At 47.7% G+C, this 132,284-nt stretch overlaps 2 protein-coding genes across 2 annotated transcripts; both read right to left on the reverse strand.

The window, feature by feature from the left end:
* Positions 1-1,418: 1,418 nt before the first annotated feature.
* Positions 1,419-2,634, reverse strand: LOC144576565 (glyceraldehyde-3-phosphate dehydrogenase). The gene has a single exon (XM_078330413.1). It carries the CDS (start codon positions 2,560-2,562, stop codon positions 1,555-1,557), a length of 1,008 nt encoding a protein of 335 aa, XP_078186539.1. The 5' UTR covers positions 2,563-2,634; the 3' UTR covers positions 1,419-1,554.
* Positions 2,635-36,174: 33,540 nt separating this feature from the next.
* LRRC38 (leucine rich repeat containing 38) lies at positions 36,175-76,815 on the reverse strand. The gene is made up of 2 exons (XM_003733344.6): positions 76,091-76,815; positions 36,175-37,282 (listed from the first exon to the last, which is right to left on the reverse strand). The coding sequence occupies exons 1-2, from the start codon at positions 76,731-76,733 to the stop codon at positions 37,029-37,031; spliced, it is 897 nt and encodes a 298-aa protein (XP_003733392.1). The 5' UTR covers positions 76,734-76,815; the 3' UTR covers positions 36,175-37,028.
* Between the last annotated feature and the right edge of the window lie 55,469 nt (positions 76,816-132,284).

Genomic DNA, 132,284 nt, shown 5'->3' on the forward strand with positions numbered 1-132,284 from the left:
TCCAGCTCTTTTTTAATTTTTTTTTTTTTTTTGAGACAGAGTTTCACTCTTATTACCCAGGCTGGAGTGCAATGGTGCGATCTCGGCTCACCACAACTTCCGCCTCCTGGGTTCAAGCAATTCTCCTACCTCAGCCTCCTGAGTAGCTGGGACTACAGGCTGCGCCACCATGCCCAGCCAAGTTTAGTATTTTTAGTAGAGACGGGGTTTCACCAGGTTGACCAGGATGGTCTCGATCTATTGACCTCGTGATCCACCCGCCTCGGCCTCCCAAAGTGCTGGGATTATAGGCGTGAGCCACCGTGCCCGGCCTGTTGTTGTTTTAAAGGGATGGCTTTTTCACCTAGGCTAGAGTGCAGTGGCACAATGATAGCTCATTGCAGCCTCAATTTCCTGGTTTCTAGCGATCCTCCCACCTCAGCCTCCTGAGTAACTAGGACTACAGGTGTGTGAGCCAGCACACCTAGATACTTTTATTTATTTATTTATTTAAGACAGAGTCTCGCTCTGTCACCAGGCTGGAGTACATAACGACATCTCAGCTCAGTGCAACCTCTGCCTCTCGGGTTCAAGCAATTCTCCTGCCTCAGCCTCTGCCTCCTGAATAGCTGGGATTACAGACCCATGCCACCATGCCAGACTAATATTTGTATTTTCAGCAAAGACAAGGTTTCACCATGTTGGTCAGGCTGTTCTCGAACTCCTGACCGTATGATCTGCCCACCTCGGCCTGCCAAAGTGCTGGGATTACAGGTGTGAGCCACCAAGCCCAGCCGATACTTTTATTTTTAGAAGAGACAAGATCTTACTATGTTGCACAGTCTAATCTGGAACTCCTGAGCTCAAGTGATTCTCCTGCCTTGGCCTCCCCAAGTGCAGGGAGTATAGGTGTGAGCCACCAAGCTCGGTCTCCCCCAGTTCTTCACTTCTCTTTAGACGTCTGTTACCTCGTTTGTTTCTGTGGCTGTTCGGTGGGTTAATAACACTCAGTGGACACCCGGGGCCTGGAGCATTAGTGGGCAAGAACAGTGAGCCAATCCATATGTACAGCACCTTCTTCTCAGGGTCTTTGGCCACTCCTTGTGAGTCTCCACGTGGATCCAGAAGCCTTAGTTGGTGGATGTCAGCTTCACTGCACAAGTAGTTACCCATCCTCCTGCCCTGGAAGGGGATGTCCATACTATATATTGGGTGGAGCCTCTGGGCAGCACCAACCCTTGCTTGATGCCCTGATGACTAGCAGCCCTTCTTGAATTAAACTGGTTGTAGCTAGTAAAGACAGCCACATTCCCTTTAGTAAAATATTAAAACCATACAGCTATGTAACACTTTTTAAATATTTTTTTTTTTTTTTTTTGGCTGAGCACAGGGGACTTTATTGATGGTACACGACAAGGTGGGGCTCCCTAGGCCCCTCCTTCTTCAAGGGGTCTGCATGGAAACTGTGAGGAGGGGCAATTTGGTGTGGTGAGGGACTCAGTGTGGCAGGGACTCCCCAGGAGTGAGGGCCTCTTTTCCTCTCGTGCTCTCGCTGGGGCTGGTGGTCCAGGGGTCTTATTCCTTGGAGGCCATGTGGGACATGAGGTCCACCACCCTGTTGCTGTAGCCAAATTCATTGTCATACCAGGAAATGAGCTTGACGAAGTGGTCGTTGAGGGCAATGCCAGCCCCAGCATCGAAGGTGGAAGAATGGGTGTCGCTGTTGAAGTCAGAGGACACCACCTGGTGCTCAGTGTAGCCCAGGATGCCCTTGAGGGGGCCCTCCGACGCCTGCTTCACCACCTTCTTGATGTCATCATATTTGGCAGGTTTTTCCAGGCGGCAGGTCAGGTCCACCACTGACACGTTGGCAGTGGGGACACGGAAGGCCATGCCAGTGAGCTTCCCGTTCAGCTCAGGGATGACCTTGCCCACGGCCTTGGCAGCGCCAGTAGAGGCAGGGATGATGTTCTGGAGAGCCCCACGGCCATCACGCCACAGTTTCCCGGAGGGGCCATCCACGGTCTTCTGGGTGGCAGTGATGGCATGGACGGTGGTCATGAGTCCTTCCACGATACCAAAGTTGTCATGGATGACCTTGGCCAGGGGCGCTAAGCAGTTGGTGGTGCAGGAGGCATTGCTGACGATCTTGAGGCTGTTGTCATACTTCTCATGGTTCACGCCCATCACGAACATGGGGGCATCAGCAGAGGGGGCAGATATGATGACCCTTTTGGCTCCCCCCTGCAAGTGAGCCCCAGCCTTCTCCATGGTGGTGAAGACGCCAGTGGACTCCACCACATACTCAGCGCCAGCATCGCCCCACTTGATTTTGGAGGGATCTCGCTCCTGGAAGATGGTGATGGGATTTCCATTGATGACAAGCTTCCCGTTCTCAGCCTTGACAGTGCCATGGAATTTGCCATGGGTGGAATCATACTGGAACATGTAGACCATGTAGTTGAGGTCAATGAAGGGATCATTGATGGCGACGACATCCACTTTACCAGAGTTAAAAGCAGCTCTGGTGACCAGGCGCCCGATACGACCAAATCCGTTGACTCCGACCTTCACCTTCCCCATGGTGTCTCAGGGATGTGGCTGGCGATGGGAGACAAGATGCGGCTGTCTGTCGAACAGGAGGAGCAGAGAGCCACACTTTTTAAATATTTTAATCTCACCTTTTAAAAGTTACATCTTGCCGGGTGCGGTGGCTCACGCCTGTAATCCCAGCACTTTAGGAGGCTGAGGCAGGCGGATCACCTGAGGTTAGGAGTTAGAGACCAGCCCGACCAATATGGTGAAACCCTGTCTTAAAAAATAAAAATAAAAATAAAATAAAAAAAGAAAAAAAGAAAAGTTACATTTTTAGCCAGGTGTAGTGGCTCATGCCTATAATCCAAGCACTTTGGAGGCCAAGACGGGTGGATCACCTGAGGTCGGGAGTTCAAGACCAGCCTGACCAACATGGTGAAACCCCGTTTAAAAAAAAAGTTACATCTTTTTGGGGAGCTACATCAGATCGATGAGAGATCTTTCTCCTAACACCCGCGCCCCGCGTCTCTCCCTATCAAGGGAGACTAGTGCAGCGGTGATTTGGAATCGCACATCATCGAAGGGTGGATAATGATCAAGTGCCTGTGGGTGGTGAGGAACCTTCCCTGTGCCGAGGAAGCCTCCATAAAGGACATCCAAGTGTAGGATCCTGCTGAGGACTCAGGGGCTGGTGTTACTGTCAGGGATCTTAGCCAAGAGCCTCAGTTTCCCTATAAAATGATGAAGTCCACCAGCTTGTGGAACCCTTATAGGATTCAGTAAGATGGTCCACGTTTAGGGCTTGGCATGGGGCCTGGCATAAAGTAAGATCAAGACATCTTGTTCTTTTCTCTCTTCTCAGCAGAAGCCCCAGTATTTTTCATCTTTCAATCTCACTTCCTATTATTGATAACAGAGGGAACCAGAACCCAGGGCATGCAATGGGACTCAGCTTCTATACGCCACCACAATGCTGTCATGATTCCCGAAAACAGCAGAGCCCCAGGAGCCAGCAGGGAGAGGTGTGGGCAGTGCGGGAGAGGATTTATTTCTAGTGATTATAAAAATTTCCAATCCATGGGTCTCGGGTGCCATCTGCTGGCAGATCAGACCAGATGGTGTAATTTGGTGTTGCAAGGATTCTATTTCATAGCATCAAAAAATTACTATTATGTAAATACTATTTGAGTATAAATATTTGTGTTGTAATGTGTGTACATTAAAGATAGAGAACTTTTTTTTTCTTTGAGATGGAGTTTCGCTCCTGTTGGCCCGTCTGGAGTGTAATGGTGTGATGTTGACTCATGGCAACCTCCACCTCCCGGATTCAAATGATTCTCTTGCCTCAGCCTCCCGAGTAGCTGGGACTACAGGCATGTGCCACCACACCCGGCTAGTTTTGTATTTTTAGTAGTAGAGATGGGGTTTCTTCATATTGGTCAGGATGGTCTGGAACTCCCAACTTCAGGTCATCTGCCCGCCTGGGCCCCCAGAAGTGCTGGGATTACAGGCGTGAGCCACCACGCCTGGCTAAAGATATAAAACTTTTTAAAGAATGCAATGCAACTGGGCACGGTGGCTCACGCCTGTAATTCCAGCACTTTGGGAGGCCAAGGTGGGTGGATCGCAAGGTCAAGAGATCGAGACCACGAGGCAGGAGAATTGCCTGAACCTAGGAGGCAGAGGTTGCTGTGAGCCGAGATCGCACTATTGCACTCCAGCCTGGGTAACAAGAGCGAAACTCCGTCTAAAAAAAAAAAAAAAGAATGGCTAATGGCCTGGTGTGGTGGCTCCCGCCTGTAATCCCAGCTGTAGTGGGTGGATGACCTGAGATCAGGAGTTTGAGACCAGTCTGGCTAACATGGTGAAACTCTGTCTCTACTAAAAATAAAAAATTAGCCGGGTGTGGTGGCGCACACCTGGGATCCCAGCTACTCGGGAACCTGAGGCAAGAGAATCGCTTGAACCCGGGAGGCAGAGGTTGCGGTGAGCTGAGATTGCGCCATTGCACTCCAGCCTGGGCAACAAGAGCAAAACACTGTCTAAAAGTTAAAAAAAAAAAGCAATGTGACTTCTCAGTCAATCTCTCTTTACACATTTACATCTTCATGAGAGGGAACGGGAATAGGTTGTCTGAAAGTTAACTCGTCAAAACATAGTATTTTTTTTCTTCCACCTAACATTGTGTGGGTTGACTCCATGTCCCCAACATCTTCATGCAATCCAGCGGCTCCTGCATGAGAAATATTCTATTAACTTTCCTTCATTGGCTGGGCCTACTGCCAGCTTCCTTTGACAGTGAACTGTTAGAGCAGATCCACCCACTTTGATGTGGCTACAGAGGCTTCTAACTCCTTGAAAATATAGATCCCTCTTTTGTCCCTGGAGGGAGAAAGCACAGCTACTCCAGTTGACTTGAATGAGTGGCTCCTACCCACTGCATTTCTCTGAAACGTTTTCAGCCTTGTATGACCCCTTATTCATCAGGAAAAAGAAATGACGACAGAAGACCCTGTTTTGAAGATTTACTACTTTTCTCCCTTTGTTCCTTCCTTCAGAAGGGAGATGTGCATTACTTTTAAAGCTTAGTAAGCATGGAACGGAGCCTACCATATCCACCTCATCTGGCTCGAATCCTTGATTTTATTATGATTCTGTTCAGGACAAAGAAGCAAACTCGAGATACTGAGAGTCAAAGAAGGAAGGAGAAGGTGTAAAGAGTATTTTTTTTTTTTTTGGAGACAGAGTTTTGCTCTGTTGCCCAGGCTGGAGTGCAGGGGCACGATCTCAGTTCACTGCTACCTCCACACCCTTTGGTTCAAGCGATTCTCCTACCTCAGTCTCCCAAAGTGACAAGACTACAGGTGTAGGCCACTGCACCCAGCCATAAAGAGGTCTTATCTGCCAGGTCTGTGCAGGGAAGTGAGGCAGGAGAATAGGGTCTGGAGGCAGGGGACCTAAGGTCGATTCACTCTGACTTCCTTGAACTAAATCAAAAAGAAAACCCCAACTTTCCACACGCAAGTAACAAAAGGACCAGGGCCTACTCCCTTTGCCACCTCCATCCTCACCCCCTTTTTCCATGTGACAGATGAAAAATAAAAAGTATCTCCGATTGGTCCCGTCCCATAACCAATCAGACTGGTGGTGGGTCAAGTCTTCATTTGCATAGTAACTTCACTTCAGCCTCTGATTGTGGGTAATAACTTCACTTCAGCCTCTGATTGGTCCCTTCCCACAACCAATCAGACTGCTCGTGGGCCACTACTTCATTTACATAGGGTGTATACCAAGTAACCAATGGGAAACCTCCAGAGGGTATTTAAACTTCAGAAAATTCCGTTTCCAGGTTTTTCAGCTATTTGCCTGGGCCTCTTTCCCTCTCTGTGCAATGTGCTTTTGTTATCAATAAATGTCTGCTTTTGTTGCTTCATTCTTTTCTTGCTGTGTTTGTGCATTTTGACCAATTTCTTTGTCCAAAATGCCAAGAACCTGGACACCTTTCACCAGTAACAGAAGTAAAAGGGAAACGTTAACTTTGAAAAATCAAATGTCATTGCCAAGATCAGAGGAAAAAAAATGAGAATTGTTGACACTTCAGAATTGTAATCTAAGTGCTCCATACAACCTGTTTTTTTTTTTTTTAACTTTCTTTTGCCTAATTCAGCCTATATTGTGGTGTCGTGAGAGAATATTATAAAAGACTACGTAACGGTGAATTCGTTTTGTTTTGTTTTTGCCAGGGCTCAGAATTGGTTTTCCATATTGCCATTTACTGGAGCTATATTGAAGAGGACCTGGTCAGTGTGATACATAAGTTAATTAAGCAGACAGCTTTTCCTCCCCTCTCACTGCTTTGTACATGGATTTGGACAAACCCTTTCAGTTTCTCAGCAATTCGTTTTACTAACAAATAGCTCCTTCCTGGTTTCTGCTTCCTGAATAAATATGTATGCAGGTTAGCTTGTCCAAATGCATTTCAGGTCTATTTAAGGTACTGCCTGGTCACAGATTGGGAGGAGTGTCAGAGAGAGATAAAGAGCTGTCTCCTTCTGCAGCAGTACACTGCAAGGGACATTAACTCACCTCCAAACAAGACAGAGGTGGCCTTTCTCTCTCTGGGTAAAATCTCCCACTGCTGGAGGCTGGGATGGAGTTGGGACAAGAAGCTATAATTGTGTGCACCAACTTTGGCTCTGGGGAGCTGACAGCCAGGGGCCCTTTCCGCTATGCCTAGCATTCTCCCCTGTACCCTCCCCCACATTTCCTTGTATGACATTGGTTCCTTCTGGTCCTCTAGGTCTCGGCTTCAGTGCCACCTCCTCAGAGAAGCCCTCCTTGACTGCCTCCACTGTTTCCATCACTCACCCTGTTGATTTCCTCCACAGAACAAAGTTATTTCAGTTTCCCACGATGCACACTCTTGTTTCTTCCAGATGGCCAGCTCTTTTTTTTTTTTCTCCAGATGGCCAGCTCTAGGAAGGCAGGGGCTTACCCATCTTACTCATCCATGCTGACCATCCAGGCTCATGTTTTGGGAATTTGAGTGACTCCATGGGAACAGCATCTCTGCTCCTCAATGTCTGGAGCTTCATGTGGGGAGTGCTGAACAGCTCTACTGGGGCTACTTGTGTGTGCCCTGGTCTCCATGAGGTGCCTACGGTGCTGGAGTGTCCAGGAGCTCCTCTGCTCACGAGCCTGGCTTCTTGGTGCTCCTGGTTTCTTTCTGTCTCTTTCCATGTGGCCTGTACCCACCAGGGTCTGCCCCACCCCTAGTCCCTGGGCTTCTCACAGCCTAGTGGTCTTAGGTTAGCTGGTCTTATATGAAGCCAGATTTGAAGAGGCAAGAAAATGTCAGGTCAGTTAGGCTCCTCCCCCAAAGTTCAGCCAGCCTCAATTCTCCCTCCATATACTATTAGTCAAAGCCATCTCAGAGCCGTCCCACACCCATGGCGGACCTGCCTCTCGAGGGGGGCCTGGCAGAGTCAAGCTGCAGAAGGGCATGTGGCGTGGGAACTATTACTGCAGCCATATTTGGAAACGTCAGTCTGCAACATAAAAAGTGGAGGGAAGGGGCCGGGTGCGGTAGCTCACGAAAGTAATCCAAGCACTTTTGGAGGCCAAAGCAGGTGGATCACGAGTCCAGGAGTTCGAGACCAGCTGGCCAGCATGGTAAAAATCCGTCTCTACTAAAAATACAAAAAATTAGCTGGGCATGGTGGTGCATGCCTGTAATCCCAGCTACTTGGAAGGATGAGGCAGGAGAATCACTTGAACCCAGGACGTGGAGATTGCAGTGAACCAAGATCATTCCACTGTACTTCAGCCTGGGTGATAGAGTGAGACTCTGTCTCAAAAAAAAAAAAAAAAAAAAAGAGAAGGAAGGGGAGGGAAGGGCCGGGCACGTTGGTTCACGCCTGTAATCCCAGCACTTTGGGAGGCTCAGGCGGGCGGATAACCTGAGGCCAGGAGTTTGAGACCAGCTTGGCCAACATGGTGAAACCCTTCTCTACTAAAAATACAAAAAATTAGCAGAGCATGGTGATACACGCCCGTAATCCCAGCTATTTGAAAGGCTGAGGCAGAATTGCTTGAACCCAGGAGGTGGAGGTTGTAGTGAGCCGAGATCACGCCACCGCGCTTTAGCCTGGGCGACAGAGCGAGACACTGCCTCGAAAAAAGAAAACAAAAAAACCCGAAAGAGTGGAGGGAAGAGGGCAAATGCAAGGTACTTCGAGAAGATAACCTCTGTAAAACAACAGTGTAGTAACAGGAGGCAGAGAGGTGAACACCCATGTGGGGACAACGATGAATCTAGGTAGGAATAATGCTTCATAACATATTCTTTTTGAAGTTTGGAGGAGGTATTATCGAAACATCAGGAGTTCTGCCTAGGTTCTCCTGCTCACTGCATAGAAAGCCAATCACTGAATCAGTGTTTGCCAAGGAAGAAGCCTTTAATCAGGTGCTGAAGCTGACAAATGGGGGGCTGGGTCTCAACTCCATCTCCCTGACTGACTGAAACTGAAACAGGGGATTTATATAGCAAGGAAGAAATGTAGCAATGTGTGAGAAAACAGGTACTAGGGAGGGGCAAGGAAGCAATCATGATGAATGAGGGGTCCAGTGTCTCATTGTCTGGATTCTGTGATCTGGTGAGTTTCAGTTCTTTGATACTTTTTTTTTCTTTTTTTGAGAAAACTGGAGGGAAAAGCCCAGTTAAAACAACTGTGAGTTAAGACCACAAGGGTCTATTTCCATGTTTGTCCAAAAGAAATGTTATGGGACATTTGGGTTGGTTTCAGAGAAAGAAATTACTTGTATCTAGGGGTAGAGAAGGTCTGTGCATTTGGTTGTACAGGCTGTGCACTGCACAACTGTGGGGGGTGGCATTTGCAGCTGCATGCAGCAAGCCCTGCAGAGGGGAATCCCGGAAACTTCAGAGACGAGGCGGCACTTGAGACTAGGATTTCAATGGGTGGAAGAGGTCAGCAGATGGCATCCCAGGAAGAAGGAGAGTACAGGGAGTGCTACAGAAGTGGGGACTTTTGGCGGGAGTCGGGGTTGTATGAGTGCTCTGGTTTGGCAGGAATGTGGCATGGGAAAGGACAGTAACTTGTGTTAAGACTGAAAAAGGGGTTTCAAGAAAGATCACAGGAATGTCAGGTTCAAACTGCAGGGTATTCTCTCAGCCTGGGGTCAGCCAATTACAGCCCATGGGTGAAATGTAGCCTATTGCCTGTTGGAGTAAGAACTGTGAACTAAAGCCAGACACAGACAAATATTATATGATCTCATTTATATGTAGAATCTAAAATAGTCAAACTCATAGAAGCAGAGAGTAAAATGATGGTTGCCATGGATGAGGGAGGAGGGGAGATGGGGAGACGATGGTCAGAGGGGAATAAGTTTCAGTTTTGCAAGAAAGCCAGTTCTGGAGATGTACTGCATAGTGCCTATAGCAGTAGCTAGTGCCTGTAGCTAACAACACTGTACTGTGTCCTTAAAACTTGCTAAGAGACGGCTGGGTGAGGTGGCTCAGACCTGTAATCCCAGCACTTTGGGAGGCTAAGGCAGGCAGATTGCTTGAACTCAAGAGTTCGAGGCCAGCCTGAGACATGGCGAGACCCCGTCTCTACCAAACATGCACAACTTAACTGGGCCTGGCGTGGTGGTTTACATCTGTAATCCCAGAACTTTGGGAGGCTGAGGCAGGTGAATCACTTGAGGTCAGGAGTTCGAGATCAGCCTGGCCAACATGGTGAAATCCTGTCTCCACTAAAAAATACAAAAATTAGCCAGATGTGGTGGCGCACGCTCTTAACACCAGCTGCTTGGGAGGATGAGGCAGGAGAATCACTTGAACCCAGGAGGTAGAGGCTGCAGTGAGCCGAAATTGTGCCACTGCACTCCAGCCTGGGCAACAGAGCAAGACACCATCTCAAAAATTAAAAAATGAAAATAAAGAAATCTGAGCTATGTGAGTACCCAGGGCATGAACCCAGCCCCATCTCTCTCTAACAGGTTGGGGCCCAGATGGAATGGGCTGCCTTGCAAAATGTTGCAGGTGGGCCGGGCACAGTGGCTCACACCTGTAATCCCAGCACTTTGGGAGGTGAGGTGGGCTGATCACTTGAGGTCAGGAGTTCGAGACCAGCCTGGGCAACATGGTGAAACCCTGTCACTACCAAAAATATAAAAATTAAGCCAGGGTTGGTGGAATGCTCCTGTAATCCCAACTACCTGAGAGGCTGAGGCAGGAGAATTGTTTGAACCCAGGAGGCAGAGGTTGCAATGAGCCAAGACTATACCACTAAACTCCAGCCTGGGCAACAGAGTGAGACTTCATCTCAATAATAATAATAGTAAATGTTTTAGGTAGTGCTCAGGCAGAAACCCTGCCACATCGCCAATCATCGATGGCCAACCCAGAAATCCAGAGGCCAGAGCAGCCGGTTCCCTTAGGGAGGGTGAAATTCCGATGAGTAGGAATACTTAGATCGTTCAGAGCCATCATCTTCTACTAGCTGGCTCTGGGCTTCTCACTGCTATTCTGATTTTGCTTCTATCTCACTGTGTCCCCCGTGTCGTTTTTTCCAGACTAAACATCGAGAACTCCTGCGTTTGCTGTCTGCTGTTCGCATATTCTCCAGTGAATATCTTTTTGTTCTTTCTGTCCGGACCTGCTGGTAAAGGGACTTGCTGGCCAGCTCCTAAGGCTGGGGATGGGCTGCCAGCTGCCGGCTTTGTGTAAAGATGAAGGATCGCAGGACTTCTTCGAAGCACAAGGAGAGAGGGGAGACGGCAGCCATCAATCCTGGGTTATATATAACTGTCCACCTGCAGCGGAGCCAGCCCTGCCAGGGCCCAGGCAGCTTTCTGGCTTTTTCTTGGGCCCCACTCAAGAGGGTGGGGCTGGAGAGGGTGGGAGACAGGGCTCTGGGTCCCTCCGCTCAGCAGGGCTGGATGCTTAGCGTCTCTGAACAAAATTTTCTACCTTGCTACTTACATCTTGTTCTTTGAATTTACTACACCTCTTTCTTCAGCTTAGAGAGGGGCAAGAGGGAGAAGTTGGATTGAACAGACTGTGTTGAAGCACACTCATTGACCGTGACTTTGGGGAAGCCACTTAACCTCTCTGAGCTGATTTTTCCATCTGTGAAATGAGCTTAAAGATTTCTCTTTCACTGGGATCGATGGCTCACGTCTGTAATCCCAGCACTTTGGGAGGCCAAAGTGGGCAGATCACACGGTCAAGAGATCAAGACCATCCTGACTAACATGGTGAAACCCCATCTCTACTAAAAATACAAAAATTAGCCGGGTACGATGGCACGTGCCTGTAGTCCCAGCTACTCAGGAGGCTGAGGCAGGAGAATTGCTTGAATCCAGGAGGTGGAGGTTGTGGTGAGCTGAGATGGTGCCACTACATTCCAGCCTGGTGACAGAGAGAGAATCTGTCTCAAAAACAAAACAAAACAAAACCTCATTTAGGCCAGGCACTAAATAAAAGACCTCAATTTGGGAGGCCGAGACAGACAAATCACCTGAGGTCAGGAGTTTGAGATCAGCCTGACCAACATGGAGAAACCCTGTCTCTACTAAAAATACAAAATTAGCTGGGTGTGATGGTGCATGCCTGTAATTCCAGCTACTCGGGAGGCTAAGGCAGAATTGCTTGAACCTGGGAAGCGGAGGTTGCGGTCAGCCAAGATCATGCCATTGCACTCCAGCAACAAGAGCTAAACGCTGTCTCGAAAAGAAAGAAAGAGAGAGAGAGAGAGAAAGAAAGATAAAAGAAAAGAAAGAAAAAAATATATATATATTTTATTTAGTTATATTGTTGCTTCATTAAGACTGAACTTGCCTACAGCACTGTCACTCATGCCTGGATAAAAGTTTTTTTTTCTCTCTCCCTTTTTTCTTTCTTTCTTTTTTTTTGCGGGGTCTCACAATGTTGCCCAGGCTGGTCCTGAACTCGGCGGCTTAAGTTATCCTCCCACCTGGACCTGCCGAAGTGTTGGGCTTACAGCTGTGAGCCGCCATGCCTGGCCTGGATGAAGGTTTTCTATCACACATATTCTCTCCATACGGAATATCATAAACTTCTTGCACTTAGGAACACTAGTCAGCACTTCACACCATGCATGGGGGCATTTTCAACAGTGACATCACACAAAAAAGTGCCAAAATGTGAAACATGGGGCACTAAATACACCATGCAGAAGACACCTGCTGGAACCAGATTCCATCGGGGTGAGCTCTTCTCTCTATTTCAGTGCCAAAGATTTGATGTCTGCTGGCATTGCTCAGCATCCCATTTTCCTCCAAGGGGGCACATGGAACTAACTGAAATCTATTTATTTTATTTTTATTTTTTCACGTGGAGTCTAGCTCTGTCACCCAGGCTGGAGTGCAGTGATGTGATCTCCGCTCACTGCAACCTCCACCTCCCGGGTTCAAGCAATTCTCCTGCCTCAGCCTCTTGACTAGCTGGGATTACAAGTGCACACCACCACGCCCGGCTAATTTTTGTATTTTTAGTAGAGATGGGGTTTCACCATGTTGGTCAGTCTGATCTTGAACTCCTGACCTTATGATCCACCCTCCTCAGCCTCCCAATGTGCTGGGATTATAGGTGTGAGCCACCGCCTCTGGCCAATTAATTTCTTTTTGAGACCAGTCTCACTCTGTCATGCAGGCTGGACTGCAGTGGTGCGATCTCAGCTCACTGTAACTCTGTCTCCTGGGTTAAAGTGATTCTCCTGCCTCAGCCTCCTGAGTAGCTGGGACTATAGATGTGCACCACCTCGCCTGGCTAATTTTTTGTATTTTTAGTAGAGATAGGGTTTCACCATGTTGGCCAGGCTGGTCTCCAACTCCTGACCTCAGGTGAGCCACTCACCTCGGCCTCCCAAAGTACTGGGATTTCAGGCGTGAGCCACTGCACCTGGCCCAAACTTTCTTTTTCACTAGTTTAGGCAAATGACAATTTCAAGGCAGTTGCATTCTGAGCATTTAATAAATATTTTGGACTGAATCAATGAACGATTGAATGGATGAACACATATGAGAATCTGGGGGTAGTTTCAACTAAAGCTTGTAGAAGGGAATTTGAAAGTTTTTGCAAAAAAAAAAAAAAGAAAGTTTTTGCAAAGAGGAAAAGGACTATTGATTTTAAGGGCTAGTCTGGTCCAATGAATACACCCCTAATCCAGCATCTTGGATTTTCAGAGCCAGGGTCTCTTCTGCACAAAGCATTTGAAGAGTATCCAGTGCCTCTCACTGTTCATTCTCATGATTGCATTAGGTGAAGATGGACTTTCAAGACCCTCACCCTCATCTCAGAGCAAGATGCAGGGGTCAGCCCAAGGGTCTGGGCTGGATACTGGTCCTGTATCTGCCAGATGTCATAAATCAGAGCTCTGGTCACCATCAGAACAGAGAGTAAAGATGCCACCAACATCACATCTGTCACCCTGGTGCTCGGAGCTGTCATAGCTGCTGTCCAGTGTGACTCGGGCATGACCACATTTCCAGGTGTAACAAATCCCCCAGGATGAGGCATGGCTTTCATCAAGAGCCAGAGAAGAGGCAATGTAAAAAGAGTTACCCACAGGGATCAAGCCCAGAGCAACAGGAATCCGTGGTCAAGAAATCCTCTCTGCCCTTTGTCTGAGCAAGTGCGAAATTTGGAGCTCTGTAGACTCTTCTGAAGATACCCTAACATCCAAAAGGGGGTTGTAATAATAATATTTAATGCCTAAGCAGTTATTTCTAAGTAATGAAGCCTTGGGCAAGTTTCTCAACCTCTCTATGCCTGTTTCCTCAACTGTATAATATGGAAAATAGAGTAATCCACCTTGTAGGGTTGTAGCGAGGATTAAATGAACAAAGTGCACCCAGCACTTAGAGCAAAGCACTGAATGCACAGCAGGTGTTATCTGTTGTTATTATTTGTGTGTACAGAAAAATTGGAACAAAATTATTATTGTTATTATTTTGAGACAGAGTTTCGCTCTTGTTGCCCAGGCTGGGGTGCAATGACTGCAACCTCCACGTCCCGAGTTCAAGCGATTATCATGCCTCAGCCTCCCAAGTAGCTGGGATTAGCTGGTTTTTCTATTTTTAGTAGAGATGGGGTTTTGCCACTGGGCCATGCCCAGCCAATTATTATTATTATTATTATTATTATTATTAGACAGGTTAGCCCTCTGTCACCCAGGCTAGTGTTATGGCACAAAGAGTTTACTGCGACCTCGATCTCCCAGGCTTAAGCAGTTCTCCTACCTCAGCCTCCCAGGTAGCTAGGACTACAGATGTGTGCCCTCCTGCCTAGCTAATATAATATTATTTCTGTTTTGAGGCTCGGAAAAGAGCCTCACAGTTCCCTGTCATTTCATAGCCATCTTGCTGAGTTAGGCAGAGTGGGGAGAATGCATGATCTTTTCTTCACAACTGAGGGCACTGGCTGTATTACTGTCATCAGTATCCCCTGTTCCTCCCCTCCCTGCCTCTCAAGGGGTTTGTCTGGAGCCACAGTGTCTGTACAATTCTCTTGGTGTTCTCCCTGCTGTCGACCTCTGGGAGGCAGTGATCTCACTAAGAAGAAAAAGAACCTCAGTGTCCGGCAAAGAGATCTCCGAGTTGCCTACCCAAGAACCAAACAAAGAAATCTGAGTGCAGACGCTTTCAGGGCCAGATGGCGGTGGCAGTTTTCCAATCTGAGATTATCCAAAAGAGTATAAACCCCTAGGCTCCTGCAGCAACTAAAATAGGGAGTTGGCTCCAGACAGCTCCTCCTATTGGCAATCTTCCTGATGAGCAAGTGTGAACTCCATGACCTTGCCCTTACTCCACGGAATTAATGGGGGATGATTCTTTCCTGTGAGTTGACCAAGCATCTTTCAGATGACCACACCGAGGTCTGGTGCGATAAAGGCCAGACAACTTTTCTTTTTAATCTGATCAGGGTTAACAAATTCAAATTCAAAATATCAGTTCCAAATTTGATTCACATCATACCCAGTAAAGCCTCAATGAGTATAAGTATGTCTCCTTTTTTTTTTTTTTTAAATGGAGTCTCACTCTGTCGCCCAGGCTGGAGTGCAGTGGCACAATCTTGGCTCACTGCAACCTCCACCTCCCGGGTTCAAGCAGTTCTCTTCAACTTCCGAGTGTCTGCCACCATGCCCGGCTAATTTTTTTATATTTAGAAGAGATGGGGTTTCACCATCTTGGCCAGGCTGGTCTTGAACTCCTGACCTCATGATCCACCTGCCTCAGCCTCTCAAAGTGCTGGAATTACAGGTTTGAGCCACTGCGCCCAGCTGAGTATAACTATGCCTTAAATAACGGAAGAGATATACTAAAAAATTAGTAGTTATTTAACTAGAATTTACATTGAACTGGGAGTTGTATATTTTATCTGGAAACTCTATGTCCGTATTTCCATTAAGCCCACTGTTTTAGGTAGTAGAACAAAAAGAAAGATACTAGAAGGTGCTAGGCCAGTGTGTGAGCTCTGAGCTTAAATCTACACGGGTTTAAATTCTAGATCTATGGCCGGGCACGGTGGCTTATGCCTGTAATCCCAGCACTTTGGAAGGCTGAGGTGGGCGGATCACTAGAGGTCAGGAGTTCGAGACAAGCCTGGCCAACGTGGCAAAACCCCATCTCTACTAAAAATACAAAAACTAGCCAGGCATGGTGGCAGGTGCCTGTAATCCCAGCTACTCAGGAGGCTGAGGCAGGAGAATCACTTGAACCTGGAAGGCAGAGGTTGTAGCGATCCGAGATCGAACCACTGCACTCCAGCCTGGCGACAGAGCGAGACTCCATCTCAAAAAAAGAAAAAAAGAAACACGCCCAAGTGTTGTGTGGAACTTTGGGGGAAGTCCTCTTTTTTTTTTCCAAATTTCATTCATTTATTTATTATTTTTGAGATACAGTCTCACTCTGTCGCCTAGGCTGGCGTGCAGTGGTGTGATTGTGGCCCACTGCAACCTCTGCCCCCTGGGTTCAAGCAATTCTCCTGCCTCTGCCTCCCTAGTAGCTGGGATTACAGGCTTGTGCCACTAAGCCCAGCTAATTTTTGTATCTTTAGTAAAGACGAGGTTTCACCATGTTGGCCAGGCTGGTCTCGAACTCCTGAGCTCAGGTGATCCTCCCACTTCAGCCTTCCAAAGTGCTGGGATTACAGGCGGAGCAACAGGAAGTCCTCTTAAAAGGGAATGGGGCGCCCTCCCCCTCTTAAGATGCTAAAGTGATGGCTGGAGTACAAGCAGCCGTCTTGGATCATGAGGTTCCTCCTGGAAGCCAGAGCCACAGTGAAAAAAAGCCTGGGCTCCTGGAATTGTGGGGTGGCCGCAAAATCCTCTACTGACCACCCAGTCTGAGAGAGAAATGAGCTTCCATCTCATTCAAGCCACTGTTACGTGTTCTGTTGTTGTCGTTCGCTTGTCTGTTGTTATTTGTAGCCGACTCGATCCTGAGTGATACACGGGGGTTCTCCTCCTACTTCGACATTAACCAGCTTTATTATTTATTTATTTTTATTTTTTATTTTTATTTAATTAATTTATTTATTTATTTTGAAGGAAAGGATGAGTGTCTAGGCTGAGGGAAGGAAGGAAGGTCTATTTATTTATTTCTTTTGAGACAGGGTTTCTGTCACCCAGACTGGAGTGTAGTGGCTTGATCTTGTTCTAAAATTCTGATTCCAGTCAGTCTGAGACATAAATCTTCCATAGCATGTATTCATAGCATCATTAAGGCAGATGGAAGGTGAGGCGTGGTTGTCACGGAGATGCCCCAGGGATGTTGCTTGTAGCAGAGAAGATGCTCAATGTCTGCTGAACAAACTGAAGGAAGCGGTGCCAGCAAATAGTCAGAAAGCCACTTATCATCAATCGGAAGGGTGGCAGCCTTTGGACTGGCCAAAGCGAGCCATTGTTCTTGCCTCGGGAGCCAGGGGATGGAGCAACGTAACTGGAAAGTGAAGGCTTCTTGTGCAAGAAATACAGAGATTGCTCAAACTAGACCACAGGCATAAATGCCCAGAGGAGGGAGTTCCAGGACACCTTGGAAAATGGACCCTACAAGTATAGCCCATCCAGTGCCTCCACTCCCAACAGCTGGTGAGGCTCTCCTGTAGGGGAAGGGATGTAGCCCGGAAAGGAGTGAGGTTGCAGCTCAAGGGAAGGGTTTCTTTCCCCAGGTGGCTGCCTCCATCAATGGGTGTCCTCTCTGTTTTGGAAGTTCTAGCCATATATTTATTTTACTTTATTTTATTTTTTGAGACAAAGTCTCGCTCTGTCACCCAGGCTGGAGTGCAGTGGTGCAATCTCAGCTCACTGCAACCTCCGCCTCCTGAGTTCAAGCGATTCTCCTGCCTCAGCCTCCTGAGTAACTGGCATTATAAGGGTGCTGTAGTATACCCTGTTAATTGCTGTATTTTTTCTAAGAATGTTTATTCAAGACTTGGCAGGGCCAGGCGCTTACACCTGTAATCTCAACACTTGGGAGGCTGAGGTGGGCCCATTGCTTGAGCCTAGGAGTTCAAGACCAGCCTGAGCAACATGGCAAAACCCTGTCTCTACAAAAACACAGAAAAAAATAGTGGGGCATGTTGGCATGTACCTGTAGTCCTAGCTACTTGGGAGGCTGAGGTGGGAGGATCACCTGAACCTGGGAAGTTGGGGCTGCAGTGAGTTGTGATGTCACCCCTGCACTCCAGCCTGAGTGACAGAGTGAGACCCTGTCTAAAGAAAAAGAAAAGACTGCTATTTTCCCTTTCCATATGAGAATTGTGTGGAACCATCAGAAACAAGACTTGGGGTTAAGAGTGCCAAGGAGATACAGAAATGTCTCTTGTGTCTGTTTCTCTTTCTTTTCTTTAAAACATGTTTCCTTTCTTTTCTAGGGCAGGGCCCATCCCCTGATCTGCCTCCCTACTCTCAGCCTTAATCATCCACTGCACTATTTATAGTCCTCATGCAAGATCCCAGCAGAAAGGAGGGCAGGGCTGACAGCAGTCCACCCTGGGATTGCAACTGATCCTCTTCGTCTGCAACACTGGAGCTGAGTTCTCCTCCAAGTGTCCGGAGTGCTCAGAGCGATGGAGCTGCTGCTGCCTGTGAGGTCACGACCAGTGCAGGGTGCCCCAGAACCTTGGGGTTTCCAGCGTTCTTTCTCTCCACAAATTCAGATCTCAAGGAGATTTTTTTTTCTTCAGACTCTGAGGCAGTAGCTGCACAGGGAGAAGTCCCAGGCTCCTATTAATAGTACCTAGACAGGAAGGTCCTGGAAGACACACACGGTGTTCTGAGGAAGAAAGACAAAGTTAGCCAGGTGGTGGTTCCTCGGGAATTTGGTGTCTGTTTGTCCTCTGAGGAAACTGAGGCCCAGAAAGATCGAGTGACCTGCTTAAGGACAAGGAGCATTCCAGACCACTCAGCAGTAAAAAGTAATGAACTATGGATACACGCAGCAACATGGATGAATTGCAAAATAGTCATTCTATGGTTCCATTTATACAACTTTTGGAAAATGCAAATCTAAAATCCCCTCTAGGGACAGAAGGCAGATCAGTGCTTCTTTGGGGATGGGCTGGGGAAGAGGGGAGAATTTTGGATGGGAGCTATGGCCATGATCTTGACTCTGTGATGATTTCATGGGAATAGACAGAGAGATAGATACTTACAGAATTATATTATTTAAACACTTTTGTATGTCAAATATATCTCAATAAAGGGCTGGGCGAGGTGGCTCACACCTATAATCCCAGGACTTTGGGAGGCAGAGGCAGAAGGATTGCTTGTGCTCAGGAGGTTGGGACCAGCCTGGAAACACAGTGAGACCCTATCTCCACACTAAAGAATTAAGTTAGCTAGGCAGCATGGCGGATGCTCCTGTAGTCCCAGCTGCTTGGGAGGCTGAGGCAAGAGGATCACTTGAGCCCAGGAGTTCAAGGTTGCAGTGAGCTATGTTCACAGCACTGCACTCCAGCCTGGGTAATAGAGCAAGACCCTACCTCTAAAAAAAAAAAGAAAAGCCTGGGCGTGGTGGCTCACGCCTCGTAATCCCAGCACTTTGGGAGGCCAAGGCAGGTGGATCCCCTGAGATCAGGAGTTCAAGACCGGCCTGACCAACATGGAGAAACCCCATCTCTACTGAAAATAAAAAATTAGCTGTGCATGATGGCACATGCCTGTAATCCCAGCTACTCAGGAGGCTGAAGCAGGAGAATCGCTTGAACCCAGGAGGTGGAGATTGTGTTGAGCCAACATCACACCTTTGCATTCCAGCCTGGGAGACAGAACAAAACTCTGTCTCAAAAAAACAAAAAAACCAACAATCTACCCCAACCAATCTTCCATGATCCACTCCCTTCCCATCTTTTCAAATAGTATTTAGAGAACAGATACAGTCTTTGATTCCAATCTCCTGGCACTTACTGGCTTCTGACCAAGATATCTTTCTCTTCCCATCCCCCTATCTATTAATGTGCTCTGATGAAATCACTACGCATTTTGCAGCTTAAAAACAACACCCATGTATTGTCTCCTGGTTTCAGAGGGTGGAGAGTCTTAGCAGAATTTAACCATGCCCTCTGCTCAGGGCAGGCTGCAACTGATGGGTAAGTTGGGGCTGGCTGTCCGGGCACAGTGGTTCACACCTGTAATCCCAGCACTTTGGGAGGCTGAGGCAGGTGGATCACATGAGGTCAGGAGTTCGAGACCAGCCTGACCAACATGGTGAAACCCCATCTCTACTAAAAATACAAAAATTAGCTGGGCGTGGTGGCACACTCCTGTAGCCCCAGCTACTCGGGAGGCTGAGGCAGGAGAATCGCTTAAACCTAGGAGGCAGAGGTTGCAGTGAACTGAGATTGTACCATTGCACTCCAGCCTGGGTGACAAGAGTGAAACTCTGTCTCAAAAAAAAAAAAAAAGCTGGGGCTGGAATCTCCTCTGAGGCTTGCAGTGGCAGAATTCACTTTCTTGAAGTTGTGCAATGTAAGACAGCTTGTGTCGTCAAGGCTACAGGAGACAGAGCCTCTCTTCAAGATCTTCCTCTACGGGGCTCACCCTATAGTTCAGACTCACCCAGGATAACCTCTTTTGGATTGACCCAAAGTCAGCAGCTGCAAGATCCCTTCATCTCTGGCCACATCCTATAACCTTTTCCCAAGAGTGAAATCCACCATATCCTCCATCCCAGCCACACTCAAGGGGAGGGGATTAGGCAGGGTGTACAGACCAGGGCGTGAATCTTGGGGGTCATCTTCAATTTCTGCTTCCCTGCTATTCTAGCTCTCTCTCTCTCCAGTAATACACAAGTAAACAAGTAAATAAAACCTTACAGACATCACTTTAGAAAGAAGAGCAGGCTGGGCGAGGTGGCTTATGCTTGTAATTCCAGCACTCTGGGAGGCCGAGGTGGGTAGATCACAAGGTCAAGAGATGGAGACCTTCCTGGCCAACATGGTGAAATCCCGTCTCTACTAAAAATACAAAAATTAGCTGGGCATGGGGGTGGACACTTGTAATCCCAGCTACTTGGGAGACTAAGGTAGAAGAATGGCTTGAACCCGAGAGTTGGAGGTTGCGGTGAGCTGAGATCGCTCCACTGCACTCCAGCCAGGGCGACAGAGTGAGACTCTGTCTCAAAAAAAAAAAAAAAAGGAAAGAAAGAAGAGCAAAGCAGCTTGGATTCCCAGTCTGGTGACACTGTTGACTCCCTGCGTGCCCTCCTTCACTTCTTTCTTTGTTCTGGGTTATAAGAAAATAAGCTACAGTGTCTCCCTTACCTGTGAGTTCACTTTCTAAGGTTCCAGTTATATTTTGAGAGAGAAGAGACCATATTCATATGATTTTATTACAATGTATTGTTATAATTATTCTATTTTATTAATTATTGTTGTTAATCTCTTACTGTGCCTAACTTACAAATTAAACTTTCTCATAGTTATGTATGTATAGGGAAAAACCTAGTATATTTAGGGTTTGGCACTATCCACAGTTTCTTTTTTTTTTTTTTTTTGAGACAGTTTTGCTCTGTTGCCCAGGCTGGAGTGCAACTGGAGTGCAATGGTGCCATCTTGGCTCACTGCAACCTCTGCCTCCTGGGTTCAAGCAGTTCCCCTGTGATCTCAGCTCACTGCAATCTCCACCTCCCAGGTCCAAGCGATTCTCCTGCCTCAGCCTCCTGAGTAGGTGGGACCACCGGTGCCTACCACCATGCTTGGCTAATTTTTTTTAATTTTTAGTAGAGACATCATTTCATCATGTTGGCCAGGCTGGCCTCTAACTCCTGACCTCAAGTGGTCCACCCACCTTGGCCTTCCAAAGTGCTGGGATTACAAGCGTGAGCCACGGTGCCCAGCCAACTATCCATTATTTCGAGCATCCACTGGGAGTCTTGGAATGCATCCACTTCAAATAAGGGGGACCCACTGTATTGGATTAAGGAACACCCCCAGATCTCAGGCCTCTCTGCCCACTTGGAGTAGACCTGAGAGCTCCCACCCAGGCAGCAAGAGGTGACAAGACCTGGGGAACACATCAAAACTGAAACAGTGCTGGGGAACACAGTCATTTTTCTGGAGACCAGTGACACAAATGGCCAATTTTGAGGAGCCACAAGCATGGCTGGAGTTTGCAAATAAGGAGTCTTGACTGCAGCCCAGGAAATAGCAAGGAACTCAATTTGGGAGCAAACTGTGAAGAGTCAGTGGTGAGCAGGGGGCGGCATCATGACCGCAACGAAACATAGCTCAGCCTTTTTCCCAATTGAGGTGAAATTCACAGAAGAGAACGTTCACCATTCTGAAGTGAATAACTCAGTGGCATTTAGTCCATTCACAATGTGGTGCAACCATCATCTAGTTTCAAAACATTTTCATCACCTGCAAAGGAGATCCCACACCCATCTCCAGGCAGCCCTTATGTGCTAGGAGGGGTTGGTGCTGGCTAAACTCTCAGCTCCATTTAAGAGCCAGGACCAGAGCCCAAGGATGCGAGTCTACCCGCTCCAGCGACAGATAAGGCACAGTCCATGACCTGCTTTCGAGGTGGATGACAGGGGTTGAGAATGGAGTTTCAACTCCCTTTTGAGTTGATTTTAAAAAGGCCAAGTCCTGTGGACTCGTGTAAACCCCTCTCGTGGGGGCCTAGATTGTGCTTGACGGTATTTATCCTTTCTCAGAAATGCAGGTGATGGGCTGTGCCAGAGCCGCTCCTATCAGCGGGCGAGGCTAGCGGTGCACATCTCTTCCCAGCTCTACGTGCCCTAACTTCATGTTGGTGGCTTGAAATTGGCCAAGAGAGAAATATTTACATTATGGAAAGGGGCAAAGGTATGAATCAGGGGCTTTTTTTTTTTTTTTTTTTTGAGTTGAGACGGAGTCTTGTTCTGTCACCAGGCTGGAGTGCAGTGGCGTGATCTCAGCTCACTACAACCTCCACCTCCCAGGTTCAAGCAATTCTCCTGCCTCAGCCTCCCGAATAGCTGGGACTACAGGCACACACCACCATACCCAGCTAATTTTTGTATTTTTAGTTGAGATGGAGTTTCACCATGTTGGCCAGGATGGTCTTGATCTCTTGACCTCATGATCCACCCACCTTGGCCTCCCAAAGTGCTGGGATTACAGGTGTGAGCCACCATGCCTGGCCATCAGGGGCTTTCTTGGGTAAGCCATTTTCCCAGCTCATCACTGGGGGAAGAGTGTATAAATCCTAGGCAGTGGTTTCAATAGCTCAAGGGCAAGTGCCAGAGCTGTTAGGCAAGCCAGGAGGGACAGGATGGGCAGCACCTACCTGGAACCACACCCCAGCTGCCCAGGTCTCTTGTCAATCAGCACGACATCCGTCCTTCCCCCAGCCATTTAGACGAAGGGGAATCTGCTTTTGCCACATACGTAGCTGGCCTTTCAGAGGGCAAGTGTACACCTTGCCAGCAAAGACTGTGAACTGGAGCGACCATTTTTTGCAACGCCTACAGTTGGCGTTCCATGCTTGTGCGTGGCTGTGCCATCTGATGATACTGCGGAGAGCTGAGGGGAAGGAGTCGCATCCCTTCTTTAGGTGTCCTGGCTGAGACCAGGCTGCTCCTTGCCCAGATCCTTGCTCTCCTAAAAACAACCCATCTTCTCCCCTGCTGGATCAAAGCAGGTGTTCTGAGAGCTTTGCTTCCTTTCCCCAGCGTGCTGGCCTCCTTGATGGCGTGTGGTTCAGGACCAGACTCTCCACCAAAGAAGGCTGTGATGATGAAAACAGGAAACGCTGCAGCCAGAAGGTTCTTTAGCTGGGCTGCGGGATGGGGCCTGTTTCACCTGAAAGACCCTGGACCAACAGCCTCACACAAGGGAACCCAGGCAGCTCTCGGTTACCTGCCTTGGTGAAGTGTTTCTCAGTGATGATTCAAGAAGAGCAGGGGTGGCTGGGCAGGGTGGCTCACACCTGTAATCTCAGCACTTTGGGAGGCCGAGGTGGGTGGACCACAAGGTTAAGAGATCCAGAACATCCTGGCCTGTCTCTACTAAAAATATAAAAATTAGCTGGGCGTCCTGGCACATGCCTGTAGTCCCAGCTACTCGGGAGGCTGAGGCAAGACAATCTCTTGAACCCAGGAGGCAGAGGTTACAATGAGCCAAGATGGCGCCACTGCACTCCAGCCTGGGAATAGAACAAGACTCCATCTCAAAAAAAAAAAAGAGAAGAAGAAGAGCAGGGGTTGCAATCTGATTCCCTGGGGTTGAGGTGTTCTCTCCAACTTGGGAGGTTTTCTCACCAGCCTCCAAGAGTGGCTGGAGAGGAATCTGGTACCACACTGTACACAAAGCCAGAAGCAGGGAGGGGTGAATGGGATGAAGGGACAAGAAGCCATGCGCCACTTCACACCCCCAGGATGGCTGGAGTCAAAAAGATGGACCATAACCACTGGGGTCAAAGATGTGGAGAAACTAGAACCCTCGAACATTGCTGGTGTGACTGGAAAATGGTGACGTCACTTTGGGAAACAGGCAGTTCCTCAAAGATTAAACAGAGTTACTGTGTGACCCAGCAATTCCACTCCCACATATATACCCAAGAGAATTGAAAATATATGTTTATAATAAAAATATGTACATAAGTGGGCCAAGTGATGTGGCTCCCACCTGTAATCCCAGCACTTTAGGAGGCTGAGGTAGGTGGATCACTTGAGGTAAGGAGTTCAAGACCAGCCTGGGCAACATGGTGAAACCCTGTCTCTACCAAATACATAAAAATTCGTGGGGCATGGTGGGGTGCACCTGTAATCCCAGCTATTTGGGAGGCTGAGGTGGGAGGATTGCTTGAGCCTGGGAGATTGGACCTCCAGTGAGCCGAGACTGTGCCACTGCACTTCAGCCTGGGTGACAGAGTGAGACCATCTCAAAAATAAAAATAAATGTATATAAATGTTCACAGTGGCATTTTTTTTTTTTTTTTTTTTTTTGAGACAGAGTTTTTCTCTTGTTGCCCAGGCTGGAGTGCAGTGGTGCGATCTCAGCTCACCACAACCTCTGCCTTCCTGTTTCAAGTGATTCTCCGGCCTTAGCCTCCCTGGATTACAGGCGCCCGCCACTATTCCTGGCTAATTTTTGTATTTTCAGTAGAGACAGGGTTTCACCATGCTGGTCAGGCTGGTCTCGAACTCCTGACCTTGTGATCTACCCACCTCAGCCTCCCAAAGTGCTGGGATTACAGCTGTGAGCCACCCCGCCCAGCTTCTTTCCACAGCAGCATTATTCACAAACCTAAGAGCAGAAACAATCCAAATGCCCATCAGCTAATGAATGGGCAACTAAAATGGGGTCTACCCACACAATGGAATATTATTCAGCCGTAAGAAGGCAGTGCTGGCCGGGTACAGTGGCTCAAGCCTGTAATTCCAGCACTTTGGGAGGCTGAGGTGGGCAGATGGTTTGAGCCCAGGAGTTCAAGACCAGCCTTGGCAACATGGTGAAACCCCTTTCCTACCAAAAATACAAAAATTAGCCAGTGTTACAACCCAGTCTCAAAGTAAATAAATAAAAGTGTTAAAATAAATTTTTTTTGGCTGGGTGTGGTGGCTCACACCTGTAATCCCAGCACTTTAGGAGGCCGAGACGAGCGGATCACGATGTTAGGAGTTCGAGACCAGCCTGGCCAACATGATGAAACCCCGTCTGTATCAGAGACACAAAAAATTAGCCGAGCATGGTGGTGGTCACCTGTAATCTCAGCTACTCGGGAGGCTGAGGCCAGAGAATCGCTTGAACCCAAGAGGCGGAGGTTGTAGTGAGCCGAGATCACACCACTGCACTCCAGCCTGGGTGAAAGGGTGACACTCTGTCTCAAAAAATAAATAAAATAAAATACATTTTTTACAAAGAAGGAAGTACTGATCCATGCTGCAACATGGATGAATCTCGAAAACATGATGGTCAGTGAAAGATGCCAGACACCCAAGACCACGCACTGTACGATTCCATTCATAGATGTCCAGAATAGGCACGTCCACAGACACAGTGGTTGCCATAGACTAGTGACTGCCAGGGGCTGGGGAAAGGGGGGAATAGGGGTGACTGCTAATGGGAAGGAGTTTCTTTCTGAGGTGATGAAATGTTCCGCAATCAGCCAGCGATGTTGTTTGCACAACCGTATGAAAACTGAGAACCATTGACTGTACACTTTAAAAGGATGAACTTTATGGTATGTGAATTACAACTAGATTTGGGTTTTTTTTTTTCAGTCTTCCTAGTGCTCCAAAGGAATGGTTTTTGTTGGTTTGGTTGATTGAGACAGTGTCTGGCTCCGTTGGCTGGACTTGAGTGCAGTGGCACGATCATAGTTAACTACAGCCTCAACCTCCTGGGCTCAAGCCATCCTCCCACCTCAGCTCCCTAATAGCTGGGACTACAGGCGCACGCAGCCATACCCAGCTCATTTTGATATCTTCTCAGAGATGGGGTTTTGCCATATTGCTCAGGCTGGTCTCAAACTCCTGAGCTCAAGCGGTCCACCCAGCTCAGCCTCCCAAAGTGCTGGGATTACAGGTGTGACCCACCATGCCTGGCCTAACTCTGTTTTTAAATGGGGGTTGGGGGAATGGTCAGCAGCATCCTCGTGAATGCTGGGAAAGCCTTAAACAACCCCCTCAGGGAGAGGGCAGGGCAGGCTGAGAGTCAGCTGGGTAGAGCTGATGGGGAGAGGGAAGGAGGCTGGATGGGTTGGAGCAGCTCCAGTGAGGCCAAAGGCTCTTGACACCCCAGTGAGAGGCGGTCAGTGGGGATGAAAGGGCTAGGACGGCCTTGCGCCAACAGGGTGGACCAAAGACCTCCTCCCCAGTCCGACTCCAGCCTCTCCAAGCCTCTTTTGGCTTCTCCCTTATTCTCTGCCTGGAATATTCTTGTCTGCCCTGCCTCTGTGCCTCATACTCACCCACGTAGCTGGGCTAATTCCTGACCAGCTTTCCAGCTTCACATACAGTACCCCTCCCACAGTGCCAAAGAGAAGCAAAGCCAGGTGTGAGTTAAAGTGGTGAAAACAGATGATATCCAAACAGTAGCAGCAAGGGCTGAGCTCCATCCTGATTTGTGCAGAGGGGACCGGGTGTTCTGAAGGCAGAGTGAAGGAAGGAAAGAGCGGGGCTTAACAGCCTAGAAGTGAAAAATCACAGAAGGTTGGTCAGTGTGAATGTGACGAGGCCAGTGTGTCTTCGGGCTGGCAATGACTAAAGTCAGGATTCTAATTCCTACAGCGTCTAGGAATTGGAGGTCCCATCCTTCCTGATTACGTTTCAAGGAGTGGCTGCAAGTCCTGGAGAAAGATGCTTCTGAGCTGCGGGAGATACAGATGCAGCTCAATGGGACAGAAGAAGAATGTGCCATTGTAAGCCCCTTTCAGTAAATGCTCTAAGAAGGGGAGTCCAGGGTCCTATGTCAGTTGCTGGACTGGCAGCCCTGGGCCTTCCTAGGCAGGCATCTTGACGGGGTGCCTAGAGTCCATGGCTTGAGTCCATGTGTCATGCTAGAGTCCAGCCGTCTTTGAGGGCAGGTGTTTGGACAGATCATTATGTGCTGAGAGTTCTGCGCTTCCTCCCAGGGACCCTTTTCCTGACCCCTGACCCTGAGATGGTCCCAGTTCTAGGCTCCACAAGCAGCCCGTGTTTCCCATCGAAACTCTACATTTGTGGCAAACACTTGTTTGTCTTCTCCGATACAGAGCTGCTTGTGGTTAGAGACTGTGTGTCCTGCTTGCTGATCTGTGACCAGGGGACTGGTCACAGGGCAGCAAACAATTTATTAGGTATTATTAGATTAATACCTAATAAATCATGAATGAGTGAATGAATGAATGAGTCTCAAGACAGAAGCATCTAGGATAAGGAGGATTTAGGCAGGACAAATGGGGGAAATAAGGGAAAAGTGCAAACTCAAATAACATGGGTGCCCGTCACACCCTCCCTTGAAGCATTGGAAGGCTGGGAACATGTACTATTGCCGTCAGGTAATGGTTTGAGGGGCAACGGGAGCTGTGGGGTTTCTTTGTTTGTTTTTGTTTTTTTAGACAGAGTCTCACTCTGTTGCCCAGGCTGGGCTGGAATACAGTGGTGCAATCTCGGCTCACTGTAGCCTCCACCTCCCAGCTTTAAGTGATTCTCCTGCCTCAGCCTCCCAAGTAGCTGGGATTACAGGCATATGCCACCACACCCAGCTGACTTTGTATTTTTAGTAGAGATGGGTTTCGCTATGTTGGCCAGGCTGGTCTCGAACCTGACCGCAAGTGATCCACCCACCTCCGCCTCCCAACGTGCTGGGATTATAGGCGTGAACCACTGTGCCGGTAGTGGAAGCTGTAGGTTTTTATGCCACACTTAGACTTCTGCACTGTGAGCTGGCCTTTCCTTGGATGTAGGAATCAGAGAGGGGACCCCACAACAACAGAAGTGGTTAATTCTGCACCGCACAGATAACGAGGCGCATCCCAGCTCCCTCCCTCTCCTGCTGTCACACTTGTTTTTCCCATCAGGCAATCTATCAGTCACTTCAGAAAATTCAGGATTAGTGAAAGAATAAGCTCTTTGAGGGAACCCATCAGAATGACAGACGGACCTCAGTCATGGCTCAGAATCTGAGAGAGAACAGATCTCCGGGAAACTGAATAACCTGCACAGTGTACCGCCCCCTTCCTCCAGGGACAGGTGGTGGACAAGGACAAATGAAGGACATCCCCTTCCCGCTGTCCCTGGGTTTTAAGCCCTTTTGGCACAGAAAGCCTGTCCAAGTAATTAACAGAAGTAATTAGAGGTCAGATGGTCACAAATGGAAATCACTGAGTGCCCAACCGTCAATGCCAAGGCTGGCGGTGCCAAGGAGGGGGGAGGGCTCAGAGAGGAGAGGGCGGCCTGACCAGACATGGTGATCTGACTGAGGCTTATTCCCCGGCCCCTCACAGGACAGGCAGGGTGTGGAGTCTGAGGGTTTGCATCTGTACCCAGCAGCCTGAGGTACAATAGGAACAAGCAACAGCCAAGAAAGGAAACACCACAAATGCCTCCTGCTGTCGCTAAGCCCTGGATTCAGAACTGCGCCCTCGGCAAGATGCAAAAGAGGAATTTTTCTTTAATGAACTCAGTATGAGTCTTGCAAATCCTTCCTTGGTCATATTTCTAACACATTTCGTGTGGCTTTCAAATCTTTGGAAAGGGTAGGAAATGTATTACCCACCCATCTACCCATTCATCCATCCATCTACCCACCCACTCGTCCACTCACCCACCCGTCAACAGCTCAGCCACCTACCCGGCCATTCATCCACGCACTTCACAAATATTAATCAGGCTCCTGCCAAGCTCAAGGCAGGTCTAGGCTCTGGGCATACCGGGTAAGCAAGACAGGCATGGACTTTGCTCTTGGCATTTTTAATCTAGCAAGGGAAAACAGTTATACAAGCAAGCAATCAAAATCCACACAGTGGTGAATGCTGTGAAGACAAACGGTGGCAATGCATTAGAGGGTGTATTAGTAAAGCTTCTCCAGAGCAACAGAACCAACCAGGATAGACAGGTAGATAGATGATAGATAGATGATAGATAGATGATCGATAGATAGATGGCTGATAGACAGAAAGATGATACATAGATAATAGAGAGATGATAGACAATAGATAGATGATAGATAATAGATTATGGGTAGATGGATACATAGATAATAGATGATAAATGGACAGAGATAATAGATGATAGACTGATGACAGATAAATGATAGATGGCTGACTGACAGATGAATAATGGAAAGATAGACAATTGGTAGATAGATGGATAGATAGATGATAGTCAAATGATAAATAATAGATGATGGATGGATGGACTGAGATAACAGATGATAGACTTTATCAGATAAATGATAGATGGCTGGTGATGGATGGATGGATAGATGATAGGTAGATAGACAGATAGATAGAGAGATTTTTAGGAGAATTGGCTCACGGGAGTAAAGAGGCTGAGAAGTCCCACAGTGTGCTGCTTGCAAGCTGGAGAGCCAGGCGCACTGATACCGTGATCCAGTCGAAGTTCAAAGGCCTGAGAACCTGAGGGTCGCTGGTGCAAGTCCTGGAGTCCAAAGACCAGAGACCTGGAGTTCTGATAGTCAAGAGCAGGATGAGAAGGCATCCTAGCTTCAGAAGCCAGAGAGAGTAAATTTGCCTTTTCATCTTCGCCTTTTTCTTCTGTCCCAACCCTCAATCAGTCCGGCGGCGTCTGCCCACGTTGGGTGAAAGCTGATCTTCCTTACTCAGCCCACTCACTCAAATGCCAGTCTCTCCGGAAATACCCACAGGTGCACCCAGAAGTAATGCCTGACCAGCTACCGGGGTATCCCTTAATCCAGTCAAGCTGACATCTAAAATTCACCATTACAGACAGTGGCAACGAGTGAGGGTTTCTTTGGCTGGGATGGGCAGGGAAGGCCTCTCCGAGAAGTGACCTTTTAGCTGAGACCTGGAGGCTCAGAAGGAAAGCATCCCAGGCAAGGGGACAGCCAGGTGCAAGAACCCGGACTGGACCAAGCTAGGCCCGGGTCAGGAACCAAAGTAGGACCAAGGGACTGAAGGGCATGAGTGACAGGGTAGGGTGGCAAAGTCTGGGACTTCTCATGACAGCACTACAGAGCCTAAGGGCCAGCTCAGCTGCCCCCTAAATACTCAGGTAGAAAGTGAATATTCTTAATATTCGGCTTGAATATTTTGCGACTCTGCTATTCTAATACTTGGGTAACATTACTCCCAAATATTCTGTTAGAACCACTTCAATAGTTGGGGGTTTCTGAAAAGATCAACTGCAATAAACTCTATCTTGAGCCCCAGCTTGGACTCTGCCACACTCCTCAACCCACGTTGGACTTACTTCCTGAAGGCAGGTCCTCTGCAGGTTAGGAGCTGCGTGTGTTCCTCAGCTCATGCTACAATCGAGGGTTCCCATCTGCCAGGCCCAGGTCAAGACTTGGTATTTACTGAGGAGTGACACACACTAGTCCTGACCTCATGGAGCTTACAGTCTAGGGCATCTTTGGGGACAGAGGATCCAGGGGGAGAAGGGGAGATGTCCCGTGGGACATTAGCCCCTGCATTTCTTGTTGTTTTAGGCAGCAGCTCCTGAGGGTGCATGGAGTCCACGGATTCCTGGTCTGGGACTTCATCTTCCCGGCATCTTCCTCGGCGACCAGGAAGAAGCACAGGTGCAGACTCACGGCCACGCACTGTCCCACCTGAGCCTGGTCTGGAGTTAGGAAGCTGGCCAGCTGCTGTGGGACGTTCCCTTCCCCAGAGAACCTAATGTCTTACATGGATTAACCTGAGTGGAGGAGGCTGATGAAACGGAGGTTTTGGTGTCCAGAGAAGAAACTGGAGGGATAGAGAACTGGAGCGATAGGAGGAAATCTGGCCCTGAGCTTGGCCTAGGGAGTAGGTCTGATCTCAGAGAGGGGATACTGTCCCTGTTTCCAGGAGAAACACTGTGGTCCTGTGGGGTGAGTATGAGCCGAAAGGAAGCTCATTCTATGAGGGCACCTCCAGGAATTGGCAATTTGGAATTAAACAGTTGGCCAGGAACCGGGTGTGGTGGCTCACACCTGTAATCTCTGCGCTTTAGAAGGCCGAGGCAGGCGGGTCACCTGAGGTCAGGAGTTCAAGAGCAGCCTGGGCAACATGGTGAAACCCCATCTCTACTAAAAATACAACAATTAGCCAGGCGTGACGATGCATGTCTGTAATCCCAGCTACTAGGGAGGCTGAGGCAGGAGAATCGCTTGAACCCAGGAGGCAGAGGTTGCAGTGAGCTGAGATCGTGCCATTGTACTACAGCCTGGGTGACAGAGCGAGATTCTGCCTTAAAAATAAATAAATAAACAACAAACACACACCTGGGCAGGGTGGACAGCTTCAGGAGGAGGACCCCAAGAGGGTCAGTGAGGCCACACTGTCCCAAGGTAATGGTAAGTCCTTAGCAGATAACCTGGACAATCTATGATTACGAGTCAGGCTTGACTTCAAGCTGGAGAAAGCCTCCCCATCCCCAGAAGTGCTTAGTGCCGGAAGGCTGGAGCATGGGAGGGAGCACTTCCATGAGGGTGAAATCTTGCATTCAGGCAGTGGGACGACCAGGACAGCATAATCTGGATATTCATGTGGCCTCATTTGTATGCCCAGGTGAGTGGACTCTGGGGACGTGTGGGTCACATGTGTAAAAGCCGCCTCTGACATTTATGCAGATTCTCAAGCACTGAGGTGCAGCTGGGTCATTAAGCCAACAGCAGGGGGGCCTGGGGACTAATTATGAAACAGTCAAAATGACAACTGAGGTCTTCAGGCTGCTGGCTCTGGGTTCTGTTTGCTGATGCTGGGATTTGGGCTCTGATGCTGGGTCCTCTGGCAACTGCATCCTCTTCCATGCACCTGGTAATTCTCAAGGAGGCACCACCAGGATTCTGGAGGAGGAGAGAAAGGAGCCCGTGTTTGCGGTGAAGTCCCTCTTGTTAAGCTCACTGTGCTCACTGACTGCCAAGAAGTCAGGGTGACTGTTTCCCAGAGGAGGGCCTGTGGCCCTAAGAGGGTCCATAGCATGTCCAAGGCCACTGGGCTGTGAGCACAGAGGGGATGGTCCACTGAAGGGCTCCGTTGGACACCCGTTAACAGGAGATTTTTCCTGCTGTGATTATTCACAATCAGAGGCTCAGATGGGGATGAGAGCTCGTGCTGAGTGTCAAACTCTGAATGATTCTCAGAAATCCAACTCCCAGCTCAAGTTCCAGTGGAACTACAGAGAGCAAATGAGTTCATGACTGCTGGTCCTGAATGTGGGTATAAAGTTTTACATGAAAAGTACCTTGTATTTTTTTTCCAAGGCCAAATTATAATAACTCATCTTTACCCTGGAAAAGTATGTTTATAAAAAATAGATTGCATTTGCAAATAGCAGAGAACAGTAGTCTTTTTATAAAAAAAAAAATCTTTTCCATGGAAAAACAGTGTAAAGTTTGCATGTATGTTTACTGGCCCTAGGACTTAAAGAACAAAGATACCTTGTGGATTGCAGGCAAATGAAACCTACTGTGGTTTGCTTTGGGTAGGTTTCACCACAGGGGCGTTTGAAGAGACCACTTTGCAAATAATCAATTACTTAACACTCAAGGCCACTAGAGGCCACTAAAAAGGAGTTTATGGGCAAGGCGCAGGGCTGGGGGCTGGCTCAGTGGGCGGTGGCAGGATATTAATGAGACTCAGAGCCTGGATGTGCTCTGGGTCCAGTTACATTTAATAGAGTTGGAAAACCACCTGCCCCAGCCACTGATGCACTTAGGGTCCATGCCTTTAAGTTTGACCATCTGAGCCTATAGGGACATTGGGGAGGAGGGGGAGGATGAGAGGAGGCAGTGGCAACAGCAGTATGGATGTTTCGTGCAAACCCTTCTCTGTCACCAGGGAAAGCAGTCTGTGCACATGCATTTCTTAGCCTCTCTTCCAGGATAAAGCCTAGTTTGGAGCAGCACTGCAAGGTTGAAGTGTTGTTACTGCATCCTGAGGACAGAATCAGAGCATGTGGCCTCCCCTTGGGTCCTGCCGTGGTACCCAGAGTCACCTGCAACATCTGTAAAGCCAGGATGAGAGTGCAAATACCCTCCAGACACTGATTTCTCAATATTTACAAGTCACACATGCAGATAAACTGTGAAGGAAAATGTTCTAATCAGTTATCTTGACAAAAGTACCTTCTTAATGACTTGGAAGACCAGGTTTAAATGGTAAATTATGAAATTCTTGGAAATCTGCTGCAGAATATGGCACTGTAGGGACCGCTGAGCTGATCGCCAATCCCCAGCGCCATCCTGCTCCTTAGGGGTCTGTGTGTACCTATGTGGACATCCCACCCTGCGCATCCAACCTCTATTCACATTCCCCGCCACCATCCTTGGGGGGCACTCTGCTTTCAAGTCTGCTTGAAAGCAGGGATGCTGGGAAGGTGCCCACATCCAAGCTTGTAATCATTTTTGCCAGAAATCTGGGGCTCCAAGTACCCAGAAACGTTCTAGAAGGGGACACGTTCCAGGTGGCCATAGACTCCTTGCTCCCTGGGGAAGAGCGCAGCTGGAGGAGGACTGGAGCAGATCCCCCAAAGCACTGGACCCAAGATAGGGCCCCTCTTGCCCAGGTCCAGGGCTGTACTAGTGGTACCCGCTGTCATCACGACATTCATTACTGATGAATTCGATTGTGATGCTGGAAATCCTCTAGTCACAAGGTCTTTAGAGCAAGTCAGTAAGACAAGATATTGACTCTTCATGGGGGGGATCTGAGATGTTGGATTTGAGGCTTGAAATAAAGTCATCTTGGGTGCATTTAGCAACTGCAGGCTGCTCTTCCAGGAGCTCAGTATGCAGCCTTAAGAAATGTGTCCCTTCACGCTGTCCTTGTCAGGCCTGCGCCTGCTGACTTAAGAAGGGAATGTAGGTAGGTAAGAGAGATGGTGCATGGAGGGGTCAGAGGACCTGTGGCCAAATCTCGCTCCATCACTGACAGGCTGCGTCCCCCCAGCAAGTTACTTCCAGACCCAAACCAGCTCTCTCAATGGCAAAATGGAAGTGATGAAGTCATAAAGAGTAGGTAATAGTGGTACCTGCCTCATACAGTTTGCGTGGCTTAAAGGAGGGAATCTGCATAAAGGGCTTGGTCCAGCATCTCATACAGAGAATGCCTGTAATATACATGAACTATGAGCAAAACCAAGAGCATAGGCTTTGGAGTCCAGTAGCCACAAGTCTTTCTGCCTCAGTTGCTTCCTGTACTCTACCTACTTTCTCTGAGCCTCTGTCTTCCTCATCTACAAAGCTGGGACAATAGTGGTTCTTACCTGGAGTTGTAAGGTTGCTTATATAGACCTCAGGTTTGTGGGGTAGTGTGGAAACCCATTTGTTTGTGCCTTTTTTTTTTGAGACAGAGTCTTGCTGTGTCACCCAGGCTACCACTCCCATCTCTGCTGGCCCAGGGTCTCTGTGAGAAGGTAGCCCTCCTGAGCCAGGGGTCTCCTCCACTGGAGACTGCAATGCTGGAGAGTGGAGGGGTGATCCAGAGCCTCCTCTAGGCTAGAGGGGAGACAAGAAGGGTGGAGGAAGAGAGTGGGAGAATAGGAAAGAAGCCAGGAGGTTAGGAGAAGAGGGACGCAGGACTCAGCCGGAAAGCTACCCAGTCAAAGGCCTTCTGCAACGCGATGGTTAACTTTGTGTCAACCTGACTGGGCCACGGGGTGCCCAGATATTTGGTTAGACTATTTCCAGGTGTGTCTGTGTGTTTTTGGATGGGATTAACATTTGAACAGGTGGACTGAGAAAAGCAGAGGCCCTTCCCAATGTGTCAGACCTCCTCTAATCCATTAAGGGCCTGACTATAACAAGGTGGAGGAAGGGAGAATCCACTGTTTTTCTGCCTGACTGCTGAGCTGAGTCTTTTCCTGCCCTTGGCCTGGGACTACACCATCAGCTCTCCTGTCTCCAACTCACCAACTGCAGATCATGGGACTTCTCAGCCTCCATCATCTCCTGAGCCAATTCCTTACAATACATCTCTTTGTCTGCTGTTGGTTCTGTTTCTCTGGAGAACCTTAATATACTCCACTACCTCCCCTGGAGTGTCTTCTCCCACTGACTCTCTGCCAAAGGACTTTGTTTATTTCCTTCATGATACTTATCTCTACTTGCAATGATAGTTTTGTTTCTCTGTTTGTTTTATGTTCTGCCCACCAGAATATAAAGCACAAGAGAGCAGGGAACCTGTGTTTCCCAGCCAATGTACATCCACAGTGCCTGATCCCGTACCTGGCACTTAGCAAACACTCAACAGCTATTTATAGGAGCAAAGATGGAAGGGAGCAATGGAGGAAAGAAACAGGAATATATGATAGGAAACGATGTGAGAAACGATTCTCAAAAATATCTCGAGAGTTGGTGTGAGAGCCTCATCAACAGGGTTGCAGCCCCTGGCCTCATCCAACACTGCCCACACAAGCTACCTTGTATTAATTAACCCACTGGGGTGGAAGACTTGTTTGTTTCATATTGTCTCTGAACCAAGGTACTGGATTCCACATCGTGGAAAACACTGCCCGTCACAGCCTGTGCACAAAAGCAACGCTACATACATCCTAAGGGCCACTGATGGAAGGTTTTCAGAGGCCAAGACCCAGGGGTTGTTTCTGTTTGTTTTGAAGCATTTTGTTGATCCAGTGCAACATCAATGCAACGTCCTGATTGGAATACTGGCCTCCAGGCACGTTTACTGAAAGTTCTGGAGATGACGGTCCAGCCCTGTGCTGACATAGAAAGGAGCTGGGAAGGGACTCAGGAAGCGGGTGATGGAGAACAACCTCTCTGTACTTCAGAAGGAAAAATGACGCTGAGCAGAGAGACCATCACAACCCTACAAAGCAACTAATTCTTTCTCTGCAAGTTGCTCTCTCTTAGGATAAAGATCAGGCTTTGAGTTACATCAACTCAAAGTTTTCCCAACCAGCTTACCAAAATTAACAACAGACACCCTCGGCCAGTTCTTAGCTTCTTCACTGGTCCATTTCAACGACTACAACAGAACACCAGAGACTGCGTGGCTTACAAACAACAGGTATTTATTTATTTCTCCCAATTCTGGAGGCTGGAAGCCTGCGATCAGGGTGCCAGCGTGGTTGGGTTCTGGTGAGGGCCTGCTTCTGATCCATGGGTGGCTGATTTCTTGCTGCATCTTCAAGTGTTAGAGGGGTGAAGGAGCTCTCTGGGGCCAACTTTCATGAGGGCACTAATCCCGTCATTTGGGCCCCATCCTCATGAACTCAGCTAAATCTAATCACCTCCCAAAAGTACCACCTCCAAATTCCATCCCACTGGGGATTAGCTTTCCACATAGAAATTTTGGGGATACATAAACATTGAGTCTATTGCACACAAGTTTATTAGTTCTCAGTATAATATCCCAAGGTTGCTGAGCAAAGTTCTCACTCTCGTGGTGAATGATCCGAATTTGAATCTCCACTGTTTGAGCTGCTGCTTCTTGGGAAGAAGGTAGATGCTTTGTGATCTCCCGCTACAGGTCAGAAAAAGAATGGCACATAATCATCTTTCCCACTGAAAGTTGCACGTCTTCATATCTCCTGGGGGAGGCTTTTACCCATCAGCTATGAAACTGACTCAGTCATCTTCTCCCCTAGCACACACCTCAGTCTGAGAGGCAGGTTATGCTCCAGGAAGAATTCCCTCCATCTTTCCTGGGCCTCTCTGCTCTGCTGATTCTAAACTCTGAGATTGATGGTCCCAGCAGGTGTACCCAGGGGCCAAGACATGGAACAGGCTCCATTCCATTCACGGCCAGTGGCCAGTGCTTTTCCGTTTTCAGCATTTTCCTCTCTGCTTGGAGAGGGCTTCTGGTTCAGTGCTGGAGAGTAAGGAGCGGGAGGGAGGAGGTGGCTCAGTCATCCTCATCCTCGTCTTCATCCTCCGCATCTTTGTTGGGGGCACACCTCTGGAAGCACTGCACCATGGTGGCCAGGAAGAAGCTGGAGATGATGGCCGCGATGGACACAGCCACGCCGGAGAAGATGATGATGAAGAGGTCTGTGAGCGACAGGCTGAACCTACACTCGCTGAAGCTGGCCTCCGACAGCTCGCGCAGGAATATCCTCCTGCTCTCCATGGGCAGGGAGCACTGGATTTCATCAAGGCCTGAGAAGAGGCAGGCAGAGGAGAGAGAGGTTTAGACTGCAGTTCAAGGTTGCCTAAAAGTTGACAAGGCAGATGCTTACAAAGCCAGCAATGTGCAGGCATCCTCCCAGAAATAAAAGGGGGAAAAGACTAATTTGAATGGAATTTAAACTTTGAAACAACCACAAAAAAAGCCTTAGAGTGAACACCATGAGAAAAATTGGAATGTGCTGGTCTTCACTGACCTATTTTCAGGTTATTTATTTATTTAAAGACAGAGTCTGTCTCCCAGGCTGGAGTGTAATGGTTTGATCTCGGCTCCCTTCAACTTCTGCCTCCTGGCTTCAAGTAATTCTCCTGCCTCAGCCTCCCAAGTAGCTGGGATTACAGGCATGCGCCACCACACCCTGCTAATTTTTGTATTTTTAGTGGAGATGGGGTTTCACCATGTTGGCCAGGTGGGTCTCGAACTCCTGACCTCAGGTGATCCACCTACCTCGGCCTCCCAAAGTGCTGAGATTATAGGTGTGAGCCACTGCGCCCAGCCGGGTTTAGTACTCTTTTGATTTTGAATTACTTGGTGGCAGGGTTGGGGGGAGGGTGGCAGGGATGGAAGGGCACCATAATCTGTTTCAGGTTTAGGACCTCTGTAGACCACCATAATCCAGACCCAGCTAGCAGCAGGGAGTGGATACTGGGGCAGATGCTGTGGGTCAGTATCAACTAGTGGGCGGCCCTCCACTTGGTAGTGCCATTTTCCAAGTTAGACACTATCCTTCTCTTCACTGTCCTCTGAGTGGAAATGAAAAGAGGGTTAGCATGGCATTGTAGGAATGCCACTACCCCAAAAGGATTTTCCCTTGACAGGAGTGGAGAACATAAAGGACGTACCTAAAGGTCACTTACGAGGTACTTGGTACTTGGAGGCTTGGAGGAAGCTTCCACGTGCTTAGGAATAACCTAAAGACTATTAAAATACAGGTTCCGATGCACCACCCATGGGAAATCTGATTCAGCTGGTCTGGGATGGAGTCCCAAACTCTACATGTTTAATAAGCATTTTTTTTTTTTTTTTTTTTTGAGACGGAGTTTCATTCTTGTTACCCAGGCTGGAGTGCAATGGCACGATCTCGGCTCACCGCAACCTCCACCTCCTGGGTTAAGGCAATTCTCCTGCCTCAGCCTTCTGAGTAGCTCAGATTACAGGCATGCACCACCATGCCCAGCTAATTTTTTGTGTGTTTTTAGTAGAGAGGGGGTTTCACCATGTTGACCAGGATGGTCTCGATCTCTTGACCTCGTGATCCACCCGCCTCGGCCTCCCAAAGTGCTGGGATTACAGGCGTGAGCCACCGTGCCCGGCCTTAATAAGCATTTTTAATAACCAGGTGATTCTGATGCTGTGAGTCTTGAGACCCACTTCGAGAAGCTTTATTTTCTAGTTGTCAGAGGAGGATGGGAAGGGGTTTGAGAACTTCTAGGACACTCACTTTCAATAGGACCAGAGGAGCCCTTTTATTTTTAAAAAACTTACTAATTTAATTAATTTATTTATTTCTGAGACAGAGTCTTGCTCTGTCCCCCAGGCTGGAGTGCAGTGGATGATCATGGCTTACTACAACCTCCACATCCTGGGTGCAAGTGATTCTCATGTAGCTGAGATGACAGGCGCGCCCACCCCACCCAGCCAATTTTTGTACTGTTAGTAGAGATAAGTTTCACCATGTTGTCCTGGCTGGTCTCGAAGTCTTGGCCTCAAGTGATCTGCCCATCTCTGCCTCCCGGAGTGCTGGAATTATAGGTGTGAGCTGCCGCGCCCAGCCTTAGAGGAGCCCTTTTAAACTGTGTTTTGTATATTAGGATTGTCTTCCCAATTTGACTTGAAAAGTGTTTGACTCATTTACGAAGATGTTTCAAACCCTTTAGCCTAGACAAAAACCGCTACTGAGTGTGTGCTGAGCAAGTGCTTATACTCAGTAACAAATAAATGCTCTGTAGAATTTACCACAGGCCGGGCACTGTGCTAAGAATTTGATTATATTGATTCATTTAATCTTTACAACCACACTATGAGGGTAGGTTCCATTATCCTCCCCATTTTACAGATGAGGGAACAGGCTCAGAGAGGTAATGTAACTTGCCAAAAGCTGCACAGCTAGTAAGTGGCAGAGCCTGGATTACAAGTTAAGCAATCTGGCCTCAGAGACCTGTGCTGCAGCCAGTATGTCTCCAAAAGGAAGAGAAAGGGGAAGAAAGCCCAGAAGAGAAGCACCAGGGTGCAGGCGGTGTGGACGCCGGAAACTGATGCTTTCTTCCTGTGGCTGCCATCAAATGACGGTGACAGAAGCTGCCAGTCAGCTGGTGGTGTCCTAGCATAATGGGTTCATAACATTTTAGAGACACCTCCTGATGATGGTTCCCTTATCACTGAACTTCTGCTTTGGGGGAATCTCATCTGCTATCAAGTGTGAGCCTAAAGGGAGACTCGTCTGAGATACGAGAAACTGGGCACCATAAGAGGTGGCTCTCCATATGCTCATTTATTCATTTAATAAGAATGTATTGGCCAGGCATGGTGGCTCTTGCCTATAATCTCAGCACTTTGGGAGGCTGAGGTGGGCGGATCACTTGAAGTCAGGAGTTCAGGACCGTCCTGGCCAACATGGTGAAACCCCGTTTCTACTAAAATTACAAAAATTAGCTGGGCATGATGGTGCATTCCTGTAATCCCAGCTACTCGGGAGGCTGAGGCATGAGAATCAGTCAAACCCAGGAGGTGGCAGTTGCGAGTGAGCCAAGATCGAGACACTACACTCTAGCCTGGGCTACAGGGTGAGACACCATCTCAAAAAAAAAAAAAAAACAAAAACAAAAAAAACAGGATGTATTGAGTACTTCTCCTAGACCAAGGGATTGGTGATATATAAGGTAACTAAGTCCCCCACTCTCAGAGAGTGTAAATTCTAGTGCGAGAAGATAGACATTCATTTATAACAATGTTTTTGAGTATTTGCCATTTACAGGCCCTAGGGATATACCAGGAAACAAAACAGAGCCCTTGCCTTCGTGCAGCTTCCATTTTAGACAATAAATGAATAGTTCAAGACATCCGGCCAGGCACAGTGGCTCACACCTATAATTCCAGCACTTTGGGAGGCCAAGGCAGGCGGATCATGAGGTCAGGAGTTCAAGGTCAGCCTGACCAACATGGTGAAACCCTGTCTCTACTAAAAATACAAAAATTAGCTGGACATGGTGGTCCATGCCTGTAATCCCAACTACTCAGGTGGCTGAGGCAGGAGAACTGCTTGAACCTGGGAGGCGGAGATTGCAGTGAGTTGAGATCATGCCACTGCACTCCAGCCTGGGTGACAGAGTAAGACTCTGTCTCAAAACAAAACAAAACAAAACAAAAATACATACATAAAATGTTTAGGATGAAACATCAGGATAGAATGATAAAGAAAGTCTGGGACAAAGAATTTTCTTTAAAAGGGGTGATCAGGATGTATTATTCCAGCTAAGGTTGAAAGGATGCGATGAAACTAGCCATGGGAAGAACATTCCAGGCAGAGACAAGAAGCTGGGAAAGAGGCCAGGTGTAGTGGCTCATCCTATAATCCCAACATTTTGGGAGGCCAAGATGAGAGACTCACTTGAGCTCAGGGGTTCGAGACCAGGCTGGGCAATATAACAAGACCTTGTCTCTATAAAAAAAAATTAAAAATTAGCTAGGTGTGGTAGTATACACCTGTAGTTCAAGTTACTCAGGAGGTGGAGTAGCTTGAGCCTGGGAATACTGGGGCTAAGATCACACCACTGCACTCTAGCCCAGACACCAGAGTGAGACCCTGTGTCCCAAAAAAAAAAGTTGGGAAACAGCTCAGCATTCGGGGAACACAATGTAGCCAGGTGTAGCTGATTGAGCATGGGAGAATTTGGCATCAGCTTAGGTGAGAAACACAAGCATGTGTTGAGATGAGGCCCCTGACTAAATATTATGAACAGAGCCCCACCCCCAGCCCCATTACCAGTCCTCCTTGACATGAACCAAATAAATAGCTTGTGTGATACAGAGCTGCTAAAGACTGGCTTCCCCAATTTACACTTGATTTCCATTTTTGACTTTCTTTTTCGTAAAGAGGCCAAACTTCTGTCTACTTCTCCTGAGAATTTTAAATGCATTTGAATAAAACAGGAGAGCATTACTAAACATAATCATCCTGACTGATACACAGTATAAGCCATGTACAAATTCAAATGATGACCATGATTTTACAAACCTCAGTTATAAGAGAATGAATGATATTAGAATGCATAAAGAGCTCAGATCTTTTGTTTCTGATCCCGAAGAGGAGAGAAACATAAATACAGTAGCAGTAACTAACAGTCACGTTGCACTTACCATGGGCAGACCTTGTTCTAACTGCTACATATGTATTTACTCACAACAATCTTATGAGGTAAGTACTGTTATTATGCCAATTTTATGGATGAGAAAACAGAAGCACAGAGCATTTGCATAGTTTCCCTTTGGCAATGCAGCTTCACAGTGATGAAGCCAGAATTTGAACCTAGGCATTTGGCTGTGGAGGCTTACTCTTATCTTTTGATTAACAAGGTGCCCTTTTCCCAGTGAGAATAGCCAGAGGGATTCGAGGACGCCATTTTGACATGAAGCTCAACTGCCTTCAGCCTCTGCTTACCTCTGGCTTCTTTCAACTCTCAGGAAAACCTTCACCTGCTCTCTGTTTTAGTGATTCCAGATTTCAAAAAACTGATCCTTAACCCATTTCCAGCATTATGTGAAAGTTGAAATGATTTCTTCACACCTCACTAATTAGCTGGCTTCTGTCCTGTAAATAGCAGCCCTGCTAATTACACAGCAATCCTGCAACCACCCTGAGGGGTTTTGTGTATCTTTTTTTCTCCATCTCAGAAACAGAAGATGGAGGAATAGTGTCTGAGCATCCTCCTTCCTTCTGTCCTGCCCCATCTTTTATGTAGTCTACAGCCAACCCATCGATGCTTCTGCCCCATGGGAACCATTGCCTAGCAACCAGACTCTGCACTCCCTCCTTTCCCGGAATCAGTGTCTGCTTTACGAACTGAAGGAATCAGCTGGACCAGAGCTCTGCAGGCTTCCCCAATTTACACTTGATTTCCATTTTTGACTGTTTCTTTTTCTTAAAGAGGCCAGACTTCTGTCTACTTCTCCTGAGAATTTTAAATGCATTTGAATAAAACAGGAGAGCTTTGTCTTTTTTAGAAAAACAAATTAAAAACAGGAGAGCTTTAAAACAAAGTTAGACTAAGATTTTTTTTTGCAGACACTGATTTCTTCAATGGAAAAATGGAAAAACATCAATCAACCTGGCTCCTCTTAACAGCCCACCCCAGCCAAAAACGTTATGAAAATAAATAAGACGGACACCAACAGACTGTGTGAAGCACAGTTTCTAAAACCAGCAGTTCATTTGCAGCCTCCAAACTAGTGACAGATCATTATTTAGCTAGAGAAACTTTCTAGAAATCCTCATCTTCAGGAAGCAGTAGCAACTGGAAGACAATCACAGGCCAACCACATAAGCCCACGGCACCCACCGTTTAAACCCAACCTTTGCAAGCCGTGACCTCCCAAGTCAATTCTGATTTCCACAGCGTTCTTTGTGCCTTGAGATTCGTCTTGGCATTTTCACAAAGTGATGATTTTAGAAAATGTCACCTCACCTTTCTCTGTGGCTAGAAGAAATGGGCTTGTTTGAAAAACGGTGCACACAAGCCCACCGGGGTGGGGACTTTGAACGGCAGCGCTTAGTGGGGTTTTCACGATAAGATACAGTGACTTGATGGGCGTTCATACCTCACAAAGGGCAGAGAAATAAGCAGAGTCGGACAAAGAGTCTTCCAGGCAGACAGGGCCTGGCATAAGGCTGAGGGTATTGCCACAAAAGCTGTCTGCAGAGGCTGTGGAACTAACAGCACAATGCTGGACTTGGCAGAGTCTGACTCCAGGGTCCCCTCTTCTCCCCTAGAGGACCCTTGTGTAGACCAGGGTTTCTCAGCTTGGCTATTACTGACACTTGGGACAGGATCATTTTTTTATATAGGGGCTGTCCGGATGTTTAGTAGCATCCCTGGCCTCCACCCACCAGATGCCAGCAGCAATCCCCACCCAGTGTGACCATCAAAACTGTCTCCAGGCAGGCATGGTGGGTCACGCCTGTAATCCCAGCACTTTGGGAGGCCAAGGCGGGTAGATCACCTGAGGCCAGGAGTTTGAGACCAGCCTGGCCAACATGACAAAACCCTGTCTCTACTAAAAATACAAAAAAACTAGCGGGAAGTGGTGGCAGACACCTGTAATCCCAGCTACTCAGGAGGCTGAGGCAGGAGAATTGCTTGAACCCAGGAGATGGAGGCTGCAGTGAGCTGAGATCGTGCCATTTCATTCCAGCCTGGGCAACAAGAGCAAAACTCCATCTCAAAAAAAAAGAAAGAGAAAAAAGAAGAAGAAAGTAACTGTCTCCAGACATTGCCACCTGTCTCTTGGGTGGGGAAGACACAGCCACCTCAGCTGAGTATCACTGCTTTAGACTGCAATGCTATTCTGTATGAGTATGTAGCTAATCTGTAGACTTTCACATTTTTTTGTAAAGACAGGGTCTTGCTATGTTGCCCAGTGATACGGTTCAGCTGTGTCCTTACCCAAATCTCACCTTGAATTGTAGTAATCCCCAACTGCTAAGGTAGGGCCAGGTGGAGGTAATCGAATCATGGGGTTGTTGGTTTCCCCCCTACTGCTCTCCTGGTAGTGAATATGTCTCACTACCATGATGGTTTTATAAATGGGAGTTCCCCTCTGCATGCTCTCTTGCCTGCCACGGTGTAAGACGTGAGTTTGCTCCTCATTCACCTTCTACCATGACTGTGTGGCTTCCCCAACCATGTGCAATTGTGAGTCCATTAAACCTCTTTCCTTTATAAATGACCCAGTCTCAGGTATGTCTTTATTAGCAGCATGAGAACAGACTAATATACCCAGGTTGGTCTCGAACTGCTGTCCTTAAGCAGTCCTCCCAACTCAGCTTTCCAAAGCTCTTGAGATTAAGGGCATGAGCCACCATGCCCAACCATTAGGTGGCTATTATGGACTAAATGTTTAGATCCCCAAAATGCATATGAGGAAGCCCTAGTACCAGTGTGACGGTATTTGGAAGGGAGGCCTCTGGGAGGCAGTTAAGGTTAGATGAGATTAGGTAATTAGGGTATGGCCCTCCTGATGGGATTAGTGTTCTTTTTTTTTTTCTCCAGTGGTGCAATATCGACTCAAGACAACCTCCACTTCCTGGGTTCAAGCGATTCTCCTGCCTCAGCCTCCTGAGTAGCTGGGATTACAGGTGTGCACCACAATGCCCAGCTAATTGTTTTTGTATTTTTAGTAGAGATGGGTTTCACCACGTTGGCCATGCTCGTCTCAAACTCTTGACCTCAAGTGATCCACCCACTTTGGCCTCCCAAAGTGCTCTGACTATAGGTGTGAGCCACGATGTCCAGCCACGGATTAGAGATCTTATAAGAAGAGACACTGGAGAGCTCCCCCCAATCTGTCTCTGTCTCTCACTTTCTCTCTCTCTCTCTGTCTCTCTGTCTCTCTGTCCGCCACGTGAGGACCCAGCAGGAAGACACCTGTCTGCAAGCCAGGAAGAGGGCCCTCTCCACAACCCAGCCCTGCTGGCATCTATCTTGGACTTCCAGCCTCCATAACTGTGAGGAAATGCCTGCCTGCTGGTTAAGCCACCCATCTACGGTGTTTTGTTATGGAAGCCTGAGAGGATTAAGATAGTAAACTTCTAAGACAGGCCTATTTTTAATCAATAAATAGACATTTAGTTATTAAATGGCTTCCTTTAATTCATGCATTAAGCAAAACAGGCGAGGCTTTTTGCTAGGTGCCCTGCAGGATACAAAAGGAAGGGAGGGAGGGTGGGAGGGAGGAAGAGAGGGAGGGAGGGAGGGAGGGAGGGGGAGAGAGAGAGAGAGAGAGAGAGAGAGAGAGGTGGCCCTGGCCTCATGGAGCTTAGGCCTTATAGGAGAGGCATCGGGACACAGGCATAAATGGGGATACTTAAAGTAGAAAGTGCAAAGCCCCACAAGAGAGGTCAAGGGCAAGCCCACAGTGGGGCTCTGGGGGCTGGATCAGCGGGGCAGTGGAAGGATGGGCTGGCCCGAGGCACGTGGAGGTGAGGCTGGGATCCCTGCAATGTTCCTACTTGACTTTGAAAGGTTATTCTCCTGACCCATCCCGTCAGCTGTCCAAGTTAAGAATAGCGAAGGAAAGCCAACACTTCACAGCACCTGGTGTGTGCCTGGCACGCCAGGAGCTTCACAAACATCCAAGCCTTGTTTATTCCTCAGGCCAACCCGACCGGAAAGCCACTATAATTATCCCCATCTTACAGCTGACCAATCTGAGGCACAGAGAGGGCAAGTGACTTGCTCGGGGCCACGAAGCAGGGAGATGCCAGAGCGGAGGTGACCCCAGTTGGTCTGGCTCCGGAGCTTGGCTACTGTATCACGCCTCCCACCCTCCCAGGCAGGGAGACCCAGGGCTGCACCAGCCTGGCCCAGCACCTCCAAACAGGCCCCCTTTAGGCACCATGTCTTTTTAAAAAATTTTTTATTAATTATTTAATTTTGAAACAGAGTCTACTCAGCTGCCCAGGCTGGAGTGCAGTGGCATGATCTTGGCTCACTGGGGCGCTCCACTACTTGGTGCCTGTGTGACCCTGGGCCAGGCCCAGCCACCCTGAGCGCCACCTCGAGATGACGCTGTGAGCACGAAACCAGGGAATATCTGAAAAGCTCTCACCACAGTACCTGGCCACATGTGTGCTCAGGAACCCTGTAGCTGGCGTTATTTAGATTTTTGAAGTTTCAGACTAAGCCTGCGTCTGACTTCAGATATATGTGAGAGAGAGAGAGAGAGAGAGAGAGAGAGAGAGAGAGAGAGAGAGAGAGAGAGAGAAAGAGAATATGTGTGTGTAGAGAGAGAAATTTATTATTAAGTACCTCTAGTCATTCTCATGCTCAGCACCCCTCTGTGGCTCCCCATCTCTCTTAAAATGAAATCCACAAATCATATCACCCCAGCTAAGCCCCTCCACCCCACTTTGCTTGCAATTCCTCAAACATCCCAGTGCAGGCCACCCTCAGGGCCTCTGCACCAGCCTGGTCTGCCTGGCTCACTCCTTTCTTCTGGTGACTCTAGGCAGTCACCTTCTGAGAGAGGCCTCCCTGCCTTCATCCAAAGCAGCCGCTCTTCCCCACCCCGACGTCATCCTCCATCTCCCCTTCCCCCTTTAGTTTTCTCTGCGCAGGTGTTTATTTTCTGCTTCCCTGCTCCCCCCCACCCCCATGTCAGCTATGTGAGGTCCAGACATCACCCTTCCCTGTTGCTGTATTCCTAGTACTTGAACTTGCCAATGATATTTTTGAATCAATGTATGAATAAAGACAGGATCAGAGAATGTGGCTTAGACGTGTGGCCACAAAGGGGTTCTGAAATCAGCTCCCTTAACAGACAGATGGATCCCCAGTGGCTGATGGTGCTGGACCGGCACAGGCCCCTGCCTTCCAGGACAAAAGCTCTTTCCCCCAAAGTCACCAGAAGGTAATCTGCACCCCTCTGGAGGAGAGAGAAGCTGTGTACATTTCCATGCTTTTCCTTCTCGGGAGGTGGAAATTCTCCTTGATCTTTGGAAACAGGCAGTGGCGATGCATCGGCCAACCTCTCCTGCAGCCTCCCCACAGGCAGGTTCTCTTCCGGGCACTCTACATTACACACACTCCTTTAATCCACGAAACAAACTCAGCGGCTGGTGCTAGGATGATCCCGGTTCGCAGATAAGCAAACTGAACATTATGTTACCTGCTTGAGGTTATCCAGCCAAGAATAGAAGGGCCAGGATCTGGAATCAGGTGGTCTCACCCTAGTGCCCGTGCAGTAGCCAACACCCTTCCCTGTTGCCTTCAGAAGGCGTGCACAAGTTATTGCCAGGATTCGAAGACCCAGAGGGGTGGATAATAATGCCAAACTGCACAATGTCTTGTAAACCTGGTTTGGGGCCCAGGCTGAAATACCCTAGCTTGGCTGTGATGAATACATTTTGAACAATCCTGCTAACTCCATTTTGCCCACCCTGAGCTATGAAGGGCATTCTATTCCGAGAGCTTGCGGTCTGAGACACCTGGCATCTTTGTGACCAGTTTTCTGAGAAACAGGGCCCACTGGCCCATGCAACTGTGCAACTGCTTACTCCACATCCTGAGTAAAAAACAACTTTAAATAGAACTTTTTGTTAGGCACCCCCCTTCCCCTAACCTGTTCCTTCTGCTTCTGTAATAATCTGCTTGCAGCCCCCTGACCCTAAACTGGTATAAAAATGTTGACCGACCTTTGTTCTGGGCTGAGAGGTTTGAGCTCTAGCTGACTCTCGGACACCGGCCATTAAAGATGGACTCTCAACAAACTCAGAGCGTGGCGCTTCTGTTTAAAGTCGCTCAGGTATAAGAAGGCCGCCTCCATTGGTGGCCTGAGCCTGGAGTACTCAGGGCAAAGAGTGATAAAAGGCCATTCTAGAGAGGCTGCGGGTTGTGTTTGCTTTTTAGGGCTGCTGTTACAAATTACCACAAACTGAGGGGCTTTTTTTTTTTTGAGACAGAGTCTCACTCTGTCGCTCAGGCTGGAGTGCAGTGGCTCAATCTCAGCCCACTGAAACCTCCGCCTCCCGGGTTCAAGCGATTCTCCTGCCTCAGCCTCCCAAGTAGCTGGGATTACAGGCGTGCACCACCATGCCCAGCTAATTTTTTATATTTTTAGTAGAGACAGGGTTTCACCACATTGGCCAGGCTGGTCTTGAACTCCTGATCTTATGATCCACCCACCTCAGCCTCCCAAAGTGCTGAAATTACAGCTACCATGCCCGGCCCTGAGGGGCTTAATACACATTTATTCACTCATAGTTACGGAGGCCAGAAATCTGAAATCAAGGTATCAGCCAGGCTGGGCTCCCTTTGAAGGTTCTGGGGAGAATCCTTCCTGGCCTCTTCCAGCTTCTGGTGGTTCTTTTTTTTTTTTTTTGAGTTGGAGTCTTGCTCTGTCACCCAGGTGAGAGTATAGTGGTGTGATCTTGGCTCACTGCAACCTCCACCTCCTGGGTTCAAGAGATTTTCCTGCCTCGGCCTCCCAAGTAACTGGGATTACAGGCATGTGCCACTACGCCTGGCTACTTCTTATATTTTTAATAGGGACGGGGTTTCAGCATGTTGGCCAGGCTGGTCTTGAACTCTTCTGGTGGTTGTTGACATTCCTTGGCTTGTGGCTGCCTCACTACAGCCTCTCCCTCTGTCTCCACACAGCCTCCGCTCTGTGTCTTGTTAGTCTCCCTCTGCCTTTCCCTTACAGGTACGTCTGTCAGAATTTAGGGCAGTCCTACCCTCAGTCCAGGATGACCTCTTCTCCAGGTCCTTCACTTACATTTGCAAAGACTCTTTTTCTAAAAGGTCCCATTCTTGGGCTCCAAGGCTTAGGACCTGCACACGCCTTTTCAGGGGACGCATTTCCACCCACTATCAGCATCCTGTATTTCATAGTCATTTGTTGCCCTCTGGCTTCTCCTCCTTCATCTCTCCTGAGGCTACTCCCAGCTTCTTTTGGGGCAATCATCTCTCACCCATTAAGTAAGTCTTGGTACAACTTTTTGTTTTTCTTTTTTGAGACAGGGTCTCACTCTATCTCCCAGGCTGGAATGCAGTGGCATGGTCTTGCTCATTGCAACCTCCACCTTCTGGGTTCAACCCATCCTTCCACCTCAGCCTCTCAAGTAACTGGGGCTACAGGTGCGTGCCACCAAGCCCAGCTAATTTTTGTATTTGTATTTTTATTTATTTATTTATGAGATGGAGTCTCACTGTGTTGCCCAGGCTGGAGTATAATGGTGTGATCTCAGCTCACCAAAACCTCTGCCTCCTGGGTTCAAGCAATTCTCCTGCCTCAGCCTCCTGAGTAGCTGGGATTACAGGCGCCCACCACTGCACCCAGCTAATTTTTTGTATTTTTAGTAGAGATGGGGTTTCACCATGTTGGTCAGGCTGGTCTCAAACTCCTGACCTGTGATTCGCCCGTCTCAGCCTTTCAAAGTGCTGGGATTATAGGCGTGAGCCACCACACCCAGTCATTTTTGTATTTTTAGTAGAGGCAAGATTTTGCCATGTTGCCCAGGCTGGTCTCAAACTCCCGAACTGAAGTGATCCATCTGCTTCAACCTCCTAAAGTCCTGGGATTACAGGCATGAGCTACTGCACCTCGCCCAACTTTCTTAAAATGTGTCACTCTCTCCTGGCATAGGGGTCGGTACCCAACCCACACTGAGAGTTTGTCTGTGCCAGGACACTCAGTCCAGGGTGGACTGACCAAATAGACTGAAACCCATTCAGTCCAGCCAGCAGCCCCACGCTGGAGAAACTGCCCATTGGTTCTGCATTCTGCACCTGCAGAGCTGCCCCCATTCTTTTCTGAGCCTGCTTCTCCAGGCTTCTCTTCAATTCCGTGAACTACCTGGCATCCCTGCCACGAATTCCTTCCCTGCTTACATTAGTCAGATTGGCTTCTGTTGTTTACGTTCAAGACGCCCAACCGATGAATTATAGGACAACAGAATTTCAGAACGAGTTGGGCTTCTGTCCTGTCAGCCTTTGTCCCACAGCCACAGATCATTTAACTGGGTCCTGTTGTTCTATAAAACCACATGCTTGGTGGCATGAGGGTTTCAGGAGGGAGTGGGAGTGTTGCAGCTCACCTCCCCACAATGGGTAGGCTCAGCTGGTGGGAAGGTGGCTTTGTACCTTTTGTCTTGTGATGGGTCTACCTTCAACCCACTGAAACCAAAGGGGGCTCCATCTCATTCTGGCCTAGGCAGAACAGGGTCCACAGCACTCTTCCCTTATAGCCACGGCTTCCTTCTCTTCTGGGGCACACTCAGAAGAGATAGGCATCTCCCTTGCACAGGGTGGCTCGGTGGCCTGACTGTCACCACCTGTCCAGGCCCCTGCCCCTTGACTGATGACTTCTCCCCAGCAGCTGACACCTGAGCTGGAGAGGGTGAAGAGTTGCCATTCTCCAGAAATAGACGGTGACACAGCGGATGGTAGATTGAGATTAATCTCTTGCACCGGACCGGCCCCTTGCCAACAAACAGGCCTGCAGCCAGAGGCTCTCTAGGGCCTTTCCCCTGACCTGGCCACCTGGGAGCTGCGTAACTGGAATTAACAGCAGGCTCCGGTAAGCGCTTTTTGTCACATAAAATATAGTTCTGTTTTCCTAACTGCACTTATTAGGCAAAGTTCACATATACACTCAGACAATAAAAATAATAAAAAAGAAGGGGTAATTAAAAAAAAAAACCCACAGTTAACACTTGGCTTATACCTTTCTAGATTGTTGTGTGTGTGTGTGTGTGTGTGTGTGTGTGTGTAAATCTACCAAGCAGAAACGTTCTCCACCACTCTGTCGGATAACTATACTGGGAACATCTTTCTATTCAACAAATGTATCACTTTTAATGGCTGCAGGGTATTTTATTCTGTGGATGAGCCATGATTCACTTACCCAGCCTCAGGATGTTTCCCATTTTCTCTCCTAGAAGCAATGCTGCTAAGACCGCCTTGCACACACTCTGCGTTATTTCCCTAAGATACATTCCCACAAGCTGAAGGTTGTGGCTGAGTCCTTGAACTTGTGCCAACCCTGGATTTTGTCACTCTTTCACCTTTATCAATCTGATAAGCCATGAATGAGTATACTGTTGATTTAGTTTGCATTTATCTGATCAGCAGGAGAGCTGAACGTTGTATTATGTGCTCGCTGGAAACCTGGATGTGTCCTTCTGTGAATTGCCTCCCCAGGAGCTGTGACATGAGCTTTGCAAGTCTTCCCAAGGTGAGAGGCCGTAGTGAGAAGGGGGGATTGGGGAGAAGGATGGTGGATCCAGCCCATCTAACCCCACCTATTTCCACAACCTTTAACTTATTGAAGTAACAAGTTTACTTATTGAGTAAGTAAATCATGGCTCATCTACACAATAAAATTCCCTGCAGCCATTACTGCAGTTACAACTTCTGGGGAAGGCAAGCTTTTCCTCCCATGCCTAGAGGAAGGACCAACGTAGAAGGTTCTCCAGGGACGACTGGGTATCAGTCCCTCTGCTACTGGCAAGAGCCTGCTACTCCCTATCAGTCTTCCGCCATCCCCTCCCTGGCTAAGAGAGCCCAGCCTATGCCGGTAAAACACCTGTCCTTGCCTTCTAGGAACTCCCAAAGGCCCAGGAAATAAAAGCAGCTTTTTGGCCTTTCACACCCACAGCCAGGCTTGGTTTCACAGCATCGTAGAGGATCTGAAGCCACCTTTGACATCTCTCACTTCCCCTCCCTCCCCAACCCTCTCTCTTATTTTACAGATGAGAGGCCCAGAGAAGTTAGGCAATTTGTCTAAGGTCACTTGGGGTCTGGACTGGAACCCAGGTCTTCTCCTGACTCCTGTCCCCAGCCTTTTTTTTTTTTTTTTCTTTTTTTTTGACTGAGTCTTGCTCTGTCGCCAGGCTGGAGTGCAGTGGCATGATCTCAGCTCACTGCAACCTCCACCTCCTGGATTCAAGCAATTCTCCTGCCTCAGCCTCCCAAGTATCTGGGATTACAGGCACATGCCACCATGCCAGCTAATTTTTTGTATTTTTTAGTAGAGACGGGGTTTCACCGAGTTAGCTAGGATGGTCTCGATCTCCTGACCTTGTGATCTGCCTGCCTCGGCCTTCCAAAGTGCTGGGATTACAGGCGTGAGGCACCAGGCCGGACACTGACTCCCTGCTTAGTGCTCCTCCCAGGCACCAGGTTCTTAATTCACCCTGAGTGTCTAGGGAAGCTGCACGTGGCTATGGTCACTGCTCCAGCTACTTCATGCTGCAAAGAGAAACGTTATTAGTAGGGAGGCAGCTGAGAGGGCACTGCAGGGCTTGCTCTTCTCCTGGGGACAGGGGTGCCAGGAACACCAGCTCTAATTTCTGATAGTGCTGAGCTGTGTTCTCCATACCACTTTCATTAAATCGACAGCTGCAAAGGGGAAAATTCCCAATTAAACTCCCGTCTCCACTGCACAGACACTTCGTCTGATTAAGTAATAAGCTGATTTTGCTAAGAGGAAGCTGCAGCCGCAGCAATGGGTCAAGGGCTCATCTGGCTTGTCCTGGCTCCACAGAGTGTGTCCTGTAGAAGGGGCAGTGCAGTAACGAGGACTGTGCACCAGGGGTGTGACCTGTGTCCAAATCCCACACACTAGCCTGACTTCCACCCCTCACCTTAAAACAATGACATCAGTCGCACACATAAGCAGAGAAAACTGGCCCTTCATGTCATTTTTGTAATCCGTCCTTCCTCTGGTAAGAAAGGAACAGAGAATGATCATAGAATTTTTTTTTCTTTTCTGGAGACAGAGTGTTGCTCTCTTGCCCAGGCTGCAGTGCAGTAGGGCTACCTCGGCTCACTGTAACTTCCGCCTCTTGGGTTCAAGCAATTCTCCCGCCTCAGCCTCCTGAGTAGCTGGAATTACAGGCACCTGCCATCATGGCTGGCTAATTTTTGTATTTTTTTTCTTTCTTTTTTTTCTCATAAAGACGGGGTTTCACCATGTTGGTCAGGCTGGTCTTGAACTCCCAACCTCAGGTGATCCACCCGCCTTGGCCTCCAAAGTACTGGGATTACAGGTGTGAGCCACCATGCTGGCCTCATAGAAAATTATACTCTTGGGAAGGAAGCATCAGTCACATTCACACTGTTGTGCAACCATCGCCACCATCCACCTCCAGAACTCCTTCCACGTCCCCAGACTGAAACTCTGTCCTCATTAAATACTAACTCCCCATTCCCCTTCCTTACAGGCCCAGGCAAACATTATTCAATTTTCTTTTTTTTTTTTTTTTTGAGTTGAGACAGTTTCACTCTTGTTGCCCAGGCTGAAGTGCAATGGTGCAATCTCAGCTCACTGCAACCTCTACCTCTTGGGTTCAAGCCATTCTCCTACCTCGGCCTCCCAAGTATGAGGTAGGGGAACTACACTTGGCATGAACTAGGCATGAACCACCATGCTTGGCTAATTTTTTGTATTTTTAGTAGAGACGGGGTTTCTCCATCTTGGTCAGGCTAGTCTCGAACTCCTGACCTCAGGTGATCCACCTGCCTTGGTCTCCCAAAGTGCTGGGATTACAGGTATGAGCCACCGCTCCTAGCCTCTACTTTCTCTTCTATGAGTTTGACTACTCTAGGTACTGCATACAAGTGAAATCATACAATATTTGTCCTTTGTGACTAATTTCACTTGCTATAATATCCTCCACTTCCCTCATGTTGTGAGAGAAGTAAGAATTCCCTTACTTTTTAAGGCTGCATAATAATCCATGTCATGGATACACAACACGTTGTTGTTACTTTTTTTTGGAGGAAAAATAGAATGTAAAAAAATAGAGAAAATTTGGCCAATGCATTTTCCACTCTTGCATTGGTCCCCTGGACCCATGCTGTAAAAAAAAAAAAAAGAGAGAGAAAATTTTCATTCTTAAAAAAAAAAAAAAAAAAAGAGGACTTTCAGCGGGGTGCCATGGCTCATGATTGTAATCTTAGCACTTTGGGACGCTAACGCAGGTAGATCACCTGAGGTCAGGAGTTTGAGACCAGCATGGCCAACATGGTGAAACCCAACCTCTACTAAAAATACAAAAATTAGCTGGGCACGGTGGCTCACCCCTGTAATCCCAGCACTTTGGGAGACCGAGGCCGGTGGATCACAAGGTCAGGAGATTGAGACCATCCTAGCGAACATGGTGAAACCCCGTCTCTACTAAAAATACAAAAATTAGCTGGGCATGGTGGCGTGTGCCTGTAATCCCAGCTACTCAGGAGGCTGAGGCAGGAGAATTGCTTGAACCCAGGAGGTGAAGGTTGCAGTGAGCTGAGATTGCGCCATTGCACTCCAGTCTGGCGCCAGGCGACGGAGCGAGACTGTCTCAAAAAAAAAAAAAAAAAAAAAAAAATTAGCTGGGTGTAGTGGCGGGCGCCTGTAATCCCAGCTGCTCAGGAAGCTGAGGCACGGGAATCATTTGAACCTGGGAGGCAGAGGTTGCAGTGAGCCAAGATCGTGCCACTGCACTCCAGCCTGGGTGACAGAATAAGACCCCATCTCAAAGCAAAAAAAAAAAAAAAAAAAGACTTTTAAAAAACATCCATGACTCAGCCCTGAAACTCTACGAATCCTTCTCTTACTCACCCAGGACCTCTTTGACTGGCACCTCTGTAGACCTAGGAGATTTCAAAATGCAGCAAGCCAACATAAGGTAGCATTCACATAAGGTGGCATTTATAAAATGTTATGAAAGATGTGAAGCGTCTCTGCTCTGCCACTCCCGTCTCTCCTCTGACCCAGTCCTAACCTCTGACCACATGAGGCCTGCCTCTCTTGGGAGTTCCCTGGGGGCCATGCGCTCCCTGGTATGGGGATTCCCCCTCTATCTCTGTGCTGTGTGTGACAGTTATTCCAGGGATATCTTCCTGTAAATGCAGGCATCTCAGCCTCAGCTCACAAAGTATCCTCTTTGCTTCAAACAGCTTCAACACAATTTACCAATAAAAGTAATTCTGATTTTCCTGGCAAGTCAGAAATCAAGTTGCTTTTTTTTTTTTTTGTATTTGTAATTTTTCTTTTCTTTTTTTCTTTTTTTTTTTTGAGACAGTCTTGCTCTGTCTCCCAGGCTAGAGTGTAGTGGTGATCTTGGCTCACTGCAACCTCTGCCTCCCAGGTTCAAGCGATTCTCCTGCCTCAGCCTCTCAAGTAGCTGGGACTACAGGTATGCGCCACCACGCCCGGCTAATTTTTTGTATTTTTAGTACAGACGGCGTTTCACCATGTTAGCCAGGATGGTCTCGATCTCCTGACCTCATGATCTGCCCACCTTGGCCTCCCAAAGCGCCTGGCTGTATTTATAACTTTTCTAGCAGCAGGGGCCAGGGTAGAGCCAGGTTCCCAGCAGCTGGTATTTGCACGCAGTGGTTTTTCAGCAGGGCTCAGTACTGCAGGAACTGCTGTCACCAGGGCCAGTAGTGGTTCGGGGAAGTGACCTCAGGGTGAGGGCCTTTGGGGTGGGCAAGGAGAGGATTCATGAGAAATGAGCCTACACAGGTGGAGGAGACCTCGCCATTACATAACCCTCTACTGTCACAGGTGGGGACACAGAAGTGAGGTTACTGCCCTGGAGGAGATCAAGACTGACCCCCTAAGTCATCCACATGCTAATCCTCAGAATCTGTGAATATGCTGCCTTGTAAGGCAGAAGGGGCTTTGCCGATGTGATTAGATTAAGATTCTTGAGATGGGGAGATTATCCTGGATTTGCAGACAGGCCTGATATAATCACAAGGGTCCTTCTAAAGGGAGGCAGTCAGGTCAGAGTGGGAGAAAGAGACAAGGCGATGCAATCAGAGGTGGTGCCCGAGAGCCAGGGAGTGCAGGCCGCCTCGGAGCTGGACAAAAGGACAGGCAACGTGATTTTAGCCCATGGAATGCATTTTGGGCATCTGACCTCCAGAACTGGAAGATAACAGATTTGTGTCATTTTAAGCTCCTACATTATGGCAGTTTATTCCAGCAATAAGAAGGAACTCACACATACCCCTAGGCCACACGGAGTCAGTGGCAGAGCCAAGCCCGGGAGCCAGGTGTCCACACTCTCAGTTCCGCCCACCCTCAGCAGTTCCTCATCGAGACACATCTGTGGCTCAGTGCGAGCCTGAGGAACTGGGTCCTTTGAGTGGTAACACTGATTGACTGCAGTGACAACAGCAGTTGCATTTATGTGCTCTGTGTGCCAGGCACTGTGCTAGAGTTTTTTTTTTTTTTTTCCACTTCTTCCTTGGTATATAATGTGATAGGCTTTTTCCAGGGCCCTCATGATAGATTTGTGAATATTTTTGTCCACACTTTACACACACAAAAAAACTGACAAGGTTGGGCACAGTGGCTCACGCCTGCAATCCCAGCACTTTGGGAGGCCAAGGCTGGTAGATCACGAGGTCAGGAGTTCGAGACCAGCCTGGCCAAGATGGTGAAACCATGTCTCTACTAAAAATACAAAAATTAGCCAGGTATGGTGGCGGGCACCTGTAATCCCAGCTACTCAGGAGGCTGAGGCAGGAGAATCACTTGAACCCAGGAGGTGGAGGTTGCAGTGAGCTGAGATCACACCATTGCCCTCCAGGCTGGGTGACAGAGCGAGACTCCACCTCAAAAAAAAAAAAAAGAAAGGAAAGAAAGAAAGAAAGAAAGAAAGAAAAAGAAAGAAAGAAAGAAAGAAAGAAAGAAAGAAAGAAAGAAAGAAAGAAAAAAGAAAACTGAAGCACAGAGCAGTGAAGCAGTTTGCCCAGGCCCACACAGCTGGTAAATAACGGCACTGAATTTAAACCACGGTGGATTGAAAAGCCTGTGCTCTCAGCCACTGTGATGTATCTGTCCCCCTCTGAGGACTGCCTTGCAATCTGAGGGCAGCAGTGCTGAACCAGGAACCAGGGGGCTTGGCTCTTGCCTCAGCTTCTCACTAGTTCTCTGTGCGTCTCTGTGCAAGTTACTTGGTCTCTCTGAGCTGAGGTTTCCTACCTGAAAATGAAGAAAGGCAGCTAGTTGACCCTGCAGTCTAAGCGTTTCTGTCTTCTGGAATGTTGGCGCCACGAAAGCAGAGCCTTGGTCAGCCTTGCTATGTTCTCAGCAGCTGGAGTTGAGTTTGCTTTCGGCAGATGTTTGGTCTGCTCTGGTTTCTGCTAATACGTGCAGGTCACCTTTGGTTCAGCCCCTAAGAGGCCAGGTTCTGAAGTGGGGAAGCTAAGTTTGGCTCTCAGCCTAAAGCAGGAGCTATGGACACAAGAGGGTGAGGATACAAGTTTCTGATATTATGTTTGAGACCACAGAAGGGTCACAGGGCTGGGCACAGTGGCTCACACCTATGATCCCAGCACGTTGGGAGGCCAAGGTGGGCGGATCACAAGGTCAGGAGATTGAGACTGTCCTGGCCAACATGGTGAAACCTCAACTCTACTAAAAAAAAAAAAAAAAAAAAAAAAAAAAAAATGGCCGGGCGTGGTGGCTCACACCTGTAATCCAAGCACTTTGGAGGCCAAAGTGGGCGGATCGCCTGAGGTCAGGAGTTTAAGACCAGCCTGACCAACATGGTGAAACCCCGTCTTAAAAAAAAAAAATTAGCCAGGCATGGTGCACCTGTAGTCTCAGCTACTGGGGAGGCTGAGGCAAGAGAATTGCTTGATCCTGGGAGGCAGAGGTTGCAGTGACCTGAGATCGCACCACTGCACTCCAGCCTGGCAACAGAGCAAGTATCTGTCTCAAAAAAAAAAAAAAAAATAGTGAGAAGAGTCACAGACGGGACAAAGATCCTGAAGCCAGTCTCTCTGGAGCACGGAGCAGAAGGACGACAAATATTCACAAAGGAATGAATGAGGATGAGCTGGTGACATACACAGTGGGACAGCCCCAGTGTGTCTGGGAACCCAGGCTGCATGGGCTCATGGGAAGAGCTGCAGGTCTGTGTTCTGGCTCAAGGGGAGCTGAACATAAATTAGATGTGCGCCATACAGATTTAGAAGCCGATTCTGGTTGCTGGTGGGAGATCCAGTTTCTCACAAGGATCCGGTGTGAGCAGAATGAGACCTGAGAAGTGCAAGAGGCTGGGAGCTTTGCATGTCCTTCTCTGCTGCAGGCTTAAGGGCTTTGTCTATTTAGGTTCAGAAAGGAACGTGGTAGGCAGGGGGAGGGAGGGAAGAGGAGGCACCTGCTCTGGGTATCAAAGCAGGCGCAGTCACAGGTTTATAAGCACCCTGCACCCTCCTTCAAAATCTCCTCCTTCAGTCAGCAGAGCCAGGATAGAAACCCCAGAAAGAATCACAGGACTCAAGCACCCTTGGAAGAAATCCCGCCCAACACCCGACACTCCTTGAAGCACCACTAAAAAGTGGTGATTTGGACTCTGCTTGAATGCCCCCAGTGATGGCCACCTCATTACCTCTCAAGGCAGCCCGTTTTCAGATCCCTAATGCGGTTAGACAGGTCTCATTATGGTAAATGGAATTCAGTTTCCCTGAAGTTCCCAATCATGGGCGCATCTTCTGAGGTCAGAACAAGTCTCTGTATCTGGTGACAGCCCCTCAGATGCCTGAGACAGACATTATGTTCTTCCAAGTCTCTACTTCCGAGAGTTGAAAATGAATTTTCCTGTATCAGCAGTCTTACTCTCCGAATACAAAGAGTATCCGACATTTTCTAATGAACCAAAAGCCCAGGTAACTGCTTACAAATTGTGATTAGAAGGGGTTTGGGGGCCTCAACCTTCCTCCTCTCTGAACACTGCCATGCAAGCATCATGTTTGAGATTCTACACAAATTCATGCCTCAATGATCAGCAGAGCTCCCTCCCTTCTGCCTTAAACACACACACACACACACACACACACACACACACACACACACACACATATATTGGAGAGAGAGAAAGAGAGAGACAGAGAGAGAGAGGATCTCGCTCTGTCATCCAGGCCGGGGTGCAGCAAGATCTTAGCTCACTGTAACCTCGAACAATCTTGGCCTCAAGTGATCCTCTTGTCTCAGCTTCCCAAGTAGCTGGGACTACAGATATGTGCCACCACATCTAGCTATTTATTTTTTATTTTTTTTGTAGAGACGGGGTTTCATTATATTTCCCAGGCTGGTCTCAAAGTCCTGGGCTCAAGCAATCCCCCCTCCTCGGCCTCCCAAGTGCTGGGATTACAGGCGTGAGCCAACCTTGCCCCATCCCTTCTGTCTTTACTGCATTTTTCTCTGGTTAACCCTCAAGTTGCTAAGACTTGACAAGAACCAGTTTACCATACTGGCTTCTCTCAGCAAGGGGCACAGTTCTGGAGGCCTCGTCTCTATTTCTCTTCCCTTTGCCTTGGCTCAGCATCCACCCACCGAGTCATTCATTCCTTCAACATATACCTATCAAGCATCCATTATCTGCGAGCGCAGTCCTAGCACTGTGGCTAAAACACTGAACAGAACAGACAAGGCTCTGCTCCCATGGCTACAACTGAGTGAAACAGACGATGAATGAATGAGTAAAATGTATAAAAGACCCATAGGGACTGGTGGAACAGGGACAAAGGGAGCAGGGGGACAAGAAAGAAGAGCCAGAGGTGGTGAGGTACAGGGTTCAGTGGGGCTGGGAGCTCAGGGAGAAGGTGGCATTTGAGAAAGGGTCTGAGAGGAGGGAGGGTCCAAGTTATGCCGAAACCCAGAGGAAGGTCATCCTGGCAGAGGAAGCAGCTGGTGCAAAGCCCCTGAGGTGAGAAGGGACCTGATGAGTTCAAGGAATGACGAGGAATCTGGGGTGCCCAGGCCAACATGAATGAAGGGAGAAGAGCAAGACATTCATTCAGAAAGGAACTAGGAGGAGAAAGATCACAGGAGGCCTTGTGAGCCTCTGGAAGGACATTTTTTTTTTTTTTTTTGAGACGGAGTTTTGCTCTTGTTGCCCTGGCTGGAGTGCAATGGCACAATCTTGGCTGACTGAAACCTCCACCTCCCGGGTTCAAGTGATTCTCCTGCCTTAGCTTCCCAAGTAGCTGGGATTATAGGCATGCACCACCTCACCCAGCTAACTTTTAGTATTTTTAGTAAAGACAGGATTTCTCCATGTTCATCAGGCTGGTCTTGAACTCCCGACCTCAGGTGATCCGTCCTCCTTGGCCTCCCAAAGTGCTGGGATTACAGATGTGAGCCACCGCACCTGGCCCTGGAAGGACTTTTACTTCTGCTCTTCGTGATACGGGAGGCCCTGGAGAGCTCTGAGCCGAGGAGGAACATGGCTTGATACCTGACAAGCAAGAGGGGTCACTGCTCCAGAAAAAGCTCTCATAGGAGCAGAAGGTAGGAGTCAAATTTGTTTCTAACAAGTGTTTAATCCACCCTGGTTTCCACTAATATGGTCAAGTCACCTTTGATTTACCTCCAAGACAAGGTTCTGACTCAGGAAGATTCACTAAGTTTGGTTCTCAGCCTGAAGCAAGTGTGGGCTTGAGACTCTGAGTGTGGTTAAGAGACTTTGGTTTCTGAGGTGACATTTGAGAAGCCACAGAATGGTTAGCAACAAAGATCCTGGAGTCACATCTCAGCTCTGCCACTTCTTGGCTGGTGACCAATTTACATTAACGTGTCTGTACTCTGGCTTCCTCAAATATCTTAACAGAAACTTGTAGGAAAAACCCCACCCTCTTGTGTCTCTAGCTCCTGCTTTAGGCTACGGACACAAGAGGGTGGGGTTTTTCATACAAGTTTCTGATAACATATTTTTCATACATATTTCTGATGAAAGAGCCAAACTTAGCTTCCCTGCTTCAGAACCTGGCCTCATAGGGGCTAATCCAAAGGTGACCTGAACATATTGGCAGAAACTTGTATGAAAAAAAAGGAAAAATAGCTCATGATTAACTTTCTGTTGATTACAAGTTGAAATGACATTTTGGATATGCTGGATTAAACAAAACATCCAAGTTCATCTCATCGGCTCATTTTTCTGTTTTAAATGTGGCTGCTGGGACATCTGAAATTATCTCTGCAGCTTGGATTCTATTTCTATCAGGCCGTGCAGCCCAAGAGTTTTCAGCTCAGCGCCTGGAATCGAGCAGATAATTGACAAAATAAAGCCAGGAGAGCGGCCTGCGCTGGGGCAGGAAGCAGAGAGACGACCCCCAATGAAAAAAAAAAAACGAAGAGCCCAGTTTGTGCTTTTGGTGTTTATTTCCCCATATGCAAACCAAGAAAAGCAATTTATTTGGGAATTATAAAATCTGAGGGCTGAGAGGCTGGGCATGGTGGCTTATGCCTGCAATCCCAGCACTTTAGGAGGCTGAGGCAGGTGGATCATGAGGTCAGGAGTTCGAGACCAGCCTGACCAACATGGTGAAACTCTGTCTCTACTAAAAATACAAAAATTAGCCAGGCATGGTGGTGCATGCCTGTAATCCCAGCTACTCGGGAGGCTGAGGTAGGAGAATCGCTTGAACCCAGGAAGCAGAGGTTGCAGTGAGCCAAGACTGCACCATTTCATGCCAGCCTAAGCAACAGAGCAAGAAGCCATCTCAAAAAAAAAAAAACAAAACCACTCCAGCCTGAGCAACAGAATGAGACTCTATCTCAAATCAATCAATCAATAAATACAAATAAAAATATATATAAAAAAAAATGAGGCTGGACCCATTCTGGAGACCCACTCCCTGCCTTGGCGAGTGAGCTGTTGTCGTTATCCCCTGCCGGTGTTTCCTGGGTGGAAACACAGTATCACCAACAGGGTGGCTTATACAACAGAAATGCTTGTCTCAGGATTCTGCAGGCTGAACATCTGAGATCAAGGCATCAGCGGGAAGAACCTGTTCTGGGACTCCCCCGCAGCTCCAGTGGCTCGCTGGGAAGCTCTGGCTTTCCTTGGTTTGTAGACGCAGCACCTCCACCTCGGCCTTCATCTTCACATTGCGTTCTCCTGGTGTGCATATCTGCCTGTATGACCAAATTCCCCTTTTTATAAAGACACCAGTCACACTGAGTTCAGGCTAACCCTACTGACCTCATCTTAACTGATTACATCTGTAATGATTATCTTTTTTTTTTTTTTAAGACAGAGTCTCACTCTGTCACCCAGGCTGGAGAGCAGTGGCATGCTCTAAACTCACTGCAACCTCCACCTCCTGAGTTCAAGCAATTCTCCTGCCTCAGCCTCCCAAGTAGCTGAGATTACAGGTGCCTGCCACCACACCCATTTAATTTTTGTATTTTTAGTAGATACAGCATTTCACCACGTTGGCCAGGCTGGTCTCAAACTCCTGACCTCAAGTGATTCACCTGCCCCGGCCTCCCAAAGTGCTGGGATTACAAGCATGAGCCACTGCACCCCGCCTGATGATCCTATTTCTAAACAAGGTCACATTCTGAAGTATTTAGGGTTAAGATTTCCACATATGAACCTGGGGGTGATGGGGAGACACATCTAGCCCATAGCATCTATTTCCATTGCTCCTTGCCCAGGAATCTGCAGGAATTTGCTTCCCTTGTCAGGGTCCCGGCATGGCCCACTCAAACAGGGTTATTCCGTAGGTCTAACAACAGGGAAAGTTACAAAGGTGCGGACTGGATTTAGGAAGTCCACAGGGATAGGGCGGTACCCCAGGGTTCAGGCTAGCGGGAGGGGTGGTCTTACGGGGAGCAGCCAGTTACGTGAGCCGGAGAGGCAGCAGGAATGGAGCTGTGTGTGGCCTTCCAGACCGTATGCATGCTTTCCGTATGTGTGTTGTGAAAGGAAAATAAATCTCACCCAAAGCACTAAGCCAAAGGGACAGGTCAAGCTGGGAACTGTGTAGGGCAAACGTGCCTCCCATACTATTCCTAAATAAGATAGCTACAAAGATTGGCCAGGCGTGGTGGCTCATGCCTGTAATCCCAGCACTTTCTGAGGCCAAGGCGGGCAGATCACCTGAGGGCAGGAGTTGGAGACCAGCCTGACCAACAGGGAGAAACGCTGTCTCTACCAAAAATACAAAATTTAGCCTGGCCTGGTGACTCAAGCCTGTAATCCCAGCCACTCAGGAAGCTGAGGCAGGAGAATCCCTTGAACCCAGAGGCGGAGGCTGCAGTGAGCTGAGACTGTGCCACTGCACTCCAGCCTGGATAACAGGGCAAGACTCTGTCTAAAAAAAAAAAAACTACAAGATTTAAAGAAGAAAAAAGCTACGTACCCCCCTCACAATTTGCCCATGAGGAATTTCTCTGAGGACAAAGGGCAGGCAGAACTCAAAGTCATCTCTCTGCTCATATGAGATGAACGCCTATCTGATCGCTTCCTTCCCCTGCTAAGCCAGATGTGGCATAAGTGACTATTCTATAAACTGTGCATTCATCGAAAAGCTACTTAGAAACGTAAAAGAATGAAACTGTTCCTTTTTTTTCTTTTTGGTATGAAATTTTTTTAATTCTTCATTTTTCTTTAAAATATTTTTGTGGGTACCAAATAGGTGTATATATTTATGGGGTACATCATGGAGAATATGTTATCCCCTTAAGTATTTATCTTTTGAGTTATGAATCATCCAGTGACATTCTTCAAGTTATTTAATAATATACAATTATTATTGGCTATAGTCAGCCATTGTGCTATCAAATAGTAGGTCTTAAATCATTCTTTCTTTTGTTTTGAAACTGTCTCTTATCTACCTATGATCTAGAAGCCCCCTTCCACTTTGAATTGTCCTTCCTTTCTGGACTGAACCAACGCCCATCCAACATATATCGATTGATGTCTCATGTCTCCCTAAAATGTATAAAACCAAGCTGTGCCCCGACCACCTGAGGCCCATGTCGTCAGGACCTCCTGAGGTGCTGAGGTCATAACACATCCTTAACCTTGCTAAAATAAACTTTCTAAATTGATTGAGACCCCTCTCAGATGCCTTCTGGTTAACAGTGTTATTCTAAAATAAAAATAAAAAGTTATAAAGTGAACACCAGAAAGCATGCAAAAGAGATTTTTTTTTTTTTGAGATGGAGTCTTGCTCTGTTGCCAGGCTGGAGTGCAGTGATACGATCTTAGCTCAGTGCAACCTCCACCTCCCGGTTCAAGTGATTCTCCTGCCTCAGCCTCCCAAGTAACTGGGATTACGGCGCTCACTGCCACGCCCAGCTAATTTTTGTATTTTTAGTAGAGATGGGGTTTCACCATGTTGGCCAGGATGGTCTTGATCTCCCGACCTCATGATCCACCTGCCTCAGCCTCTCAAAGTGCTGGGATTACAGGAGTGAGCCACCACACCTGGCCAAAGTCTATTAATTATTAAAAAAAAAAATAAAACAAAACCACCCTTTCACCCAGAGAAAATCACTGTTGGCACTTGGCCGTCTATCCTTCTGCTGACTTTTCTATGTATCTCACTTCTTTCCCCTGATCTCGGGGTTCCCATACCTGCCCCTGCTTGCTTCCCCAGCCTTCCTGCTCCCAGGCACTGGCTGGGTGGATTTCTCATGCCCTCCCCAGCCCCTCCCTCTGACTCCTGCATACACAAATGAATGCTGCAGCCAGGGTTTCCCATCAGCGAGCAATTCTTGTGGCCTGGACTGTCACCCACTCTCCTGCCTGGCTGCCTTGCTGCTATTCTGTGGCTTGCCATGTGACGTGGGAGGAAAGATGAGACATGGTCTATAAACCAGGCATTTTACTGGGTTACCATAGACCCTCCTTGTCTGCAAGCACCCCTCCAGTCCCTTCTAAAGATCTTTCACGTCTGTGTTTCCTCCATCCTCTCAACAAACCTCAGGGTGACGGGCAAGGAAACAGAAACCCAGGGGAGTTAGGTGACCTGCTCAAGTCACAAATGTCCTGACCCTCGGCTCTAAGCTCTTTGCCCTTCCAGGCAACCACCTGCAACTTTCACTTCTGATGTAGCTTCTGATTTATGACGGTTACACATCATCTCATTGGGGTCTTATGAAAAAGCAATGCTATTCTTTCCAATAACTCAAGGAGGAAGGCGTTTTTTTGTATGAAGACAGGAACATCCTCTTGCACCTCCTGATTTGAAAGAGAGCTCCTGGGGTGGTGGGACATTTGCCCCAGGAACCCGCCCAGGGGACCTTTGCTGGGAGCCTCAGACTCTTTCATCCTATGCCCTGCAGGAGGCCGGCACAAGAGATCACAGCATTGGCTTACATCGGAACGAAAAGAGGCATTCTTGGTCCCCTAGAGCAGGGATCTACCACTGGTGGCCAGTGGGAGGAACATGCTCTGGAGTTCAGCCAGCATTAAGTTGCTTTTATGTACCTAGGTTCTCTGCTGACTCCAACTGGCTGCTTCTCCTGCTAACCTCACCCAGCTGACCCAGGGGCATTTGGGGTCTCACTTTTTCACTCCTTATCTGGGAAAATCCCCTCTCTGAGAGATGAGAAGGCTGAGGCCGAGAGAAGCACATAACTCTGAGGTCCCACTGGGAGCTGAAACTAGAGCTGGGATTGGGACCGTGATCCTTGGCTGTTTGATTTCTCTTGGCCTTTGAGAAGCTGCCCCTTCATCTTGAATGGCCCATAGCTCCCTCAAGGTCCTGACTCTCTGACCTTGACATTTACCACGTATCCAGTTGGGAGGATGGAGAAGACGGGACACCAGCAGACTCTTGATTGGCAGCCCCGAAGTGCAAGAGCCGGCCAGGAGCCGCTGGGAGGATGCGCTTTCACAGATACTGCTGTCTGCGTGGGTTGTCACACATTTGGGATTTGACAGGCAATTCCTTAGTTCAGTGGGTTTTGTAAGCCTGTATACGTATCTGGTCTGTCTGACCACATTTCTATGCTTTAAACAGAGACAAAATAATAACAGCTTCTATATGTGGTGATGGAGGAAACTGCTCAAAAGCTTCTTTATAGGATTATCATTGGAGGTCAAACGGGAGATGCTATCACCTACAATTGACCAGGGGACACTGAGGATCGGGAATACCAGAGGACTTATCTGCCATCAGACAGCTCATTGGAAGCACAGACAGTCATGGACGCCTGGGGGTGGCCTGCCCAGCCCTGCTCCAGACCCATGGTAACGAGGGTGCTTATTTTTTGCCACACAGATAGGAAAACAGAGAAAGCCCATCAATACAGAGAGAAAAATAAGAAAATAGCCTGAGACTGGGCACAGTGGCTCATGCCCATCATCCCAGCACTTTGGGAGGCTAAGGTGGGTGGTTTACTTGAGGCTAGGAGTTTGAGACCAGGCTGGCCAATGTGGCAAAACCCCATCTCTACTAAAAATATAAAAAATAGCTGGGTGTGGTAGCACATGCCTGTAATCCCAGCTACTCAGGAGGCTGAGGCACGAGAATTGCCTGAACCCGAGAGGCAGAGGTTACAGTGAGCCGAGATTGTGCCAGTGCACTCTAGCCTGGGCGACAGATCAAGACTCTGTCTCACCAATAAAATAAAATAAAATAAAGGAGGCAACAAAAAGAAAGAAAGAAAGAAAAAGAAAACAGTAGGAGAGGCAGAGACAAGCATACGAGCATGGAAAAGGGGTGCTGTATTTTCTGTGCCCCCGTTCTGCTCCCACAACTTCCTGGTGCTTGACTGTTCAGTATCCAGGGTTCCCGGCCACACCTGCATCTTTAGGAGTAACCCTATTTGCTTACTCCAGATGAATTTGTTTCTGTTTCAGTTAATTGATGAGCAAAGCTGTCCCATTCAGCTGGGGTTAAACTGAGACCTGTGACCTCAGCATCCTGAACTCTGTCAGCCACTCCCACTGTGCTTAGCAGATGAGGGAAGAACATTCCAGCTGCCTCTCCTTTCCCAGCGCCGCTCACCACGCAGATGAGGGCAGAGTAGCCACTCCCTTCCTCCTGCATAGCAGGAGCTGCGGCTCTGGGGGCTAATGGGGATTGACCAAGATCACAACAACCCAACCCAGGAAAGAAACCCTGAGAATGTGCGTTCTGGGCTCTGCCTTGGCTGAAGGCAATCCGGACAGGCTTTGCTGACCAAGGGGTATTTGCTGAAAACAAAAACAAAGGCCAGTGATTTGTGCCCATCCCCCGGGGTCCTTAAGCATGTGCATTCCTTGGCTCCCTCAGTCCCACAGCCCCACCCTCCTACGAGAGCCGGCTGACAGCAGCAGGCATGCTGGCCTCTTGAAGCCTGCATTTCTAGTGGGACAAAATGTGTGAATTCGATAATGTCAACCTCAGTGTGTGTTATGATGTAAATACAACAAGATGTGATGAAGAGTGTGGGGGTGGGGGTGGGATGGTTAGGGAAGGCCTCTCGGAGGAGGTGACACTTGATGGAAGACCTGGTGATGAGGAAGATCGGGACAGGGGGAGGTGTCCTTCCAGGCAGAGAGAGCAGCACATTCAGGGGCTCTGGCTGGATACTGGCATTTGGGTGTATTCCGGGGACAGAATAAGGCTGGTGTGGCAGAGGTGGGGAAAGAGCAGGGAGGGAGGAGAAATGATAGGGAGGGGCTTTCTGGGCTATGGGAGGGAGCTCAGTTGATTGTAAGTGCAATGGAAGCCACTGGAAGGTTTCCAAACAAGCCCTGTGTTTTACAACCCTATGGGGATTCAAGGAGGAACAAGACACATGTTGCATCCTCAAAAAGGGTCAGATGCATGACCTGTACGTGAGACAGTGGTCACAGGGTGAGCACAGGATCCAGGAGATCACACAGGATGGGCTCCTAACCCAGCCTTGGGAGCCCAGAGAAGAGGTGGAGCACAGAAGCTTACGTGGGAACCAGAAGGGTCAAGAAGTCAAGGCAGGGAATGCGGAGGAAAGAAACCCAGGACAGTAACGGCACAGGCACAGACCTGGGGCATCAGAGCCTATGAAGCTTCCCAGGACCGAAAGGAACATTCAGCTGTGCTCTTACTTTAGCCATGTTCAGGGTGAGTTCACTCAGAGCCACCGATACTCATGACCCAGGTACTCACCACAACTCCCAGCACATGGAGGTCCTGGTGCTTTTTTTTTTTTTTTTTGAGACAGAGTCTTGCTCAGTTGCCCAGGCTGGAGTGCAGTGGCATGATCTCAGCTCACTGCAATCTCTGCCTCCTGAATTCAAGTGATTCTCCTGCCTCAGCCTCCCAAGTAGCTGGGATCACACAGGTACACGCCACTGTGCCCAGCTAGTTTTTTGTATTTTTAGTAGAGATGGGGTTTCACCATCTTAGCCAGGCTGGTCTTGAACTCCTGACTTCAGGTGATCCACCTGCCTTGGCCTCCCAAAGTGCTGCGATTATAGGCATGAGCCACCATGCCTGGACCTGATGCATTTTTACAGCCCGCATCAGCATAAAGGTTGATAAGGCTGGCCAAGCACCTCATCCCTGCAAACCACGTTCCAGACCACAAGATGCTAGACAGCCACTGGCTTAAAGTTACCCTTTGGGTAACCGAGTCAACTGAAACTTGTCTGCTGTACCTACAGGTGATACTGTCCTCTGCAAATCAAATCCCTTCCTGGGTTGCCCTGGGGCTGTCTGTCCATTGCCCTGTGTTGTTCAGCAAAAAAAGTTCATTGATAGAATAACTCGATGCGTAGAACATTTTCAGAAAGATCTGCTTTTTGGGGCCAGAGTAGGAAAACCCTGTGGGGGCTCTCCAGGGAGCAACCAAGGCAGACCCCTCGCTCAGGCTGCCTTAGGTCAAGCTTGCAGTTGGCTTGGCACCAGAAGGCCGACCACTGTGCCATAAGAGCTGGCACCTGGCTCCTGGACACTGGTAATGGTGAAAAAGGTGATACCCAGTGAGTCAACTCTAAGAGACAAGTTAAACGTGCAATGGACTGTGGCACACAGGACATGCACCAACTCATCAACAGCAGGCAGAGGTCACTTGCATGAGAACAGACCTCAATGAGCCTCTGCCCAGGAACATGACTCTCTTAGGTATAAACACAAGCAAAACGTTCACTCAACTGTTGGGCAAATAACACAAATTAAAGCAATAAGGAGATGTTGTTCTGCCCATCAAATTGAAAAACACTTTTTAAAAATGAGACTGTAAAATGTTGGAGGCCAGGTGTGGTAGCTCACACCTGTAATCCCAGCACTTTGGGAGGCTGAGGTGGACAGATCACCTGAGGTCAGGAGTTCAAGACCAGCCTGGCCAACACGGTGAAACCCCGTTTGTACTAATAATACAAAGAATTAGCTGGGAATGGTGGCAGGTGCATGTAATCCCAGCTACTCGGGAGACTGAGGCAGGAGAATCACTTGAATCCAGGAGGTGGTGATTGCAGTAAGTGGAGATCGCATCATTGCACTCCAGCCTGGGTGGGAGAGTGAAACTTTGTGTCAAAAACACACACACACACACACACACACACATTGAGAAAGGTGTGGCTACACCTGTACTCTCTGCTGATGGTATCAGGCAGCTGGCACCATTAATACATATCCAGGGGTTTAAAATAAAAGCATAGGGCCAGGCGCGGTGGCTCACACCTGTAATCCCAGCACTTTGGAAGGCCAAGGTGGGTGGATTACAAGGTCAGGAGATCGAAACCAGCCTGGCCAACATGGTGAAACCCATCTCTACTAAAAATACAAAAAATTAGCCAGGCGTGGTGGCGCATGCCTGTAGTCTCAGCTACTCGGGAGGCTGAGGCAGGAGAATTGCTTGAATCCGGGAGGTGGAGGCTGCAGTGAGCTGAGATCGTACCATTGCACTCCAGCCTGGGCAACAGAGTGAGACCCCGTTCTCAAAAAAAAAAAAAGCATAGATTTTCACCCTGTGTTTCCACCCCAAAGAAAATAACCAGAGGTTTCCACAGACTTTACATGTGTAAGGAAGCGTTGCCTACATACAAAAAATAAAAGGAAATAAGCTACGCTTCCAACGACAGGGGATAGGCCCAGTTAATACAACTGTAAAATGACCTGTTCTCAAGGCCATTTCAAGTTACATCCTCAGACGACTGTAATGACAGGAAATGCTCCCAACTCAGGAAGAGAAAAAAAATCATTTTGAGAACGTAAAACATCAATCTGTTTAAATATACATATACGTAAGAATAAAAAATACAGCAGAACTTCAGGAGCAGTGGGATTCTGGGTACCTTTTATTTTCTTCATGACACTTTCTGCGTTTCCCCAGCCTAGTAACAGGAGCCTGTTATTTTTATCATCACGAACATAAAGCTGCTTTTATTTTCTCAAAGAAGAAAAAGAAACAGAGTCACCGGGGAGAAAGGGCCAGTGTGACCTTCAGGCAACTGCCGGGTTTGTCCCTTGGGCTAAAATACCATTTACGTTGTCAGTATGACAAGAACTCCTCATTTTTCTGACCAAACCTGGCCCTCACAGAGTCTGACACCAGAAAAGGGAAGTGGAGCTTCTGGGAGATGGGGAGCGGCTCCCCAGCTAGCCCCAAGACCGGCCTGGTAAGCTGATGGGATTAAATGATGTGACCTGCCTGCCATGATGTTCTTCCTAGACACACGGTGCCTTCAGGGTGTGCCAAAGCTCAGGGTGTGTCCGAGTTCCAGCGATTCTCCTGCCTCAGCCTTTTGAGTAGCTGGGACTACAGGCACGCGCCACCATGCCCGGCTAATTTTTGTATTTTTAGTAGAGACGAGATTTCACTGTGAGTTACTGAGCCACAGACCCAAGCCCCTGAATGCTCAGATGCTCTAGACACTCTTTAGTGGATATTTTCTGGGAAGCTCTCTCCACCCGGAAGCCAGGGTTCACAGACCCAAGGCATGACATGTGGTTCTGTTTAATTCCGCCCCAGCTCCTTCCTAGCCTTTCCCTCTCTACACCTCCATGTGTCAAGGTCACAGAGCGATAGCATCAGCCCCGATCTCTTTCCTAGCGCTGCGGGCTGCAACCTGCAGGCCACACATGGCTGTGGCTAGAAAGGGAGGTGCAAGAGGGGACCTGGGCGAATGCAGCCTCCCACCTTGACACCTGCAGGTGCTCCTCCTGTGATACACTCCCAGGCATGCGGTGGCCTGTGTCAGCTGCTCTGTGCCCCTCCAAAGCCAAGCCCAGAGTCCACTGACCCCCACCAAGCCTCATGCCCTCTGGCCTCAGTTTCGCAAACTCAATGGCGTTTTCTCCCTATGGCCCAGGACCAGGGCTAGGGACGGCATGTGGGAAGTCCTTCCACACTGTGACAGCATCTCAGGCCCATGAACCCAGAGCCAGGAGCTCTGCCCTCCATCCTCCACAGAGACTTCCAGCAGAGACTTCCTGAATTCCAGCAGAGGGGTCTTTGGAGTTCACCTGCCTCCCCAGGTCTCGACTTCCCAAGTTTTAAAACCAGGTCCATCTCCTCTTCCCTGTAGAACTTCAGACATGGAAAGAGACTTATGGTCCTCCTACCTACACTCTTTGTTTATAAGAGAAAAATCTAAGGCACAGAGGAAAGGCAACTTACACACAGTCACACGGTGAGTCAGTTACTGAGCCACAGACCCAGAGAAAAGCCCTCTCATGCATAGGAACCCCCTGGAGGTATGGAGCTTGCTAAAATGCAGATTCCCAGGCCTCAACCCCCTATCCACAGGCCCTCATTCAGTAGATCTGGGGGCCTGTGAATCTGCAGTTCATACAAGCTCTCCTGGCGATGCTCACACGGGTGTTTCTCAAGTGATGCTTTGAGAAACACCAGGGTGATCCTCATTTTTCTGTCTTTATCTCCTGCCCACTCACTGGGCTGCTGTGCAGGGAAGATGATGTGTCCACGTGAAAGGCTTTGAAGATCACTGCCAGGTGAAGACGGTGTCCTTGCACTGCTTCTTGGTCTCTGAGCCCTCCCCACTCTCCCGCTCTGCCTTGGCTTCCTGAACTGGAGCTCTTTCTCATACTTAAAAAGAGATCATCACTGTCTTTTTGATGATACACCATCCTAAACTGCCTGGAATTCCACTGTCTGACAGGAGAACCACCAGGCCAGGACACTGTCACCCAGAAGGATCAGCGATGTGTGGGGGCAGGATATGCTGGGGATGCTCTCATTCTCCCCTTCTTTCTTTTTTCTTTTGGAGACAGAGTCTTACTCTGTCACTCAGGCTGGAGTGCAATGGCACAATCTCGGCTCACTGCAACCTCCACCTCCTGGGTTCAAGCAATTCTCCTGCCTCAGTCTCCCGAGTAGCTGGGATCATAGGTGCCCGCCACCCTGCCTAACTTTTTTTGTTTTATGGTTTTTGAGACGTAATTTCACTCTTGTTGCCTAGACTGGAGTGCAATGGCTAGATCTCGGCTCACCGCAATTTCTGCCTTTCAGGTTCAAGCAATTCTCCTGCCTCAGCCTCCTAAGTTGCTGGATTACAGGCATGTACCACCATGCCCAGCTAATTTTTTATATTTTTAGTAGAGACAGGGTTTCTCCGTGTTAGTCAGGCTGGTATCGAACTCCTGACCTCAGGTGATCTGCCTGCCTTGGCCTCCCAAAGTGCTAGGATTACAGGCGTAAGCCACTGCACAAGGCTCTTTTTTTTTGTATTTTTTTAGTAGAGATGGGGGTCTCACCATATAGGCTAGGCTGGTTTCAAACTCCTGACCTCAAATCTGTCTGCCTAGGCCTCCCAAAGTACTAGGATTACAGGCATGAGCCACTGCGCCTGGCCTCATTCTCCTTTTCTATGACTATCAGAAAGAATTAGGTGTGAGTTCAACACTCCTGAGTTCAAGCTCATCTCAGCCACTAACTATGTGACCTGTGCAAACCTCTTCCTTTGTTTCTTGTTGGGTAAGTTGTAGGTAAAGGTATCTGCCAGGCACAGCTGCTGTGTTAAGAGACAGAGCTTGTAAACTACAAGGGTAGCTGGCACCCACAAGGTAGGATGTTAGGGTTGCCAGGTAAAATACAGGAAGCCCAATTAATGTTAAATTTCAGAAAAATAAATAGTGTTTTGTATACATCCCAAATATTACATGGGACCTACTTATGCTAAAACAACATTTGTAATTTATCTGAAATTCAATACTAATTGGGCATCTTGGGTTTCTTGGTTTGTTGCATTGTTGTGTTTTGGTTTTTGCTGATTGGCTGCTGCATATTCTGGCATCCCTTGGCCCTCATCCCACCAGCAAGGCAGTTCCTCCTCAGTCCTCAGACCTAGGTTGCCCCACACCCTGGACCATGGAAGAGCCTGGACGGAGGGTACCACTGGACTTTGATGGTATTTCCTTCCTCCCCTCTGCTGCATGCTCTGGGGCTGAGTGCTCCCCATCAGGCCTGTGGCCACAGGGGGAGGCTCACCTGGCAGACAGCACAATGTCTGCAACTGTCACAGCTAGACAAGGTCACAGGGAGAACACTCCGGGCTCCGTGTTGCTTCTCTGGAGGACAAGGGAGAGGGAGGCAAGGGAAAGACAGCAAAGGCAGGCTCCTCCCCTCCTTCAATTTCCTCCCCACTCCTTCCTTCAATTTCCTGCCCTGGAAGAGGCAGAGGGCCTGCCTAGAAAGCCCTGGAGCTTGTACCCTAATGGAGCCTGGTTTTTTCTGGCAGGAAATAGGTGGTCCTCATGGAGGGGATGCTGAGAGCCAGGAGGTCCTGGTGCACCCACGGCTCTGTCTTTAACTCTCCATGTGATCCAAGGCAAGTTACTCACATCACTTCTCTAGTCAAAACGGTAATAACAGCACCAGTTAAAACACTTATATAGTACCTACTGTGGGCCAGGTACTGTTCTCGGTGCTTTATAAATAATCGCCGTTTAATCCTCCTAACAAGTCTAGAAGGCAGGTACTGTATCAGCCCCAATTTACAGATGAGGAAGCGGGTACAGAAAGGTCACACAATCAGTAAGAAGTAGAGGCAGGATTTGAAGGTAAGCAGCTTGGTGCCAGTCCGGGCTCTGAGCTGCCTCTGAGAAAAGTAGAAAAAGCAGCACAAATGCGGGAGGAGGGAGGGGTGATGAACACCTATTGAGCACCTACTGCATGCTAAGCAAGACGGTGTCCTTTACAGAGATTATGTCATTTAAATCTCACAGCAAGCACAGCAGAGGACACTGTTACCAGATTCTGAATCCAGATGCAGGGAAACTGAGGCTTGGAGAGGTCAGGGACTTGCCTAGGGTTATTAACCTGAGTCCAAATCTGAATGTGGGTCTCGCTTCAAGGTATGTGCTGGGACCTCTACCACCCACCCTGCATCTCGCTCACAGTTTAGGAGACACTCTCAGGCCACACAGCAGGGGCAGTGGCAATGAGACCAGAGCTGCTCATGGCACTGCATTCTGCGAGGTGCCCTGGAGCTGTGTCCATCCTCTCCCTCCTGGCTGAGACAAAGCCACACCCTCCAACCCCTGTCCCCAGGGCCCTGGACATGGCTCCTTGCTCTGAATCTGTCCATCCTTCCTCCAGTCTTTCCCATCTGCGTCCACATCACAGACAGCAAGAGGAGAAACATTTCACTTCCACTGCTCTTATTACTCTCACTCTATCACCTTGTTTGGACCCCAACAACCACTGGGCGGATGGACTATGCAGCATTTGTCCTGATTTCACTTGAGGGGACGGTGAAGCTTAAAAGAGTGGAGCGACCCATGCAGAGTCCCCAGATTTTAGGCCAGGACTGAACGTCTTCAAACTCCAAATCCAGGGCTCTTTGGAGATTACAGAGGTCAACTCTAGTACTCTAGAGATGAGGAAACTGAGGCTCACACGGGACCAGTGGCCTGTTCAAGGTCATAGCCACCATGGCAGAACTGAGATAAACCCACAGCTCCTGACTTCACCACACCTAGCCTTCACCTGGAAGACAACAGGAGCCTATTACACCCACCCACCCAACAACAGGCGTGAATGGTGCCAACTCCACTGAAGAGCAAATGCAGGAGCAGGCAGAACCGAGGTATACCCACCACGCAATGAGCTCTGCACCCGGTCACTCCTGTCTCCAGGACCGAGTCTACTGATAGGGAGGGTCTGGGGAGCCAGGCAAGTGGATGAGGACAAAGTTTTAAAGATGGGGACTCTGTACCTTGCCGGTCAGATCGTTTAAGGAATTTCAGGCAGCCTGGACTGCAAGTGCTGGCTCAGGGGCCTGCATCTGCTCGGGAGTGAGTACCCTGGTGCATGGGGTGTGTTTGATGATAGTTGGGATGAAGATACGGATGGAGGAGTTCAGCACTTAGATGAACAGCATCCTTGACATCTCCATAAACGGAAAAAAAAAAAAAAGATATTCTGAAGCTAAGTCTGCATGTATGTCACCTTTGATGATGTATGACTTGCAGCTGTGGTTCCAATTCTGCTGAAATCTTGGGAGTAAGGTAGGAGGCAGAGTTCAGCTCTGAGAGGTCACTGCGGGCACCGATGCTCACAGGCTGACAAGCAGAAGGCTGGAATTCACCTGGGGGAAGGACACCCACCTGCTCCCCACTCTGGGTGCTCATCCCTGTGGATGCTGGGGTCCCCTCCTTCTCAGCTCTACTCCTGTCCCCTTCCTGCGGGCCTTAATGGGGCTCCTTGGCTCCCTGTACCCTGGTGTTCCTGTCTGCCAAGTGGGTATGTTTGCTCATTCCGCCATTGGAAGGGTACACCAGGAAAGCAAAGAAGGGACCAGCTCACTACATTTTGGTTCAGCTTTTTCACATCTGGCTGAAAAGCCGCAAAGAACTACGAATCATGACTGCATCACTGGCTCTTAATAGGCTGCCGTTATTCCTCAGCAGAAATCTTCCTCACTCATATTAGAAGAGCAAATTGGAGCTGAGAAGCTGAGAGGCCAGGTAAGGCTGGAGAGGCTGCTGGAGAGCCCGTGGAACTGGCTGACTCCCCGGGCATGGTACTGAGAATAGGGCCGTTTCCCATACAGAAGGCTGGGTTCAGCTTGCCAGGGGCCCAATAGTAATCCACACCCTCCAGTTCTAGAACTAGGGAGGTGATCCTGGGCATCCCCTGAACGAGAAGGTTGCTAACTTGAGAAAGTGAGTTATTCGAGAAACAGGAGAAGTTCAGCCTCAGGGCCCAGAAACTCCAAAGAATCCCAGATGTGTCCCTCCCCACCCACTTCCCCAGCAGAGACTCAGGAAAACTTCAGGAGCCCCCAAGCCTCTTCCAAATTCAACCCAAGGTTCCTCGCACCCAGACTGGGGTCTGGGGTGGCCTCTCCCTGCCCCCTCCTTCCCCCAGCCGGCCCGGCTCACCTTTGGGCAGTTTGGATGCGTTCTCCTGGATCCAGGAGAAGAGGTGGGCGAAGTCACAGTCGCAGAGCCAGGGGTTCCCGTCCAGACGCAGGGAGCGCAGCGCAGGCAGGGCGGCCAGGGCAGCCACGCTGAGGCTGCGCAGGTTGTTGTCGTTGAGCTCCAGCACCTGCAGCGACTCCAGGGTCTCGAAGGCGGCCTCGTGCACGCCCGCCAGGTTGTTGTTAGCCAGGCTAAGCTTCACCAGCCTCCCGGCCGACCGGAAGGCGCCGGCGTCCAGCTGGGTCAGGTTGTTGTAGCTGAGGTCGAGGAACACGAGCTTGGCGGAGCCGCTGAACGTGCCCTCCTCCAGCGAGCCCAGCGAGTTGTTCCTGAAGTCCAGGTAGACCAGGTCGCCGTAGAAGATGAAGAAGTCCTCGGGGATCCGCTGGATGCGGTTGCCGGCCACAAGCAGCTTGCGCACGTCCAGGGGGAAGGGGTCGGGCACGCTGGGCAGCCCGCGGTCGCTGCAGTCCACGGTGTGCGGGTCGGTGCAGGCGCAGCCCGCGGGGCACGCGTGCCCGGGCGCGAGCAGCAGCAGGAGGCTGCAGAGCCCGAGCGCCGCGGCGGCGCAGGCTGGAGCGTGGGGGGCGGCGCGGGGTCGCATGGCCAGGGGTCCGCGCGGGCCGCGGCGACACGAACGCGGCTCTCGGAGCTAGCCCTGGCGCGAGGCGGCGCGGCGAGGCACTGGCTGCCGGGCACGGAGAACAGGAGGGCGGCCGGGCGGGGAGGGCGTGCGCCTGGGCGCGCGGGGGCGACGGAGCGCAGCGCGGACCGACTGGGGGAGCCCGGACAGCAGGGATGGAGAGGGGAGGGAGGGGAGAAGGACTCACCAAAGGATTTACCGGGACAGGAAATTAACCCGCTAGAAAAATCCCTTGGGAGAGGCAGGAGCGGTAGGGGTGGCCTAGTGGCGGTGGCCAAAACGCGGCCCCACCCCGGCAGCTAATTTCCGAGATCGGGAAGTAAGATGCCGCGCGCGCTGGGCCGGCTGCACTCGAAGTCTAAGTTCAGTTACCGAGCCCAGGGGCGGTTTCCGTAAGGCGTGTCCCGGGCGTGCACCCTGCCTCCCGCACCCGCCTGGTGCCAAAGCTCGCTCCCTGCACGCCACCCCGTGTAGCCAACGGGAGTGGGACCTGGGTTACTCTGGCTCTGCTCTGGGGAGGCAATCCCCGCAGGCTCTCGGGGGCCTCGCCAGGGGCTGCTGTTCTGAATTTGGGCGGGATTCCAAGGAGAGAGAGATGGTGGCTGGTCTTCGCTCTTCCCTCCCCCACCTGCACTTGAACCGTCTTAGGCCTGAGGGTGAGCCAGGCAGGTGGCTGCCAGGGCCCCTGCTGTGGCCCAAAGAAAGGCCAGGGCCAGTCAGCACTTTCCATGCTGGCCCCGAACTTCTGGATGGAGCTGGCATCCACGCAAGGATCAGCTGCCAGTCTGACAGAGGTCCAGCCGCTGAGGCACTGAAGCCTGGGGTCACCAGACCTGGGTTCCAAGCTGTGTGGCCTCAGACCAATGCCTCTACCTCTCTGGACCTGGTAGCCCCATTTGTGAAATGGGAAAGGGTAATATATATCTTACCAGCTTTAGGGGAGGACCAAGAAGTCAAAAACAAAGTTCAAAAATTATCTTTTCCTCTCTCCCACTCTAACCTGCACCTTGGATGGCCTGGGGAGGTGGTCAGGTACCTGCCAAGGCTGAAATGAAGGGACACTGAGGAACTGCTGATGTCAGCCTCCGACACAGGCAGGCAAAGTCCATCTTCACGACGCCCATGCCAAACTCCTTTCCTTCTGTCCCACCCCATTTTGGAAACTTCTGTATGGGGAGGGGTCCCCACAGAGCTACCAAGAGATTGTCCTGCTGTTGGCTATTTCGGTCCAAATGCCCTGGAATTGACAGACTCCCACTAAATCAAAATAACCCAGGGAACAGCTGTTGGCCAGCAGGCCCCCGGAGACCCTGCCCTGGCCCCTGGTCCTGCTGGGGATTGGTGGAGCCTCGGATTCTGAAGCCGTAAAGCTAAGCCCTCGGCCTTCTTCCAAAAGTACAGGCAGACTTGATGCCTCTGAGCCATGGGATGAAAAAACTGATCCTCTGGGATGGAGCCAAGGGCTCAACAGATGAGCATATTTGCAGGAGCCCTGGGGAGGGGGTGGAGGAGACCCAGGGGGAAGCTTTGAGGCACCTGGAGTCCTGCAGCTCTTCCCCTACTTACACTCCAGGCCAAGCCAGACCTCCCCGAGTTCTCGGAGTTCTCGGTCTCCACTCTCCCAGGGTACCCAATTTGCCATTGCCATCCCCAGCTTCAAGGGCTCAGCTCCCCCACTCCCATCTCATGCTCTTGAAGAGGCAGGTGCCTGGGGGAGTGGTCTGAATGCTCCCAGAGTGGATGAAAATGCTTCTGCCTACGTACATGATGCATAAATTATTGAAGAGTCACACAAAGTGCAGGCAGGTGGCAGAGTAAACACATCTCCCACCCTTGCAACTCTGCAAAAGCAGCCTGAAGCGATCTGTTGCACTCTGCCAATCTCTCTCTTGTACTGAGGGGAACCTACTACTGGTTTGAGCCCTCAGCATCATTGTTTCATGACACCTGCATTTGGTTGGGCTGCCATCTTGCACGTGCACGCCCATGTGTCTGTATGTTTGAGTATACATGCAAGCCCTCCTGTCAAGTGGGAGGGTCTGGCTGGAGCACTGGCCTATGAGCCAAGACCCTGGGTCTGGTCCTGGCCCCCGCACTGGCCACAGAATCTTTCACAAGCTGCTTGATCTCTCTGAGGACTTCTCAGCCTGGGTCCCCAGATACTACAAAGAGGTCTTTTTAAAGTCCGGTGAAAATGAGGCCTTTATCTTTGAGGAGGTCACCCGGATTAAATACTGCAACTCTTGGCAGTGAACTTGATGGTAGCACTAGTGGTTTTGAGCAGAACAGAAACCTGAGCTGGCATTCGTAGGTGACTTTAAGGAAAACAGAGATGAATTTCTACTTAAATGCAAGTATGTAGCTGACAAGGGCTTGCAAAACAGGGGAATGCATGATAGTAAAATATTAAGAGGGGCTCTTGGTAACAAACCTGTTGAGAAATACCACTCCTAGCCTCGATTTCCTCATCCTGAAACTAAGGAAAAACTATCTTTCTTCTTCCTTTCCACAGACAACATGAGGGCCACTGGGAAATTATTTATATGTGAATGTGATTTGAAAGGTCTTTCTTCAGAGAAATATTGCAGATCAAAGTGGCCACAGCCGGACGAGGTGGCTCACGCCTGTAATCACAACATGCTGGGAGGCTGAAGTGGGCAGATAACAAAATCAGGAGATCGAGACCATCCTGACCAACGTGGTGAAGCCCTGTCTCTATTAAAATACAAAAATTTAGCCAGGCATGGTGGTGCATGCCTGTAGTCCCACCTGGGAGGCTGAGGCAGGGGAATCACTTGAACCCGGGAGGTGGAGGTTCCAGTGAGCCGAGATCACGCCACTGCACTCCAGCTTGGTGACAGAGTAAGATTTTGTCTCAAAAAAAAAAAAAAGAAAAAAAGTGACCACAAATCTTGCTATGGCAGGAATGACTCGTTTCTTCGAGTGTCCCCCAAAGTTCCCTGGATCCGAAGGTAAGCGTTCTTTTCATTACTATCAGCAGAACTAGACACGGTTGGGGTTTGTGGAGAGTAGGGAGGTGTCTTCATATTACAGAACTACCATCCCTTGAGGAAATGCAAGCTTTGCCACCTCTAATTTTCCCCCCAACAAATAAAACGGAGCCATGACCTCAGCAAGGTCACAATGTCAGTGATAGATGCTAGAAATAGAACACAGGCATTCTGAATCCCCACCTGCGCCACTCACTAACTCAGCCCTCAGCCCCCTCCCCAGGAAGGGAATCTCTTACCCTTGAGGGCGAACTTTACAGGTAACAGGGAGGAACTTTGAGAGATTCCACTTGTCAGCTCTGGTTCTGTATGTATTCTCAGAGTCCAGCACACTTTGTCATTCCCATTCAGGAGTCTCAAAGCAGGAGTGTGGCAAATACCCAAGGTATCCCTATGATTTAAAAACCTGATGTCATGCCTTTCCCCACCCCCACCCCCACCCCCACCCCCGGCGGAATCCTCACCCCTCCCCGTGCTCTCTGAGCTACAGAGCACGTTGTGTCTCACTCTCCATCCTTGTCAGATTCCCCATGAGGTTGCGCCTTGGGAAGCTGTGTGCAGGCGGTCCCCAGGAAACCCACCATGCGATGCCTGGTTGCTGTAAGCAAGAAAAATTCAATAAAAAGAATATCCCCCTTTGGTCACCAGACTGACATCTAAATTAGCCAAAATCCTATGCCTCTAATTATAAACAAGATGTTGCCAGTATTGTATGTGCAGAAGCTGAATTTAGGTGCAAATGCTAGGTTTGAATGATAAGAATATGGCTGGTGTTTGGTAATGTCATTCACATTACTGGTGTGTTTCACCTCTGATCAACAACTGGCTGGCCTAGGCAGGGAGCGTGAGGACAGCCCATGGCCCCAGGAGAGGAGACACACTCTGGCCCTTTCTTTACTTGGGGCAGGCTGCCTCGATGGAACGAACTCCCTGCTCGACAGACACTGCTGTGTCTTTGTCACCAGCCCGTTAAGTGGCTGAACACAAGCAACTGCAACTCCGTGTTCCCGTCCAACTGCCACTACCCTTTCTAGCTACCACCGCTAGGGAGCACAACCTGCTGCCTGCACTGCTCAAAACAGAGTGCTTCTCTCAATGCGGTTTACTCTCTGGAGCAAGGCTGGACCCATGTTTTAAAAACTCCTGGGGAGGGATAGCATGGGGAGACAGGCAGCAAAACACACTGCCATGTGTGTACTTATGCAACTATCTTGCATGTTCTGCACATGTACCCCAAAACCTAAAATGCAATAAAAAGAAAATAAATAAATAAAAACTCCCGCCTCTAGTTTCACCTCTGGAAGCAGGAAATGAATCTTCCTCCAGCCTAAATGGGAGCCAGGGTGGTGGTAGCAGCTGGGAACATGGGTATGAAGTTAGACAGATCTTGTGCAAGTAACTTAACTTTTCTAAGCCTCAGTTTTCCCATCTAGGAAATGGGATAATACGAATTTCTACTTCACTGGGTTGTTATGAGGATGAAATGAAGTGTTTTTCGAGGGCTTCGCAGTGAGACTGACACGTAGTGGAAGCACAATAAATGGTAACTGCTTGATGATCTATTTCTTTCCACATGGAGCAAATAAAGCTTTCATGTAGATGGGTATTCTTCAGGTAAAGAACTTCCGTGTTTGTTTCTCTGGAATATATTAACTAGTGATGCCCTAACATTCTAGGGTCAGTTTTAATGACTGTCCCTGCCCTGAACCTCTCCCTACCCCAAGTATAGCCCACCGGAGACACAGACACACACACACACACACACACACCTGAGCCCTCTCCGGCTCTAGCTGACTCTCTGATCACAGATATAGGAGAGTGGCTTCCCTCCCTCTGGCCCGCTGGCTTGGTTGGTCTGAGCATGGGCAGGCTAATGAGACCGAGGACACAGGGTCAGTCCCTCAGCCTGGCACAAGGAGATATCTGCTCTCTGCTCACGGATGGGGCTCCTTGTGCTGGCCAGCCATCCAACAAATGTGCGACCTTGGGTAGGGCTGGAGGAGGGTGGGGAGAGTTTCACCCTATCTGTCTCAGGAGAAAAACGAGACTACAAAGCACCATCCTCTCATAGGTAGGAGTTGCAAGCCTGGAAGTCATCCCCACTTCCTCATTATGTGACCCTCTCTGGATCCACTGGCAAACCCCCTTGGTCCTACTTCTCTGCATTTCCACCACTTCCACCACTACCTCCTCAAGCCAGACCAGCAGCAGCTTTTTTTTTTTTCGAGACAAAATCTTGCTCTGTTGCCCAGACTGGAGTGCAGTGGTGCAATCTTGGCTCACTGCAGCCTCCGTCTCCTGGGTTCCAGTGATTCTCCTGCCTTAGCCTCTCGAGTAGCTGGGACTATGGGTGCGCTCCACCATGCTTGACTAATTTTTGTATTTTTTAGTAGACATGGTGTTTCACCATATTAGCCAGACTGATCTCGAACTCCTGACCTCATGATCCACCTGCCTCGGCCTTCCAAAATGCTGAGATTACAGGCCTGAGCCACCACACCCAGCCACAGCATCATCTTTTATAGCAGCTTCTGGGTGGCCAGCTGGCTTCCACTCTTGCCCATCCCCCACCCACACTCCCAATATTTAAGGAAGCCAAAGTGACCCTTTGAAAATACACATCAGACCAAGTCACCTCCCTGCTTAGATACCTCCAGTGACTTCCTGTGAGTGGCAGGCAGCCTTCTAAGATGACCCCCAATGATCCCCACCTCCAGGTATTCCTTGAGTGGAAGTGAGACCCATGACTTGCTTTTAACAAATAGAATAGCAATGAATGTCAGTTCTGTGTTCAGGTTCTGTCTTGCTGGCAGACTATGTCACCTCCCTGAACAATTTGTCTCTTGCACAATTTGATGAGGAAACCTATCATGTTGGGGAGACCCTCATGGCCAGGAACAGGGGTGGGGGTGCTCAGATCAGCCCATGAGGAATTGAATCCTGCCAACAACGATGGGAGCTTGAAGTGGGGCCTTCCCCAGTTAAACCCAGTTAGACTACAGCCCAACCAATGTCTGGACTGCAACCTGTGACACTCCCTGAAGGAGAGGACCCAGAGAAAGCCTGCCCAGACTCTTGACCTGCAGAAACTGTGAGCTTTGAAATGTGTTTTGTTTGAAACTGCTAAAAGGGGTAATTTGTTATACCACAATAGCTAACTGATACACTAAGGAACCTGGAACAAGAGCCCACCAGATCCTGCATGGCCTGGCTCCACGTTCTTTCCCCCCAACCCCCAATTTGGGACCCCTCTTCTCTTGGCTCACTGCACTCTAGTCTTTTCGTACATCTAATTCTTCACGTTTGTTCCCACCACTGGACCTTTGCCCTTTGCTGTGCCCTCCGCTGGAAGTACTTCCTTCCCAGCTCCGGGCATGGTTGGTGCCATTTGGTCAATTTTCTTTCTCAGCCCAAATGTCACCTCCTGAAACTGGCATTTGCTGACCTCCCGTCTTCCTCCCATCACTCTCCCTTGTCTCCCTAAGTTGCTTCCCTTTTTGTCCTGGCTTCAGCATGTTCATTACCCCCCGGCATTACCTAGCTCGCTGGTTTGTTTGCTTATTCACTCCACCGTCCCCCACTAAAAGGGAACTCTATAAGGGCCAATCCTTTCATTCTTTCTTTTCTTTTTACTTACTTATTTAGAGATAGGGTCTTGCTCTGTTGCCCAGGCTGAAGTGCAGTGGGGCAATCATGGCTCACCACAGTCCCAACCTCCCAGGCTTAAGAGATCCTCTTGCCTCAGCCTCCCACGTTGCTGGGACTACAGACACATGCTACCACACCTGGCTCATTTTTCTTTTTACTTTTTGCAGAGATGGGGGTCTCACTATCTTGCTCAGGCTGGTCTCAAATTCCTAGGCTCAAGCGATCCTCCTGCCTCAGTCTCCCAAGGTAGTGAGATGACAGACGTGAGTCACTGTGCCAGGTCAGGGTCCATGCTTATCCAGGTTCCTAGAATTGGCCCCAGAACACTCAAGAATTATTTGATTAATTAATTGTCACCTGGAAATGATGCTTGTCAACTAGGCCACCAGTTTCTCAGCAGTATCTCACCTAGAGAAGCTCATTTATTGTTTCTGGTAGAGCAAGGAACTTCATCCCTCTAAAAACAGCCTTGGCTCTTTTTCCCCCGGAAGGAAAGAGATTTATGTGGGGAGAACAAAGCACTCCAACTGTACTCCTGAAGTGACCTGGGAGTTTGGAACTCCCCCAAACACATATCTAGTTCCTCTTCATCAAAAGCATGTAGCACCCCATAAATGAAGTCATCATGTCCACCTTTGCACCTTTATTCATACCCTCTTCCTGGCTTGCCTCTCACTATCTTACCAGTTTGCTTAAGGAAATTTGGCCTCCTCCAGGAAGTCCTCCTAGAATTACCCTGAAGAATTCCCTGGTCCCCTTTTTTCTCCATTCCAGGAGAATAAGTGCTGTGCCAGGTATGGGGCACAAAGATGACACAGGGGTAGCCTCATGCTGAAGGAGCTCAGGGCTCAAGAGGCAGCCACAAGAAGAAATAACACTTTCATTAGAATTGGGACTTACGTGTTGGTCTCTAAAACTCGAATTCATACAGTGGTATTAAGTCTACTGAAATAGAAGCTGTATATTTGGGTAGAGTCAGCGCTAAAAGCACTGGCCCTTGAGCCAGCTAGCCAGTATTCAGATCTCGCTGCCAGCGCTCCTAACCTGCTGTTCTTCTGCAAGTATAGTCGCCAGAAGCCTCGGTTGCTTCCTCTGTAAAATGGGAACTCGTCGTATCTATCTCATAGGGTTACTGTGAAGACTCGATGAGATTATATGCAAATTAGCATTTGGCACAGCCTCTGTGGGATTCTCAATAAATAGTAGCATCTAAAGGTGGGAACATTCTCATCCATTTGGATACCTCCAGCAAAAATCTTCTCTTCCCTGCTTAATATTCCAACGGAAGGCATTGAACTGGGTCCCGGGAGACAAAGATGGAGTAGACAGCCTCTGTTCTGAGGTGACTCACAATCTCCTTGAAGAGACAGGCCACATGCAGCAAGGACTTGTTCTGTACAGTAACTGAACAAGCTCCTTGGCTTAATAAATGTCTCAGCCATTTGGAGGAGTCAGGGATGTCTGGGCCAGGATGATTGGAGAAAGCCACATCTAGACACAGCGGACCATATTTTCCGAATCAGATCTCCGAGTATACGGCCATGTGGCTTCACGCTTCTCTATCTTGGCACACAGCATTTCCTGCCAGGCCACTTGGCAGGTCCCTGCTCATTCTCGAAGGTGCCATGCATTTCTCCACAAGGCCACGATCTTCCCAAGTGTGGCCAAATTATTTCCTCCCTTGTATCTTTCCTCCCTTTTGTTACTGTCCCTTGCATGCAACGTGGTGTTTATGGATAGCATGTTTCTCTCCCTTCCTGGGTTATTACTCGGCTCTAGTGTGAGAAGGAACAGGTAGGTTCTCCTGAGCAAAGACCATGTCTTCTCCATGTTTATATCCTGGAACCCAGCATAGGACCCCACACAGAGCAGGTGCTCAAGGTCTTTTTGCCAAATGAATGAATGAGCGCATGCATGACAAGCAAGTGATTCTTCCATGTGAAATGATTGGTAAAGCACTAGAGGTCAGGATTGCTTTGGAAGGCTCTAGAGGTGCGGGTCTCTGGGCTGCTGCTGCTGCACTCTCTGTTTAACCCCGCAAATACTGCCTTGGGACTTCCCGTCCTTGCTCTTGGTCTCCCCTGCTATAATAATGATGGTGATCTGGGCACTCTCACGCCCATAGGCAAGACTTCAAAGACCCCGAACACATGCTCTCAAGTGAGCCTCACAGCAGCTGTGTCAGAGGCTGGAGGACCGACCTGCATCTTTGTGCCCATTTGACAGAAACCCCTGGTGGGTGGCTGATTACTCACCCTTTCACAGCTGATTAATCCCGGGATACTTGACATTTCAAACCCAAGGACAAGTTTCTTTTGCAGCTCTTCTGGCTCCCAGCACAGGGTTATCTAATGATGGAAGGTCATTAGGAACTGTTGAATCACATGGACTGATTAGAGGTAGGGCCTCAGAGCCCGGAATTTTAAATTTTATTTTAGATGACTCAAATAAAAAGTTGACAGCTGAAACTGCTCAGCAAAGATATCTGATTGCTGAGCAGTATTTCCGCTGTCATGACTGGCCTCCTCTGCCCTCCCCCGGACCATCCTGCAGACGTGTGCACAAGCTCACGTGCACGCCACCTCCCTCCTTCCAGGTAAGTCTTTCTAAGCAAGCAGAATAAAAAATGGCATAACCCAAAGGTGAGATAGCATAAAGACACCAGAATTCTTTCTAGTACATGCGGAGGCACACACAAGGCTGTTTTGTATAAATTTGCATGCAATTTGCATACATTTGCTTATACTCCCAAAGCTATCTCATTGAGTTCTTGAAACAAGTAACAGGTGAAGCCACTGTACCTACGCCAGCCAATGGCAGAAGTAGAGACACATTTGACATCCAGGCAGCCAATAACTTCCCTGTAGGTTATTCTAAATTAGCATAAAATCATTGTTAAGTATTAATATTACTGAAGATCACAAAGGCTGAAGCAAACAGGACATGGATGCAATCATGCTAATAGTGGTAATAATAATCTCTAATGCTTACTGAGCACATATATGTCAGGCATTTCTCTATGGGCTTTGAATATATTATGTGAATCTCAATAATCCCAAAGGTAGGTCCGATTCGTACCATTTTACTGGAGAGGAAGTGGAGGTCCACAGGGTTGAGGCCACATGGTTTGTCAGTGATTCAAACACAGGCATTCTGGCTCCATTCATGTATGTGCCCATATTAGTTTAAGCACCTACTATGTGCCAGATACTTTTCTCAGCACTGGGAACATGGCAGTGAAGGAAAAGGACAGGGTCTCAGTTGTCACAAAGCCTTAGTATGAACATAAGTTAGGGTAAGGTTGGGTGGGAACAGAGACCCCAACATTTATTAAAGAACAAAGAAGTAAATTTCTTTTCTTTTTTCTTCTTCTTTTTTTTTAGACCACTCTGTGGCCCAGGCTGGAGTGTAATGGCACGATCTCAGCTCACTGCAACCTCCGCCTTCCTGGCTGAAGTGATTCTCCTGCCTTAGCCTCCCAAGTAGCTTGGATCACAGGTGCGCACCACCACGCCCGGCTGCTTGCTGTATTTTTTGTAGAGACAGGCTGTTGCTATGTTGTCCAGGCTGGTCTCCAACTTCTGACCTCAAGTCATCTGCCCGCCTATGCCTCCCAAAGTGCTGTGATTACAGGCAAGTGCCCCACGCCTGGGCTGAATTTCTTTCTTGAATAGTAATTTAAGGTGTGTGTCTCAGACTGATGGAGCATCTTGCCCTAACCACGTGGTCATGTGGAAAGCCCTGGTACCTGCACGTCATTGCTCTTCTGAGCGCCTGGACACTGTCTTCACTGGCTTAGGTGAGGCTGAGCTGCTGCCACATCCTGGTGTAGCCACAGGAAGGTGGAAGGGAGCACAGAGAGGCCACACCTACCGTGCTCAAGCCCCAGCCTGGGAGGAGCAGCCATTGCTTCTGTTTCCTTTCTGTAGGGGAGAACCTGGGCCTGTGACCCCGTCCTACTTCAAAACGGGCTAAGGAATGGGGTTTAGTCAAGAGCCAAGGAAAAAGAGAAAATGGATTGGGTGGACAACCAGCTGTCTTTGCCATGAAATGACATTCACAAGGCAAATAAATTTGCTGGATGATATCACAGAGCAATAAATGCAGCAAAAATAAAGCAGAGGAAGGGCTGGAGAGAGATGGGGTCACATTTTTAGACACAGTCATCAGCTCTTAATCACTGTCCTTAACTGACCCCCGATTCCACCCATGCTCACAGTGACAATGACGGAGGCTTAGGAAAGCCTCAAGCTCTTCCTGAACCAAATAAGGTCAACTTATGTCCAACTGAGTAGCCAGGTACTCTAGCCAAGCAAGAGTTTACTAGACTAGACTTGACCTTCATAGAGTCTCTTATGCCTTTTGTCAAGGAATTTTTGTCTATTAGTCATTTTATTCTAAAAAAAAAAACTTTAAGGATAGCTGGGGAAGGTGTTGTCATCTCCCCTTGATGAGAGGAGAAATTGAGGCTTAGAAATGTTCAGTTCAGTTAAAAAACAAACTACTGAGCTCCTGTATTTGTATCCCAAGGCTCCAGTGCCTTGGGATACGAAGGCAAACGAGATGTAGTTCCCTCAGACAATTTGACGGGTAGTGTGGTATGCAGACATAGAAGCAAATAGTTTTTCAAAATATACAATGATAAAAGTATATACAAAATAAAGCAGTACAGAGAAGGAAGGGAATCTGCAGTGTTTTCGCCAAGGGCTTGAGACAGTTAGCATGACTTGCCCCATCTTGGCTGCTGGACCTATCTGCTCTCCCCCCGCTCTCGAGGGCTGTCGAGTCGAGGTAAAAATGGCTAAGCCACTGAGGCAAAAACAGAATGCAGAGTAAGGGCCTGCGGTTTATGAGGACATTGTGCTGACTGCTTCATATCCCCTTTAGTCTCTGTGTAATCAATAGGCTTGCTGCAATTGAGATGCCTGAGAGGGGCAAAGACCCCTGCCCATATTTTCTCAGGAGCTGAGCCTTTGCTCTACCTCCTGATGGAAAACATAGTTAACAAGCCACCTTAAGGGCACCATTGTTTGTTTGCACTGTGTATCTTTGAAAAACGTATATTAACTCTTAAACTGCTTTGCAAGCTATTATCACAAGCCCCCTTAAAACTGCTTTGTGAGCTGTTATCACAAGCCCCTGATAACTATTTTTACGTGATTTCTGTTCCCTTTTCTGTTTACCCCCTTTTCTGCTGAGCTAAAGTAAATGTAACAAGAAAAAAGGTATAAAAGCTGTCACCTACAAAAATAAAGTTGCTGCTTGACTACAAGTCATTCAGACCTCCAGACTCCACTTTACTTTCTTCTTTCACTTCCACACGCTCTCTCCCTCAGGTTGAACGAGACATCTACGTTGGCGGTCTCGGGGACTCCCACAGGTTGGTAGCCCCCCAGCAGACGTGTCAGATCCCAACAGGAATCATAATTCTACTTGGGTGGAAAGGATCAAGAGAAGGTATTACAGAAGAGGTGATGGCTGACCAGGGTTTTGAAGAATGAATAGGAGTTCTCTAAGCAAATGGAGAATCTGTTCTAGGTAAGGAAAATATGTTCTAGAGAGAGAGAAAACTGCATACATAAAGGCATAGAGGTTTAGCAATGTGAAATGCTTCATGAATTTGGCTATGAACATTTAGTGAGAAAGGCTCACTAAACCTTTACAATCAGTGCTAGAAAATAACCCAGGTTGGCCGGGCATGGTGGCTTATGCCTGTAATCCAAGCACTTTGGGGGCCAAGGCGGGTGGATCACCTGAGGTCGGGAGTTCAAGACCAGCCTGACCAACATGGTGAAACCCTGTCTTTAAAAAGAAAAGAAAAGAAAATAACTCAGGTCTCCCAATTCCTAGTCCATACTGGTTTTTGACCTTCTTTTGCAGCCATCCCAGGGTCTGATGAAAACGTCCCTGGCTATGCACAAGCATTGTACACTTAATCTTTGCCAAAAGACCAAGAAGCAGTATGCACAAGCATTTTAAAAGCTGTGATTGGCTGGGCATGGTGGCTCACGCCTGTAATCCCAGCACTTCGGGAGGCCAACGTGGGTGGATCACAAGGTCAAGAGATCGAGACCATCCTGGCTAACATGGTGAGACTCCGTCTCTACTAAAAAATAGAAAAATTAGCTGGGCATGGTGGCGTGTGCCTGTAGTCCCAGCTACTCGGGAGGCTGAGACAGGAGAATTGCTTGAACCCAGGACACGGAGATTGCAGTGAGCTGAGATTGCACCACTGCACTCCAGCCTGGTGCCTGGCAACAGAGGAAGACTCTGTCTCGAAAAAATAAAATAAAATAAAAGCTGTGATCACAAAACTACAATTGCACTTATTCATTCAACAATGCCTACAAAGTGCTTTCTAAATGGATTCCAACATATAGACTCAAACACTGGGGATACAATGGCAGACCTGGGTAAATCTGATTCCCAAGATGAGAGATGGGGCAGGAGAGGAGCTGACGAGGGGCTGCGTTGCACTGGGAAAGCCACCATATTTTGCAGGGTCGGGAATCTGGACTTTGTTCTGAGCTCTTGAAAGGCTTTCATCTGGCAAGAGACATAACTGGGTATGCATTTTAGGGAGCTGACACTGGAAGCTATAGTATAGGTGTTGAATTGGAAAGAGAGCCAGTTCTAGAAGATGCTATCAGAAATTCAAGGTAGGGATAATCTCACCCAGCCCTCCTAGGAATCTGTCCAAGAGAAAGGAAAACCTAAGCCCACCCATGACAGTCAGGCTAATGCTCCCAGTAGCACAATTCATAATAGCCAGAAACTGGAAACAACCCAGAGAGTCTTCAACTGATGAATAGGTAAAACAAAATGTGGCATATCCATTCAGCGAAATACAATGCAGCAGTAAAAAAGAGCAAACTACTAATGTGTGTCAATGCAGATGGACCTCAAAAATGCAGTGTGAAGATGTATGTTCATTGCGACACTGTTTACAATAGCAAAGACCTGGAACCAACCCAAATGCCCATCAATGATAGACTGGACAAGGAAAATGTGGCACATATACACCATGGAATACTATGCAGCCATAAAAAACGATGAGTTTGTGTCCTTTGTAGGTACATGGATGAAATCTGAAAACCATAATTCTCAGCAAACTGACACAAGAACTGAAAACCAAACACTGCATGTTCTCACTCATAGGTGGGCGTTGAACAATGAGAACACGTGGACACAGGGAGGGGAACAACACACACTGGGGTAGGTTGGGGAACGGGGGGCTAGGGGAGGGACAGCGGGGGGTGTGGAGGCTAAACACGGGGAGAAATGCCTAATGTAGGTGACGTGGAGATGGAGACTGCAAACCACCATGGCATGTGTGTATCTATGCAACAGCCTGTGGATGTGCATATGTACCCTAGAGCTTAAAGTACCATAAAACATAAATAATAAATAATTGTCCAGTTAAAAACAAAAACAAAACCTGGTATAAAGAATCCCAGCCAAAGAAGATCACAAATTATGTGATTCCATGTCTGTGAAATGCTCAGAAAAGGCAAATACGCAGAGAAAGATAGCAGGCCTGTCTGGGGCACGGAGTGTGCCTCTAGCCTCACTGAGGTACAGAGATTTGCTTATGTGTCTGCCTCCTGCACAAAATCATGAGCCCCGCCAGGGCAGAGACTGCAGAGACTGTGACTCGCTCTTCTCATCAGATCCTATCCCAGCACCTGGCCCATTACAGGTGCTCAGAAAAGACCAGACCTGTTTCTGTTGTTGTTTTTTGAGGTGGAGCCTCACTCTGTTGCCCAGGCTGGAACGCAGTGCCGTAATCTCGACTCACTGCAACCTCTGCCTCCCGGGTTCAAGTGATTCTCCTGCCTCAACCTCCCACACGTGCAGGCCACTGTGCCTGGCGAATTTTTGTATTTTTAGTAGAGACAGGGTTTCACTATGTGGGCCAGGCTGGTCTCAAACTCCTGACCTCAGGTAATCCACCCACCTTGGTCTCCAAAAGTGCTGGGATTACAGGCATGAGCCACCAGGTCTGGCCTATTGTTTGAAGATTTTGGGCAACCCGATTATAAGCCAGGGCCACATGCAAAGGATCTCTATGGTGTCAAATTCAAAGAAATGCCATTGCCATCTTGTAACCTAAAGTAGTTAGAAATTCAGTTTTCGCTGGCACTTCTTGAAGAACGTTAAGGAAGATCCGAGTAACAAGCCTCAGCCGCTCTTCAAAAACCTCTCTCCTCTCTCTCCCTCTCTGGTTCTCTTCTGTCCAGTTTGCTTAGATCTGCACAGCTGTTTCAAGCTCTCCGCGCTCTCACTCTCCACGCTCTCTGAAGTCTAAACCCACTCACCTTTTCTGTCCTATCCTGTCCTGTTTTCTGATTTTCTTTACTCATTGTCTCAGTTTGGTAACGCAAAAGCCCAGAAACCAAACTAGAAAGGTAGAAGCCTCTGAAGGGGGTGAAGGAGAAGGCAAAGCCACAATCGCTGCTCAGCCCCAGGGCTGCAGGTGTGAAAGGGGCTTTGTTCCTTTCTAGCTCCTGTTTTTGAGGTTGCACAGCATACTGTGCTGAGTTAGACACAAATACAGTGCTGGGTTAGAAACGGGCTATGTGACGGTGGTTCTCACCTGGAATCTCAACACTTTGAGAGGCTGAGGTGGGTGGATCAGGAAGTCAGGAGTTCGAGACCAGCCTGACCAACACGGTGAAACCCTGTCTCTACTAAAAGTACAAAAATTAGCTAGCTGTGGTGGCATGCTGGTCAGCTTCCAAATGTGCCTGTAATCCCAGCTTCTCAGGAGGCTGACGCAGAAGAATTACTTGAACCCAGGAGGTGGAGGTTGCAGGGAGCCAAGATTGTGCCCCTGGACCCCAGCCTGGGCAACACAGTGAGACTCCATCTAAAAAAGAAACAGGCTGTGCAACACACTCCCCTGCCCCCACCAAGGTCATGCCAGCCAGAACCCCCAAAGAGCTGATGTACCTGTTGGGGGATGATGTTTCCTGCTAGTGAGGAAGTTGCTTTTGGCCTTGGCACCTATTCCTCCTGCGGGAAGAAGGGCAACTTGGAGAAACTGAACATGCCTAGCCCTGCCCCTCCTCTCTCTCTTCCTTCTGGGGCTTGTTCTCCCACCTGGGGGTTTACGGAGGCAGCTCCACCTTAGGACTGGGGAGGCCCACGCTGGCCCTGCTCCGCCTGCACCTGGGCAGGCACATCTGTCTGTTTCCATTGGAATGAAACAGACATCTGTCTGCTTCCATTGCAGAATGTGCACTCACTTTCAGACTTAAATGACATCTTTCTCATGGTCAGCTTTCTTAGTAACAAAGAGAATGTTTCACTCCTCTGTCCACTAACAGTTCTGTTATTTCTCCATTGGTCTGAGCCCTGGTAAGGACGAGGGATGGTGTTAATCAGGTCTCCCCAGCACCTCCCTGCTCATGCCACCCTCCTGCCACCTGTCTATCAGTTACCAGGAAGCCTGATGCATGTAGCCTACGCTTTCTTAGTTTCTTTTCTAGCTATGCATATGTTCCTAATAGCTATTACCGTTCCTTCCCGAAGTGACCCTCTTCATCACTGGGCATTGTGATGATCAGAAAGTTGTAAATACAGCTCCTTCCCCCTTTTATCATTTGGGTCTTGCTTGTCTTTTGGCTGGAATTCAAATCTGACACCTCCTGAAGTTATATGAAGAGAAATGAAACAGCCTCTCCCTCTAAGCCCCGGTGACCTCACCCCATGTAGAATACTCCAACAGCACCCTTTTCTCAACTTTGCTGCAAGGCTTAGATTGAATAATCTGCGGAGCTCCTGGGAAATCTAAAATGCTTTGCAAATGTAAGGCTCGTTTTCCCCTTTGCCTCTGAAGGCTAGAAAACATTCATCCTTTGCTCAAATACATGAGAGCAGAAGAGTTGGACACAGCTGATTTCTTTATTTTTTTTTTTAAATTTTTTCTTTTTTTTAGAGATGACGGTCTTGCTATGTTGACCAGGCTGGTCTCGAACTCCTGGCCTCAGCAAGTCTCCCATGTCAGCTTCCCAATGTGCTAGGAATACAGGTGTGAGTCACTACACTTAGCCTGACACACCTGATTTCTACTGAGAAGTTCTCTCCCTAGGATGGCTTGAAAAATCGGATGAGCTCTGTGGAGGCACATTGTACTGACACTTTTCTAGCAATCCTTCCAGATTAGTTACTCAGAAGATGATGTGCTTCTCTTGACAAGTCTACAAGGAAACTATAGATTATTTGGGTGCTGATTTGCTTTGCTCCAAATTTGCTGCAACACACGCTAACCAAGATGCAAGGGTTGTTTTGTTTGTTCATTTAAACATTAAACAACTTAGTTCCCTGACTGATCTCTGGGAGGTAAGGAGATTTTAAGAATATACTGGCCGGGCGCGGTGGGTCACATCTGTAATCCCAGCACTTTGGGAGGCTGAGGCAGGCAGATCACAAGGTCAGGAGTTCGAGACCAGCCTGGACAACATGGTGAAACCCTGTCTCTACTAAAACTACAAAAATTAGCCAGGTATGGTGGTGCTCACCTGTAATCCCAGGTTCTCTGGAGGCTGCGGCGGGCCAATCACTTAAACCCTGGGGGGCAGAGGTTGCAGTGATCTGAGATTGTGCCACTGCACTCCAGTCTGAGTGACAGAGCGAGGTTCCGTCTAGGGGAGGAAAAAAGAAGAACACACTGCAGACCTGCTCCTCTGGGTGGAGAGAATGAACTTGTTTCCACTGGCAGATGGAGGTAAATGGAACCTACTTTTTCCACTCTAGTCCCAGTCCCCCTTGTCCTCAATGCTGCCAACATTTTGTTTCCGGGTCTTGAAAATAATTTATGATTTTTTTTTTTTTTTTTGAGACAGAGTCTCTGTTGCCCAGGCTGGAGTGCAGTTGTGTGATCTCGACTCACTGCAACCTCTGCCTCCCAGGCTCAAGCAATTTCATGCCTCAGCCTCCTGAGTAGCTGGGATTACAGGCATGTGCCACCACACCTAGCTAATTTTTGTATTTTAGTAGAGATGGGGTTTTACCACGGTGGCCAGGCTAGTCTTGAACTCCTGCCCTCAAGTGATCTGCCCACCTCAGCCTCCCAAAGTGCTGGGATTACAGGCATGAGCCACTGGGCCTGGCCATATTTTCTCCATCCCTTTCTTAACTGCACATGATTTTTTTTAAAAAAACAATGCATTGAGTCCTGATATGTAGTACTTTCCAATTGCTGTGGTGTAAATACTCCCACCATGGCTGATTTCGAGTTGCCCAGATACTGTCACCGAACATGGAGTTGGTAATAGATGGGGATTTATATTTTAGTCTTACATTCTATTCGATTGTATTTAGAATTTCTACCATACAGATATACAGAGATCAATAATCACAAGAGTACAATAGTAAAAGTAGTAATATGATTAGGAAAAGATGGGGTTTGAGTATATATTACTTTTTCTATTTTTTTCCATTCTAATCATTTTTTTTTTTTTTTTTTTGAGATGGAGTCTTTCTCTGTCACCCACGCTAGAGTGCATTGGGGCCATCCCAGCTCACTGCAACCTCCACCTTCCGGGTTCAAGTGATTCTCCTGCCTCAGCCTCCCAAGTAGCTAGGATTACAAGTGCCCACCACCACACCTGGCTAATTTTTGTATTTTTAGTAGAGACAGGATTTCACTATGTTGGCCAGGCTGGGCTTGAACTCCTGGCCTCGTGATCCACCCGCCTCAGCCTCCCAGAATGCTGGAATTACAGGAGTGAGCCACCACACCTGGCCACTTTCTAATCATTTTATTGTGTACAATTCAGTATCATTAAGTAGATTCACGGCGTTCTGTAACCATCACCACTATTTAGTTCCAGAACTTTTTCATCATCTGAAACAGAAACTACCTACTCGGTAAGCAGTCATTCCCTGTCCCCTTTCCTCTGGCAACCACTAATCTGATTTCTGACTCTATCAGTTTGCTTATTCTAGATATTTTGTATAAATGGAAAGATACGATATATGGCCTTTTGTGTCTGTCTTTTTTCACTGTGCAGAATGTTTCCTAAGTTCATCCATATTGTAGTATGTATCAGTGCTTCATTTCTTTTGTTTTAGAAATGGGATCTTGCTCTCTTGCCCAGGCTGGAGTGCAATGATACGATAGTGGCTCACTGCAGCCTCCACAACTCCTGGCCTCAACTAACCCTCCCTCCTCAGTGTGGGTAGCTGAGACTATAGGTATATACTACCAAGCCCAACTTATTTTTTTTTTCTTTAATTTTCTGTAAAGACAGGATCTTGCTATGTTGTCCAGGCTGGTCTTGAACTCCAGGCTGGTCTTAAACTCAAGCAATCCTCCTGCCATGTCCTCCCAATGTGCTGGAATTATAGTCATAAGCCACAGTGCCTGACCCCAGCCCTTCATTTCCTTTTATAGCTGAATAAAAGAGCACATTTTGTTTTTCCATCTGTTGATGGCCTTCTGGGTGGCTTCCACCTTTTAGCGATTGTAAATAGTGTGCTATGAACATCGTGATTACTTTCCTTTTTAGTATAATTCACCTAGTTGTAAGTTTATATGATTTAATTTTTAATAATAGCTGTGTTTATCAACCGACTTGCAAGATTCCTGCACATCTAACGGTTGGCTCTTAGGAGGGGCAGGAGTCGGACCCAGGACTCCCATGGTTGTCACTATCTGTACAGCTCTGGGCAGATGACAAAGCCCGGAATTATGAGTCAGCGGGTCGGTATTCTGGGGCCAGTGCAGCCTCTAACTCACCTGTCGTTCTGAGAACATCATTAACTGCTCTTGTCTTCTGTCTCGTTTCTAAAATAAGGCTGTTGGGCTAGATGATGCCTGAGGTTCCTCCCTAGGGAATCTTCTGTCTGATAAGTGGCTGGGCTAGGTCAACAGAGGAAATAAGCCCACGGTAACTTACCACCCAGCAGGTCAGAGAATGGCACACTCACTGTTCCTCTGCAGTTGAGCCTTGTTGGTTCCATCCCCAGGACCTGTTTTGATTGTCTTCTCACTGTGCTTTCTGTCTTCTCTTTCTAGCAGTCTTCCTGGAAGCTTCTTTCCAACAGCTCCCCTAGGTCTGGCTATGAATGCTCACTTTTCCCTGCACTGGGAATTAAGCCAATCTTTCTCCACTACTGGAAAATCCCATCACAGCAATCCCTATACCTGTCTCGGTAGTGCGGAGTAAAGCCTGCCTTACTGCCTGCAATGGTCATGAATGGTTTCCTTTAACAGACGGCATCCTATCTCCAGGTGATTGGTTCAGACGTGAACACATGTCCTAGCAGTTTCCGGATGGAGCTTTCGATGAAGAAGGCAGAGTAGGTCTTGGAGGGGACTGAGAAACAGAGGGGAAAGGCAAGCGAGGCATAGCAAGCCTAAAATCACTCAAGAAATTGAACAGATTAAGCAAAATGAGCAAATTATGTGTGTGAAGAACCATGTTAGTCTGCAAGCATTCATTGAGCACCTCCTGTGTGCACACAGAGCCCTTAATCAGCTCTGGACCAAGTACTTGGGAGGAAAGGAAGGTAATGGAAGGTACAACTCTTTTTGTTTGTTTGTTTTTGAGACGGAGTCTTGCTCTGTCGTCTAAGCTAGAGCACAGTGGCGTGATCTCTCAGTTCACTGCAACCTCTGCCTCCTGAGTTCAAGTGATTCTCCTGCTTCAGGCGCGTGCCACCATACCTGGCTAATTATTGTATTTTTAGTAGAGACGGGATTTCGCCATGTTGGCCAGGCTGGTCTCAAACTCCTAACCTGAGGTGATCCACCCACCTCAGCCTCCTAAAATGCTGGGATTACAGGCATGAGCCACTGCGCCCGGCCAGAAGGTACAATTCTGAGGACCCCAGGACTCAGTCCCACAAGACTGCCCCCACTGCAAAGCCCAGTTCCATGGGTGCGAGTTCTTGGTTCCACAGTCCTTCAACTCTAATCCGGACATCATTGGCTCATCAGAGAAACGCTGTTGATTATCTCTGGGTTTAAAGGGAAGCACTTAGGGAGAGCCACTCACATCAGACTGGAGACACTGAATTTGGAAATGCTCCAGTGTCTCACAGGAGACCAGCTGTCTGATTCTTTAGGGAGCAAATGACCTCAGCAGAGGGTGGAGTTTATCGCCAGAAAAGATGAGAGGAGGTGAGGGGGAATGCCTCATTGGAAGTGACACCTAATTACCAGTTTCTCATTCTGTTTCCAGGCGCTGCAAAATAGAGTCCTTCTGGGTATCTGGTCTACCCTTCACCTGCAAAGGCAAGACACACATACTAAGAGGGTGAATCAGGGCTGTTTCCTCAGCTTAATCACGAGCTCCGGTAAGGGCAGAAAATGAGCCTCACATTGTGACGCTCCATTTCCCACTCCTGCTTAGTTATTCGGGAGCTGTTGACGGGTGACACTTGCCTCGGAATTGCGGTGACTTTCAATACCCCTAAGTGTGGAATTTAAGGAGGCAGCCCTCTGCACAGAATGATAATGCATATTGGGGTGCGAAGGGATTGCTGCCTGGAAAACAGGAATGTATCTTAGAGGAGAAAGACCTTGCTGAGACGCTCAGAAAACTTGTGAGGTGATAGTTTTTGCTAAAACATACTGTTGGAAATAGATGCTTGGTGCCACGGAGAAAAATTAGCACTGAGACTAAAGATCTTTCAGCAACACAATTTTTACTCCCTGGACTGCAGGAAGGGCACTTTCACTAGCCATCCTGCCATGAGAGTACAAAGAACAAAGGGGATACATACAAATTTATCCCTTCCGCATTTGGGGTCGTCCTTACTGCTGTGTCTGATCTCCACTGGCTGGAGCCAGACCTCACAATCTAAACTAAAACCCGATTGGCTAACAACTTAAAACTTTTCTAAACAGGTAAAGCAATGGAGAGCTGGGAAGTGCCTGTGAGCACATTGAGCACAGATATCTTGGTTAAAATACAAGGACAGAGAATGTACTATGTGCCTGTAAGCGTGGCATGTCTAGCAGCTACATAGGATAGGGTTTAACGAAGTTATTAGCACACTTGTTCTATAACAAGAAAGGAAACTTTAAAAGGGAACTTTTCTACTTCCCACACATACCCATTGAAGGAAGCGAGGAGCAAAAGGGAGGGAGGGGATTTCTCATCTCGTCTGGGACATACATGCCTGTCACTTCGAGGATGAGATGTGTTGCTGGAAAGTTGAAATTGAAATAGTTATAGCCTGAATCACTTTTTCCATTACTTTCCTTGCAAAAATCGTTCCTTAGAATATTCTTAGGCTCTAGGAGGTAATAAAACCACAGCTAAGGCTACAGCAAACCTTTTCACGTGATCACTTTTTAGCTGCAACTCACCGTTTTCTTATATTTAAAGAAATCCATTCTGAAAAATACAGCATAAAATAGCTGTGGTTATTTCTCCATGTGGTACAATCGTTTCCATGTCAACAGCTGTTTACTGGAGAGTTTGTAAGTCTGGGGCACCTGGCTAAGCATTTTCACACAGTATCTAATTTAGCTGCCACCTCAATTCTGCGAGCTAGAGATTATCTCCTTTTTGGGAGATGTAATAATAAAATTTAGGAAAATTAAGGAAGTGTCCATGTTCACAAAGCAGCAGTGACAGAGCTGGAATGCAAACCCAGGTTGGAGCAAGTTTGGGCCAGGATAGTTCACCTCCACCACAGCTGCCTAATTTAAGGCAGTAAAATAAGAAACCTCAACAAAACAACCCCAACAGTAACAACCTCAGCTGCGATATGAGACAGGACAAAGCCCCGTTTTTTTTCTTTTAGACAGAGTCTTGCTCTTGTCACCCAGGCTGGAGTGCAGTGGTGTGATCTTGGCTCACTGCAACCTCCGTGTCCCAGGTTCAAGCGATTCTCTTGCCGCAGCCTCCCAAGTAGCTGGGACTACAGGTGCGTGCCACCATGCCCAGCTAATTTTTTGTATTTTTAGTAGAGACGGGGTTTCACCATGTTGGCCAGGATGGTCTCGAGCCCCTGACCTCGTGATCCACCTGCCTCGGCCACCCAAAGTGCTGGGATTACGGACAAGAGCCACCGTGCCCGGCCCACAGCCCCAGTTTCTAACAAGTTCTTTCGGAAGGCTCCTTTAAGAGGGTGAGGAAACCAGCTTTTGCTGTTCAGACCTCAGATCCAAAACTCTTTCTGAAATCTGTTGGCTGACATAACAGCTCGGGCAAGGCTGAATGGGTGTGATAAGACAAGGACCCAACCACTTAAAGCCAGTCTGGAAAGGACCAGGAGGAGAGCACCTCTCTGGGATACATGTCAGGAGTGAAAGATCTCCACTGCTGAAATTCCTGAAGGCCTGAGGAGTCCAGAAAGCCCAAGCTAGCAGATCCAGCCATTGATTTCCAAATTTGCTTTTCTAAGGATGCCAGTACTCCTTAGCTGTGTAGTGTCAGCCTCTAAGATGGCCCCGAATAGTCCCCCTTCCTAGTATTCACATCCCTGTGGAATCCCCTCCCACACTGTGCATGGGTGCTCCCCTGGCCAACAGCACATGGTATGCCAATTCTGATATTAGGTTATAAAAAGATGGCAACTTCCATCTTGGGTTCTCTTTGTCTCTCAAGTCACTCACTCTGGGGAAAGTTACCTGCCATGTGGTGAAGACAGAGTCTGTGACAAAGCCCATCTGGCAAAGAGCTGCGGTCTCCTATCAAGAGCCAGCAAGAAACTGAGGCTTCCTCCAAAAGCCACATGAGTGAGCTTGGATGCTGATTCTCCAGCCCCGGACAACTGCAGCCCCTTCAGACATCCTGAACACATTCTCCAGAGAGATCTTGAACCAGAAGCATCCAGTGAAGCTGCTTCCAGATTCCTCACCCATAAAACCTGTGAAATTATAAATGTTTGTGCTTTCAAGCTGCTAAATTCTAGGTTCCTTTGTTCTACGGCAGTAGCTAATACAAGTTTGATAAAACCATTTTCTTGGCTGGGCATGTAATCCCGGTGGCTGACGCCTGTAATCACAGCACTTTGGGAGGCTGAGGCAGTGGATCACAAGGTCAGGAGTTCAAGACAGGCCTGGCCGAAATGGTGAAACCCTGTCTCTACTAAAAATACAAAAATTAGGCCAGGCACAGGGGCTCATGCCTATGATCGCAGCACTTTGGGAGGCCAAGGCAGGTGGATCATGAGGTCAGGAGTTTAAGACCAGCCTGGACAAAATGGTGAAACCCCATCTCTACTAAAAAAAAACACTACAAAAATTAGCTGGGTGTGGTGACAGGTGCCTGTAATCCCTGAGGCAGGAGAATAGCTTGACCCCGGGCGGCAGTGAGCTGAGAATGCGCCAATGCACTCTAGCCTGGGCGACAGAGTGAGACTCCGTCTCAAAAAAAAAAACAAAAATTAGCTGGGTGTGGTGGTGCACTCCTGTAATCCCAGCTACTCAGGAGGCTGAGGCAGGAGAATTGCCTGAACCCGGGAGGCGGAGGTTGCAGTGAGCCGAGATCGTGCCATTGCACTCCAGCCTGGGCAACAGAGTGAGACTCCACCTCAAAACAACAACAACAAAACCATTTTCTTTCCTATTGTTGGCACTGAGCCATATCTGGCCAGGTGGTGCCCATCCTCAATCATTTCCCCCCTTCCTCCAGCTCATTTTATCCTCTCAGCCCCTTTATTTTGAATATCCTTCTTAAGGCAATAAATCTCAACTGAGGGCCACTGCATACAGTAAGAGTCCAATTAGCCATTGCGTGACTGCAGGAGATAGCAGTTTCCATGAGCGGCGCCCCCTGGAGGTGTGCGGCATATAACCTGCACACTTCTCGGTGGCAGCCCAGCCAGTACTATACCTGAAAAAGTGTCCGATGCCAGGTTTCTCTGCTGGACAGAGCAAATGGGGCAATTCCTCCAAAGATCACAGACAAGAGAGGTAGTGGAAGGTAGGCCGTTTTCATTGGGGCTGGCTGACCCATCATGAGCTCGTAGGCAAAGCCCATGAGTTTGAGTCATTTTCTTTCTTCCCGAACAGGAAAGAAGCTGCTGGGCGTGGTGGGGTGATGGTAGATGAGGCTGGACACTGGAGTTGGACCCATGGTTCCAGTCGGAGCTGTCCATGTATTCACTGGGAAACTCCTCACGTGGCTTTGCACTCAGGAAGCCACGGAATCTGGGACTCTAGCCCTCAGATTCCTCAGCTGTCAAATGGGAATAATAATTACACCCCCTAGAGAGTGGCTGGAGGACGTGATAAGCTCACACACATATTACACCTGGTCAGCGTCTGACACAAAATCAACAGTTGAGGTCTCGCTTTATTACCCAAGCTGGTCTTGAACTCCCGGCCTCAAGCGATCCTCCCCACCCAAGCCTCCCAAAGGGCTGGGATTATACGTGTGAGCCACTGTGTCTGCCCCAACAGCAATTTTTATTCTCTTTCATTTCATTTCATTTCTGTTTGTTCCAGAGTAGATGATCGTTTCTTGCGTTAATTAAATAAGAAGCTCCATCTCTCCAAGAGGGAGACAGTCCTGTCCTCTAGTCCTGAGTAAATCAACAACCAACAGCAACCATCATACTAAGAAAGGCACATTCTTAACTGAATGATACAAAGTATACAGTACCATTGGAAACATTTGCCTCACCAAGCCTTAACTCAGTCATTTTTTCTCATGCTGGAGAAATTTCGGAAGAAACTTCATCCATTAGCAAAACACAGGCGCAGAGGCAGCAGCTGTGCAGTTCCGGATGTCCTTCAAGGGCTCTGCTGGAGGATGACTCTAACCTGGAGATGCACAGGCAAACATTTAGTCAATAACTCAAGCCTGACTTAACTTGCATCAGCTGCCAAGCGCGCAGGAGCTATAAACAGCCCCGCCTGGATGGACAGCCCTTCCTTTGTCTCCGGGATTGGGTCTGAGGGGCTCCAAATTGGAGAGAAAATGCCAGCCTGTTTCTTCTCTGGCTTAAGGACACAGATCAACCGCTGACGTCAGAGGAGAATTCCCTCCCCTCACAGTTATCCGGCCCAAAAGGTCGTTCCAGGTAACGGGACACATAGCAGAGCAATGCTGGCGTGGTCCAGGGGAGCTGCTGTGCCTGGGCCTGCACACTAAGGCTGAGCAAAGATTTTAAAAGAGGAGAAAACAGCCTGACTTTATTATCCATTAGAGGAAGAAGAAACTTGGATCTTCAAAGACAAACAAAACTCACCAACCAGACAGCAAACTCAAAAGGCTGATTGTGGCGGCTCAGGCCTGTAATCCCAGCACTTTGGGAGGCTGAGGTGGGAGGATTGCTTGAGAACAGAAGTTCGAGACCAGCCTAGGTAACATAGTGAGACCTCCATCTCTAAAAAAAAAAAATTAAAAATTTGCCTGTGCACCTGTAGTCCCAGCTACTCAGAAGATGAGGCAGGAGAACCACTTGAGCCCAGGGAGTTGAGTTTGTAGTGAGCCATGATTGCTCTCCAGCCTGGGTGACAGTGAAACCCTGTCTCAAAAAAATAAAACCAAGACTAGGCACAGTGGCTCATGCCTGTAATCCCAGCACTTTGGGAGGCTGAGGCAGGAGGATCACAAGGTCAGGAGTTCAAGACCAGCCTGGCCATATCAAATAAAAACAAAACAAAACAAAAAATCACCCTGATCTTCCTCCTCCCATGTCTCTGATGCTGGTGCAGACACCTCTCTTGGTGGGCGGTGGGTGATTGTTCTAGCGATGACTCTGGGCCTCCTGGAAAAAAAGCCTGTGGAGTGACCCACGCACAGAAAACACAATGATCTCCACTGCAAGTGGACAGGGCTCCACTTGCAACCAATGGAGTGACTGCTAACTGCACGCAGATATGGCAACTATTCCACAGGGAGTGAGCAGAAAGCCCACTGGCCCCTGACCACTCCTTCCTGAGCCCCCAGGCCTCCCCTGCCCCATTGAACCCTCTACCCACTCTCCTCCCAAGGGCTGTCCTCTTCACGCCACTCACAGGCACCAAGTGCCAACGGGGCGTCCAGTTCTGGGCTCTGAGTGGGGAACACGGCTGCAGGTAGGTGGGTGTGGACGGGAGCAGGCAGACAACAGACAGGGAGAGAGCTGAAGGACCGGGTCACTTCGGGTGGGATGGTGTCATGAGAAGAAAGTGGTTCTGGGATCAAGGTATTCTAGTGGGGCTCCTTTGGACAGGTGGCCAGGGGAGGCCCTTCTGAGGAGGTGACACTTGAGCAGAGCAGACCTGGCTGACTGAAGGAGCGGAGCCCACCAAACACAGCACGTTCTGGGTAGAGGCAGGACTCCCTACACATTCACAGGGCCCAACACAAAACTAAATGTGAGGCCCTGCTCCAAAATGATGAGAAATTCCAGGATGGAAGGCAGGGAGAGTGCTTGGGGTCACACACCCAAGAAGCAGGGCCTGGTAGAAGGAACACTAAGTCCTATAGCCCTAAGGCTTGGAAAGTTCCAGAATTTGAAAGGAAGCCAGTGTGTTCTGGAAGGCAGAAGGCACAAGAGGTGCTCAGAGAGGTGTGTGGGGGAGATCGGGGGGCAGGCTGTGGTAGCCCCTGAGACTGGTAAGCTGGGAAACCCCTGGGGGAGCTTTGCATGAGGGATGGGCTTGATCAAATTAATTTTTTCTTATTTATTTTTTTAAAGAGAGGGGGGTCTTGCTGTGTTGGCCAGGTTGGTCTTGAACTCTTGACCTCAAGCAATCCTTCCGCCTTGGCCTCCCAAAGTGCTAGGATCACAGGTGTGAGCCACCATGCCCACGCTCTATTGCCCAGGCTAGAGTGCAGTAGCATGATCTCGGCTCACTGCAACCTCTGCCTCCCAGGTTCAAGCATTCTCCAGCCTCAGCCTGCCAGGTAGCTGGGATTACAGGCCCCCACCACCATGCCTGGCTAATTTTTGTATTTTTAGTAGAGACGGTGTTTCACCACATTGGCCAGGCTGATCTCAAACTCCTGACCTCAGTGATCCGCCCACCTTGGCCTCCCAAAGTGCTGAAATTACAGGTGTGAGCCACCACACCCAGCCCAGGATTAATATTTTTAAAGACCCCACTAGCTGCTGGGTGAGGCTGATGTGGAGTGGGGGTCTGAGGAGAAGCAGGGAGTTAGAGAAGGCTGAGGGGATGGTGGCTCCGGCCCAGCAATGACCCAAACTGCCCACGGCTCGCTCCTGACAGCCAGCTCACACCCTTGCTTCTGTCTGAAGTTTCCACTCCCCTTGCACCTTGGACACTTACCTGCATGTCAGGTCTTTCCTTCAACCCTACCTCAAAAGCCACCCCCTCACTGACACCTGGCCCAGCTCCTACCTACACCCCAATGGCACCCACCTCCCCAGCTCCCCGCTGGGAAGTCCTTAGCATTCCTGGTGTCCCTGCAAAGTGCCCAGCTCGTCTTGACACTGAGCAGCCTGGTATGTGCTCAGAAATTTGCAGCTGAGTGAGTGAATGAATTTATTACTTCGTATTGGAGGAAACAGGGCTCTGTTCCAACCAGGCAAATCTGAGCCTAGATCCTGACCTGAAAATGAGAAGAATTCTATTTCCAAACACCCGGCACATTTCTCTCTCATTACATTAAAAAAAAAAAAAAAAAAAGTCTAAGAAAGAAAGAAAGAGAAGAAGCTGGCCTCCGAGGCTGTGGCACTCAAATTGCAGCCTTCGACTATTGTTTATGCTATATTTGTCCTGTCTCCAGGCATCACCCTGGGAGACACAAAGGAAAATGCCAAACCATTTCTTCTTGGCCTGGCACCCCCAGCGGAATGTTACCCTGCTGCCTTCTCGTGGCCAGGACAGTCACTGCAAATGTCCCGGAGTGATCATTTCCAGAGACGGCAGGAAGAACAGGCTGGTTTTGATGGCAAATGATTTAGCCAGGAGAGGTCCACGCTGAGGACCTCTTGGGCTGGTGACCTCCAGTAACCTGGGCTGTTATTTATCCTGGGGGGCCTTACAGTCCTAGAATTGTCAACTGCACAGTAGCTGGATGACATCTCCCCTGGACAGGCGACTTGCAGCCCTGGCTGAGGCCAGAAACACTGAGCCCTTACAAGTCTTTTTATGGTTCCTTCACAGGGCTGTTTTATTTACCTGCTGTGCAGATGAGGCCTAAGAAAAACCCAGACTGAACGTATAATTTGGAGCTAAGTACATGATGGATGCCCGGAGATTTAAAATTAGCTGAGTAAACTGAATACTGGGGCATTATGCGTGCTTTCCAGCGCCTGAATGTCTGTTAGGATGCATCGCTTGGGAATAACTCTTGATAAAATAATCAGACTCTATTCTCCCTGGAAAAGAAAAAAAGGACCTGCTCTGAAGGGGACCAGTTGTCCTAGATGTCCTTCAACCGAATCAGGGAGGAGAGCTGGTTGTCTCCGCACACTCACGTCCGATGTGTGGGATCATTTGGTGGTTTGCACCAATGAAAGTGAGATTTGAGGTGATTTCCAAAAGGCAAATATGTATTCGCTATTTTATAAGCATATCTTAACTTCTGCAACCAAGGTCCTCCTGTCACCCCCACCCTATGTAAGAATGAATGATAGGTGGGGGGAGGTGATGAAGAGGTGTGTCCCCCAGGACCTGCAAGTTCATGATAGGAGATGGTAGAAATTGATGTTAATGGCTCACACACAGGGTACATTCACATTTACTTTTATTTATTTATTTAAAGACGGGGTTTCACCATGTTGGTCAGGCTGGGCTTGAACTCCCGACCTCAGGCGATCTGCCTGCCTTGGCCTCCAAAGTGCTTGGATTACAGGCGTGAGCCGCCAGGCCTGGCTGTCACGCTTACATTTTTTACATGTATTATGTCATTTGATCCTTACAATAATTTCATGAGGTAGGTATTATCATCTCCATTCATTCAATGGAGAGGCTGAGGCTTAGAGTGCCGACATGACTTTTGCCTACAATCGGGCTGGCGGAAGTGACTGCGGAGCCAGGATTCAAACTGCCAGATGCATGATCAAATACCCTGCACTGTCTTTATCCAGAGTAGGGTGTAGTTTACCGGCTGTTATGCCTCTGATCTCATCATCTGTTGAAATTGTAGGGAGCTAATCAAGAACACCCTTTAATCCCCTTTAGAGTACGCCAACAATTGAGGTATGCACTGTATTAGTTACATGTAACAAAGGATCCCAAAATTTCGCAGCTTCAAACCCTAGTAAAAATGTATTGTCTCACAGTTTCTGAGAGTCAGGAATCTGAGAGCGGATGTGTTGGGTGATTATAGGGAAGAGACTCTTATGAGGTTGCAGTGAAGAGATCAGCCAGGGCTGCAGTGAGCTCAAAGCTCACTTGAGGCTGGAAGACTTGCTTTTCGTTTGTTTGTTTTGTTTTGTTTTAGACGGAGTTTCGCTCTTGTTGCCCAGGTGGAGTGCAATGGTGTGATCTCAGCTCACTGCAACCTCCACCTCCAGGGTTCAAGTGATTCTCCTGCTTCAGCCTCCCAAGTATCTGAGATTACTGGCATGGGCCACCACACACAACTAATTTTGTATTTTTAGTGGAGACGGAGTTTCTCCATGTTGATCAGGCTGGTCTCGAACTCTCGACCTCAGGTGATTCACCTGCCTTTGTCTCCCAAAGTGCTGGGATTACAGGTGTGAGCCACTGCACCTGGCCAGAAGACTTGCTTTTAAGCTCACTCACTTGCTCTTGGTCTCCTTCCTTGCCATGTATGCTTCTGTCTGCTCATGATGGTGCAGGCTTCCCCAAAGCCGGTGATGAGAGAAGGAGTGGGTGAAGAGAGAGAGAGAGAGAAAACCCAGCAGTGACATACTATCATTTTTGCCATATGCTAATGATCACACAGACCATGCCTCATACAGTGTGGCGCCTCATACAGTGTGGCGCCTCATACAGTGTGGCACATATACAAGGGCGTGAGTACCAGGAGCCTGGAATTATTGAGCACCACCTCGGAGTGTGGCACTATACAAGGGTGTGAGTACCATGCCTCCCAAAGTGCTGGGCCCACACCTGTACCACGCCCAGCCTGGATTTCTCACTACACCATCCCGGCCCAATCCACTCTCTGTTCCACCACTGACTGCTACATCTGATGGATGTTTATAGACCCCTGTGGGCCAGGACTATTTCTCATGGGCGTGGGTGTCCCCAGAACCTATCATAGCGCCTGACATATGCCATCCTCCTCCTCCCCCTCATCCACCATCGAGTGCCTAGCATGTGCTAAGCAGTGTGCTAATTCTTTCACGGGAATGATCTCAATCACCACAACCCTCTGTTTTGTGGCAGATACCAATACTATTCCATTTAATGGATAAGTCAGCCTTAGAGAAGTGAATGTGCCAATGGTCACAAGTTAGCAGGTGGCAGAGGTGGGCTTTGGTACCAGCCAGCCTGACTCCACTGCCACACCAGTGGACTGTTCGGAGAGTCTGTTCAGTAAATATTTGTTGAAGTAGATTCATTCAAAAATAACCATTGCCTTTAAAAAGGAGAGAAAATTTAAGCAAGTAAAATTGTTGGACCATAGCAAGTTCTAGACAGAACCTAATCCCTTCGGTTCTTTCTCCAGGTCCCAAGAATAAACTTAAAATTGAAAAGAGGAACATCTTGCAAATAAATCATCTGTTTCCAAAAGGTAAACTCATGGGCCAGGAAGCCGCTTCCTTTTCAGCTTAGACCTTCATATTCCCATTCACTTCTGTAGATGCTGCCTCCGTGAATAAAAGAAGAGCTGTTAGGGAGACCTTAGCAAGCAGGAGTAGGTGAGAGCCTTGCTCCCCTAAATTCCCACTACAGGTTCAGCACGATGGTCAGTGCTAATGGCTTGTTGGCTCTAAGCACCAGGAAATGGGGAGGGGTACTCCACTTCCCAAGAACACAATTTCAGAGTTTGTTTATGAGACAAAGAAATGCAAGGCCGAGAGACAGACTTCTCAGGGCCTTAATGCCTCCATGCAACTTGTTGGCTTGTCTGGAAGCAACAACCCATTTGCTGTTAGGCAGCGGCGCCTGACCTACTGCTTAGATGCTCCCCACCACCCCCAGCTATGCTCATCTGATTATGCCAACTCACGTTACAGTTCCCACACCAGAGCTGACCAACGGCCACATGTGCACCATGAGTTAGGCATAGGCAAAGTTTAAATGTGTCCTCTCAAATTCTTTTGTACCTGCCATGTAACAGAGGGTTGTGCTGATTGAATGAGATCATTCCTGTTAAGGAATTAGCACACTGCTTAGCACATGCTAGGCACTCGATGTTGGAAGAGGGGAGGAGGAGGATGGCACATGTCATGCACTGTGATAGGTTCTGGGGACACCCACATCCATGAGAAACAGTCCTTGACCACAGGGGTCCATAAATGTGGACCAGGATCCCTACAGATTATATTCAACCAATATAAACTCACAATACGAAAATTACCAAACAGCAAGAAACAAGCTTTGCTGAGTGAGACCAACAGAATTAACTAAATACAGATATAGAATCGTATGAATTTCTGATACTGGAATTGCCAGATACAAAATATAAAGTATGAAATGTTTACAGAACATTGACTGAAAGTGCATATACCCATCCCAGGGGATACAAGGTCACACGAGGAGACATGAGCAGAGAAGATTTCATGAAAATACAAGGTCACATGGGGAGACACGGGGAGACAAGGTCATATGAGGAGACATGGGAAGACATAGGAAAACAAGGTCTCATGGGGAAACCAGGTCCTGTGAGGATACATGGAGAGACCAGGTCATGTGAAGTTACACGGGAAGACAAAGTCATGTGAAGTTACACAGAGAGATGAGGTCATGTGAAGTTACATGGGAGACAAGTTACATGGAGAGACAAGATCACGTGAAGAGAGATGGGGAGACAAGGTCACGTGAAGATACACGGGGAGACGAGGTCACGTGAAGATACATGGTGAGATGAGGTCACATGAAGTTACACGGTGAGACGAGGTCATGTGAAGTTACACGGGAGACCAGGTCACGTGAAGATACACGGGGAGAGCAGGTCACGTGAAGATACACTGGGAGACGAGGTCACGTGAAGTTACGTGGAGAGACAAGGTCACGTGAAGTTATGTGGAGAGACGAGATCGTGTGAATTTACATGGAGAGATGAGTTCATGTGAAATTACATGGGGAGAGACGAGGTCATGTGAAGATACCTGGAGAAACAGGATCATGTAAAGTTACATGGGGAGACAAGACCTCATAGGGAGACTTGGGAAGACCAGGTCATGAGGGGAGACATGAGGACATAAGGTCATGTTAGGAGACAAGGTCTCATAAGGACACATAAGGGTACAAGGGCACAAGGGGCAACATGGTGACTTGGTTCATTTTGTGCTGCTAAAACAACACTGGAGACTGGTTGTCGTATAAGACACAGACTTCTGTTTTCTCACAGTTGTGAAATCTGGGAAGACTGAGATCGGGGTGTAGGCATCTGGTGACAGCTGTCCAGAGGGAGGAATGCAGTGCCCTCGCAGGGTGGAGGGTGGCAAGCAGGAGAGAGTGAGAGAGCAGCCTCCCCTTGCCAAGCCTTTAAAGCAGCGTTCATCCATTCACAGGAGCAGAGCCTTCGTGACCGAAATACCTTCCACCCAGTGCCGCCTTCCAGCATTGTTGTATTGGGGATTCAGTTTCCAACAAAAAAATTTGAGGGGGGGGTCACATTTAAACCACAGCACATGGGGAGATGAGGTTTCATGAAGAGACATGGGGAGGCAAGGACTCAGGGAGACAGCGGTGTAGGGGAGCACTTACCCTATAGGGATTGGATTTGAGTTTTTATTTGTCCTCCCTTAGGAGCTCGCTTCAGTCTTGGGGTGAACTGGGGTACAGGGCACATGACAAAGGGATGATTAGCAGGAGAGAGGCTGAGAGGCACTGGTCACAATGCTTTCTTTCAGCGCTCAGAGGAGGGAGGGGCACTGGGGCTGGACTGCCAAGGGAAGCTTTAACCAAGGCATGGAGCCTGAGGGACTGGGAAACTGCAGATCGGTGTTTCCCAGCCCTCGTTGTCATATGACTTTTGCAATAGTCGATGACAACCTGCACTGTTTTTTAGTTAACAATTTATTTAAATTGAATTTTTTTTTTTTTAATTTTTTTTTTAGGCAGAGTCTCACTCTGGCACCCAGGCTGGAGTGCAGTGACATGATCTCAGCTCACCGCAGTCTCTGCCTCCTGAGCTCAAGTGATCCTCCCACCTTAGCCTTCAGAGTAGCTGGGACCACAGGCACATGCCACCACACCCAGTTAATTTTTGCATTTTTTGTAGAGATGAGTTTTTGTCATGTTGCCCAAGCTGATCTCAAAACTCCTGGGCCCAAGCTGTCTACCTACCTTGGCCTCCTGAAGTGCTGGGAATTACAGATATGAGTTAACATGCCTGGCCCATTTATATATATAAGTATATGTGTAGGGGTGTGTGTGTGTGTGTGTGTGCATCTATATAGATACATACATATACACACACACATATAAATGGGCTGGGCATTAAATTAGTCTATATATATATGTTTGTATGTGTGTATGTATATATAAATCATGCCACTGCACTCCAGCCTGGGTGTCAGAGTGAGACTCTGCCTCAAAAAAAATTATATATATGTGTATATATATATATATATATGTATATATATGAATTAATTCCTCTTTAAAGGAAACTTCATATCTCTACAGTAAATGGAAAACCAGTATCACTTACCATAATAGAATGTAACCATATAATAAAGACAAACAACACAATTGTATTAAATTCTAGCTGGATAGTGTTACTGGTGAGGTCGCTGACTCTTAATAGGTGGAAGAGGTGTTTAAGACACAACATCACATAATTCACACAAGAACACATAATTCAGACTTTCTGTTGATATGATTTGAAGGTTAAAAATGAACTGAATTTCTCTTCAAGAAGTCTGGCATATCAGTTCCTCTGAAGGCTCGTCCTCTATAATATAACTAGGTCTTAGGAAAATTACAATAAACATAGTTTTATGCACTGCAAGACTTGTATGAAAATAAAGGCTCTCTAAGGTTGGTGGGGGATGGAAGGACAATACTAAATTCACAGTACATTGGGAACAGTCAGCATATTTAACCGTAGGAGACAGGGTGAGTACCAGCCCTGGAATCCGTACATAAAGCCTTGAGTTCTCTGTGAGATGGGGAAGCTAAATCTGAGACTCTTGCCTTAAGCCCTGATTGTTTCAAGGGAGCTTAAATGTATCCAGTGTGGTAACAGCCTCTGGCTCTTGAGAAAAGCAAACACCAATTCTCTCTGGAATAAAGCATCACCAATATATGCTCCCAGGATCCCTACAGATTATATTCAACCAATATAAATTCACAATAAAAAAAATTACCAAACACTCCAGGAAACAAGCTTCACTGAGTGAGACCAACAGAATTAACTAAATACAGATTTAGAATCGTATGAATTTCTGATACTGGAACTGCCAGATACAAAACATAAAGTATGAAATGTTTACAGAAAAAAATATGTAACTAAAAACTGAACAAAGAGCAACTGACCATAACAGAACTTTTAAAATTGAAAACTATAATCATTGAAACTCGATACATTTGTAAGTGTCAGATTAGAGAGAGAATGGGTAAACTAAGAGATAGATCTGAGGAAATTATCCAGAAGGCAAAACAGAGACAAGGAGATAGAAAATACAAACGATAAGGAAATTCTAATGAGAAAGCATTATACACACCACATTAAATTAGTAAAACACTTAGAGTAGTGCCTGGCAATTAGTATCAATAAAGTGTCAACAAAGCCAAATGCTGGTTCTTTGAGAAAATCTAGTGTTGTTTCTTCTGATGATAACAACAAAAAACCCTCTGGCAAGAGGAATCAAGAGAAAAAAAGACATTACTCCAATAAACAAGGTCTGGCATTAGCTGAGACAAAAAGATAAGCATATACTATAAACATTATGATAACAAATTGGAAAATATAGATGAAATAGGCAAGTTAATAAAAAATGTCATTTACCAAAACTGACTAAAGGGGAAATACAAAAGAAACTGAAGGTTGAATTAATAGTTAGAATTTGACTGAAAGTGCATCTGCCAATCCCAGGGATATTCACAGAAGAGTTGTAACAAACTTTCAAAGGGCAGATTATTTGAGAAAACATTTCCCAATGTATTCCATAAGGGGAATAAAACTTTGATATTAACACCAAGCAAGAATATTGCTAAAAAGGAAAATTGGCCGGGTGCAGTACGTCACATCTGTAATCCCAACACTTTGGGAAACAGAGGTGGGAGTAACACTTGAAGCCAGGCGTTCCAGACCAATTTGGGCAACATAGTGAGACCTTCATCTCTAGGGGAAAAAAAAATCTGAACATGGTGGTACACTCCTGTAGTCCTAGCTGCTGGAGAAGCGGAGGTGAGAAGCTCACTTCAGCCCAGGAGTTTGAGTTTCAGATTACAGTGAACTATGATCATGCCACTGTACTCCAGCCTGGGTGACAGAGTGAGATCCCATCTCTGAAAAACAAAAAAAAGAAAAAAACCCAGAAAAAAAAGTAAAGGAGGATTACAGGTCAATTTCACTCAGAAATATTGATATAAAAATTGCAAACTGAATATTACCAAACTCTAATGATATACAAGAAAGAGAAGACACACCAAATTGAGTTTAATCCAAAAATACATGAGTAGTCTAACATGCAAAAACCTTGTAACTACAACTTGCCAAACCTTAACAAGTTAAAGGAGAGAATCACATGATAATCCCAATAGATGCAAAAAATCATTTGAAAAAGTCAATACCTACTTCTTATTTAAAACTTTCAGCAGAATAGGAATAGAATTACCCACAGCAAGCATCACTCTAAACAGTGAAACAATAGAAACGTTGTCTTTGAAATAAAAAGCCAGACAAAGAGGCCCACCATCCTTGTTTCTGTTTAAGACTGTACTGCGTAATTGACAGGGCATTAGGACAAAAAAAAAAAGAAAAGAAACAGGAGTTTAAGGATTAGAAAAGAAAAATTAAAATGCCAGCACTCCTAGATAACATGATTATCTGCAAAGATATTGCCCAAAATATTTTCAGATCAAACAATTAGAATTAATAAAAAGAGTCTTTGACTGGGCATGGTGGTTCACTTGTAATCACAGCACTTTGGGAGGCCAAGTCAGGCAGATCACTTGAATCCAGGAATTCAAGACCAGCCTGGGAAACATGATGAAACCCTGCCTCTGCTAAAGGCAGGCATGGTGGTGTGTGTGTGTAGTCCAGCTACTTGTGGGGCTGAGGTGGGAGGATTGTTTGAGCCTGGGAAGTCGAAGTTGCCAGGAGCCCAGATTGCGCCACTGCACTCCAGCCTGGGTGATAAAGTGAGACCCTGTCTCAAAAAAAAAAAAAAAAAAAAAAAAGTTTAGCAAAGTGGCTGCAAATAAGAGCTGAGTCAAGGTCAGGAGTTTGAGACCAGCCTGGCTAACACAGTGAAACCCCATCTCTGCTAAAATTACACACACACACAAAATAGCTGGGCATGGTGGCATGTGCCTGTAATCACAGCTACTCAGGAAGCTGAGGCAGGAGAATTGCTTGAACCCAGGAGATGGAGGTTGCAGTGAGCTGAGATCTCACCACTGCACTCCAACCTGGGTGATAGAGCAAGACTGTCTTGGAAAAAACAATATAGAAACATCAATTGTATTTTTATACACAAGCAACAAATGGAAATACTACTTTTGCCTAATCCCACATCAAGACTTATGATGAAGTTATAGTAAGTAAAACAGTATGATACTGATGCAGTTACAGACATAATAATCATGCAACAGACTAGACCTCCAAATATTTGCAAACCTAATACATGAGAGGGAGATATATCAGTTCTATGAGTAAATGTACTATGAAACTAATCTTGAGATAACTGGTTAGCCACCTGGGGTGGGGATGGAGGTGACTGAACCCTTACCTCACACCACATACAAAATCAATTTCGAATGGATTAACAACTTAAAAGTAGAACACAAAAGTTTAAAACTTCAGAATAAAATGTGAAAGAATATTTTTATGACCTAGAGATAAGGTAAGAGGTTTTTTTTTTTGTTGTTTGTTTTTGAGATGGAGTTTTGCTGTTGTTACCCAGACTGGAGTGCAATGGCACGATCTTGGCTCACCGCAACCTCCGCCTCCTGGGTTCAGGCAATTCTCCTGCCTCAGCCTCCCGAGTAGCTAGGACTACAGGCGTGCGCCACCATGCCCAGCTAATTTTTGTATTTTTAGTAGAGACAGGATTTCACCATGTTGACCAGGATGGTCTTGATCTCTTGACCTCGTGATCCACCCGCCTCAGCCTCCCAAAGTGCTGGGATTATAGGCGTGAGCCATGGCACCTGGCCAAGGTAAGAGTTTTTTACATGACTTAAAAGAAAAACTTGGCACATCGAGCTACATTAAAATTAACAATTTCTGTTCATCAAAAGATACCATAAAGAAAGTGAAAAACACGCCATAAAATGGGAGCATATTTGCATACACATAACCACAAATAAGTGGCAGCATGAGGAATATAGACATGTATTAAATTTTGACAATCAGTAATAAAAAGACAGTCTAGGAACAAAATGGACAAAAGTTATGAGCAGACCTTTCAAAGAGAAAATGTGTATGTGGATAAAAATATGGAACAATAACCAATCTCATTAGTAGTTGTACTAATTTGCATTTAGCACCCAAATGAACTGTGCTGTTTTATATCCTCTAGGGCTGCACTAGGTGCAGGAATTAAGAGCACAGACTCCAGAGCCAAATCCTGGCTCCTCCATGGCCTTGGGAAGGTAGCAACATCTCCATACATGACTGTTTTCTCTATGGAAAAAGGACTTTAATCCAGTAAAATCCAGTTGGAAGTTGGCTACCATTATTCCCCCAGCTCCTGTTTCCATTCTGTCAGCTTCAAATAGTACTACCTAATACCATAAACAACTGAATTTTTTGGACTTCATTTATAGGTTTATGGCAGGATTTGGCTGTGGTACCTAATTCATAAGCATTATATGAAAATTAATATCTATGAAACTTTGTCACAGTCATTCTCTACCCCAGTGGGCTTCAAATTTTTCTTTTGCTTATGTATGTTTAAAAATAATCTTGAATTGCTTCTCTGCCTTTTGGCTAAGATCAAGTATAAAAATAATCTTGAAAAATTATATACCCTCTCTGCATAGTTTAAAACTTGTATTTAAAATTCCTCAGGGAGAACGATCCAAGATGGCCGATCGCTAACATCCCGGGATTGCGGCTCTCAGGGGAGGCGTGGAGAACTAGAGGACGCCACACTTTCAGACAAAGTCTGGTCACTCACGGAGCAGAAGATCCCCCAGTGGTGGAAACACACGAGTCACCAGGGCGACTCTCGTGGTCTGCGCAGCGGTTCCGCCGGCACCTGGACGTGGCAGCGCTCGGCGCAGAGTAAACGGGACGGGTTCCCTTTCTGACCGAGGTTTGGAGCCCCGGGAAGGCAGAGTCGCTTACTACGGACACAAGAAGGAAGCCAGACAGGAGAATCCTGGGCAGAAAAGCACCAACAGTTTTAACGCCGCTGCTCTGGCCCTGGGAACTAACAACCTGGACGTCCAATCAAGAGACCTAATCTGAAAGTTGGTAATTTCAAAGACGACAGGAGGATAAATTTACAATGACGGGAAGAAACCAGCGTAAAAAAGCTGAGAATACTCAAAGTCAGAACGCCTCTCCCTTTAAAGATGATCACAGTTCCACATCCACAATGGAACAAGGCTTGATGGAGAACGAGCGCCTCCTGATGACAGAATCACTCTTCAAGGCATGGATAATAACAAACTTCGGTGAGTTAAAAGAACATGTTGTAGCCCAACGTAAAGAAACTAGGAACTTTGAAAAAAGGTTTGATGAAATCCTATTGAGAATAGACAACTTAGAGAGGAGTATGAGTGAATTAATGGAACTGAAGAATACAATACAGAAACTCCGAGAAGTATGCACAGGTTTAAACACTCGAATTGTTCAAGCAGAAGAAGGGATATCAGAGGTCAAAGTCCAACTTAATGAAATAAAACGTGAAGAAAAGATTAGAGAAAAAAGGATAAAAAGGAATGAGCAAAGTCTCCAAGAAATGTGGGACTATGTGAAAAGACCAAATTTACGTTTGATAGGTGTACCTGAATGCGACGGAGAGAATGAATCCAAGCTGGAAAATACCCTTCAGGATATTATTCAGGAAAATTTTCCTGAACTAGCAAAGCAGGTCAACATTCAACCCCAGGTAATACAGAGAACACCACAAAGATATTCCTCAAGAAGAGCAACCCCAAGGCACATAATCGTTAGATTCACCAGGGTTGAAACGAAGGAGAAAATACTAAGGGCAGCCAGAGAGAGAGGTCAGGTTACCCACAAAGGGAAGCCTATCAGATTTACAGCAGATCTCTCAGCAGAAACTCTACAAGCCAGAAGAGAGTGGGCCAATATTCAACATCCTCAAAGAACAGAACCTTCAGCCCAGAATTTCATATCCAGCCAAACTAAGCTTCACAACTGAAGGAAAAATAAAATCTTTATGAACAAGCAAGAACTCAGAGATTTTATTACCACCAGGCCTGCTTTACAAGAGCTTCTGAAAGAAGCATTACACACAGAAAGAAACAACCAGTATTAGCCTTTCTAAAAATACACCAAAAAGTAAAGAGCACCAACATAAAGAAGAGTTTACACCAACAAATGGATAAAACAGCCAGTCAACATCAAATGGCAGTAACCCTAAATTTAAATTGACTAAATCCCCCAATCAAAAGACACAGCCAAAACCCAATGGCATGTTACATCCAGACCTGTTTCACATGCAAGGATACACAAAGACTCAAAACAAAAAGATGGAGAAAGATGTACCAACCAAATGGAGAGCAAAAATAAATAATAAATAAATAAAAAGCAGGAGTTGCAATTCTCGTATCGGATAAAATAGATTTTAAAGCAACAAAGATATAGTGGTAAAAGGATCAATGCAACAACAAGAGCTAACGATCCTAACACCCAGACAGGAGACTTAGATTCAATGAGACAGAAAATTAATAAGGATATCAAGGACTCGAACTCAGATCCGGAACAAGTAAACTTAATAAATATTTATAGAGCTCTCCACTTCAAACACACAAACTATACATTCTTGTCAATACCACATCACACCTACCCATAAGTTTGAATGAAACATTGATTGGCCATTATTAATACCCCATTTTTTTCAAAATAAAGCAATATTTCCATTTACTCTCCCTCTTTCTCTTCCTCTTTCTTCCTCTCCTTTACTTATTTTTTTTTCTTTCCTTCTCTCAAAAAAAAAAGAAATCAACTTGTAAACCTCTAGATCCAGGTCGGCAATGTCTCTTTCATTGCTTGATTTCCTTCCTTCCCTTCCCTCCCTCCCTCCCTGCTTCCTCCCTTCCTTCCTTCCTTCATCCCTTCCTTCCTCCCTACCGTCCTTCTTCCCGCCCTTCCTGCCTTCCTTCCCCCACCCCCCCAAAAAAAAAAAAAAATTTCAGCTGAGCTCAGGCCTATAATCCCAGCACTTTGGGAGGCCGAGGTGTGTGGATCACCTGAAGTCGGGAATTTGAGACCAGCCTAACCAACATGGACAAACTCTGTCTCTACTAAAAATACAAAAGTTAGCCTTGGTGGCGCACACCTGTAATCCCAACTACTGGGGAGGCTGAGGCAGGAGAATTGCTTGAACCCAGGATGCAGAGGTTGCGGTGAGCCGAGATCGGAACGCTGTAGACCAGTTTGGGCAACAAGAGCGAAACTCCGTGTCAAAAAAAAAAAAAAAAAAAAAAATCCACCCAGTATTTCAAGTCACGTCTTTACTTGGTGCAGGAAGGCGGTCTTTGCAACATGCAGCAAAAGTTCCTTAATTTGAAGACGTGTTCTGCTTTGCATTAATAGCTTAATAATGATTATAATTGTGAAGTAACAAGCATTTTGGAAGAGAGGTGATAATGTAACTACAAATCATGCTGTGGACTATAAAATTCTCTGCATTTAGCATAGAACATTGAATTTTATCACACAAGTGCTTAACGGATCCTTCTGTGTCAAAAAGTTGGTAAAGATAGACGTTAAGCTAAAAAGCTTGACTTTATTCTGAGATGCATTTGAGGTTTTATCAATGTGAATTTTCCATTTTGTAGCTCACTCATAACTTCATTGAATGTAATTGTATGTGTCTAATACACTCTTTAAATACTAGAAGTATTTCTTTTTATAAAGGGAAGTGATTTTCTACATTTGGTAGCAGCTTGAAAACAAGCATCGGAAATGTAAAATTGCATGGTTCTTTTTTTACTAACAATTTTTTTTGCAAAGTTGTGTGCCAGGAAAATGTTTGAAATTGCTCTTTCTTTTCTGTTAGTTTGGTATGATTTAGACTAAGATGTATGTGATACGATCTACACACACATGTGGCCAAGCAGCGAATGGGCAAGGATTGTTGGTTCTTCTGATGCTGAGCATACATCAAGTTCATCTCATGATTATTTTTTATTACGAGCCATTGCTGATGTGATGCTACCTCCTAGATGCACCAATATAAAGCTTAGCTGAGAAAGAACACCCCTGTCTCTTGGTTCTGTGCCAGACTTGTTTATTAGCTTTACTTGTTTTTTAATGTTCTGGCCATGCCACCCTGTGGCACTAATCAGGAAACTGTTTATAGTCTTCTTCTTCGGTGTCCCTATTCGCTTTGTAATTATTCTATTTTAGCTGGTTATATGGTAGTTAATGGGTAGCCTGTTTTCCTTTGTTTGTTTGTTTGTTTGAGATAGAGTCTCGCACTGTCGCTCAGGCTGTGATGCAGTGGCCCAATCTCGACTCACTGCAATCTCTGCCTCCTGGGTTCAAGCAATTCTTCTGCCTCAGTCTGAGTAGCTGGGACTACAGGCGTGTGCCACCACACCCAGCTGATTTTTTTTGTATTTTTAGTAGAGACAGGGTTTCACCATGTTGGCCAGGATAGTCTTGATCTCCTGACCTTGGGATCCACCCGCCTCGGCCTCCCAAAGTGCCGGGATTACAGGCGTGAGCTTTGTTTTCTGTACTTGCGTCAAGCTCCAGGTCATTGTTTTGTGATGAGCAGTGATTTAGAAATAGCAGAATTTAGAAGGGACTTCAGCAAGCTGCCCTAGGGTGGGGGCCCTATTCTCTATTTGTTTCATGCTAGTACCACAAGAGGATGCCTTGTAACTGCTCTGTGGTCATGATAGGGGTAATGAATCCATTCATGTAAAATGCCATAGTTAGTCTGGGGAACCCGAGGCTCAATAGAAGTTTAGTATGATGCCTTTCCTCCCTTCTCTGAGTTGTAAAGAAACTAATTTCTGGCCCAGCATGACTGCTTAAAACCTGTGAGAAGAGTAGACTTTGTTTTTTTTAAAATGCATTTGCTAGTAGGTCAAGGAGGGATAGACTTGGAATACGTGTTCAGACTCACAGATCCTACATATGTGCGCTTCAGTACAGGTTTTTCTGTGATCTTAAAACAAAGGGAAAGCCATGTAATGTATCAGCACTTCCTAAAGAGAGACTAGAGTCATGGCAGTATTGGCCAAATTAACTTTAAAACTAAACAAGTCATGAATTTTCATATAAATCAAAGAAATTACATTTTTCCTTATAAAAAGCTTCCATTTTTGAAAAGTTGGATCAGTTATAAGACCTTTTATCTTTAACATTGTGTGGTATAATTCTACAATGAAAAATAAACACTTACTTGGCATTAAATGGGACTTGGAGTCAAAAGATCTGGTTTTGAGCTGGGTGCGGTGGCTCATGCCTGTAGTCCTAGCACTTAGGGAGGCCGAGGCAGGCGGATCACAAGATCAGGAGATCGAGACGATCCTGGACAACATGGTGAAACCCCATCTCTACTAAAAATACAAAAATTAGCCAGGCGTGGTGGCACGCGCCTGCAATCCCAGCTACTGGGAGGGGTGGGGGGTGCTGAGGCAGGAGAATCGCTTGAACCCAGGAGGCGGAAGTTACAGTGAGCCGAGATTGCGCCACTGCACTCCAGCCTGGCAACAGAGTGAGACTCCGTACCAAAAAAAAAAAAAAAAAAAAATCATGGTTTATCTTTACTAATTACTAATCATTTGTTGCAGATCTCTTTTAAAGGTTCTGGCAGCTTTGAGCCTCAGTTACCTCACTTGGAAAATGGCAAAAATACCCACCTCACAGGTTGTTGTGAGGATCCAGTGAGACAATGTATGTTGAAAGCACTTTGTGAATTGTGAAGTGCCACATAAATGTTAGTTGCTGTTGCTGCTGTATCTGAGATGTCCTTTTGTCCTTCAGAAATAGTCTAACAAACCTCCAGGGCTTTTCTGTTAAAGTATGTTAGTTGGTAAAATGTTGAATAAACGATGTATTACGGTATTTTTAAAATGAAAATGAAGAGTTTTTAATTGTCTAGTTAATTTTTGCAGGATTGAATTATTATAGTTTGTTGTTTTTTTTTTGAGGTGGAGTTTTGCTTTTGTTGCCCAGGCTGGAGTAGAATGGTGCAATCTCAGCTCACTACAACCTCTACTTCCCGGGTTAAAGTGATTCTCCTGCCTCGGCCTCCCAAGCAGCTGGGATTACAGGTGCCTGCCACTGTGCCCGGCTAATTTTTTGCATTTTTAGTAGAGATGAGATGGGGTTTCTCCGTGTTGGTCAGGCTGGTCTTGAACTCCCAACCTCAAGTAATCCACCTGCCTCGGCCTCCCAAAGTGCTGGATTACAGGGATGAGCCACTACACCTGGCCAAACTATTATAAGTATTTATACAATTGATATACACTGATATGAATATTACCAATTTTAATAAATAACTAAAATATGCTCCTATTATTTATGCTAATAATGAATCATAAAGCAAAAACAATAAAAGTAAAATCTTTTTTTTTTGAGATGGAGTGTTGCTCTTGTTGCCCAGGCTGGAGTGCCTCTGGCTCCCGGATTCAAGCCATTCTCCTGCCTCAGCCTCCCATGTAGCTGGGACTACAGGCATGCGCCACCACACCCAGCTAATTTTGGTATTTTTAGTAGAGATGGGGTTTCACCATGTTGACCAAGATGGTTCCATCTCTTGGCCTCATGATCCACCCACCTCGGCCTCCCAAAATGCTGGGATTACAGGCATGAGCCACCACATCCAGCAAAAGTAAAATCTTATTGGAAATGTAGCATTTAACAAGATGAGTATCTCCCCTAATTAGCTCATATTCCCATGGATGTCTATTATTCATTGCTAGAATAAGGTAGAAGTCAATATTAATTTATTCCTATTTTTAAATTTATATAATTTTCAGTTTGAGGAACTATGTTTACATAAATACAAATATTGGAATAAAAGGAATGTTGTTATCTCACTTCTTTTAACTCCTGAACTTATCAAAGATATATTTTTTATTAAAGATTAGATGGTGATAAATCGTTAAATGACAATTTAATAATGGCAATCAGATTACATTTTGTTGGAGAAAAAAAGAATAGGCAACATTTTGGTTGACAAAAAGAAATATTACTGAGTCATTTGAGTCATTTTCAGTTTCTGGAAAGCACACCAAAAGGCCCAGTGGCCCCCTTTTATCCTCGGGGGATACATTTTGAGATTCTCCAGTAGATGTCTGAAATCTTGAATAGCACCAACCTCTATACAGCCAGCTCCCCTTAGCTATGGGTTCTGCACCTATGTATTTAACCAACTGAAGACTGAAATTATTGGGGCCGGGTGCAGTGGCTCACTCCTGTAATCCCAGCACTTTAGAAGGCTGAGGCAGGTGGATCCCTTGAGTTTAGGAGTTCGAGACCAGCCTGGGCAACATGGTGAGACCTCGTCTCTACTAAAAATACAAAACAAAACAAAATAGCCGAGTGTGGCAATGTGCACCTGTGGTCCCATAGGGAGGCTGAAGTGGGAGAATCACTCGAGCCCTCAGGGTGGAAGCTGCAGTGAGCCCAGCTGGCACCTCTGCACTCCAGTCTGGGTGACAGAGTAACACTCTCAAAGAAAAAAAAAATTGCATCTGTACTGAACATGTACAGACTTTTTTCTCGTCATTATTCCTTAAGCAATATTGCGTAACAACTATTTACACAGCATTTACATTGTATGAGATATTATAAATAATCTAAAGATAATTTAAAGCACTTGGGAGGATGTGCTTAGGTTATATGCAAATACTACACTATTTTATATCAGGGACTTGAGAATCCAAGGATTTTTGTATCCCTGGGGGTCTTGGAAGCAATCTCCCATGGATACCAAGGGACAGCTATACATGCTATGCTTACCTTATACATACATATGATAAAGTTTAATTTATAAATTAGGTGCAGTAAGAGATTAATAATAATAATAAGTTGAACAATTAAAACAACGTATCAGCATCACTATTCTTGCACTTCGGGGGCAATTATTAAGTAAAATAAGGCTGGAATGCAAGCACTGTGACACCACGACTGTCAGTGTGATCACCCAATATGGCTACACAGTGACTAACAAGCAGGCAGCGTTGACAGCGTGAAGATGCTGGACAAAGGGGTAACCTTTCAGTCCCGAGGCTTGAACACTTTGGTGTGCTGAGAGAAAGGGAGTACAACAGTGCAGGATTTCATCAAGCTATTCAGAAAGGCACACGACTTAAAATTTATGAATTATTTATTTCTGGAAATTTCTCCCTCTCTCTCTCTTTTTGAGATGGAGTCTCGCTCTATCGCCCAGGCTGGAGTGCAATGGCACGATCTCAGCTCACTGCAACCTCTGCCTCTGGGTTGAAGCGATTCTCCTGCATCAGCCTCCAGAGTAGCTGGGATTACAGGTGTGTGCCACCACGCCTGGCTACTTTTTGTATTTTTAGTAGAGACAGGGTTTTGTCATGTTGGTCAGGCTGGTCTCAAACTCCTGACCTCAGGTGATCCACTCTCCTCGGCCTCCCAAAGTGCTGGGATTACAGGAGTGAGCCACAGTGCCCGGCCTGTTTTTTTTTTTTTTCAGTTGAGACAGGGTCTCAACTCTGTCACTCAAGCTGGAGTGCAGTGATAGTGGTGCAATCTCTGCTCACTGCAGCCTCCGCTTCCCGGGCTCAAGGGATCCTCCCACCTCAGCCTCCCAAGGAGTTGGAACTACAAGCACGCACTACCACACCTCGCTAATTTTTTTTTTGTAATTTTGGTGGAGACAGGGTTTTGCCATATTGCCCAGGCTGGTCTGGAACTCCTGAGTTCAAGCTATGCGCCCACCTTGGCCTCCCAAAGTGCTGGGATTATAGGCTTGAGTCACTGCACCCAGACCTACATTTGATATTTTCAAACCACAGTTGACTGCAGGTAACTGAAACTTTGGAAAGCATAACCGTGGCTAAGTGGAGACCACTAAATTAGCAGGACTTGTTAGATGACTCACATTTACCTATGATTCTTTCACTTAGAGGTCCTTAGCTTAATTGGATATACTTAAAAAATGGTTGGGAACATGAAGATATTTCTAATATCAAGAGAGCTTTGCCAATGCATTTAAATAAATTGATTTGATCTTATTACATGCTTTACATTTAGTTTCTTTTTTTCTTTCTTGTTTATTTTTATTTTTTGAGACTGAGTTTCACTCTTGTTGCTGAGGCTGGAGTGCAATGGCGCAATCTCAGCTCACTGCAACCTCTGCCTTCCGTATTCAAGAGATTCTCCTGCCTCAGCTTCCTGAGTAGCTTGGATTACAGGCATGTGCCACCATCCCAGCTAATTTTGTATTTTTAGTAGAGATGGGGTTTCTCCACGTTGGTCAGGCTGGTCTCGAACTTCCGACCTCAGGTGATCCCCCCACTTCTGCCTCCCAAGGTGCTGGGATTTGGGCATGAGCCACCGTCCCAGCCTTCTCTCTTTCTTTACATGTTTTTTAGAGATGGCATGTCACTATGTTGCCCAGGCTGCTCTCTGTCACGCATACTGCTTGCGCAAAGAGAACACCAGGCAGGCTTTGTGTGGGCAACCAGGCTGTTTATCTCGCATTTGGGTGCAAGTGGGCCAAGTCCAAGAAAGGAGTTAGGTAAAGGGGGTAGGAGAGGGGATTGGTTATACAGGTTGGAGCAAATGGTCAGCTAAAGGTGGTAATCTATGTTGGGGATGGGGAGGACATTACGGGATGCATGACATCAAGGGTAGGGGCCAGTAATCTCTCTTAGGGAGGGGAAGGGCATCATGGGATGACTGATCACAAGGTAGGGGTCATTTATTACAATCAGCCATGATTATAAGGGTGGAGAGTATGATCACAAGGGTAGGGGTCATTTATTACAATCAGGCATGATCATAAGCATGGGGAGTATCGGTTGCTGTCAGAGGGGAGGGTGCGGTAGATTACATAGTTACAGGGGTGGGGGTCTTGAGAAACCCAATGTCCGGAGGGTTGGGGGGAAGTTTAGCAAGGCTGAACAGGAACAATGGATGCAGGTTGCAGAGCAATTAGTTGAGGCAGGAACAAGTTGTTTCACTTCTTTCTGTGGCCACCTGGTTACCTGTGGTTGCTTCAGACTTTCTGGTTCCCAGAAACCATCCAGAGGTGTACATGCGGGTCGCCAAGGCTAAAATGGCCAGGCCTGGACTTGGAGGCCTAACAGTCTCAAACTCTTGGCCTCAGTCGACCCTCCCATCTCAGCCTCCCAAGTAGCTGGGATTACAGGTGTGAGTCACAGCAACTAATTTACACTTACTTTTTAAAAAACCTGTGGAGCTGCAAATTTCACTCATTGAATTAAGGGCAAATCTCTCCCATGACACATACTTGTCAAAGCCAGTCTTTATCAAATCATATTTCTTTCTGTCAAGAGTCTAACTTCATTTTCAATTCAAAATGACTTTATTATTATTATTATTTGAGGCAGAGTCTCACTCTGTTGCCCAGCTTGAGTGCAGTGGCATGATCTCAGCTCACTGCAACCTCCATCTCCTAGGCTTAATCAATTCTCCCACCTCAGCCTCCCAAATAGCTGGGACTACAGGTGTGCACCACCATGCTCGACTAATTTTGCAGTTTTTGTAGAGACAGGATCTCACTATGTTGTCCAGGCTGGTCTCAAACTCCTGGGCTGAAGTGATCCTCCTGCCTCAGCCTCCCAAAGTGTTGAGATTACAGGCATGAACCGCGGTATCCAGCCCAAGATGAAGTATGATTAACACCTTTTTGAGAATTCTAACTGCATCTGAATTCTAATTCTAATGTGGATACGTGGATAAGGCAGGGAGGCTTGGCCATAAGCCTGTCTCCTGTTTGAAATGGTTGCTGCAGCTGCTACGGTTTCTTGTCATTCTGCCTTTGCATTCTGTCTTTCACGGATCTCCCTCGGCAGCAACACATCTGAGTCAGGAGCCAGGCTTTGGAAGAGACCAAGTCACGAAATTCAAATTGTCATCACTCTCACCATCTGAATTCAGAATAACCCAATGTGGGTCAAAATATCCCAATTCGAAAGCTGGATTTCACACTTAACAGAATATCCACATGCCAGGAGAAGACAGAATCTCTCCTACTGCCTGCCATAGGGTATTCTGCTTAGGGGAGCCTGCGAAGACACCTGTATTTCAAATTGTGCCTTAAATGCCCTTAGAAGGTTTTTAGCATCCCTTAGGCAATGCACCGTTCTAGGATTAAGGAGGATTGAGAAGTTTGTATTTGTTTGCTTGTTTGTTTGAGACCCTCTCACTCTGTCGCCCAGGCTGGAGGATGGTGGCACTATCTCGGCTCACTGCAACCTCCACCTTCCAGTTCAAGCGATTCTCCTGCCAGCCTCCCAGGTAGCTGGGATTACAGGCATACTCCACCACACCCAGCTAATTGTGTATCCTTAGTAGAGACAGGGTTTCACCATGTTGTTCAGGCTGGTCTCCAACTCCTGACCTCAGGTGCTCCACCTGCCTTGGCCTCCCAAAGTGCTGGCATTACAGGCATGAGCCACCGTGCCCGACCAGAAGTTTCTCTTTCTATAGCAAAGTGGAAGAAGAAATAATGGGGTGGGGAAGTGGATCTGTGTTGAAAAGGGCACACATGTTAGTGGAGAATTTGGAAACTGACGACCTTCCAACTTTCCTGTGTGCGGATGCGTAGCCTCAGAGGGTCATGCTGCCTTCCTGCTTGAAAGACTGCTGTTCTACTCCATTGGTTTTATTTTTTCTCGGAACATTCAGCGCGACCTCTTCTTATCTTTTTTAGTTCTGCCCCTATCATCGATCTCCCACACAGAATGTAAGAGGCTCAGAAACCAGGACCTGGATGTCTTGTTCCCTGCCATGCCCACGGAGCCTAGGACATTGCCTGATACACAGCTGATATTCAATAGATAGTTGTCAAATAAAAGAATAAGTAATTGGTGTGGTAGCTCCCTGCTCTTGGTGCCAGTAATAAATATGTGACCAGGCTCCTTGGCTCTGCTAAAGAAAGCAGTTAAAGTCGGTCATGGCGGCTCACACCTGTAATCCCAGCACTTTGGGAGGCTGAGGTGGGTGGCTCACCTGAAGTTGGGAGTTCGAGACCAGCCTGACCAACATGAAGAAACCCCGTCTCTACTAAATATACAAAAATTAGTTGGCATGGTGGCGCATGCCTGTAATGCCAGCTACTCGAGAGGCTGAGGCAGGAGAATCACTTCAGTTGGGGAGGCGGGGGTTGCTGTGAGCCAAGATCGTGTCATTACACTCCAGCCTCAGCAACAGGAGCAAAACTCCGTCTCCAAAAAAAGAGAAAACAGTTAAATATCTCCAATAGTATCTTCCAGAACCCCCTCGTGCCTCCTGCCCATCTCCAGAAACCCTAAGCAGGCTGTTCTTGTGCAAGGCGAGTTCCGCCCTCTTGGGCGTTGGCCCAATTCCCTCTCTCTAAAGGCAGCTTCCAGGCAGGGGCTCTGGAAATCGGACACTAACATAAAAGCTGTTTTCTTCAACTTTATTAACTTTTAAGCCTTTTCCTGTTTTCCTGTCATGGCCAAACCCACCTCTTGGCAGCCCCTGAAGTCTGAATATTTGAATTAGATTCCTGAACAGTGATTAAAACAGAATCAGGACCTCAACAAGAGGTTCCAAAATACCGACAAGATCCGGAGTATTCCAAAGGGATTGCACCCATTGGAGGGAGGCGAGGTGGGGCTCGCCTGGGGTCCTCGTGGCCTCACGTCTGGGGAGGGCATCGTCTGCGCCGGGGAGGGAATTCGAGGCTGGGGCAGCATGAGGCTTGTGGCAGTGGTGGTTTGCTGTCATCATCTCAGCTGGCGGGATGAAGGGAGAAGTTGCGCTCATCGAGCCTGCAGCAGTCAGGCCTCCTGGGTGGGTGTTCCCAGGGACATGCAAGACCTTACCACCATCATTTTTACAAGCCCAGTTTCCACCCAGGGAAACTGAGGGATAGAAAGGCTGGGACAGATCTGCAAGGCCACCACCCTTCCAGAGGGCAGGAAGGTAAATGCCAGCCCCCCTCCTGCCCTCCCAGACTGTCCCTGCATGACTTCCGTGTCTCCCACACTGAAGCACATTCATTCAGATTGTTTTCCAAGCAGAGTGCTGAGTCTTCATAATCAAGGGCTCTCTCAAAACACCAGTGAAAGGAGCTTTCTGTGTGTATTGGTCTGAATTGTAAAAAACATCAACCTCCCCAATGCTTGTCTGTCCACTAAAACTCAGTGTTTATCTTGAAAAAAAAAACCTCACTCTGACTCTATGCTCCCAACCCATTTAAGTCATTGATGACCATCAGAGATACCTGATTCAAATGAGATGCCTGGATCCAGCCAATTTTTTCTTTAGGCTTGGAGGGGTGGGTACTTTGTAAATAAGCAACGTGTTGTGAAAAAAAATGGCCAGTGGCCTGAGTGAGTTTCTTTTTTGCATTTCTTTGGTGCAGCATGGAGCCCAGCATCAGATGTGGAGTAAATAAAATGGGGCGTCTTGCCTTTCCGGCAAAGGTCATGTCCACCCGTTTGGCCAAGTCGGTGCTCTTGGTTCTCCTGGAGCGTGTGGTGCTCACTCTGTACACACGGCCACATCCAGCAGCGGGGCCCAAGCCTTCCCAGGATGACAAAGAACACAGAAGCCTGTTGATCTAAGGAGCTGAATGTTTTCCTTTTTGCTTCATGAAAAACCCAATGCTTTTAATAGACCAGTTGGAAACTAAATGTTGCACCTTGTTCCTTGTCCCAAGATGCTGCATGGCCAGAAGATGCAGCTGGTGAAGACTCAACCTTTCCTTACCAAGGGAGTGGGGAGAGCTGCCCACTGAAGGGTTGACCACATGTGATGTCTATCAGATAAGAGGACAGAGAGAGGGTGACTGACTCAAGCCAGGCTCAGGAGATGTCACAGCCAGCAAGTCCTGTTTGATCAAATTGAAGTATAAAATGGGTAAAATGTGTCTTCAGCAGCCCCAGGCTTTCTATTTTGTGCTCTCACTCCTTGGCAGTATCCAAGAAATGAGTACCCAGGGTACCTCATCTAAATGTCCTGAAAGGGAGCCAACCCCATGCATGTCAAGGTCTGCAAGACTGACTGTGCTAAGTGTGTGTCCTTCCCAGGTGCACTGGCAGCCTAAAAGGATTCTAGCTATCAGTGAGTTTGCTATGAGGAGGGAAGTGTACTGAGATTTGGGGACGTGCCAGCAGGGCTCTCCCAGCAGCCCCAAAAAACACAGAAGTCACTTGCTTGTTTAGTCTTTGTAAGTTACATGTCACTGACTCCATCTCCAGGCTCAGGCTGGGCTGAGGTTCTTTCATGGTGAGGATCCTCCAGCGGGCCAAGGAAAATCACAAGCTTGACTTTCACAAGTATTTATGGAGCAGTGTAGAGGCAGAGGCCATATACATACACACACACACTATATCACACACACACTATATATATATATATATAGTGTGTGTGTGTGTGTGTGTGTGTGTGTGTGGAGAGAGAGAGAGAGAGAGAGAGAGAGAGAGAGAGGGAGACGGACAGACAGACAGAAATGTAACTCCCAAAGCTAAGCTCCTGCTTGATTTGGGAGCTTACAATATCATCAAAGGGGTCAGAGAGACACACAGCTAGGAACACAGTGGGTTCAATCCTTTAACTACAGTGTGGGGAGGGGGTGAGATAGCCCTAGTGCTGGGAGGAGATCCAGCGCCACAGGGTTATAGGGCAGGGATGTTTAAATGGCAGTTGCATACAGATTTCCCCAGAAGAATGCCGGCAAGGGTGGATCCAAGGGGGACAATTTCCAATGCCTCAATGTTCCTAAGTTTTCTTCTATTTTATAAAAATATTTTTCTAGAGACAGGGTCTTGGTAAGTTGCCCAGGCTGGTCTTGAACTCCTGGCCTCAAGCAATACTCTTGCCTTGACCTTTCAAAATGCTGGGATTACAGGCATGAACCACTGCACCTGGCTCCTAAGTTTTCTACTGAAACTTCTGGGACAATGCAGCACCTTCCCAATAACCCATCCCCAATTTACAAAAAAAAAAAAAAAAAGCCGCTTCTTATCCATCTCGTATCTTATTATGGAGCATATCCTGGGGTGAAAAAAAATCTCTTTAGTCCCAGATTGGCAGTGTGAAGCTGTGTCTTTCCCTGTGTCGTCCAGAAAACCACCAGGATGGCTAATACTAGTGGCGACGTCAGTTTACAAACCAGGAAGAGACAGTCTTCAGCTGGACCTAAGGTGCTCTCTTCAAAGACAGCAGGTTGAGTTTTCTGCCTTACAGGGCCTGTGTTCATATTTAGCAGGTTTGGAGAAAAGGCTCTTCATTTATATGAGGGGAGCCAAGTAACTTACATCCCATGTTCACTTTGGAGGGGGTTTTAGTTAAAATGAGGTGGCATTTGGTTCTTTACGTCAGAATGTGAACTATAGGACACAAAGACAGTTTGTACGCAGACTGTTAGTGGCTGAAACTGGCTTAAGGTGTGTAGTATCTTATCAGGAGAGAATGTTGGTAGGGCCGGTCCTCTGTCCAGTCAGAGTTGTAGTGGTCTGGGTTATAAATCAGAATTTTGAATTTTGGTACCACTCAAACCCTTAAGTGTGTTACTTATTCCTGGGCCCTACAGCTGCCTTTTCGATCAGACACTCAGTTGGGGATATCTCAGCTCTGGACATTGTGTGTTGACTTTTTTTTTTTTTTAGATGGAGTCTCAATCTGTTGTCCAGGCTGGAGTGCAGTGACATGACCTCAGCTCACTGCAACCTCTGCCTCCTGGGTTCAAGTGATTTTCTTACCTCAGCTTCCCAAATAGCTGGGACTATAGGCATGTGCTACCACACCTGGCTAATTTTGATTTTTTAGTGTATTTTTTAGTTTTACATATTGGATAGGCTGGTCTCAAACTCCTGACCTTGTGATCTGCCTGCCTCTGCCTCCCAAAGTGCTGAGATTGTAAGTGTGAGCCACCGCGCCTGGCTGTGTGAGGTTGATTTTTAAAGTTATTATTATTATTATTAATATTATAGAGTAAGGGTGTTGCTTTGTTACCCCAGTGGGAGTATAGTGGCACAATCATGGCTTATTGCAGCTTTGACCTCCTGGGCTCAAGTGATCTTCCCAACTCGTACCCTGAGTAGCTGGGATCGCAGGTATGTGTCACCATGCCTGGTGAATGTTCTTTTTATTTTTTACAGAAGCAGGGTCTTGCTATGTTGCCCGGGCTGCTCTCAAACTCCTTGCCTCAAGTGATCCTCTTGTCTCTGCCTCTCAAAGCACTGGGATTACAGGCGTGAACCACTGTGGGTTGAGGGGGTGTCCTATTGCGTGTGGAGAAGTATCTTCCCAGCAAGGTCAGCCCAGGGAACCTGGAGCAGCTCAGCCAGGTGCTCTCTGGACTATGCTGAGGCCTCAGGAGTCACAGAGAGTTTGAGGAGACCCTGGCATGTTGTCTCCAGCATCCCTCAGGGTGGAAGGTTCCAAACTGGCAGCTCTGGCTCGGCTCCTCATTCCACTACCGATCCCCCACCTGGGTGTCCTCTTGCTTCCTAAGAGCAATGTGCGGACATTTCCCACCCAGTCCTGCAAGGTACAGGCACAACACTAGTAACAGGCTCAAGTCCTGTTCTGCAATAGAAATGCATGACCCCACAGCTCATACCTTGTAGGATCCCAGACAATTTGCATGGTGGCCTCTAAACCCACAGTCCTCAAAGTGGGGACTCAGGACCAGTAGCTTCAGCATTATCTGGGAACTTGTTGGAAATGCAAATTCTTGGGCCCCACCCCTTACCTATTGAATCAGAACTTCAGCAGTGGAGCCCAGCAAGCTTGCCTTTCAGGCCAGCAAGCCCTTCAGGTGAATCCACTCTAAACCTCACTTGTGTGTAAAATGCGCTCACCAGTGTTCGGAACCCAAGGGTTGCTTTGGGGCTGAAAGGAGATAGTGCGTGTTCCTGGAAGGAAGGTAAAGGTCAGTATGTGGCAGTTGCTGTTGTCTCACCAGTAATGCATCATCATGATTCATGGTCACAGCTTTCAGAGCCTAGGCTGTTTGGTAAGAGTGGAGGCACACACCCTCTTTCCCTCTTCCTTTGGCTTGGCGGGATCTCATGCTTCCAAATCTCCTGCACTTCACTTCAGCTCCCTTAGCTAACGGAGTCTTGCTGCCCAAGGCCCACACCCCTTCTCTCCTGACCTGCTGGCTCTATCTGATATCGAGGAGGGTGAGTTCTGTCTTCCCTCTGGTCTTCAGCTTCCCCCTCCCAAGACTCAGCCCCTTTCCCTAGATTTTCAGACCAGCAGCACCCAGAGCCGATCCACAAACTCCCCCATCCTGGCCCTCTCCCCACCCCAAGGCCCCCAGCTGAATACAACTCCTTATTACCTCCCATGCCTCCACCCTGATCAGAAAGTCA

The sequence above is a fragment of the Callithrix jacchus genome, chromosome 7, assembly GCF_049354715.1.
Source record: "Callithrix jacchus isolate 240 chromosome 7, calJac240_pri, whole genome shotgun sequence".
Classification (NCBI taxonomy): Eukaryota; Metazoa; Chordata; class Mammalia; order Primates; family Cebidae; genus Callithrix; species Callithrix jacchus.

Bases quoted from the DNA above. Each gene is read 5' to 3' on its own strand.
- LOC144576565 (XM_078330413.1), bottom strand. From the start codon at position 2,562: ATGGGGAAGGTGAAGGTCGGAGTCAACGGATTTGGTCGTATCGGGCGC.
- LRRC38 (XM_003733344.6), bottom strand. From the start codon at position 76,733: ATGCGACCCCGCGCCGCCCCCCACGCTCCAGCCTGCGCCGCCGCGGCG. The intron at 37,283-76,090 runs GTGAGCCGGGCC...GCCTCTTCTCAG, and splicing joins CGCATCCAAACTGCCCAAAG to GCCTTGATGAAATCCAGTGC.